Here is a 119,695-nt window from a genome sequence, read left to right as displayed (position 1 = left end):
TAACAAATAAACAAGCAAATAACAAATAAACATAAAAAAGCTTAAAAACAAATAAAAAAGCACAAAAAAATCAATAGTGATTAAAAAAGTGATAAAAGGTACTAAAATATATAAAATATAAAATATAATTTTTATATAATTATAAAATATAATTATATAACAAATTATTGTTAAATAAAATGTGTATTTAAGATATGTATAACTATAAAATGTAACGTATGTACACACACAATACAACTAGTCAATCTACACCTCTAAAAGGTATGTGTGTATATATATATATATATATATATATATATAAATATTGTATATTTATTTAATTATATTATAAATATTGTTTATATGCGTGTATATTAGTTCATATGAGATCATTTAAAATAGAGAATTTTAATGAGCAAATACTGTGATAAACAGCAGTACTGAACCAAACATATAAAACACTACACAGGGATGTTTGTGAGCACTATGATTGATGATTCAAATTGATATCCAGATTGAACCAGTTGATTAAAAATGAACTTATTTACAAAAGCAAACCATTCCGAATCAACTGATTCACTGAAATGAATCACACTTCTCAGTTCTACTTGATAGAGAGAGTAATACTGTAGGAGTGTGTGTTTGATTTTTGCTTGTGCAATACAATGTGACATACAAACTGTGATGTAGCGATGCTGCTTGTTGAGAAAATTAGCTTGTTACTGAAAAAGTGCCACCGTTTTGAAAGCATCATCATATGTAATCCCTAACCAACCGGCAAAACTGCAGTAACAACACAGCCTACGATTGAGACGCTGACACAGGCATGATGCTCGTGTCAGGTCACATGTGTTATGAGCGCATCTTGACCTTTACTGTATGGCGGTAATAAGCAACAGTTGCTAATGTGACATCTAGGTATTTCATATCTACGTGTGTGAATCGAACCCTCGGCTTTGCTCTCACCTGCTGGATGTGGATGTGGATGTGAACAGTAAGGAAAATCCCACCTGAGTGAGTCAAAGGGCCTCCGGTCCTCCAGAGCGACGGTTCATCTGCAGGACCAACACGACTGAGGCTGGTCTGCTAGAACAAAACAAAAGAAACATCTGATGAGACGTGTGAAAAAGTTCATCTAGACTGAAGTGAGATGAAATACAGAGGCTAATCGTGACATTCATTTCTCCTAAGAAAAAGAGCAGAATAAGCTTGTGTCTCATCCTGTTTCAGAAAAGACTTTTAATAAGATATTTAATTTTGTATTGTATTACAGAAGTTCTCTTAAAAAAACTAAAAAAAACTTTAAACTTTATTATTATTCAAATAATCTAACTTAATTAAAATTCTTAAAAAACACTGAAATTATATATATATTTACCCCTCAATAACTATTGTTTTTATTCAAGAGCATATTCATAAATCACAAAATTAATTGTGGTTAATTAATTGACCTTTATTGACACACCGACACTAATAATAATAATAATCTAAATGAATTAAAATGCTAAAACAGTATGTCAAACTGAAATAATTTTTCTCCTCAAGAGCTATTGTTTTCTATTGAAGAGCATTTTTGTAACATCTGAAATTGCTAAATTAATATTGGTTAATTAAATGACCTATATCGACACTCCTGACACTGATTAATAATGACAACAACAACATCAATAATAATAATGACGATAATAATAATAATAATAATAATTATTATTATTATTATTATTATTACTACTACTATTATTATTATTACCGGCAAAATTATTAATAGAAAGAATAAGAATATATTAAAACAATCTAACTTATTTAAAATGCTAAAAAAAAAGAAGATACAATTAATGTCAAACTGAAATCATATTTTTTAACCTCAATAACTATTGCTTTTACTGAACAACGTACATTAATTGAAACATCAGAGATCACAAAATTAATTCTGATGGATTAATTGACCTATATTGACACTAGTTCTGTTAATATCATATTATATAGTAAGGCATTGAGTCAAAAAATGTTGAGAACCAGTGCTGTATGACAACTATTCATTGGGTTTATTTTTAATTGTAAGGCCTTTCCTGGGAAACATCTGTGATAAAGTTGCTAATTAAATGCAGTGTGTCCCCATTGAGTCTCCTGAGCAATAAGAGTTTGCTTCTGTCTTTCCCCGTATAATTACTGTCTCAATTGTTACATCTTTCTGTGCTCTGGTCTCTTTTCAGGTCAGGCCTCAGGTCTATGTGGACGGCAGAATTGCACATCAAAAGCAAAGTCATGAACTGCCCTCTAGTGGCGAGAAGCGGCGCTCAGATGTTCACCGTACATCAGACTCCAGTTAAAGCACTGATCCAGAATCAGTTTCTGCTGTCCGTGTCTTAATGACAGAGATGTTAGTGGCTGATAAGTGATCAGCGGCAGGTTTGAGCGCTGGGATTGGGCCCGTATTAGCAGCCGACAGAAGTGTTAATTGGAATAATTCTGAGGCGGAAACTCTCAGCTGTGCTGCTTAGAGGTTTTGTTCGAGAGAAACCACATGAAAGCCAGCCATGGTCTCCCCAGAGCGCTAAATGCACCGACTTAGACCGGTTTGCACGTGATTCCGATGCAAACCATGAAAAATACAGCGGCGTACGGCGGGACGGAGGTGAACCGACCCATTGCGGCGTGTTAATGTGCTAAAATTGTAAAACCATAGGAAGCGACTGCTGGCATATGGTGGCAACCAGCAGACGCACACATATACACCCTAATAGCCGAAACCCACACCCAAAAAACACACACACTGGCAACAGCATCACCCGTCCCATCCAGGAGAAAACCAATTATCTGTGCTCTCTGGATAACAATGCCCGAGGAACATCTGTGTGCGAGGCCTTACGAGGACCCACACAGGGCCGTCCCTGCGTGCCTGTTTAATTTAAACACAGCCCCTCCGCCGGCTGGGCACCGGGTGCGCGTCAGACGCCTGTACCCAGCTGAACGAGGGGCTCGTACCCCCGCGCTTGGCGTCCGGTGCGTCAACACAGACGCGGGGACAAATGTGGGAGCAGTTGTGCGTTCTGTACTGGTTTGGCGAGGCCTGGGATGGTTTGGAACGGTCTGGGATCGTTTAGCGGCGCTGAGCAGAGAGTGCAGCCAGCGCACATGTGACGCCCCCGCTGAGGGTCTGTGAAGAACAGCCTGTAGGCCACATACAGACTGCAGACACACAACACTAAAGATAGATGGATAGACAGATAGACACATGCACGCTCTCTCTAGACAGTGATATATATATATATATATATATATATACACACACACACACACACACACACACACACATATATATACTGTATATATATATAGATAGATAGATAGATAGATAGATAGATAGATAGATAGACAGATAGATTTATATACCATTACACACTGATAGACAGAGACAAACTGAGAGACGGACAACCCTGTGGGGTTCCTCAGGGTTCTGTCTTAGCTCCTTCTCTCTTCTCTCTATATCTTCTTCCTCTGGGCTCTGTTTTTAGGAAACATGGTGTTTCCTTCAGTGTTACTCAGACGATAGGCAAATTTACTTGCCTATGACTATGAATACAAAGTATGATGTTGATACTCTATCAGCATGTCTTGATGATGTCAAATCTTTACTCTTTAAAACTTTTCACTTCTTGAACACAGATAAAACTGAAGTTATCGCCTTCGGTCCCTCTGAACACAGGGCAATTGATCATCTGAACCTTAAGACCCTAAATTCCTTCAATTCTCCCCAAGTTCGGAATCTGGAGTTTGATAACTGCTTAAAATTTGATAAACCAATTAGTGCTGTTGTAGGTTCTAGCTTCTTCCATCTTTGCTCTCTTTCTAAAATCAAGTCATTTCTTTCTGAAAGTTCTATAGAGGTTGCTATCCACGCCTTTATTACATCTCGGCTGGATTATTGCAACTCCCTCTATTTTGGTACATCAAAGTCCCAAATCTCTCAGTTACAAGTAGTCCAAAATGCAGCAGCTAGATTCCTAAAGGGATGTAAAAATTTGATCATGTTACTCCCCTCTTGAGATCATTGCATTGGCTGCCACTTCACTGTCAAACTGAGCTTAAAATCTTGCTACTTGTCTACAAATTACTAAACAATCTAGCTCCTCTTTATTTGTCTGATTTGCTCCACCCTTATACTCCGGCGAGGGGATTAAGATTGGAGGGCAAATTTCTCCTCTGGATCCCAAGAACCCGCTTAAAGACCATCTAGAGCCATCTAGAGCCTTTGAAGTGGCTGGTCCCACTCTCTGGAACAATTTACCAGTTCACATTAGAATAGCTTCTACCTTATCTGAGTCTAAGTCCTATCTTAAAACAAATCTCTTCTCTTTGACTTTTAATATGTAGCTATGTTTGGTTTGTATGGTTTTATTCTTGTTTATGGTTTATGGTTTTTCTCTCTTTATAGCATTTTATTGTTTGTTGTGCAGCACTTTGGTTGGCCTTGTTCCGTGCTCTAGAAATAAAACTGAACTTGAACATATAGATGATAGACATGTACATGCATACAGTGCTTTGGAAAAAAATATTTACACCCTTCTGATATTCTGTATTTTACATGTTTAATGCTAAATGTCATCAGATATTCAGATAAAATCTCTGAATGCATAAAAGTGACTCTTCATGAACAATAAAAACCTGTTAGGCACAGTCTGTCTCATTGTCTACCAAAACAATTCATCTGTTCATTAGACTGTGTTCACAGCTGAAGATTGCATAATTAAAACAATGAAATGAATAGATGCACCAATTGTGTCCATTTCATCAGTAACATCTGATTACGTACAATAATAACGAACAAAAATTCAGAAAGACAAATAGTGCTAATAGTGCTTTTTCTCAGCATTGTATATAGACACATACAGACAGACAGTAGATGAGTCTGACATTTTTGATCTAGTCCTCTATCTAGTGTTTCACCTGTGTGCCAGACTCTTTGCTCAGATCTAATTCAGCAGATAAAGCGTCTCAGATCCTCGTCATCTAGCGTTCCAGAGCGAAGCATGACTAATTTTGGAGATTTTGTAATTAGAACGATTACAGAGGCGTTTCTGTCGTTCTTGCCGAGCGTTTTGTTTTTTCTGTTGTCGCATTGTGTGAAGTCTTACTCACTCTGTTTCATTGGCTCTCGCAAAAAAAGTCTGCGTTTGATCAAATTATCTTTGTTCGCACCGAGGCTTGTTAGAAATCCCTTAAAGAAAATCGCCTCCAACTCCACAAGCTGTTGAGCTGAGGTGTGAGAGCTTCGCTTATATTAAAACGGAGCTGACTGCTGGTGCTGAACCGAGGATGTTAAGTGGATGGATAACCTGATTGCACTGCATGAGATCTTACTCGCTCTGTTTAACTGGCTCCATGTGTGTGTTTTCCCTTTAAAATCAGAGGGAAATGATTGGATGATAATACCTAATCCCACTTATCACCTGAAAATTAACCCAAAACATGACTGGTTTACAGAAAGATCATTTCAGGACCAAGAAGGATGATGATCTGACAACATTTACTTGAAGAAATCCTGGAAGGACACAACAGGCAATGAAATTGTATCCGTGTTAAATATATTTCTGATGTTGCACAAATTATTTTAATGAATTCATTGAAGAATTTACTCATTAAAGATAAAGTACTCTGTGTAATTGTCATGTTCACAATCCTCTCTCTTATCTGGCAGGTCTCAGAGGTCATTTCTCTTCCAGCACTTTCAGAGGATTCAGTCTGGATGAGATGTGTGATCTGCCGGCGCCACCTGGTGGGTTCTTCATCAGAGTTCCTGAAGACTTCTGAAGAAGCCAAAGACCTTATAAAAAATAAAAATAAATAAAAAAGGACATATGCTGGACTATGATATTCATGTAAGTATTTAAAAATTCACATCAATATCGGTATATATATATATATATATATATATATATATATATGTGTGTGTGACCCTGGACGACAAAACCAGTCTTAAGTGGCAATTTTTAGAAATTGAGATTTATAAATCATCTGAAAGCTGAATACATAAGCTTTCCATTGATGTATGGTTTGTTAGGATCGGACAATATTTGGCTGAGATGCAACTATTTGAAAATCTGGAATCTGAGGGTGCAAAAAATCTAAATATTGAGAAAATCACCTTTAAAGTTGTCCAAATGAAGTTCTTAGCAATGCATATTACTAATTAAAAATTAAGTGTTGATACATTTACGGTAAGAAATTTACAAAATGTCTTCATGGAACATGATCTTTACTTAATATCCTAATGATTTTTGGCATAAAAAAGAAAATCGATATTTTTGAGCCATACAATGTATTTTTGGCTATTGCTACAAATATATTCCAGCAACTTAAGACTGCTTTTGTGGTCCAGGGTCACATATTCTCATAAAAACATTTTCTAAAAAATATAAATAGTATAAATATCTTTAAAAAAAAAAAAAAATTCTTATTTCTGATCAGACTATGATCAATCAATTGTAACATCAAATCAGTTTTGAACAAAATGTGCACCATGTTTTTACTCTGAACTTTGACCTGGGAAGTCAAACTATTTGAACACAAAATGTTTTTTCTTTTTTTTAAATAAGGGTTTGTATTTTTTTTTTTTTAAATAAATTATTTATTTATGTTATTTATATTTATTTTTTTAGGGGTTTTCTGTCATTTAACAAATAATTGGAAACAAATCTGCAACAATTTACAGTGCAAACTATTTAATATTATTCAATAAATATTTATGGACGCTGTTACAATATTTTAATAATGACCCAAATATATGATTTGGAATGAAAAATAATTTTCATATAAAGCCATACTGTATAGGGAGTTGGACTCGTTTAACTGCAAGCACCACACTTTAGTTTAATAGGAATTATGAGTTTTGTTACCCATCAGTATTTATTAGGCTACATAAACATTCAAATTGTATTAATCTTACTTTGACTGTGAGGACTGTTAATTCTCCGAAATAAATCTGTGAGAATATTTGAAGAAACAGGTTTAGACTTTTAATTTGACGAACTGATCTCAAGCAAGATAATAATAATAATAAAAAATATTATAATAATAAAAAGAACAACAATAATAATATACAAATATAATAATCGAAGTAACGTTAGTCAAAAATAATAACCTGTTTTTTTTATTGATACCTGTCCGCGTAATGGATGTTATTTGACATTTTGTTCAACATTTAAACAAAATCATATTTCACATTTTATTTTATGTCATAATTTATTTATTTATTATTTATTTATGAGTCTAATGACTGTTACCCATACATATCTATGGTTTTACCTGTGACCGTTGCGTCTGTACAGATGTGACGTCATCACACACCTGATCAACAGGCCGCAAAATTCCTGAAAATTTTCAACCAACCAAACATAGACTGAAATAATATCCAATACATTATGAAACGCCACTGAGCCGTTTTAATGGACTTTCAGTTCTTATGTCTGGTTAACATTCATAACATAAAAAGATATTAAAGTGCCATTTATTAGGCATATAAAGCACAACATTTGAGCACCAAATGTTTATATGGATGTCATAGCGTGCTCAGGTAATTTGCTGTTGGATGTATCTTGTTTTTTTTGTTTTTTTTTATGGCATCTTCATTTATATCACTCTCTTTAAAGTTGTTTATGCTGTTTCTCATCTTTCAGCATCTCTGTTATCTCTTGTGTTCTTCTCATCTTCGTCATGTTTTTCCTTCTCTTAGATGGTGTTGGATGATCAGAGTCAATTCGTTTCACCCTAGACCTGACCTGATGTGAGCGTGTGTTTGATTGCTATCTTTGATTCAGGGTGTTTTCTGGCTGCATTAGATTGTAGTGAAGACACGTGTGGTTTACATTGTTTATGACGTATATAAAGTATTTTCTTCAGTGGGTTTGTTAAATTTGTCTTTCATATAGGAGTGAGGATGTAGAAATAAGAATTCCGTACTGTTTTTGTGAGATTAAAGTTGAGATGAAGCGGAAATAGCAGCAGCTTTTAGCCTCTATTTAACACGTTTAGTGTTTGATATCGTGAGAGGTCACGAGCCTGGTTGCATAACACATCTTAAGCTAGGAAATAAAGGTGTGAAGCTTCACTTGCCTCACGATTTGGTTCAATTACGATTCAAGGGATAACAATTTGATTAAAAACGATTCTCCATGAATCGTGATGCATCATGTCCTTCAGTTTTTAATTCAGTTGTTAATAATACACACGTTCACATAAGACATCTTTCTGCACTGCATTGAGTTATTTTTAAGGAAATATAGTGGGTTTTTTTCAACATCAGGCATTTCCCGCTCTTTATTTTCTTATTGATGCATGAAATGTGACCAAACATCTGCTTTGATGAAGTTTTTCTCTAACTCTGCCATGTCTGCAAATCTTTGAACACAATAAGTGCTTTGCTTCCGATGGACATAAGCAACTTTTAAAATTAATATTTAATACGAGTGCTCAAATTACTATAAAGTGGTACAGCACCTATATGATACTTAATATTACATTAAGTAGTCAGTTGTTTGGTTTTAATGCATCAGCATCATGATGTACCATAAAAATGATGCTCTAACTAAGATAACCATTAGTTATTCTCATAAATGAAATTTATCAAAGTGGTTTTCTAATGTAAGTGTTGAATATTGAGGTAATTGGGTTACCTTTTGCACCGTGTTACTGCGGAGAAGGTCAAAACCAGTGCTTAATCTACATTTTTCATAATTGCATCTCATTATCAGAGACACAAATTGGCGCTTACACACACATCCAAGATGTAGATGAGTTTGTGTCTTCATCAGATTTGTAGAAATGCAGCACTGCATCAGTGTCTCAGCAATGAACTCTGCAGTGAATGGGTGCCGTCAGAATGAGAGTCCAAACAGCTGATAAAAACATCACAATAATCCACTCCACTCCACTCCAGTCCATCAGTTAAATGTCTTGAGAAGCCAAAAGCTGTGTGTTTGCAAGAAACAAATCAATCCATAATAACGTCCTCCAGTGAAAAAGTCCATCTCCTGTTGTCACTTACATCAAACACACACATTTGTTTAGAGCAGTTTTGGACTGCTTTGGCTTGATCTGTGTAGATTTCTCTCCTGATTCAGAACAGAAAATGCACTGTTGCTCTGGAGGAAGTGTTATTATGGATTTGAGTTCAGTTCACCACTCCATTAAGAAATGACAAATATCATTAGATGTTCAAGAAACCTGACTAAAACCCGCTATAATGTTTCTGAATCCTTTAAGATCTCTGTTTTTTTGGCAGATTGTACAATGTGACCTCACAGAAATATTTGATTTCATTAGCTGTTGTCACAACACATTTTCTCCTCATCAGTTTCTCTGTGTTCTGAACACACACTCATTTCTCTCTGTTTTCCTCTCAGTCTTTATTTAGTGGCCTTCGTGATTCACAGATATCAGATTTGTGCTCTAAAATAGACGCATCTGTCAGCACACATCATCATCTCTTTATCCGTGTTTAATGCAGTGTGGTATACTATAGTAGATGTGTTTCTGTGCTGTTTGCTCTTAAAGAATCTTCTACATTTATAAAATATCTTTTTATTTAGCAACTGCATTACAGCTTTGACATTTAATCTGACACAGACGTGATTAGGAGATTTAGCTTTTTAAGCATTACTATATAACAGTTAATGAAAATAGAATGTTTGCTTTTTATTCCAGTATATTATATTTACATTTAGTCATTTAGCAGACACTTTTATCCAAAGCGACTTACAAATGAGGACAATGGAAGCAATCAAAATCAACAAAGGAGCAAAAATATACAAGTGCTATGACAAGCCTTTTATTTATATATTATATATATATATAATATACACACACATACACATTTCACTTTAACGTCTTAGTCTTTTAGTCTTCTTTAGTAATTGTAGGTGTTCCATGGCTGTCTGTAGTTTTGATCTGTGTATAGAGGAGGTGTTTTAGATCAAGTTTTTTTATTTTTATTTAAAGAATAAACATTTTTTTACAAAACATTTTCTTTTCTTTTCTTTTTTTTTTAAATTTGTTTCTGCATTTTGTGTTGTATATTCATATTTGATTAATACAGTGAAGCCTATGCAATGTTTTATTTTTGCATTTGATTTGACATGTAATTTCTTATATTTATATGCCCCATTTGAATAACAATGATAAAAATAATGAAATAAAATTAAAGTGAAACAAGATTTTTGTCTATATCATCCATCCCTGCTTTAGTCTAAATGATCTCTCATTCTTTGTTCTTTTGTTTTGTTACCTTGTAGAGAAATATTTTGAAGTTTGAATGAGTTTGGCTGTTCTGCTCAGTAACTCAGTAACAGCAAAATACTGTAAAAACCAACATGAAAAAAATAAGTGTGATAAGATCATAGATCATATCAGGTGTAATATTTTTGTCATATCGCCCACCCATATTTCTCACCATGAAAATAGCCTTTGTTGCTGACATTAAATTATAAACAAACAAACAGTTCTGATGAGACTTAAACGCAGCCTTAAACTTTGTTGTTGTCATGGTAATGTATATTTTATAATTTGGTGTTATATTTAAACATTAATCTCATAGCATTTAAACAGATGCAACTGCATTACAAAGGCATGCATGCCACCTCTGTGCAGCATTGAATAGTCAATGTACTGTAAATGCACCAAAGCCTCTTTAGATGCAGCTTCTGTGCCATCTTTGCAGTGTAAAGATGGATTTAGACATGTACTGTAATTTGGGGTGCTCCGTAAAATCAATTTCTGTGGCAGCAGGACAGTTTATCTATATAGAGAGATGCTGTTAGAGTCGGGTCTTAGTGAGAGTTAGGTCTGTTAGATCCTGTGTTGATGATCTGATTGTGAATCCAAACAAAGCATTTCAAGTGTGTGTGACAGTTTGTCTAAATACTTTTGTCGTGTCTTTCTGTCTGTCAGTAATTGTCAGCTCTCATTGCACCAGTTTCAGTGCTGAGACGCTTTATTTATAGTGTGCTTGAAACACAAAACCATGCAGTTCTGTGTGCTTGGGTTTGCTTGAAGAGTATATTGCTACCATTGGTTACATGCACATCTTTTGTATTATTTTTGGACTTGAAGCACTGATTTCTGAAACTGAATTTTGTGATGATCACACTGATTTTACTGTTATGATGTGAGTTGGTTGTCAGTTGTTTTTGTTTTTCATGGTAATACTATTTGTTTCTTTTAAAATGCACTGATAGAATAAAAATTGCTCACAGTGAAAAATAACCTCAATTTCAAAAAAACAAAAAAAAACCAGGAGAAATAAGGATGCTGAAATTTGAGACCACAAATGTGTGCAGTAGAAACTGAAATAAAATAAGTATTTTACCTAAAAGTTAATTGTAGTGTAAAGCTACTTTGAGAAAATTTGCATTATATAAAGCACTATATAAATAAAATTCACTTTCCTTTCACTTTCTGATTGAGAGTGAACATTTGGTAAACATTACAGTCTTATCAGTAGCTGAAAGCATCATACAATTATAATTCCATGATGCTTTCCGCTACTGATAAGTACGTAATGTTTACCAAATTTTCCCTTTCAATCAGAAAGTGATTCCTGCCCTGTGTGATTCCTGTCTTGAGTACGAGTATGCACAAGACAGGAGATGAGACGAGCAAATCGTTTTGAAAAAACATCTAAATTCACTGACGTTTGTTCACTCCGATTCTGTTTAGATATGACTCAAACTCTAGATTATGTTGCTTTGATAACACAGGCATGCATCTTGAGAAAAAAGAAAGAAAAAGAAAAAAAACTACTTAATTGACAAAATATTTTTGAAAAATATTTCCTAATTTGATGATGCTGAGTTCAAAAATATCAACAACATTGCGTTATGTACACACTGTAAAAAAAAAACAAAAAAACAATTGAGCCAATTTAAACTTTTAAGGCAACCAACTTCAGCAGATTTTTGATTGTTGAAGTTTATAAAACAAAAAATTGAAAATCTCCCACAAAAACAAGTTGAGCAAACTCAAAAATCTGCTGAAGTCGGTTGCCTTAAAATTTTAAGTTACATTTTTAAACTTTTTTTTTTTCACAAAATCTTTTTGTTTTTTTATTTTTTTTACACAATATGTATCTGCTCTAATGCACTTATCAAAATAAAAGCAGTGAAATGTCAAAAAGTGAGTTTTAATGACAAACAGAATTTGAAATATATACTTTAATAAATAAATATATAATTAAAAATATATAATTGAATATATGTGTGTATATACACACTGTATATATATATATATATATACAGTGAGGAAAATAAGTATTTGAACACCCTGCTATTTTGCAAGTTCTCCCACTTAGAAATCATGGAGGGGTCTGAAATTGTCATCGTAGGTGCATGTCCACTGTGAGAGACATAATCTAAAAAAAAATCCAGAAATCACAATGTATGATTTTTAACTATTTATTTGTATGATACAGCTGCAAATAAGTATTTGAACACCTGAGAAAATCAATGTTAATATTTGGTACAGTAGCCTTTGTTTGCAATTACAGAGGTCAAACGTTTCCTGTAGTTTTTCACCAGGTTTGCACACACTGCAGGAGGGATTTTGGCCTCCTCCACACAGATCTTCTCTAGATCAGTCAGGTTTCTGGCCTGTCGCTGAGAAACACAGAGTTTGAGCTCCCTCAAAGATTCTCTATTGGGTTTAGGTCTGGAGACTGGCTAGGCCACGCCAGAACCTTGATATGCTTCTTACAGAGCCACTCCTTGGTTATCCTGGCTGTGTGCTTGGTCATTGTCATGTTGGAAGACCCAGCCTCGACCCATCTTCAATGCTCTAACTGAGGGAAGGAGGTTGTTCCCCAAAATCTCGCAATACATGGCCCCGGTCATCCTCTCCTTAATACAGTGCAGTCGCCCTGTCCCATGTGCAGAAAAACACCCCAAAGCATGATGCTACCACCCCATGCTTCACAGTAGGGATGGTGTTCTTGGGATGGTACTCATCATTCTTCTTCCTCCAAACACGTTTAGTGGAATTATGACCAAAAGTTCTATTTTGGTCTCATCTGACCACATGACTTTCTCCCATGACTCCTCTGGATCATCCAAATGGTCATTGGCAAACTTAAGTCGGGCTGGACATGTGCTGGTTTAAGCAGGGGAACCTTCCGTGCCATGCATGATTTCAAACCATGACGTCTTAGTGTATTACCAACAGTAACCTTGGAAGCGGTGGTCCCAGCTCTTTTCAGGTCATTGACCAGCTCCTCCCGTGTAGTTCTGGGCTGATTTCTCACCTTTCTTAGGATCATTGAGACCCCACGAGGTGAGATCTTGCATGGAGCCCCAGTCCGAGGGAGATTGACAGTCATGTTTAGCTTCTTCCATTTTCTAATGATTGCTCCAACAGTGGACCTTTTTCACCAAGCTGCTTGGCAATTTCCCGTAGCCCTTTCCAGCCTTGTGGAGGTGTACAATTTTGTCTCTAGTGTCTTTGGACAGCTCTTTGGTCTTGGCCATGTTAGTAGTTGGATTCTTACTGATTGTATGGGGTGGACAGGTGTCTTTATGCAGCTAACGACCTCAAACAGGTGCATCTAATTTAGGATAATAAATGGAGTGGAGGTGGACATTTTAAAGGCAGACTAACAGGTCTTTGAGGGTCAGAATTCTAGCTGATAGACAGGTGTTCAAATACTTATTTGCAGCTGTATCATACAAATAAATAGTTAAAAATCATACATTGTGATTTCTGGACTTTTTTAGATTATGTCTCTCACAGTGGACATGCACCTACGATGACAATTTCAGACCCCTCCATGATTTCTAAGTGGGAGAACTTGCAAAATAGCAGGGTGTTCAAATACTTATTTTCCTCACTTTATATATATATATACACATACAGTGGGTACGGAAAGTATTCAGACCCCCTTAAATTTTTCACTGTTTGTTATATTGCAGCCATTTGCTAAAATCATTTAAGTTCATTTTTTTTCCTCATTAATGTACACACAGCACCCCATATTGACAGAAAAACACAGAATTGTTGACATTTTTGCAGATTTATTAAAAAAGAAAAACTGAAATATCACATGGTCCTAAGTATTCAGACCCTTTGCTGTGACACTCATATATTTAACTCAGGTGCTGTCCATTTCTTCTGATCAGCCTTGAGATGGTTCTACACCTTCATTTGAGTCCAGCTATGTTTGATTATACTGATTGGACTTGATTACGAAAGCCACACACCTGTCTATATAAGACCTTACAGCTCACAGTGTATGTCAGAGCAAATGAGAATCATGAGGTCAAAGGAACTGCCTGAAGAGCTCAGAGACAGAATTGTGGCAAGGCACAGATCTGGCCAAGGTTACAAAAAAACTTCTGTTGAACTTAAGGTTCCTAAGAGCACAGTGGCCTCCATAATCCTTAAATGGAAGACATTTGGGACGACCAGAACCCTTCCTAGAGCTGGCCGTCCGGCCAAACTGAGCTATCGGGGGAGAAGAGCCTTGGTGAGAGAGGTAAAGAAGAACCCAAAGATCACTGTGGCTGAGCTCCAGAGATGCAGTCGGGAGATGGGAGAAAGTTGTAGAAAGTCAACCATCACTGCAGCCCTCCACCAGTCGGGGCTTTATGGCAGAGTGGCCCGACGGAAGCCTCTCCTCAGTGCAAGACACATGAAAGCCCTCATGGAGTTTAAGATGGTGAGAAATAAGATTCTCTGGTCTGACGAGACCAAGATAGAACTTTTTGGGCTTAATTCTAAGCGGTATGTGTGGAGAAAACCAGGCACTGCTCGTCACCTGTCCAATACAGTCCCAACAGTGAAGCATGGTGGTGGCAGCATCATGCTGTGGGGGTGTTTTTCAGCTGCAGGGACAGGACGACTGGTTGCAATCGAGGGAAAGATGAATGCGGCCAAGTACAGGGATATCCTGGACGAAAACCTTCTCCAGAGTGCTCAGGACCTCAGACTGGGCCGAAGGTTTACCTTCCAACAAGACAATGACCCTAAGCACACAGCTAAAATAACGAAGGAGTGGATTCACAACAACTCCGTGACTGTTCTTGAATGGCCCAGCCAGAGCCCTGACTTAAACCCAATTGAGCATCTCTGGAGAGACCTAAAAATGGCTGTCCACCAACGTTTACCATCCAACCTGACAGAACTGTAGAGGATCTGCAAGGAGGAATGGCAGAGGATCCCCAAATCCAGGTGTGAAAAACTTGTTGCATCTTTCCCAAAGAGACTCATGGCTGTATTAGATCAAAAGGGTGCTTCTACTAAATACTGAGCAAAGGGTCTGAATACTTAGGACCATGTGATATTTCAGTTTTTCTTTTTTAATAAATCTGCAAAAATGTCAACAATTCTGTGTATTTCTGTCAATATGGGGTGCTGTGTGTACATTAATGAGGGAAACAAAATGAACTTAAATGATTTTAGCAAATGGCTGCAATATAACAAAGAGTGAAAAATTTAAGGGGGTCTGAATACTTTCCGTACTCACTGTATTGCATTCAGCAGAAAAGTGGAAAACTGTGTCCATTACAAAATAAGTTAGTTTTTTCTTTCTCTCTTCACAAAATCTGTTTATATGTAGTAAAACACCCACAGATGATGCAGAAACATCTGGCTCATGTTTGCTTTAGACATGTCTTCAGAATCATCCATACATATGATAATAGACTGAGTATTGAAGAAATAGTTGTGATCTGGCTCAGATTCAGACAGGAATCATGTGTTTGGGGTGTTTTTCTGCTGTTTAAGGGAGAATACAAGACGTCTTCACCTTACAAATGGTCGTCGAAAACAAAATTCCTACGAAATTCCTCATATTTATTGAAAATGTGTGACATGCTTGAGCAAAACAGACACTATGTTCTGTAATCAGCACCACAAAACTTGCAAGAAACAAGTGCTGGGTTTCATTTAGCGAATGTGGTGCAGTGTAATAGGGACGAAAACAACACAGACAAATGTGCTGAATGAAAAAGACAATTGGAACAGTATGTAATGAGTGTATTTTCTGCTCAGATGTTTGCATTTTAACGTTAACATAATTTTCTGTCTTTATCGTGTTGTTATTCTGGCTCACCTGTAGTGATGTTGCATAGCATTTGTGTCTGAACAATTTAATAATCTGGATCTGTGTGTTCTGCGGCTCGGACTTGCTTTGTTTATAGTTTAATCTGTTCCGTTCACTGCTGCATAATAATCACTAGTATTACTGAAATTAAACATGTTAACAGCTTCACAGCTGTTCAGATAAAACCTTCACAATATAGAAGATTCACATCACAGCTTTAAACACTCTTAGTGCTGCTTCAGCTGAAGTAAACAGTATTAAAAGTGTTTTATACAGTAAGTGTGCTGAGCACTAGAGGTCAGAGGTCACTGTAGTCAAAACATGTGTGTGTATTACAGACGTGACCTGTTATAGTGAGTGTCTGGGGTTAAAGGTCACGTCGGGGTCAAGGGTATAATTCAGTTCATTGTGTGGCGAACGAGACGCAGAGCTGCTTTTTCCCAGGGGCCACAAGAGGGCCCAGAACACAAATTATTACTGGAGGTTTTGCACAAGATCAGTTAAATTCATGATTGATATTAATCACAAACTGTGTGTGTGTGTGTGTGTGTGTACAGTATATATTCAAAAGTTTGGGATCAGTAAGATTTGTAATGTTCTTTAAAGAAATTTCTAATGCTCATCAAGGCTGTATCTATTCTATTTGATCAAAAATACAGAAAAAAAACTGTAATTTTGTGAAATATTATTGAAATTTAAAATAACTATTTTCTAATTTAATATACTTTATTCCTGTGGAGCAAGGCTAAATTTTCAGCATCATTACTTCAAATAAAGAATAGTGTTAATTCAAAATAGAAATTTTGTTTCAATATGCACTACTATTCAAAAGTTTGGGGTCAGTAATTTATTTATTTATTTATTTTTAAAGAAATTAATACTTTTATTCAGCAAGGATGTGTTAAATGCATAAAAAGTGCATATAAATACTTATATTGCTATAAAGGATTTGAATAAATGCTGTTCTTTTTAACTTTTTATTCATCAAAGAATCAAAGAAAAAGTATCACATGTTCCAAAAAACAATATTAAGCAGCACAACAGTTTCAACATTGATGTAAATCAGCATATTATTATGATTTCTGAAGGATCATGTGACACTGGAGACTGGAGTAATGATGCTGAAAATTCAGCGCTGCGTCACAGAAACAAATTATATTTCAAAGTGTATAAAAATAGAAAACCAATATTAGAAATTGCAATAATATTTCACAACATTGCTGCTTTTTTTCAGTATTTTTGATCAAATAAATACAGCCTTGATGAGCATAAGAGACTCAATTAAAAAACATAAAATCTTACTGATCCCAAACTTTTGAACAACACTCTGTGTGTGTGTGTGTGTGTGTGTGTGTATGCATATATATGCATAAGGAATAAAAAATGCTTGAATATAGAAAATAAATATGAAATAAAATATAAATAATACAAAATAAAAATACAAATAAATATTGTTTTTTTATTATTATAATACGGTTTCATAGGGCTTGTTGAACATTTTCAGAGATTATTTTTTTCTTTTATGAGTCACTTGGATTAAATATATGGTTTTGTTGTGTTTGAGATATAGGGGAATTAATACATTTTGAAGTCCCTTTGCTTTATTCTTTATTAACCTCCTGAAGTTTGATCTCATCTCTCTCTCTCTCCATCTCTGTGTTGATTTGACACCATAAGCTCAGGACAGATCATTGCTTCCGTTTAACGGGTCACACGACCAATTACTCAAGGCTTTAATTAGAAGTCAAAAAGAAGTGACGAGATTTATGCTAATGAAGTCATTAATATGCATGCTATAAATCGACTGCCTAAATGAAAACCCCCCATCACTGGGGGGTGGAACCTTATTAATAGACAATTAAAAAATGCAATTACTTTAAAATACATATTTATTTACGCCGGACCACACAGAGAAGGAGAGGGCTCGTAAAACAGCAGAGTTTGGGGCTCGTGTCATTTTTAGCTGCTGCCGTCTGAGGCTCATTAATAACCGCTCTAATATCTGCAGGGCTTTTGCTTTTTAATTAGATTTGAGGACGAAGTTTGGTGTTAATTACTTTTTACACTTTTAAAAGAATGTGAGGCTGAAAACGAGACTTTAACACATGACACTTTCACTCCCATCATTCCTGTCATTCAACATGTCAGAATTAAAGATGTGCAAAATTACATATTTAAACACCGACGGCTGATGGATTGTCTGAACTGAATCAATCTTAAGAAATGTAATTGACCCTTTGCTAAGACTAGTGTTATTGTAGCATTTTTTACATACTATTATATTTTTTTTTTCCTATTTTTATATTTTCAGTTTTCATTTTCAGTTAAGTAAATTTGCTTTGTGTTTTTGTCATTTTATCATTATTTTTTTTAAATATTGCTATTTAGGTATAATTTTATTTCAGTTTAAATGTATTTATTTCCATTTTTCAGGTAGTGCTTCAACTGAAACTTATTTCAGTTTGTTGCCAATACAAAATGCAATGTTTTGTTTACATTGTTTTAAATCTAATATTTGTATTTCATTTCAGCTTTATTTTAGTTAACAAAAGTGTTTTCAGTTTTGGTTTTATTTCCATTTGTTTAGTTTATTTCCCGTAATTTTACTACTTAAGCTTGTTTCTCTTACTTATTTCTCTTAGGCAGCCTTTATTATTTTACTTTACTTTTAACGTTTTATCTAATATTAGTTTTTTATTTAATCTTTATTTCTATCCGCACACAATGTTTTTAATAGTTTAGTTCAGTGTTAGCTTTTTTAGTTTTTATTTATTTATTATTCATTTTACAGTTTAATTCCAGTCTTTTTTAGTGTTTCATCCTAAAATTATTTCAGTTAGTTTCCAGGGCGGCATTTGTTAATTTTTGTTTGCTTTAAGCTTTTCTCTAATATTTATATTAGATTTCAGTTTTATTTCAATTAACCAAAGTTTTTAATGGTTTTAGTTTGGTTTTATTTCCATTTTCTAGTTTGTTTGATCTGTTTCTGCTACTAAGTAAAAGATAAAAAAGGTAACTGCGACTGTTTTTCTTGCAATTCCCTTTTTTTTTCTCAGAAATGCATGATAAACTCGCAATTGCAAGAGAAAAAAGTCAGAATTGTGAGTTTTATATCCCACAGTTCTAAAAAATAAATAAATAAAACAAATAAATAAAAAATTGTGAAATAAAGTCACTTTTGTTTTTATTCAGTGGCAGAAACAGGCTTCCATAGTTTCCAGTAATGTTGTGCTTCAGTTTAAACTTATGTCAGTTTGTTGCCAAGACAACATTTATAATTCTCGTTTGCTCTTAGTTTTTCTGAAAGTCCCAGTTTGTCTGGTTTTTAGTGTGCAGAGGAGGCCTGTGTTTGTGTTTGTGTGTGAAGTGTTCAGCGTGAGGCACATCATTGTTTCTTTGCTGACGGTGTAGAATTTGATGTAATTACGGTGAGCTGGCAGATGGTCCAGGCAGCAGTCCCACATCAGGTAACCGTGACAACCGCCTCCGTCTCCCGGCTGCCCACAGCATTTCATCTTCCCAACAAGAGCCTTTCTCTCTCAGAGGACACAGAGACACTGCAGTAACACTACTGACCGGTTCAGAGCAGGGCTTATCAAACACTGATATCCAATGTTAAATTAAAATAAATAAATGGGGCTAAACAATAGCAATTATCAATTCAAAAGATGCAGTTTAACAGTCCATATATTGTAAAAAGCAGTATAGATATGATGGTGACATGATTTGAAGTACATAGCACATTTCATTTGTTTATTTTATTTTATAGTACCACTGTGATTTACAACTGTAATGTATTTGTCTTCATTTTTATATTTAGTTAGAATGTACTATCGTTAATAATTATCAACATCTGAGAAATTAATGCATTGTTAAATGAAATGCTTACAAAAAAAAAAAAAATTAATAATTTGAAAAAACATTTCATTTGTTTACCTGAATGTCACTTGACCATTAATCAACATCAGAGAAGCATGAACATGTGAGTGTGTTGTTAAAATTAAAGTATTAGTACTTTACATCAGCTGACAGAGTTTGTCTGAAAGAAGAAATCATTGAGATTTTTTAAGTTTCAAAATAAAGATGTCCTGTAACATGCAATATAAAACAAAAATGTAATATAAATATCTTATGTTAATTATAATAATGGCACCCTTCTTTCCTGAAGTGAGCGTGTTGTGTTTAAATGTCCATGTGGGGGCAGTACAGAGTGTTTAATATTTACGGCCTTCTCAAAATGTGCTGCAAATTTTTCCTCCCTGAACGCAGTGCACTCAGTTTGATCTTGTTCAGTGTGGGTTGTGAAGCGCTTTAGTCTCTGTTCTGTTTGCTGTCTGAAGTGTCCCGCTGGACTTTATACAGGAAGTAGAAACGCGGCCTCAGATGATCTGTATTTGAGATGCGAGAGGTCACACAGGCTCTTCCTGTTTGCACAGTTTGGTTAGTGTAGGAACCCTCATCTAACAAACCAGAGAGTTCGTTCACAGTGCTCTGAAAGATCGAAGATGTTTCCCCTTGAGTGTTAAACTGATTCTGAACAGTTTCTGAATACAAATAGTCTTCAGGTCTGCATCCTAATTTGCATATGTCTGCAGTGCACTTACCTGTACTTCACTCAGTGTTGGGACATATACTGTCACATTTTTGTTTTCTTGATGCTAGTTTATGCATTTTGCATCTTTAAGCATTTGTAGTGATTTTTGTGTTAAATCACGTGGAATGTCACAGAATTTGGCCATTTTTGGACCAATAAATCAAAAGTATATCTGTACTTAAATCACGATATGGACTAGTTTCTCTGAAATATTAAAGCTCATAAAGGCTATTGAAATATGCATATATTGCATGTCTGCCAAAAATTTAATATTATTACAAATTTTATTTAAATTGAACAAATTGTTGTTTCATGCCCTAAATTTCACCAATACTGTACATATTATTAAATCATAAATCCAGAAAAATCAAAGGACAACACAAGTTCTTAAAAAAAAAAAAAAACTATTACTGTAAATTTGTATTTAAACAATTGCTGTTAAAGTTATATGAATTAAATTGATTAGACATGTTTTTTCATTATTAAAATTTAATTAAACCATTACGCCGAAAAAAAAAATAAAAAATCTAATCTACAATCCCTGAAACTGGGAAAAAATAAAACCAATTTCTTGGGGTCTTAAACTTAAAATAAATTGCTGTTAAATTGTACAGGTTTGATGATTTCAATTAATTAGATATGCTTTTTTATTTTTAATATTTAAATTTAAATTGAATGTAACCATGAAAACCAAATAACTAAATAAATACATACGTACATACATACATAGAAATGCCAAAATATCTAATGGAATTAGTGAAAAAATAAACCTGACTTCTTAGGTCCCTATATTTAAATCTCACTAAATTAACTAAACAATGTGCAATAAATAAACAAAATGAACAGACTGAAGGGACGTTCACACCGACAGTGATTAAATCATCAGTTTTATAACACATAAAGTTACATTTTCTTAACGTTTGTTGCAGCCAGCTGCGAGCATAATGCATATACAAACTTCACTAAAACACAAGAAAACCTGCAACCGTATCAGACTTATTCCCACTGGACTGATGAAACAGTGAGCTGGCACACGCAGAGAGAGCGGCTGAAATGTGAAATGTTTATCAGAGCAGGATTAGAAAGCATCCAGACACGCTGATCCCTCGTTCCTGCGCTTCTGCTGTCAGCGCTCGGGCTTAAACTGTCTGTCTGAGCGTTCACATTGATTTATCATCACCGAGGTGCTTCTGCAGGACCAGCGCTGGCCTACACACCAAACACCTTAAAGCTTTTCTTACCCGGTTACTGCAGTCTACAGCAGACTGACTTCAAATAGCAATGCTACAATTACAGTTAAACTTGCTTATATTAGTTAACTATATTAATTAATTATGAGTTATGCAATGTGGTCATACAAATTCAATTGTATACTGCAGAATGTCATGGAATTTGGCAATTTTGGGATTTTTAGGTTTTATTTTGATATTTTCTATATTCATTTTAATTTTAGTTTGTAATTTTGTTGCGTGCTTTTGTCTGTTTTATTTATTCATCTGTACATCATTTATTCATATTCAGTAACATTGATTAATACTGAAGACTGTAAATAAATGAATTGCTCATTGTTAGTTCATGTCAGTTTATGCATTAGTTAATATTAACAGATGGGACTTTATTGTTAACTGTTTCCAATAAACTTAATATTCTCTGAAAATTGCAGCTGTAGTAGGTTATTACATTTTGTTTGACAATTCGGGGTTATTATAGTTAACTAAAACTGAAACTAAAAATAAAGTCATTAAAAAAATGGTTGCTTGAAATAAAATAGCATTAACTGAAAAAAAAGTTTTATTTAGTTTAGTTAACTTGATGTACTAAAATAACTAAAACTGAAATAAAAATTGCTATGAAAAAAATGACAAACAAAAAATAAACTAAAACTAAAATATAAAAAAAATAATTAACATTTTTTTTAAATAATTAAAATAAAAATGGAAAATATAAAAATAAAAATGCAAAATATTAATAAAAGCTGTAATAGTATCTCAATGATGCTAAAATAAAACGGTCTCAAGTAAATGTGTTTGGATTCAAGGATGTTGTTTTTTTTTTTTTTTGGACAAAACAAGACAAAAAGATTGGTGTAGAAACCAATTTCACTCAGACATTACTAATACATTTCACAAACAATTACAAAGAAATTGGAATTAACACACTGAATTAAGCATGAAATCTTGAAGTAGAAACACTGACATCTGAACTTTGAAAAATCATTTTTACAGTGTAGTAATATATATTTAAAATAGTTGAGTGCTATAAAGTTGGCCACTTGTTAAAGCAGCACCGAGAGTTTGTTGTATGTTTGTAATCTCAGTGAAATATGACAGTCGTGATGTCCTGAAGTCGTGGGAGTTAGTTTTGTCGTCTGTGCAGCTCATGAATTGTGTATTCAGTGATGCAGCATCTGTGTTTGCAGATATATCAGATTCCCCTGATAAACAGTGCGGCGCTGCTAAAATCTGCTGTCTGTGTGAAATCTGATCGTCATCACTACACCTGCTTTCTTTATCTCACGCTTTGTTGTCTGCTGCCAATCTGTGCTTCACTACAGGAGAGGTATCTCAGACAGATTGAGATTCTTGCTTTGGCAGCGGTAATATTCTGTCATAACGCAGATGAAGAGACGCGGGGGGCGTTTTTAATGAGCTTCTGAGTGCCGACTGGATACTGTCAAACACAATATTAGTCTTGTGCAGACACACACTAAAAAAAAATGATTCATTGAATTTACTTTTACTTTTTTTTTGTTTTTTTTGTTTAAGGTAAGCGTTTGCAAGTCATTTATTTTAGCTACATTTAACGCTTGTGTGGTCTTCGGTCATTTCTGACCGGAGAATTTTACATTTAGAATTTTTAAAAATCGTAGCTTCAACAGAATGGTACAAAACTCTGTGACTTTTATGGCACTTGGTATGTGAACACACAAAAAAATTGAGGGCATGATTTGAAATAGTCACACTCATGGTCTTCGGTCAAAAATGACAGACCATGGGAAATGAATGAGAAATGGGGACAAAAAAACAAACAAAAATACAGAACATTTTTGTGTGTACAATCTACAAATTCCCAACAATGCAGAAAAAATTGCACAGCAATGAAGGGGTGAAACTCTAAAACATCTGAGTGCAAAAGCAACACATCCACTCACACACACGCGCACACACACACACACCCCCCAATGAACTGGTGTGCCTGTAACACAGCAACTATGTAAAATAAAATAAATAATTCAACTACAATGCAGTTAAAAAGTGGACAGCAAGGAATGGGTTATACTCTAAAACATCAAGAGTGTAAAACAGATACATCCACTCACACACACTCACAGACACACACACATACACAATTATACACACTCAAATTAATCGGTATGGCTATAACCATATAGCCAAAATGAGTTAGAAGAGTGAAATAAGAGGCTCTGATAAAGCATTCCTCTTCATTTTTGTTACATTTTTATAGTTTTTTTTAATGTTTTGTGAAACAAAATGCTTTCTGTGTTCAGGGTTGACTGTAGTAATAATAATGCAAAAACTTATATAATAACCTACATAATAATAATGCAAAAAATATAAACCTTGACAAAAAGTAGTCTTTGAGAATGCCTAAATATACATTTATATCCACAACCTAATAAAAGTAAACAATTATGTCTAAAAACAACTAGGGAATTCACAAGACTCTCTATAGAGTCCTATACAGGCAACTAGTGGTTACACCATGAAATTACATGTTTTTTCTTTCTTTGCTCACACCAGGAGGTGCGCTAATCTGCATTCAAAAATTGGATTTTAAAGACCTAGTGTCTATTTTCATCTAAAATACTGCATAAATTGAAAAATATTTTTTTTTACTATTTTCAATAGGACAAATTGATAATAATTACTGCATAAATATTAATTAGTACCATAAAATTCTCTCAAAATACAAAAGAAAAAAGAAAAAATATTATTGAACAAAAATATATTAGATTGATTTTACTGAAGAAAAATAAAAATACATTTCAGGTGTCCGGTCACTTTCGACCATGAAGACCATGAGTGTGACTCCCAAATAAGGAGCGCACAAGAAATTTAGTTGACTAACTTTCAACCTTTTTTTTTTTTTTTTTTTTTAAAGTAGCTTAAATAAATCGTTTGCAACCACTTACCTTAAAATTTTGTATCTAATGCTAACATGGCATTACAAAAATAAAAATAAATAAACAACCAAATTTAATTTTAGGAGTCAAAAATATGTATTTTTAAATTTCATTAATTATAAAATATAAAATAAAGTAAAATAAATAAAATAAAATTGTATTATATTTTATATATTTATATTTTATTTTATGTTTTACATTGTTGCAATTTTACACTGTTACAAGAAATGTATCTTTAATCTTGGATATGGTATATATATATATATATATATATATATATATATGGTATATAATCTTGGATAGTTTTTTCTGTTTTTAGGTTTTATTTTTATATTTTCTGTATTCATTTTCATTTTAGTTTGTAATTTTGTTGTGTGTTTTTGTCTGCATTTTATTTATTCATGCATCATTTATTCATATTTAGATCTATAGTTTTTATTAAGTTTTAAGTTTTATTTTTAGTTTATTGTAATACTTTAACTTAAACTAAATGAAAATCAGATAGTTGCCTTCAAAAATTATTTAAATTTTAGTTAGTAATTTTGTTGTGCATTTCTCTTTATTTATTCATTTATTATACTTAAGAAAATGTCTATATAGTTTTTTATTATGTTTTAGGTTTTATTTTCAGCTGATATTATAGTACACATCAGCTAAAACTAAATGAAAATCTGAAATTTTGCCTTGACAACTAGCTATTTTTAGATTTTATTTTAAATTTTCTCTTCATTTTAATTTTGATTAGTTTTGTTGTGTTTTTGTCTTTTTATTTTATTTTTTAATTTTCTGTTGTTTAGTTGTCTTATATTTTCTCTATTCATTTTATTTTTAGTTAATTTAGTTGTGTTTGTCTTATTTAAATAAAAAAAACGTCTGTATATCTATATATCTATATATATATATCTATATATATATATTTTTTTTTTTTTTTTTTTTTTTAGTAAAATAACGGACCGAACAGAACTAGCTATGGGTGGAAATGTGTCACAACTGCAGCATCTGTCAATTTTTCTGACAGTGTTTAATGTGTTTGTAACATTTAAATGATGGACTACTGGAAACTAATCTGATGTTTTATTAAAGGGGTCATCGGATGCCCATTTTCCACAAGTTGATCTGATTCTTTAGGGTCTTAATGAAAAGTCTATAACATACTTTGGTTAAAATTTCTTAATGGTATTGTAAAAAACACCTTCTTTATCATGTCAAAATCAGCTCTGTTTTCAGCATGCTCTTCTAGTCCATGTTGCTTTAAATGCTAATGAGCTCTGCTGACCCCACCCCTCTCTTCCTTGGGGTGATGAGCAGTACTGTTTACTTCAGCTGCGAAACTGGCTAACTAGCACATTATTAGGAAAGGCAATTTGCAAAGATTCATAAAAAACCCTTATACTCACTTCTTCTGTAGATGAAGCTGGATCACGCGAACAGAGACGCATTTAGGCAGATCAGGATCGGCGCATTCACTTCAAAATGAAAGTAACGTTAATCCTCTGTGTCTTCAGCAGCTCAGATGTCAGGAGTAAATGACTACTGCTATATTCATTATTACATCCAACAACAAAACACCTCAATCGCTTAATCCGAGACATCTTGTCTTCCCTGCACCAGAGTCGGACAGCTCTCAGCTCACTGAGGGCGGGTCTAAGGTAAAACGGTCTTGTCAATCAACTCTGTGCAGAACTACGTCATTCTGACAGGAAGCTCAGAACAGCCTGATTTGAGAAAGGGGATTTTTAAAAATAACACTGGGTGGATTTTTATCATTATAGGATGGATGTGTACACACACTTCCAACACACATGTATGTTCAAACAACTTGTAAAGTGCATTTTGCATGCGATGACCCCTTTAAAAACGCACCTCAATATGCTCTACATTCAGTTGCGTTCTGCAGCGTCTTATCTATCATAGTGGTTTCTGAATGCAAGAATATGCATGTGTATGTTACTCTGCTATTGGCCTTCAGCTTCTCTGAAGCCGCTTTAAATGTGTTTGAGTTTCCTTGAACAGGATTTGGCTTCCGGTTCGGCTTCATTGACAAACACAGACATCTGCTCTCAGACGCCAGATTAAGAGTGATGGATTGAGCTGGAGATGAGATCTGTGTGAAGCTGATGTCTCTCACACACACTTTACTGATGTGTGTCGTCCAAACAGCATTGATTTCACATCGCTCCATTCACACGTTACTCAAAGAGCCCTTCTCCTTATTCACGATTTACGGCCTGCTGTTGATCAGCACTCACAACCATTCGACTCGTCGCTCAGTTTGTAGGAGAAAACATGCAGGAAAGAGGTTTTAAGGCAACATGAAACGGCATTTGCAACCCATTTCTCTTCTGTAATGTTGCATTTCAGTGTGTTTCAGTATATTCAGCATTGCATGCATGCATCTGTCCTGGAATTGATGTGATGGTGTAAACTGTGTGTTTCAGATCTGAATGTGAGTTTGCAGTGCATTGTGGGGGATCTACACGTCTGAATAGGCTTTTTTAACCAGGACATGGAGGATGAAGATCATGTTCTCCAGTGCATCTCGACGTGTCTCAGTGATAGTGTTTATATATATATACATATATACAGTGGGGCAAAAAAGTATTTAGTCAGCCACCAATTGTGCAAGTTCTCCCACTTAAAAAGATGAGAGAGGCCTCTAATTTTCATCATAAGTATACCTCAACTATGAGAGACAAAATGAGAAGAAAAAAAAATCCAGAAAATCACATTGTAGGATTTTTAAAGAATTAATTGGTAAATTCCTCGGTAAAATAAGTATTTGGTCACCTACAAACAAGCAAGATTTCTGGCTCTCACAGACCTGTAACTTAAGAAGAAGTACGGGGAAGTCGTGGCCTAATGGTTAGAGAGTCGGACTCGTAATCCAAAGGTTGCGAGTTCGAGTCTCGGGCCGGCAGGTATTGTAGGTGGGGGGACTGACTGTCCAGCGCTTGACAGGTGCCCTTGAGCACGCAGCATAAATGGCTGCTCCGTGTGTGTGTGTTCACGGTGTGTGTGTGTTCACGGTGTGTGTGTGTTCACTGCTGTGTGTGTGTTCACTGCTGTGTGTGTTCACTGCTGTGTGTGTTCACTGCTGTGTGTGTGCACGTTGGATGGGTTAAATGCAGAGCACAAATTCCGAGTATGGGCAAGACATACAAGACCTCGATCTGGGGCTCCACGCAAGATCTCACCCCGTGGGGTCAAAATGATCACAAGAGTAAAGAGCAAAAATCCCAGAACCACACGGGGGGACCTAGTGAATGACCTGCAAAGAGCTGGGACCAAAGTAACAAAGGCTACCATCAGTAACACACTGCGCCGCCAGGGACTCAAATCCTGCAGTGCCAGACGTGTCCCCCTGCTTAAGCCAGTACATGTTTTTTTTTTCTTTAAAATATTTATTTTATTTTTACTTTTTTATTGTTTATTTGCTTATACAATGTCTTTGTGGGAATAATGTTAATGTTATCCAAAGAAATATGTGACCCTGGAGCAAATCAGTCTTAAGTCGCTGGGGTATATTTGTAGCAATAGCCAACAATACATTGTATGGGTCAAAATCATCCATTTTTCTTTTATGCCAAAAATCATTTGGATATTAACTAAAGATCATGTTCCATGAAGATATTTTGTAGATTTCCTACCGTAAATATATCAAAACTGATTTTTTTGATTAGTAATATGCATTGCTAAGAACTTCATTTGGACAACTTTAAAGGTGATTTTCTCAATATTTAGATGTTTTTGCACCCTCAGATTCCAGATTTTCAAATAGTAGTATCTCATCTAAACATTGTCCTATTTATCAAATATAGCTTATTTATTCGGCTTTTAGATGATGTATAAATCTCAATTTCACAAAATTGACCCTTATGACTGGTTTTTTGCTTCAGGCTCACATATTTATTTCTGTAAAATTTGTCTCTGAAATGATTAATATATTAAATATAGATATATTTAGTATTCTATAGAATAAGTAAATGCATTTTTATAATATACATTTTATAAATATATTTTATATTTTAATTCCATTTTGAAGCAAGCACTGTATTAGCATATACGTTTTTGTTTGTTTAAAAGCAATTTTAATTTTACATTTGTATTGCTTATTTGTTTAATGTCCTTGTGTGAATATTTTTTTATATTATCCAAAGAAGTATTATTTGTTATCTTGCATCGAAATAACTTTCTTCACCTCTGAAACTAGTAATATATCAAATATATACATTAAATGTATTTTATAAAATGTTATAATAAATACTTTGATCATATTTTATAACAATTATATAATGTAATTATTATAATATTTTAACAAGAAATGTATTTTATAATAAATATTTTAATTCCATTTTAAAGGAAGCATGTTTATTAGACCCCTCCTCGTTATGCATATTCATACCTCTATTTGCATATTTCACCAGTTTTGCCTTTGAAAATGTTTGGATTAATTGATTTGAGCATCGTCCTCATTAAATCTGCATTATCGTGCCTCGTGTTTATACAGTGCTGCGGTGACTCCTCTAATGCAGTGCATTCACATGCGGTTCAGACGGTTTTGTCGTTTCTGGTTTGGTTTTGTGCCGGGCTGTAACTCACGACCCTCCAACACAAGCTGGCATTTCCATCTGAGCGCTGTGCTTCGTCCCGGACAGGCCTTTTGACATGCAGACTTTGTTCGGCCGTCTGTTGTCTGAGAGGACGCGTGTGGAATCAGAAACGAGCGGAGCGTAAACACCAGCGTCTGATTATCTGTGTCTTCTGCATGAAGTAAATATGTTTCCTTCAGGATTACTCAGGCATTTAATGTCTAAATTGTGTGGGAAACAGATTTATTTCTGTTCAGCATTAAAGCCTGACATACAAAAGATTATTATGGACGCGATTCATCCACTTAAACAGGAAGAAACCATCTGAGCAACATTATGACAGGATTATTATAGTTAACTAAATCCAAAACCATAAAAACTTGAAATAACAATTTTATTTAATCTAGTTGCAAAGGCAGCATTTCTCATTTATTTTATTTAAATTTAATTTATTTTAACTTGACATTCTAATATAATTAAAACTAAAAACTAAAACTGAAAAAAAATAGATATAAGTAAAAAAACAACAACAACAAATACTAATAAAAATCAGAAAAAATTAAATGAACAAAAGTTAAAATGAAAACAGAAAATATATTTAAAAAATACTAATTCAAAATATTATTAAAACTATAATATACATGGTAATACTTAAATAAATAAAAATAAATGAACTATAGACATTAGAACAAAAATATTTATAAATTAGGAAAAATATCCCATTTAAATTAACAAATGTTCAAATGAAGAAAAAAACTAATTCAAAATATTAATAATTATAATACTCAATGATACTTAACTAAAATAAAAATTGGTTAAATATAGACATTCAAAAAATGTAAGAATATTTTAGTGTATTTAGCTTTAATAAAAGATTGATTTCATCTAGTCACAAAGGCAGCATTGCTCATTTACTTTATTTAAATTTAATTTATTTTAACTTGACATTCTAATATAAAAATGTAGATAAGTGAAAAGAACAAAAACAAATACAAATAAAAATGTGGAAAAACAAATAAATGAACAAAAGTTAAAATGAAAACAGAAATATTATTAAAACTATAATACACAATGATACTTAACTAAAATAAAAATAAATAAACTGTAGACAGAAAAAAAAAATAGGAAAAATATCCCATTTAAATTAACAAACGTTCAAATGAGAAGAAAATAATAATTAAAAATATGAATAACTATACTCGATACTTGAACTAAAATAAAAATTGGTTAAATATAGACATTCAAAAAAGTAAGAACATTTAAGTTTTTATTTAAAATTGTTAATTTACATTTTTAAATTTTTTTTAATTTTAAAGCTTCAACAAAATGAATGAGTTGTTGCCTTGGCAAATTGCTGAAATATTTATTTTTATTTATTTATTTGTTTTCAGGTAATGTTTGTCTCGGGTAATGGACATGTTTCTTTTAATGTTTCAGTTTTAGTCAATGATAATAATCCTGAATCTGTTGATGAATCTGATTGCGTTCTGATCAGACTTTAACTCTCACAGGTCTGTTTCCGGGTCAGTCTGTCAGAGACGCCTGTCGTCATGGTGACCGCCTGATGATTAGGGACATATTCTGATTGGACATTTCACAATTTACAGGTTTAAGAAGCCAAAGGATAAAATGAAAGCTCACTTTCACTCCACCTGAGATCCTTCGCTTTCACAATGACTACGAGCTGCAGAAAAAGAAATCGGGACACAAGGTTTGATTTTTGATGCCCTATCATCCACCAAATGCATAAATGAAAGCAACAACATCCTGATTCTTCAGTTTTCACACACTGACCGCTCCAAAAACAGAGAGAGTGCAGGGAAGACGGGAGGAAATAGACTGAAAAGAGGAAACAAACAGAGAGAAATGAGATCCAGCAGAGATCAGGAAGCTGCACCTCGGGTGGCTGGGTAATTACCATGGAAACGGCTCAATTTCCCTGTGCATTATGGGCTGCGTTTGTATCCCTGAAGGCAAACTGTAGTTTCAAAACACGACAACATGAACACAGAATGAGAGTGAACAGCGTAATGCTGTGTTCACATTCTACTGCACGCTGTAGTACACACTATATATGTACAGTACTAGATTAGTGAATCCCAAACTTTGTCAGATGTAACCTGAAAGCTAAAATATTTATTTGAAGTCACCTTGAGATTTTAGCTTAATATTTTAGTGATTTGGCAACCCATCTGCATGTTCACAGTGCTCTGATGTCAGTTAAAGCGTTAGTTCACCCCAAAATAAAACGTATCCCATGTTTTGCTCACCCTGATATATGTATATATATATTTTTTTTTTACTAATTGTTTTATATTGGTTGTTTTACTTTAAAATTATTTATTTTTTTACATTTTTATGATTTATCTTAATATTGTGTCTGCTGATTATTTTCCTGCTTTTCCTGTAGTTCAAACAGTACATTATGGTGCCTGCAACACCAGGTCATGGGTTTGATTCCCAGGGAGTGCATGAACTAATCAGATGTACTCTGTCAATGCAATGTAAGTCTCTTCTCCTTCTACAGTTTCATCTTTCTGTTCATGTCAGGAATTATGGGTAATGTTTGAAGCTGTTTAGATGGGCTTGTTTGATTTACATTTGCACATTTAATGCGTTTATTTGTTGAAGCTTGAATGTTTGTCCACTGGTTATCTCAGGTGTTGTTTGTTTTTGCTTCATGTGTGTTACGGTTGAGTGTGTGTGGGGATTGTGAACGCCAGGAATCTGAAAGTATTTATTCAGAGAAAAAGGTGTGTGTGTTTAGAGGCCTGCGGTGTGTCAGGACCCCATCACTCTTGATTTGTGTGTTTGTCTGACACGGCCCTCAGTGTTGTGAGTAGCTCAATTACCCAGAACCCCCGGCACAGCGGTTTATTAGGAGTGATGGAGGGATGGCACACATCGGACAGCACGTCTGTGCCATTTCCCACAAGGCTGTTCACTTGCCTCTCCATCATATAATTCACCATCTGGAGCGGTGGAGATGGACACGAGCGAAACGGAGGGATGAGAATGAGCCACAGCTGAGAAAAGAACAAGAAAGAAGCATTTAATGAGGTGATATAGGAAGTGACTTGCTTTTATTTACATTTACATTTACATTTAGTCATTTAGCACTGCAGAGCGACTTACAAATGAGGACAATGGAAGCAATCAAAATCAACAAACGAGCAATGATACAGTTAGCTTAACGCAGTACAAGTATGTTTTTTTTATAAATTATTTAATATATAAAAAGAAAACAGATTTTTTTTTTTAAAGAAAACAAACAGTTAATAAATTGGCAAACATCAATGCCTTGAATTTTATACGAGCAGTTATTGGTAGCCAGTGCAGATTGATAAACAGAGGTGTGACGTGCGTTCTCTTCGGCTCATTAAAAATTAATCTTGCTGCAGCGTTCTGGATTAATTGTAGAGGTTTGATAGAACTGGCTGGAAGACCTGCCAAGAGAGCATTGCAATATTTGCTATAAATGGAGCACTTGGTGCATAATTATTTTATAATTAATTACATAGAATATTTGGTTTGTTTGGTGTGTATATTGTGATTTCTTTTCATTTCAGGTATGACAGCACTTCAGCTTGAGCTACATGATTGAAGAAGTGCAGACGAGACAAGGTTTCTTCATCCTCCTCCTCCTCCTCCTCCTCCTCAGATCAACAGAAGCGCTTTCAGAATAAAGCTGCAGATTCACAAACACGCCAAGAATGGAAGGTCAAGTGTTCTCACTAAAAGTGAGGCTTCAGAAATCATTCTAATATGCTGATTTGCTGCTCAAGAAACATTTCTGATTATTATCAGTGTTGAAAACAGTTGTGCTGCACAATATTTTTGTGGAAACTGTGATGCATTTTGTTTTTCAGGATTCAGAGATGAATAGAAAGTTCAAAAGAACATATTTAAAAATATAAAAAATATATTTATCTGAGAGCGCTGGTTTTGGAGATCTGATGTACAGTAGTCTCTGTCTGTGTGTGATTTGTCGTGTTAGTTGTTTACTGTAATATGAGCATAAGAGATAATTGCAGATTTCATATCAGACTCCATTATGCCGTTTAACCGTATTAATTTTTGATGAGCATCTGATTACCTCCTTCCCCAGAAAACGATCGGCCCTGTGGCTCCGGATGAATGAAGATCTGCTGGCGAATGATTTCTCATACGTACACGTGTGTTTGACATTTACCCACGCGGTCAGTGTTTTTGTGTGTTATTCTGATTTATTCAGGCTCTGGTATGAAACACAAGTCTAGATGTGTCCTGCTGACGCTGATGATGGGGATGTTACTGATGAAGTTTCCATAGATCAAATCTTGAGTCTTAGATCTATCAAATCATGAGGATTGCTAAAATGAATGTATGATTTCTCAGCACCAACAAAACATAGTAAATGTAAACAAACAATCTTCAGCATCAGTACATGTTTTCACCTTTTGTAATAGTTATGCATGAGTCCCTCAATTGCCCTCAGTGTTAAAAGATGGATTTCAAAATCATACAATCAGCATTGGAAAGGGTTCAAATATGCAGAAGATGCTGGAAAACCATAAGAATGTGCAGGATCTGGGGGATTTTTCTGCTCAGGACCAACAAGACTCATGAACAACTATCTCAAAATATAAAAACAGTCGTGGATCATCCAGGAAATTAAACATAGTATTAAGACTCTAAACTTTTGAACGAGGTCATTTTTATAAATTCAGTTATTATTTTGTCTTGTGGAGTATATGTAAACATCTGTTATTTGAAATAGTTTATTCAGGACAGTACTAAATAAAAAAATAATGTGCAATTTTCACGATCCCTCTTATTTTGTTTCAATTATTAACATTTTGCACATTTTGCAAGGGGTATGTAAAATTATGAGCACAACTATATATATATATATATATATGCATTGATATATAGGGAATATAAATGAAATATATTTTTTTAAATGTGCATTTTAATATAATATAGTTGGCTATAATGAAACATTTATTTTCCGCCCACAGCCCTAAAGCAAGTGATTTTTGGCTCTTCATAGTTAAAAAGTTTATCTCTGCATTAGGATATTCTAGACAGTGTCCTGCTTAATCACAGCACTTCAGAACATGTACAGTAGTTTAGAAGTTTGTCGTCTTTGTATAGACACATAACGTTTAGATCTTCACTGTAAGTCAGCATTCATCAAACTTCGGTACCAGTGTTTCACTGATATACTGTTGAAGTTTTTGTTAGTATTTAGAATGAATTTTATTTTTATATTTTCTGTTTTCACTTTAATTTTAGTTTTTCATTTTAGTCTTTAATTTTAGTTTTTTCATTTAGTCATTTTATAATTTTTGTATTTATTAGTTTTATTTTATTTTAGTTGCACTTAAAATGAAACTACATGAAAATGAAGAATGTTACCTCTGAAACTAGATGAAATAAAATAAGCTGCTTTTTTTAATTTCAGTTAATGTTTTTAATTTAAAAAAAAATTTATTATTATTATTTATGATTATTTTAGTTATTTTTACATTTAGTTTAGTTTTTTAATGGTTTTATTTTTAGTTAATTGTAATAACCCTGTTTGGTATGCAATGAAAGATGAAATTCTTCACATGTGTTCATGTTTCCGCTCCTCCGCGTTCACACGCACATGACTGGAAGTGAATGGAGTTTAACTGCAGCTTTAGTCCAGCAGGGAAATGAAACACACCTGGAGTTAAACAGCACCTGATTTGTTGATAGTCTCATGGGACACACACACACACACACACACACACTCTCACTCTCACTCTCACTCTCACTCTCTCTCTCGGTTGTGTTGAAGTACAGAGACACAGAGGAGGAGAGATGGATCCGTTCTGCTCTATTTCCATCAGGTCTCCTCTCTTTTTCACTGTCATATCTGACTGCATCTCAGACAAGCTGTGTGTGTGTGTGTGTGTGTGTGTGTTACAGCTCCACATGCTTCTGCTTTTGTCTCCACATGCACATACAGTATGTAAATGCCACTGTTCTCCAATACAATACAACATTTGGCCTGAATAAAGTACTGTTTCTGTTCAATAAATGCAGTGAATGTAGATGCTTAACCTTCATTTGATCGTCCACCTCAGCATACAACTAAATATTACATGAGATTTTGTTTTGTATTCACCGTAAGTGTGCCGCCTTTGAATTGAAATAAAAATATTTGCTTGGAATTGAAAGAATTAACATTATTAACAGCAGAATTCATAGTTTTGATGTTTAAAACTTAAAATAAGCTAAAATTTCTTTTAGGAACTGTTTACTGAGGAATTCTTTGGGAAAACCAGTCCCCAGCTTTATTTTCAAGAGCGTATAAATGTTTGTCTTTGTATTTCAGGTTTTTGAGGAGGATTAAACAAAGTGTTTGTCTTTGTCTCTCTGTATTGATCATATTGACGAACGCTCACAGAAGAAGCTCCACTGTTTTTCTGCCATCAAAAATCCATAAACCAAACGAGACCCTGCTGTGGAGAACATCCACACAAATCAAGATCATCTCAAGATGTGTTTCAGAGCTCATCGCTTTATTAAGGTGATTCAAGTTTAATTTGCTTTAATAAAGCAAGCACAGCTCATTTAAAGGCTCTTTGAAGAACACTGGAAATGTCTATATGCACTGATTTCTGTCCATCCAAATGAGTCCGATCCAATTTTTGTTATATACTGTTATAGTATTTATTATTTAGCTTTCATTTTTATATGTTCAGTTTTCATTTTCATTTTAGTTTGTTTTAGTAATGTTATGTGCTATTGTCTTTTTTTATTAGTTTTAGTTTTTTGTATTTCTATTTAGCATTGTTTATTTCAGTTAGTTTTCATTTTGAATTTACTTTTATTTTTACATTTTTCAGTTTTCATTTTGAGTTTAGTGTAAGTTTTAGTAATTTTATGTGCTTTTGTTATTTTCATTAGTTTTAGTATTTTTTTTTTCAATTTAGCTTTGTTTATTATAATCTTATATTTTATATTTATACAATCTGATTCAACAACCTATTGTTAGTTTCAGCTTTTTTATATTTATTTCCGGTGTAGTTTTATTAATTTTAGTACTTAACTATATTTTTCGGTAAGTTGCTGAGGCAACATTTCTAATTTACATAGTTCAATTTTGTCACGTTTATTAGTTTTACATTTTTTCTAGTTAGCTTTCTTTCAGTTTTAATTCGAGTAATTATTCACCCGGTTTCACAGACAAGGCTTAAGACTAGTCCCAGACTAAAATATAAATCTAAGCTGTTTCAACTGAAAGAAACTTGATATATCTTAAAATATATTTGTGCCTTTGTTTCGTCTCAAGATGCACAGCAGTAATGTTTTTTTCTAAGGTACATTTATAAAAAAAATTACTTAAATGTCCTAATTGAACTATGACCTAATCCTGGTTTAGTCTAAGCCCCGTCTGAGAAACCAGGCCTTAATATATCAACTTAAATACTCAAAAAGTTTTTGACTGCTATTTTACCTTTATTCCAGCTGTATTTCAGCTAACAAAAACTATTTTTAATAGTTTGTTAGAAATTGAAGGCTTTTCAATATTATTTAACAGATTATGAGGTTGCATGCATAAACGTAGCCAGTGTCTGCTAAACAATTGCATGCAAAAGTAAAATGCACAAAAATGCTACACACAGCCAGTGTGTTTAATTGACACTTCTGCCCTGTAGTTTCATTTATCACCAGTAGAGGGACCAAACCCCCTGTCCCTCTCTCCCTCCCTCCCTCCCTCTCTCTCTCACCCTCCCTCTCCCTCCCTCTCTCTCTCTCCCTCCCTCTCCCTCCCTCTCTCCCTCTCTCTCTCTCTCCCTCCCTCTCCCTCTCTCTCTCTCTCTCTCCTCTCTCTCTCTCCTCCCTCCCTCTCTCTCACCCTCCCTCTCTCTCTCTCTCCCTCCTCTCCTCCCTCTCTCTCTCTCTCTCTCTCTCCCTCCCTCTCCTCTCTCTCTCTCTCTCTCTCTCTCTCTCCTCCCTCTCCTCTCTCTCTCTCTCCCTCCCTCTCCCTCCCTCTCTCTCTCTCTCTCTCCTCTCTCTCCTCTCCTCCCTCCCTCCCTCTCTCTCTCTCTCCCTCCCTCTCCCTCCCTCCCTCTCTCTCTCCCTCCCTCCTCTCCTCTCTCTCTCTCTCTCCCTCCCTCCCTCCCTCCCTCTCCCTCTCTCTCTCTCTCTCCTCCCTCCCTCCCTCCCTCTCCCTCTCTCTCCAGCCGAGCCCCTGAGCAGAGACACTGTTATTGGAGCAGAAAGCACACGGATCACAGACACTCCTCTGACAGACGGAGCACATGCTCTCTCGTTCGCACGGATCCCGGACCTCCACCTCTCTTCTCCTTGTCGCTCCGCGTCTGTGCTGGATTACAGTGTTGGAGTATCTCAGCGGAGGAAGAGAGAGCATCCTCATCCTCCTCGCACTCATCCGTCAGGGACTCGCGCTCCGGACTCAGACTGCAGCTTCATGGGAAAGACGCTGGAGCAGCATCAGATGTTCCCACACTACACCTGCTACTACCAACCCTGCGCTCACAGCAAGGTAACGAGACGCTGGCTTCTCTCTTTGTTCTCTCTTCTGCTCAGTCTCTCTCTGATAGTAGCTATGTTTCCATCCAAAGTTATGACAGAATTGGAATATCGCATAAAACATTTGCGAATAAAGCACCATTTCCATCCAGAGAGTTGAAGAGAAAAAAATCGTCACTTCCTGATTACTTTGCGCTAAATATCACGAAGAAAAACAAAATTTGCAGCAGTTGGAGGAGGAACTGTACATAATATTTGTGTAGGCTATACAATAAATTACGAGAACGTGCACGAAATGCAGTCATGTTATCTTATTTTCGGAGTCTGCTGTTTGGGAAGTCAGTTCTTGGAGTTAATTATAACAAAGCACTTTGACGAGACTGTGCTCAAGCATATTAGAATGACGAAACTAGCATTTCAGATGCTGTGCAATGAGATCGGTCCATTGGTTGGTCCTGTTTTATGCTGTCCCATCGCAAAGTCACATGTCTTTTTTGATGCGCATTAAGGAATTTATTCAGTAAAAGTGTTTCCATCGTAGTTTATGCGCATGTTTTCTTACCGGATAAGAAGTTTATCCTATTCCATCATTTTTTAATTTATTTTTTTATTTTTTTTATTGCGAAATCCCAAAATGTGCATAAAAATAGGTGGATGGAAACATAGCTAGTGACAGATTGATTGGCTGACTTGACCCTGACCGGTTGACAGTTGTCAAGTCACATTTACAGTATTTATATTGTGCTTTTACATCTATGGTGTTTTATACAATGCAGATACAAAACAGGAAAATAACAATGCTAATGTTACAAAATTCATCAGTTATGAAACAAATTCAATTATAAAGCATCTCTACCGAAGATAACAGTCATTATTTAGCTTAATTTAGATCGATGCTGATTCAGTTCAGTGTAAATGTTGCAAAATTCATCAATTATAAAACAAGTTCAGTTTTAATGTTGCTCTACAGAAGAGAGAATAGTCTCATTCAGTTCAATTTAGTTCAACATTGACTGACTGTCACTGTTGCAAAATTCAATTATGGATCAGTTTAATTTCAGCTGTAAAGCAATTCAGTTCAATGTTGATTCAATTCGGTTCAAGAACCGTCATTGATGCAAAATTCAATTAGGAAACAAATTCAGTTCCTTTAGCAGCTCTACAATGGTGCTGTAATTCAGTTCAGTTTAATGGTGATTTAATTCAGTTCAGTGACAGTGTTAATGTAGCAATGGTCTTCAATTATAAAACAAATGCAAAATAAACTATAAAGCAGCTTTAAAAAGGCAATAGTGTCATAATTCAACTAAGTTTTTCATAATTCAAATCATTGTTTATTCAATTTAGTTTGATAAGTGTCAATGCTGCAAAGTTAATCAATTATGAAACTATTTTAATTTACTTTAAAACACCTATAGATGGCAATAGTGTCATTTTTAAATTTAGTTGTGTTGATCCACTTTACATCAATATCTGTCAATGTTTTAAAATTCAATTTTGAAATGAATTCAGTTTCAGCTGTCAAGCAGCTCTACAGAAGAAAATAGTGTCATTGTTCAACTCAGTTTAATGTTAATTCAGTTCAGTGACAGTGTCAATATTGCATGAAATTCAATTCATACTGTAAATCAGACAATTGTATCATCATTCAACTCAGTGTAATGTTGATTCAGTTAATTCAATAACTCTCAGAGTTGTAAAACAATTATGAATCTCATTCAACTATAAACCAGCTTGAAATATAATAGTTTCATTATTTAAATAGTTTCATTATGTTATGGTAGAAATTGATTTGTATTTTTTTTTTATTCTTATCGACGTTCATATTCAAGGTTATTTTACAGAAAATGATACTTATCTTTTATAAGTTTATTTCTAAATTGTGATCTGCTAGTTAATGTTAACCATCTAGTAACACACATTTATCTTACATGGTAATTTAATGCTGTGTAGTTTCATGTAGACTTCAATGCTTGTTTATTAATTCAGTTTTTTATTTTATTTTTTTACTTTATTGTGTGTGTGTGTATGTGAGGTCATCCGTGTGATTTACGGTGTTATACATCTGTGCTGGTGGCATATGGCATCTCTCTCTCTCTCTCTCACACACACACACACACACACACACACACACTCATAACTCTTGTATAGCAAGACCGTGTCAGGATCACTAGAGCGTCACACATTTATTTATCTCTCTAAATGTGGACATTGCAGAGACTTCTACTGTTTTTATACACAGCTAGTTATAAACACTGTAACCTAACCCTAACAGAAAAACAAAACAAAAACAAAACTATACTGTTTTACAAAAGAGGATGGTCCCAAAAGCGTTCATAAATATATTAATTTATTTATAAATATTTACTTTTTTGTTCTATGTTTTTACAGATGAGGATGACCATAAATGTTTTATAAAATATATAAATGTATTTGTAAATATAATTTTATTTACTTAGTGTTTTACATGTGAGGACATCCCCAAAAGGAGGTTTTATAAAATTATAAATACATTTATACATTTTATAAAACCTCCTTTGAGATGTCCTCACATGTAAAACACTAAGTAAACAAAATTATATTTACAAATACATTTATACATTTATTTACTTTTTATACTGTTTTACAAATGAGGACATCCAGAAAAGGTTTTGTAAAATATATATGTATTTATAAATATATATTTACATACATTTTGTTTTGTTTGTTATGGTTTTTACAAATGTGGATGTCCCCAAAAGATATATCTTTATCTTTTTATATTATCTTTTCATAATATAAATATAAATAAATATTTCAATTAAATTATAAATATATATGTACTTTATTTTTGTACTGTTTACATTTGAAGAGGTCGCCAAAAGGAGGCTTTCTAATATATCTAAATGTGTTTATATTTACATTTTATACTGTTTTTACAAATGAGGACGTCCCTACATGGAGGTTTTGTCAGGTTTACCTCATTTCACTGTACAAATTTGTACACAAAATACAGTTCGGTAGGCACACACACACACACACACACACACACACACACACACGCACACACACTCTCTCTCTCTCTCTCTCTCTCTGCATGCGTCTTCATGCTCTGAATATCTTTGTGTGTCTGGAGGGTGAGTGTGTGTTTTTGCGTGTGTGTGTGTGTGTGTGTGTGTGTGTGTGTGAGTGAGTGAGTGAGTGAGTGAGTGAGTTTTGCTGAAGAGGTTTTAATGATGCACATATGAAATACTGCACATCTGTGTGCTGTTAAACACGGCCTATAAACACACAGCAGATGTTACGAGACGTTTGTCAGCTGATCAAGGGAAAGTCACATGATCTTTTCTCTACACAAGTACCATGTTCTTACTATAGTACTTTGATATATACCATAGTAATTAATGATTGACATGTTCATATAGTAAGGTAATCGCATGATATCGTGCAGGAGTCTGTAAATCATACAAACTTTCTGATTCTATTTGTCTTTTCTTTGTCTTTTCTGTTTGTGTGTTTATGATTGTTATAAATTCATCCGGCGTCTCTGAACATTCAGTCAAACGCAGAAACTGTGGCACTAAACACTGACCTTTAATATCTGATCAATAGAGGACAGCAGCGCTGCGAACATTGGCTGTGATTTCCCATGATTCTCCTCTGAGCCCAAACTCAAATCACACAATAACACATCTTTGACATTATAAATCTGAGTTTGGGCAGTGATCTCTGACAGCCTGTTTACACACACACACACACACACACACACACACACACACACACTTGTTTTTCATACACTCTTATTATAATATAAACCTTTTTATATACACTACATTTCAGAAGGTTGGGGTTGGTACTATTTTTATAACTTTACTGTTACTTTTTATCAATGTAATGCATCTTTGCTGAATAAATTATATTACTGACCCCAAACTTTTACTTCATAAAATCACAGTAACGGGGATGAGATTAAAAGTGCTATAAAATGAGACATTTACTGCCCTTCTAATGTCATGCATTAATGTCCTGATACAGCGAGGAGACGTCGGTCGTTGGTCTGGGGTCCGGCTAAAATATTCCTGTAATAAAACATTCTAGTAAAAGATGGCATCAGTTATTAAGTCATATATGCATATGCTAATGAGGGACACACAGGAAGTGTGTTTAGCAGGACGACCTTCATCCTCAGCCAATCAGATTGTGTGTCTCATTCTTCAGGAAGTTACAGTCACACTCCAGACAAACAGGACAAAAACAAGCCACTAAATATAGTTTCATATCCCTTCTGAGAGAGAACAGATTAGATCCAGTGTGATTTTAGTATGGTTTATATGTTATTAGAGTATACATATATTTTATACATTTATAAATTGTATTTTATTAATATTTTGAATTGGCTTTTATTTTTATATTTTCACTTTTCATTTTTTGTTTAATTACTAATTGTATGTGCTTTTGCTATTTTACTAGTTCTGTTTTAAAATATTTATACTTTTTTCAGTTTAAGTTTAGTTTTCAGTTTGTAATTGTAGCGCTTCAGCTTAAACTTATTTCAGTTAGTTGCCAAAAATATTATATTAATTTATATTATATTATTATTTATATAAAATATTAATATTTGATGAAAAAAACCTACTGTAAACCAAATTGATATTAGATATGTTGCCACGTTTCTAATTGCCATTTGGGTTCAGTTTTTCATCCATTATTTATATTTTAGGTTTATTTCAATTGAAAAAACAAAAAAAAACATTTTTTAAATAGTTTGTTTTATTTTGATTTACCTTTTCAGCCAGCAATTTTACTGCTTCTACTTAAACTTGCTTCAGTTATTTTCAATAAAATCTTATATTTATTTCTATTATAATTTAAATAAAATTATTAGATGAAAAACTTACTAAATGGATATTAGAAATATTGCCAATTTGGGTTAATTTTTTCATTTAATATTTGTATTTTAATTTCTATTTATTTTATAACAACACTGGTGAGATCCATTGAGAAGAGAAAAAAACTAAAGAGAAACCGGAATCATTCACAGAGACACACACATACAGTATTATTGTGTGTGTGTGTGTGTGTGTGTGTTTGGCCGTGTTTAATGATCTCTGGTTACTCTTGTGTATTTTGGCTGTATATTTGTAGAGTTCCAGTAAGAGCTTGTCTAATTTGTGTGGTTTTCTATCAGAATAGGTTCATCCGTGAGCTGAGGATCAAACATATAACACACACACACACACACACACACACACACACACACACAGCTATGGCTCTGATTACTATGATAACAGCAGGAACACTAACAGATGTGCACATTCACCATTCATGAGAGAGAGTGACGTCACATCTGAACAGATTTAATAAAGGACTTGTCATCATGAAAACGTATCAGTAAATTAATACTTGTATTCCTCAAGGATGCATTAAATTGATCAAAAATTACAGTACAGCATTTATAATGTAGCAAAAGATTTCTATTTCAAATAAATGCTGTTCTCTTGAACTTTTTGTTCATCTGTGAATCCTGAAAAAATAACATGTATCAGAGTTTACACAAAAATATTGAGCAGCACAACTGTTTTCAACATTGATAATAATCAGAAATGTTTCTTGAGCTGCAAATCAGCATATTAGAATGATTTCTGAAGATCATGTGACACTGAAGACTGGAGAAATTATGCTGAAAATACAGCTGCGCATCACAGAAATAAATTAACAGATATTCACATTAAAAAAACATCTATTTTAAATTATAATATAATTTCTGAATATGACTGATTTTACTGTATTTTTGATTAAATAAATGCAGCCTTAGTTTGAGCAGTAGTGTATGAATTTAGCTTGTTTAATTATTAAATTACAATTTAATTGTTCAATTTCAATCACATCGTATTTTAACTCAACTCAAAATTCACCTTTAAAAATACTGTCAAATTACATTTCTGTTGATGATAAACTAATCATCAAAATACATGACCGCAGAAAACATTTCACCAGACATAAAAACATTTCAGATTGATTGATTGTTTGGAAGATTGTTGTGTTTCCGTCTCGAATGAGCCATCATTTTTTATAGTCCAGAGGCAGTTAATGATGATATAGAGCGTGTGTGTGTGTGTGTGTGTGTGTGTGTGTGTGTGTTCGCTGCTGTTGCCTTGACCTGCACAGATTGAGGAGTGACCCAGACCTCCGCAGCGAAGATGCAGAGAAAACAATCCAATCTCCCGTGTGTGTGTGTGTGTGTGTGTGTGTGTAGCTCGGAGCTCAAATGAATGTGTCAACATGCATAGATTCAGTCAAAGATCTCTCCATATTCAGAGTTGATCATAACTGATGATGCTGAATGAGTGTCATCTTCCTCTCATATGCATTCACTGTGTATTTATCTGTAGTGTGTAGACAAAGTGAGCTAAATCTGATGAAATCTCCCTTTGGGGACATTTGAGGACGTGAGATAGAAACTCCCAATTCATTTTTTTTTCTTTTCGTTTCCTTCACAGAATAATAATAAAAAAATAATAATTAATTATCACTTATTTAACAATTTGGACTTTTTTCTCAGGATTGTAGGGCCCTATGAAATGCATTGTTTTCCCAAATTCCATTTCATTTTTTTTTCCATTTAATTCCATGTTTTTTCACTTTAATTTTTCTGGATTCAATTATTTTCTCTGTTTTAATTTTTATTGAGTCTTAATAATGGTTAAATTAAATGTTGTTAATCAAAAAGCATGTCTAATTAATTGAAATCATGAAACTCATGAATCATGAAACATGAAACAATTTAACAGCAATTTATTAAAAGTGACAAATTACATTTTTAGGGCCCAATGAAATGCATTTTATTTTTCTCAAATTCTGTTTTATTATTACCACAGTGTTTTCCATTTAAATTTTTCTGTATTACATTTTAATGGTTTAATTACATTTTAATAATCAATCGCATCTCTAATTAATTGATTTTATAAAAACAGCTTCATTAATTATTATTGTTTTATTTATTTATATATTTTTTAATATACTGTTGTGTGTATTTAAATTTTTCTGGTAGATAAATGCAGGCATAAAACAATAAAAATCAAACAACAGAAGTTTATGGGTAAAACAGAAGGAAAATTGTGTGATTATTCTTTATTTTAATACTAATATTGTTATTATTAGCATTTAACTTCTAGAGATATCATCAACTTGAATGCACAGATACTATTCGAACAGAACTGACGATTACATCACTGAATCAATGATGAACTGACTTTAACTGAAAATTGAGTGTTTACTGGTTTGCATTATTACACACTATTTTGTCCTATTGAATACTGTGAAGCTGCTTTGACACTCTGTATTGTTAAAAGCGCTATATAAGTAAAGATGACTTGACTTGGTGCTATTATTGCATTGAGTAATATATTTGTCACAATTTCTTCAAGTTAGACTGAACTTTTATTTTGATGGGTTGCTGTGAAGAACTCTAAGTTTCTGTGTATATTTGTATGATGGTAATCATTTTTTACAGTATACAAGGTCATTTGCTGATTTTGTTTCTCTCAGTGGATCAGAGCAGATGCGTTTTAATGCATTCAACTTATTTTTTTATATAAGTTCACTTGAAGTTCATTTGCAGTCCTACAAAAGCTGAGTTGCATCAAGGATCGTTTGGGAATCACATTGTGACTCTTTGAATCAAAACTGAATTGAATCGTGGGGCTCTGACAGTGTTCGACTGGTTTGTGAGCTGTGAATGTCTGTCAGTTAAAGATAAATATCGCTTTATTTCAGTCTCTGGAAACAGACACAGCAGCAGAAGCAGAAATGACACTGAAGCGTCTTCACAACAGCAGATGTTCATGTTCTGATGGTCAGATTGTGCTTAGACTGGTTTCTTTATCAGGTGTTGATGCAGCTTTAATATTTCAAGTTTGATGTGTCTCTGCATCTGTGACATGAATTATGAATGAAATGTTTAGTATTTTATTTGTGGCATTGTGTAACTCGTTTCAGAGGTTGGACTAGGTGGATGAACCTTAATATTGAACAGGATTTAATCATGAGCTGGGGTTTAATGCTGAGCTGTAGGTGAGAAAGTAACACGACTGATGGAGTTTAAACATGAAAACACAAATACTGGTGTGTCTGTGTGTGTCGATGCTTCCTGTGAGAATCATAAAAGACTCTTCAAGAATGCAGCCAATTAAACATGAACTGTCCCACAAGGACGGACACACACACACACACACACACACTTTCTCTCTCTCTCATCTGTCCTAATATATGATGCTGAGCGCTCTGGGTGACGTTGTTATTGTTTGAGTCTGTGTTTGTAATGAGAGCAGATGAAGGATGTGTGTTCAGAGTCTCTGTGACTCTCTTATTTGCCTGATGCAATTAACACTGTGTTATTCAGCTACAGAAAGCTAGTGGTAAACTGAAGCGATGTTTATGTGCATTAGTGATCATGAATGCTGTGATTGGAGTTGGATGAATACTTTTTGAATTTTTATTGTTTTTATTTTATCTTATAAATACAAATATTTTAAATTGTTATTTTTATATACAATTTTGTGTATGTGTGTGTAATATCAAATATAATTATATATTTTTCTCTTTTTTTATTGTTAGTTTTTTTTTGTTCTTAAAGGGTTAGTTCACCCAAATGAAAATTCTGTCATTAATTACTCACCCTCATGTCGTTCCAAACCTGTAAGACCTTCGTTCATCTTCGGAACTCAAAATAAGATATTTTTGATGAAATCCGAGAGCTCTCTGACCCTCCACAGACAGCAATGATATTAACTCAATCAAGGCACAGAAACGTAGCAAGGAAGGACATTGTTAAAATAGTCCACGTGACCTCAGGGGTTCAACCGTAATTTTACGAAGCTATCAGAATACTTTTTGTGCGCAAAGAAAACAGTAATAACATAATTTATTCAATCATTCTTCTCCCCGAGTCACTGTCTTCCGCCATTTTGGAGAGAACCCCAGAACATAATCAACGTAATCAGCGTAGTTTACGTTCAGCATGCGCTTGCTTTCTACTAAACGTAGACAACGCTGATTGTGTTGATTACACTTATTACGTTGATTACGTTTAGAAGATGAACGAAGGTCTTACAGGTTTGGAACGACATGAGGGTGAGTAATTAATAACTAAGTTTTGGGTAAACTAAACCTTTAAATGTCTATATAGTTTTTTATCAATATTTAAATTTTAGAGCACCAAGTTAAACTAAATGAAGAGAATTTGCCTTGTTAACTAGCCTTGTTTTATATTTTTATCTAACTATAATAACCCTGTCTTGAATCAGTGTAAATTTAAAAATAATAATAATAATTATATTTTTTCCTTTTTTTTTAAGAATCCACCAAAGAGCAAAAAAACTCAATTCTTGAAATTTGTTTGCTGTGTATTTAAATAAAAGGATTACATGTTGAGATATTAGCAATCTTCTTTATTTTTATAAAGTGAAATAAAGTGCTCAGTGCATATTAAAATCTACAGACGTTTCGGTCACGCAGGACCTTCCTCAGTGTTCACATACTATTGAAACGGTTCATTTTTATATTCTGTTCCTCACATATCAACACATGTGTATGTAATCAATTCCATTAAAGAATCAGTAACATATCAGTTACGTCATTGGCAATTTACAAATATATCCAGAGGAGATACAGAAGAGAAAAAAAAAAGGAATACATTATAAAAAAAACTAGACAGATTGAAGTCTTCATTCAAAACATTTGGTTGTATAGTGTTAAGACGAAAAATCCATTTACTTTCAGTTTGTAATATTTTCCGTTCAAAAATTGATATGACGATACATCAGAAGTGTCTATTGCACAAAATGACAGTTCTTTAACTGTATGGTTTAACTCGGTGAAATGTCGGGCAACAGGTGATTTATTATCAGCTCTATTTATGGCACTTCTGTGTTCATTAATACAAAATTTTAATTGTCGATTGGTCTTCCCCACATATTGAAGTAAATATATTACATTGGTTGAACGACAAGAAATGTCTAATTTCAAATTCCTGATTCCTAGAGTAACTCACTAATTTATTCACTTTTTTTTTTCTTTTTTTTTTTTTTTTTACGACAAGCACAATGTCTGCATGGAAAAAATCCCATTGGCCCTTTGATTCTATTATTGACTTGAAATCGTGTTACATGTGAACAGAACCAAGCGCAAGATCCTCTTTTTCTAAGAACCTTTAATCCAGTGTCAATTTTAAGAAATAAAGATGAAAGAAAAAATAAATAAAATATATATATATTTTTTTGTTAGACCGTGTGCAAGAATCTTTTAATTCCAGTGTAAATAAATACATACATAAATACATGATATATATAATTTTTCTTCTTTGATAGTGTCTGAGCTTCTCTCCTCTCCAGAAGGACGTTTGTCGTCTGTTTTAGCGTGTGGAGAGTAAAGTGTGCGGTTTGATCCTTTCTGCCTCATTGTGTAAAACTCCTGACCTTTAAAACAAGGCTAATCACAGGGGTGGGACGTTCACATTCCTGCAGACAGACGGCGGCCAAGAGAGAGCAAAGGATCGTGGGAGAGGGACAGAGACTCGGGAATAGAGTGAAGAAGTCTATTTCAGTCTTTCAGTAATTCATACTGCAGCTATAAAGATGTCTGATTCACTGCTGTCTGATCCAGAAATGCTTCAAAGTTTAACATGCAATTTATTGTCATACTGTTGCCCACTACCCTGCTGCACCTGTGCTACTTTAGTATTATATATCAGTTATTTTAGTATCATCAATAATTTATGTATATTGTTTAATGTTTGTTTAAAGTTTTAGTAATTATTTTGTGGGTTTTTTGACATTTTTATTATTGTTTCTTTAAAAATATTTCTGTAGTTTCCATTTATTTATTGTATTTTTTGGTAACACTTTACAATAAGGTTCATTAGTTAACAACATTAGTTAACATGAACTAATAATAAACTGCACTTATACAGCGTTTATTAATCTTGTTAATGTTAATTTCAACATTTACTAATACATTATTAAAATCTTGTTAACATTAGTTAATGCACTGTGAGCTAACATGAACTAACAATGAACATCTGTATTTTTATTAACTAACGTTAGCGAAGATTAGTAAATACAGTAACAAATGTATTGCTCATGGTTAGTTCGTGTTAGTTAATACATTAACTAATGTTTAACTAATGAACCTTACTGTAAAGTGTTACCTATTTTTTTTTAGCTTATTTTAGTGCATTAAGTTAAACTACATGAAAATGTGTGTGTGTGTGTGGTTTATGAGGACAACATTTGTTTAATGACATGGGTATGACAGAGGTATTACAATTTGAAGGTGGTTTATGAGGACACTGCCTATGTCCCCGTAATTCAAAAGGCTTAAAAAACATACTAAATGCTGTTTTTTTGAAAATCTAAAAATGCAGACAGTCTCCTGTAAGGGGTAGGTTTAGGTGTAGGGTTGGTGTAGGGCAATAGCACATACAGTTTGTACAGTATAAAAACCATTACGCCTATAGAGAGTCCCCACAAGGATAGCAAACCAGACGTACGTGTGTGTGTGTGTGTGTGTGTGTGTGTGTGTGTGTATTGTTGGTCATTGATCCATCGAATCCCTAAGAAAGATAATATTCCTGATGACCCCTCAGCTTGGTGAGATATATCCCTGCTACCGACAGTTTACAAGGTATTCATGAAATGTTTGCTCTCAAGAATCCTCCCCTGGTTGGTGGAGACAGGAATACTCTCATCAAAACAGAAAGCATATATTAATAGACAGGAATTCATGATTTTAAACATTCATCTGCAAGATTCTTCACAGTTTTTCTGGATTTTCGTGATGCCTTTGGCTCACTGTCCCATGATGTTATGCTTCCTTCATTGGATGAAATAAGACTACCACAGCCGTATATGGATGTGATCAAGGATGTTTATAATAACTCCTATGTTCAAGTCATACGTGGAAGTGTCTTAACTGATCCTATACCACTTAAGATCGGTATTAAGACTGGTTGCCCTTGGAGCGCTGTTAACTTCGTACTAGCGATTAACTCCTGGCTGAAATGGATGTGTCAGTGCGCACCAGCAGGTGTTCGATCTCCAAATCCAGTGCAAGCTTATGCGGATGATGTGGAAATATCTTCACGAGATGAGAGTGTAATTAATAGTATGCTTCTTCGTACGGATGACTTTATGAGGTGGTCTGGTCTGGATATGAAACATACAAAGTGTGCAGCGTTTTATGAAAGACGGAGTGGAGGAAATAGATGGTATAGATCAAAGTCTGATAAACCCCCGGTCTTTGCATTAGCACATAAACCTATCCGTCTATATGAACGTCATGAAACCTATCCTTATCTGGGACATAAATTCAAGGTGAGCGGTGACTGGGAGGAACAGGTTACAGAGTTGTGTCATGAATTTACCCGAAGACTTGCATTGATTGATTCTTCCCCTCTTCCCATAATGATGAAGATTGAGGCTATCAGATTGATTGCAATAGCCAAAATTCAACATTTCTTTATGAATGTTCATATTCCACAATGCACACTTTCAATATTGAATGATGAAATGGTAAAGCTAGTGAGAAAATGGCTCTGTCTCAATTGCCATACGACCCGAGATGTTATTTTCCAGTCGCGTCGAGACGGAGGTCTCGGTGTTCCAAACATTGAATGGATTTATACTGCCTCCAGAATAGGTCATCTTCTTAACATGCTGAATAACGACGATACATCTGTTAGAGAACTGGCACGTGAGTCACTTTTTCTTCATTTACAGTGGCGCAAAATACCGGCTGCTTTGTGCAACGAGCCACAGTTTCTTGGATTTAAATTAAAATCGAATGGAAAGTTGGACATCAAAACAGCCGGATTTGGAGTACGCTCTGATTGGCTGGACCTAAATGATCTTTGCCAGCGTACAGGACTGCAGCTCTCTTGGCAAGGACCAGACGGAGCGGTAGTGGTCCTTAATGAGAATATAATAACAGATCCGCATATCTCTACTCTAGCGGTACTCCATACAGAAGGTACACCTCGTCAACTATCGACCAATAATGTAAGAGTCTCACTTCTTCATCTCAGAAAAACTCAAAGTGCTCAGCATTGGATGGGCTTGAAATTACAGGAAAATTAGCACTTCTTCAATCAGCTGACCATTCAGTATCCCATTCTGTTTTGACTAACTTTTCAATTTCAGAGGATATTCAAATTTTTATGATTAAAGCACGACTACAATGTCTTCCAACAATGTACAATTTGTCAATATGGTACCCGTCAAAATACAACTCCTACTGTCTGTTACACCAAAATCAACAGGAAAATGAAACCGTTGCTCACATCTTAAATGGATGTTGTTGTTATAAAGGACTGTATGTGTCCAGACACGATCGACTGGTTGATTTGATTGTAAAGGATTTGAAAATAATACATAAAGATAGTAAGATTCATCAGCACACTACTGTTGAACTGAACTGGTTCTATCACAACACATCTGACAGAGACTATTTTAAAAACATTCCAAATACTCCTGACATCGTGATAGTAAACGAGGCTTTGAACACTGTATTTGTTATTGAAGTTGGCTGTTGTTTTGACTTGTATTTTGAGACTTGTTATCTTTCTAAATTGTTGAAATATCAGCCATTGGTTGAAGCCATCCATCAACTTGACTATCAGTGTAAATTGATTATTCTAATATTTGGAAGTTTAGGTCATGTGCACAAGAACACACACACACACACACACACACACACGCACACACACAACACACACATACACACATGCATATACAGGTGCATCTCAATAAATTAGAATGTCGTGGAAAAGTTCATTTATTTCAGTAATTCAACTCAAATTGTGAAACTCTTGTATAAAATAAATTCAATGCACACAGACTGAAGTAGTTTAAGTCTTTGGTTCTTTTAATTGTGATGATTTTGGCTCACATTTAACAAAAACCATCTCAACAAATTAGAATACTTCATAAGACCAATAAAAAAAGCATTTTTAGTGAATTGTTGGCCTTCTGGAAAGTATGTTCATGTACTGTATATGTACTCAATACTTGGTAGGGGCTCCTTTTGCTTTAATTACTGCCTCAATTCGGCGTGGCATGGAGTCGATCAGTTTGTGGCACTGCTGAGGTGGTATGGAAGCCCAGGTTTCTTTGACAGTGGCCTTCAGCTCATCTGCATTTTTTGCAGGGCTGGGTCTAAGGGGGGGCTAGGGGGGGCAATGCCCCCCCAGATTCTCCTTGTGCCCCTCCAGATTCTTCTTGTGCCCCTTGATCATCCACTGAATACTTAAAAAAGAAAAATCTAAACATTAAATTTTAAATTTAAATGACCAGAGATATAGCGCAGCTGTATTTTTCTTCAGCTCCCCCACACTGACAGAATTTCATGTGAAATGTTCAAAGCCTATGGACAGGTTATTGCTGACAGGATATGACATTCGGTAAGGGAATATCATGATATTATCTGTCAGAAACGTTATCAACACTGTCAAAAACAGAATTTAACACTACACAGATCTGTACAACAGGTTACATAATGAAATGAAATAAGCAAACACTAGCGCCATGAAGAAGTCTATGCTATGTCATTCAGTATAGTAGTTAAATATTCACAAATCATGTAATAAACATTCATAAGAGCACTAGACAAAGTTATCAGCTATATAGCAATGGTTATTAATAAAAGCTATAACAGTAATACATTGTTGCATGAATAATAAACAACTGATAAAATTATCCACCCCAAACTATAGTACAGTGGGCCTATTAACAAATTTTGATGCAATAGGGTATGATTTAAAAACGATCATCCCGCCAAAACAGAGAAAACATCTTCCACAAACATCTACATGTCTGTCTTTTAAAGTATTTATAGTGTATATGATGAGTTGTATTTGTTTGTCATTATAGCACCCCCCACCCCGTAAAATAATGCTGCCCCATCAAGTTTTCGAAATGCCCCCCCAGTCACGCAATCCCAGAACCGGGCCTGATTTTTTGGTCTCTTGCTTCTCATTTTCCTCTTGACAATACCCCATAGATTCTCTATAGGGTTCAGGTCAGGTGAGTTTGCTGGCCAGTCAAGCACACCAACACCATGGTCATTTAACCAACTTTTGGTGCTTTTGGCAGTGTGGGCAGGTGCCAAATCCTGCTGGAAAATGAAATCAGCATCTTTAAAAAGCTGGTCAGCAGAAGGAAGCATGAAGTGCTCCACAATTTCTTGGTAAACGGGTGCAGTGACTTTGGTTTTCAAAAAACACAATGGACCGACACCAGCAGATGACATTGCACCCCAAATCATCACAGACTGTGGAAACTTAACACTGGACTTCAAGCAACTTGGGCTATGAGCTTCTCCACCCTTCCTCCAGACTCTAGGACCTCGGTTTCCAAATGAAATACAAAACTTGTTCTCATGTGAAAAGAGGACTTTGGATCACTGGGCAACAGTCCAGTTCTTCTTCTCCTTAGCCCAGGTAAGACACCTCTGACGTTGTCTGTGGTTCAGGAGTGGCTTAACAAGACGAATACGACAACTGTAGCCATATTTCTTGACACGTCTTTGTGTGGTGGCTCTTGATGCCTTGACCCCAGCCTCAGTCCGTTCCTTGTGAAGTTCATCCAAATTCTTGAATCGATTTTGCTTGACAATCCTCATAAGGCTGCGGTTCTCTCGGTTGGTTGTGCATCTTTTTCTTCCACACTTTTTCCTTCCACTCAACTTTCTGTTAACATGCTTGGATACAGCACTCTGTGAACAGCCAGCATCTTTGGCAATGAATGTTTGTGGCTTACCCTCCTTGTGAAGGGTGTCAATGATTGTCTTCTGGACAACTGTCAGATCAGCAGTCTTCCCCATGATTGTGTAGCCTAGTGAACCTAACTGAGAGACCATTTTGAAGGCTCAGGAAACCTTTGCAGGTGTTTTGAGTTGATTAGCTGATTGGCATGTCACCATATTCTAATTTGTTGAGACAGTGAATTGGTGGGTTTTTGTTAAATGTGAGCCAAAATCATCACAATTAAAAGAACCAAAGACTTAAACTACTTCAGTCTGTGTTCATTGAATTTATTTAATACTCGAGTTTCACAATTTGATTTGAATTACTGAAATAAATGAACTTTTCCACGACATTCTAATTTATTGAGATGCACCTATATATATATATATATATATATATATATATATATATATATATATATACCGTGTTGGGCAGTAACTAGCTACTAGTAACTTAGTTACTGTAATAATATTACTTTTTGCAGTAACTAGTAGTGTAACTAATTACTAATAAGATTTCAGTAATAATATTACAGTTACCATCCATAAAACAGCTTAGTTACAGTTGATGCCTCAACCCCGCTGATTTAAAATCCAACAATCAAATTATTTCTAGATTTATTTTCATAATTTTCACGACTCGCAGATGCATGTGATGTCCCCAGTGCAGCAGGCAAGCTTTGAATATGGAAAAGCTTAGAATCAGCAGATAGAAACATTGCATTATAGAAGAAAAAGTAATGTAACGTCTCGGTTACGTATGTAGTCCCTGAAGAAGGGAACAGAGACATCACGTCGGATGACCGACGAATTGGGATCTCGCCAGAGAGACCAATCCACTTCGAGTGTAACTAAACGAGCCAATGGACATTGCATCCAGCTGCCGCTGATCACAGCGTGAGTATAAAAGGCAGCGGGTGCACCGCATTAATTCATGCTTTCGCTGAGGAGCCGAGCCAGTGACCCGGCCGCTCAGCGGTGGTACAGCGACTGTGGCAACGGGACGTGACGTCTCCGTTCCCTTCTTCAGGGAACGAGGGTTACATACGTAACCGAGACGTTCCCTTTCAGTCGGTCACTCCGAGTCACGTTGGATGACCGACGAATTGGGATCCCTACCAAAACGCCACAGGAGCTGCCCCTTCCAGTGCCCTGTGTAGGCCTCCTGATCCTTCCTATAAGGCAGACGATAGGACCGGGCTCTACACAGAGAAGGTCAACTACTGTTGTTCCTTGGGCAACCCAGACAGTAGGACTTGGACAACACTGGGAAGCGTGCCCTTCCGTTTGGAAGAGGCACACTGCGGAGTACCTCCTCCCCGAGGGGGTTAAGTGGCATTTAGACATGTGAGATGGCTTAGGCTGCATCATTAGAGATGGCAGAACGTGGTCTGCCAGGGGAAACACGGCTCTAATAAGCATACCGTGGAATACACATATGGGATCCCGGCAGGGTCTCTCATATGGGCACTAGCCTCACATCAGATTTCAAGAATTCATTGGCTGAAAGGCCTGGCGCCGGACGCTCCGCCACATCCGGACGCCGGAGTGCTGGAGGACTCTACAGGGTTTGCCTGGTTAAGGAACTCTCTGGAGAATTAGGCGTAAGCCGACTCTGAGCCGGGCCTCTCAGTGCCACTACCCGTTTGAGGTGAGAACACAGGAGGAAACCGGTTCGACACGTAGGTTATAAAACCTAGCGAACGTGTTAGGAGTCGCCCAACCCGCAGCTCTACAGATGTCTGCTAGCAAGGCACCACGAGCCAGTGCCCAGGATGATGCGACACCCCTAGTGGAGTGAGCACGCAACCTGAGCGGGCAAGGCACACCTTGTGCTTCATAGGCCAAGGTGATGGCATCCACTATCCAGTGGGCCATCCCCTGCTTGGAGACAGCTTTCCCCTTCTGCTGTCCTCCGTAACAGATAAAGAGCTGTTCTGAGGTCCTGAAGCTCTGAGTTCTATCCACGTACTGTCGCAGTGCACGTACAGGACAGAGCAAAGCTAGGGCTGGGTCTGCCTCCTCCAGGGGCAGCGCTTGCAGGTTCACTACCTGGTCCCTGAAGGGAGTGGTAGGAACCTTGGGCACATAACCGGGCCGGGGCCTCAGTGTTGCACGATTCGTTGACCGAAAATGTCTGCAGGTCCCCCACCCTCTTGATCAAGGCCAACGCAGTCAGGAGTATGGTTTTCATAGAGAGAAACTTCAACTCGACTGACCGCAAATGCTCGAAGGGGGCAGTTTGTAGGGCTCTTAGCACCAATGCCAAATCCCAAGAGGGTAGGGAGGGAGGCCTAGGAGGGTTTAACCTCCTGGCCCCCCTAAGAAACCTGACAACCAGATCATGCTTCCCCACCGACCTCCCCTCTACGGGGTCGTGGTGAGTGGAAATAGCAGCAACATAAACCTTAAGGGTGGAGGGGGACAGCCTACGCGCCAACCCTTGTTGCAAAAAGGAAAGCACGGCTCTGATCGAACATCTCCGGTGGTCCTCACGGTGAGAGGAACACCATTCGACGAACAGGTTCCACTTCAGCGTATAAGCCCGTCTTGTGGACGGTGCTCGTGCTGAAGCGATAGTGAGAGATACCTCCTGGGGCAGATCACCTAGAACCTCCGCGTCCCGTCCAGGGATCACACATGGAGTTTCCACAAGTCTGGACGCGGGTGCCAGAGGGTGCCCCGTCTCTGAGAAAGCAGATACTTCCTCAGAGGAATCAGCCAGGGAGGGGCTGTCGCGAGGAGCATGAGTTCCGGGAACCAGGTCCTGTTGGGCCAATATGGAGCCACTAACAAGACCTGCTCCTCGTCCTCCCTGATCTTGCACAGTGTCTGTGCTAGCAGGCTCACTGGGGGGAACGCATATTTGTGCAGGCCCTGGGGCCAGCTGTGTGCCAGTGCGTCCGTTCCGAGCGTTGCCTCAGACAGGGAGTAGAACCACTGGTAGTGGGTGGTTTCTGGAGATGCAAACAGGTCTACCTGAGCAACTCCGAACCGATTCCAAATCAGCTGGACCGCCTGGGGATGGATTCTCCACTCCCCAGGGAGTGCCGCTCGAGACAGCTCGTCGGCCGCCTGATTGAACACTCCTGGGATGTGGATGGCACGAAGGGACCTCAGATGCTTCTGACTCCAGAGGAGGAGGTGGCGGGCGAGTTGCGACATGCGATGGGAGCATTAACCGCCTTGCTGGTTGATATATGCAACGGTCGCAGTGTTGTCCGTACGGACCAGAACGTCCTTGCCCTGAAGGCGCCCTCTGAGGCGGCTCAAGGCAAGGCGTACTGGCAGCAACTCGAGGCAATTGATATGCCAACGAAGTTGGGGACCCGTCCACACCCCTGACACTGCCTGCCCGTTGTACGTGGCTCCCCAGCCGGTAGCCGAGGCATCCGTGAATACCACAGCATGCCTGGATACCTGCTCCAGGGGCACTCCTGCCCGAAGGAACGAGGGATCTATCCACGGGCTGAAGGTTTTACGGCAGGCCGGTGTAATCTGAACCCGGTGAGTACCGCATCTCCACGCTCACCTCGGGACTCGGCCATGGAGCCAGTGCTGAAGCGGTCTCATATGGAGCAGACCGAGTGGAACTATCGCTGCAGCTGCAGCCATATGCCCCAGGAGCCTCTGAAAGAGTTTCAGTGGGACCGCCGTCCTGCCTGATAAAGTCTTGAGGCAGTTTCTATTAAGAGTCTATTATGCAACTCCGAGATGGTCATGTCCCCACAAGAAGAACATGAACCATCCACGAAAGCTTCCTCAGCCTGCTGAATGCCCAGACACATGAGGCAGCGACCGTGACCGTCCTGAGGCGCCAGGAAACGACCACACCCAGAAACGCACGGGTGATAAGACATCTTTAAAAAGACGCGATCACCCGTGTTGCTCTTTTAGAGAAATTTGCTCTTTATTAAGTGCTGAAGCACGCAGGGGAGCTGGCCACCACACACTCCTAGTGTGACTGTCTTCACGGGAATCGTTTCCTCTCTCTCCCATGAGACCACGACCACCGCTGCTGCGCTGTAACGCCCGCCCGCGCTCGCAGGAAAGGAGAGCAGCAGTGATTCACCGAAGCAAAAGGATGAATTAATGCGGTGCACCCGCTGCCTCTTATACTCACGCTGTGATCAGCGGCAGCTGGATGCAATGATCGCATGCCAATGTCCATTGGCTCGTTTAGTTACACTCGAAGTGGATTGGTCTCTCTGGCGAGATCCCAATTTGTCGGTCATCCGACGTGACTCGGAGTGACCGACTGAAAGGGAACTAGTAGTGTAACTAATTATTGTTGCCAGAAAGTAATAAGTAAAGTAACAATATTACTTTTGAAAGGAGTAACTAGTAATGAGTAATATATTACATTCTTTGAGTAACTAGCCCAACACTGTATATATGTGTATGTATGTGTGTATATATATATATATATATATATATATATATATGAATGTGTGTGTATATATTTTATATTTGTATTTATAGTTGTCATTTTATATTAGGTTGTGTTTTATATATAATTTGAATAATTTATTTTAATTAATTTTTTAGTTCAGTGTAAGTTTTATTTCCGCTTATTTCTTAATTGCAGTGACTTAATTTAAATGTATTTCAGTTATTTAGCAAGGCAATAGTTTATTTCTATATAATATTTTTATTAAATTTTTCCATAAATATTTTTTTTTTTTCAGATTTTCTTTAATTATCAAAAGTGTTTTTTAACAGTATTTATTTTAGTTATCAGTAATAACCCTGTGTTGCACAAAGTAAGATGAACGGCTGAAAGTCTGCTAAATGTAAAGGTAAATTAATATAAAATGGCATTAAATGTGAATTGGAGCTGGGGTTTTTTTTAATTATTATTTTCTTAATGTCATACACTGACCAGTCTGCGCAGCGCTGCTTTAAATCGCACACACTTACATTCTTCAGAACCTTCAGGTTAATCACTCCCCTCTCTGTCTAACAGCCATATGCCCCGCCCCCTCATCCGATGGCCCCGCCCAGTCCAGGAAGCAGCAGCTGTAGTCAGAGTGCAGTGGAGCAGCTCAGCAAAACCAACCTGTACATACGAGGACTTCCACCTGGAACCACAGACCAGGACCTCATCAAACTCTGCCAACCGTGAGTACACACACACGTACACACACACGTACACACACACACACACACACACACACACACACACACACACACACACACACACACACACACACGTCTGGTTTGCTATCTTTGTGGGGACTCTCCATAGGCGTAATGCTTTTTGTACTGTACAAACCGTATATTCTATTGTCCTACACCAACCCTACACCTAAACCTACCCCTTACAGGAAACTACAGGCATTTTTAGATTTTCAAAAAACTTAATTCTGTGTGATTTATTAGCTTGTTTACCCATGGAGACCTCAATTTAGGTCCCCACCATGACACGAGTCCCCATGAGTCTGTGTGTATTCAGGTTTAAGTCCCCACCAGAATAGAAAAACATGTACACACGCACACGCACACACGCTTTCACACTCTGAAGGTGAACGGCATTGCCAAAATGTGCAGTATATGGAAGCAGTTTCAGTCATGGAATAAAAAAGATAATTACCTTTTATTTTACAATTGGGATTTTATTAATTGAGAGAGATCAACTAAGAAATCTGACTTTCTCACAATTTCTAGTTTACATCTTGTAAACTCTTTTCTGAATTCTGAGTTTACGTCTCACAATTCTCACTTTTTTCTTGCAATTATGACTTTACATCTTGCCATCCTGAATTTTTATCGCAATTCAAATTTTTTTTATTTATCAGTTCTGAGTTTACATCTCACAATTCTGTTTTTTTTCTTGCATGTTTTTTCTTGCATTTCTGATTTTTTCTTATAATTATGAGTTTACATTTTACAATTTAGATTTTTTTTCTTGCAATTTTGAGTTTACATTTTAGAATAGTTTTTCTCTGAAATTGAATAAAAAAATAAAGACTTTTTTCTTGCAATTCAGAATTTTTTTTTTTTTGTAATTCTGAGTTCATGTCTTGCAATTGTTTTCTTGCAATTCTGATTTTTTTCCCTTATAATTATGAGTTTACATTTTACAGTTCTGTTTTTTGAGTTTACATTTTAGAATTGTTTTTCTCTGCAATGGAATAAAAAAATAAAGATGTTTTTCTTGCAATTCAGATTTTCCTCGTGATTCTGAAATTCTTCTAATTCTGAGTTTACATCTCACAATTTTGACTTTTTTCTCTCAATGCTCAGTTTATATCTTGCAATTCTGAGTGTACGTCTCACAATTCTTATTTTTTCTTGCAATTCTGATTTTTTCCCTCATAATTAAGTTAATTCTGTCATATTAAGTGCAATTCTGAAAATGTTCTTGTAAGTCTGAATTTACATCTCACAATTCTGTCTTTTTTCTTTCAATTCTCAGTTTACGTCTTACAATTCTGATTTTTTTTTCTCACATTTTTTAAATTTAAAGCTCTAGATTCTAAATTTTGTCTCACAATTCTGAGTGAAAAATTCTGTGGCAGACACAGGCTTCCATAATATACAACCAGAGCACACTGTGTACTGTATCCCACAATGCAGTTTCCAGTGTGTCATCAAGCATGATTTCAAACATGATTTTAATTGAATCACAGGATGTGTTCAGTAATGCTGAGCGCTTCACTGCAGTTTCATTATGGTTCAGCGGTTTCAAAGGGTCTAATGTCACGCTTCGGTATTTTTAGATCATAGAAACAGGAAGTTCTGTATGTTATATTTGTGTAGGTAAAGTTATCTCTTCAACTTTTAATGAGACCAAGAGTGATGATACTCAGATAAGACTGTCTCACTGTCCCCACAGAACACACACACACACGGTTTCCCAGCGGACACAAACAGTATGTCTGTAATGAGACGTGCTTATGGCACACACACACACACACCCCATGAGGACAGGCTGTGTGTTTGGAGCTTAAAGGCATGTTCACACACAACAAACCCAATCATTTTGAAATATTTTTCCTATAGCCTGATGTTGATGGGTATGTTTTTTGTGTTATCATGACAGAACATTGCGATATTCACAATTATAATTTTAACAATATTTCGAATTAGCTTTTCCTTTTATATTTTCATTTAAAAAAAATTATTTTAGTTATTTTATGTGCTTTTGGCACTATTATTATTATTATTATTATTATTATTATTTTAGTATTGTTTATATTATTGTTTAGGTTTATTTTTATTTATTTATTTTTTCAGTTTTAGTTTTGCTTTGGTTTTAGTTTTGATTTATTTTAGTGCTTCAGCATATTTCAGTTAGTTGCCAAGCCAACTTTTCTGATTTTGATATGTATATGTATATATATTTGTTGTTGTTGTTGTTGTGTTTTATCCTGTGTTATTTTTAACTTTTGCTTAGTTTTACTTAATTCACTTTACTTTTTCGTACTTTTAACTTTTACTATTAGTGTTACTTTTATTCAATGTTGTAATTTCAAGTTTTATTACATTTCAGCTTTTATTTCAATTATGAAAAAAAAATAGTTTAATATAATGGTAACACTTTACAGTAAGGTTCATTAGTTAAACATTAGTTAATGTATTAACTAACACGAACTAACCATGAGCAATACATTTGTTACTGTATTTACTAATCTTCGCTAACGTTAGATAATAAAAATACAGATGTTCATTGTTAGTTCATGTTAGCTCACAGTGCATTAACTAATGTTAACAAGATTTTAATAATGTATTAGTAAATGTTGAAATTAACATTAACAAAGAATAATAAACGCTGTATAAGTGCAGTTTATTATTAGTTCATGTTAACTAATGTAGTTAACTAATGAACCTTATTGTAAAGTGTTACCAATATAATTTTACAGTTATCTTTTACTTTTAGTTTTTAATATAATTTATTTTTATCTAATGTTATATTATTACTTTTCTTAATTATATTTAGTTTATCTAATGCTACTTTTAACTTTAAATTTTAACTTTTGTTAATGTTACTTTTTTATTTCAGCTTTTATTTCAGTTATGAAATAAGAAAACTGTTTAATAATTTTAGTTTAATATATTTTTACAGCTCCATATTATTTATTATATAATGTTATATTATAGTTTTAATTTACATTTTAGTTTATCTGTTGTTACTTTTAACTTTACTTTTTAATTAATTTAAATTAATTTTAATTTTTTTTTTATCTAATATTACTTTTTTCTTTAATTTCAGCTTTTATTTCAATTACGAAAAATCTTTCAATAATTTAGTTTTAGGTAAAGATTGTGATTGTATTGTGAAATAATGAAATAGTTCGATTTGAACACGATTGTAGATGACGTCAAGTGAGTATACTGTATATCGTGATAGATATTTGGACTTAAAATTGTCAAAATGAGTATAAAAAGTCATTCACATGAATCATTCATAATAAAACCTGTAACATGCATAAAAAATAAAAAAATAAAAAAATAAAAATAGGGTCAGTTTTGATTGCATGCTGACTTTAAAATAGTAAAAAGTTAAGAGTGAGTTTGAAGATGTGTAAGCTGATCTCAAACACACATTGTGCTGTAAACAGTGTTTCCAGTGTGTTGTAGGAAACGACACAATCATCCCTGCTGGAGAAAAGATGACAGACCGACACACACACACACACACACTGAGTTAACTCTCTGACTGAACTACATAAACAATGCAGCCATATTTACACAACGTTTACTATTCACGTTAAAGAGCAAATCAATCAGGATTGTGATTTAATGGTACAAAAGCAGGAAACAGCTGCTGTAGTTGTACTAAATAATTTACTTCTGACTGTTTTGAGTGCAAGAAATCTTGATTGACAAATTATTTCAGGGGAGAAATAAAATCCTATAAATGTGCAAATAAAGCTGGAAATACTAACCCTGCACGAGATACCTGTAACAACTATGGTTATTATAGTTAACTAAAATGAAAACCATAAAAAATCTTTCTTGAAATAAAATAAATGTTAATTAAAAAAAAAATAAAATCCATCTAGTTTCCATGGCAATGTTTCTCATTTTCATTTATAGTTAATATTGAAATAACTAAAACTAAATAAACTAAAATGAATAAATATATAAATTAATAAACACATATAGACATATTTAAAAAAAAATAATAATAATGATGATATAATATATTAATGATAAAAATGATTTAATGAAAATGGCTAAAACTAAAATTAAAGCAATAAACAGAAAATATACAAATAAAATGTTAACAAAAACTATAATATAAATACTAAAATAACACGAATGAGAACTGCCACTACACAAAAATAATATACAAACAAAATCTCAGGTATAAACTGTATATGCACATGTGTAAACTGTATAAAAATACTCGTGATGTTTTTGGATCGATGTTTTTTTAAATGTCTGGTTATGTTTATCGTTTCTATCCTCACAGCTATGGGAAAATTGTGTCTACTAAGGCCATCCTGGACAAGAACACAAACCAGTGCAAAGGTAAACACATGCTTTTATGCTTTTATTATATAACGATAAACCACTTGTGGCAATTGAACTAGGAATGGGGTTCATCTGGTTGTTTTAGTTTTAATATATTTAGTGTTTGAGCTTCAGAGACAGTGACTGAAGAGCTGAAGTCTGTCAAACACATTCATCATCATCATCTTCAGCGGTGCGTTTACTGTCTGCTGAGAGAGATGTTCATGATCATCTGTAGCTCTCACTTATGTGCAGATGTTTATGATTGATCATCTGTCAGTTTTGTTATTGAAGGGATGTTTTATCTGTTTCTTCAGCATCTCGCAGCATGAATTTTGAGATTTTATGATGATGTGCTCTTGCTTGAATATGTTCTGTGTGAATCAGGGTTATTAGGTAATTAAATCCTTTAAAAAAAGTTGTAAATAAAATACAATTTAACTGAATATAAAATATATAAAAAAAGAACATTAAACTTTTTTTTTATTTCAGCTACTTGCAAGGGCAACATTTCTCATTTTCATTTAGCTTAAATATAATATAATAAAGTAAAATAACAAAACAGAAAAATGAAAGAAAAATGACAAACACAACAAAGTTTAGTACAAACAAAATTTAAATGTACTGGTTCATTACTCCTGAATATATCTTCTTTAATGTGATGGTTTTTTTTGGCTTTTTATCATCAGAGTTTGTGAAACCTTCATTATAAGTGTTTTGGAAACAATCTTCACTCAGAAATTGCTAGTCAGTTTCACAAATAATTATGAAGAAATTAAACATGGCATTTTGAAGTATAAAAGTTTAAAATGGTATTTTCTTGTACAACACACTCTAATAAACTTTAGTGTTTTATTTTCTACTTTATTATAAAACAGTATGTGAAATAGCATGCAGTATAGTATGATAAACATTTAAATTGCAAACGGTAGATGTCGACACATGCATTTTAATTGAGCAAGTGACTCTTATTTATTGTAGAGCAAATAAATACACTTTAGCAGTTTTATTCTGGATTGTGTGAAAAAATCAGCATGTTTAGCAATAAAGAAATGCTGAATATAACCTTGCATTGCAATTGATGAATACAGTATACAGTGTGCTCTAATTTTATTCTGCACATTTTGGCAAATTCTGTCTGAACATACAGAAAATGTGCATATTGTGCACATTATACATACTGCATACTTTAGAGCTAGTATGCATGCCGATAATATGCGTGACATGCTTCACAATTCCAGCTAACCCCGGTTTCTTATTAACTAGCCCTTCTACAAATCTTTTTCTCAAATGTTTCTCTCTTAAAACTTTCTGCTTGTATGATTTTTTTTTCCTAGCGTGTCCGTGAGGAAGGATTTGAGGATTTGATCTGTGAAGAGGGTCGTCTAACCTATTTTCTCTCTAATTAAACCTTCATCTCTCCTGGATAACAGGCCGCCGCTGTCGGGCTTTAATCCAAAGACTCTGTGTGTGTGTGTGTGTGTGTGTGTACTCATTTAATCTGCCATGAAATTTTAATTAACACCGGTGTGACCCTTATCTGCTGATACAGCCCTGAGAATGAAGGTGTGACGGAAAATAAAGGACGAGTGAGGGATTGTGGGAAAGAGCGATCGCTCATAAATATCTCATAACTCATTAATCAGGTTTGCGGGTTTCCTCTCGGCTCTCACGCTGATGGATGAGGTCAGGAAAAATGGGGAACGCTAAAGAGGAAAGTGAAGTCGAAGGGTTGTTGCCATGGAAACGAAGGGTTTAATGCAAGATTATTCCTGAGGGCCTTCAGGTGTTTCTCAAACGCTGGTGGTGTGATAATGAAAAACACATTTAGTTTATCTCATTTTCTTTTCCTATCTTTGAAAAGTGCAGTGGAGCAGATTCTGATGGGTCTTGGTCCTCCTGAATGTGGGTAACAAAGATTGACTGCATTTAGACATGATCCGCTCAAGGATTCTCCAAAATCTTCTTAAGGCTAGACACAACAGGCAAAACCATTGTTTAAACTTAAAAATAAAGGTTCTTTATTGGCATCAATGGTTATATGAAGAACCTTGAACATCCATGGAAACTTTCAAAGTTCTTTATAGTCAAAAAAGATGTTTCAAGATTTTTCAAATGTTCTTCAAAAAGCTTCTTTTAGGAACGGTTCACTGAAAGGTTCTTTGGGGAACCAGGTTTTTCTATGGAATCACTGCAAAAACAGCCTTTTGGAAGCTTTATTTTTAAGAGTGTAGTCAGTTTTTTTTAGGTTGTAGTCTATTTGGCTTTTCATGACATGCCGTTCATCTTTAGATGAAAGAAACATCCAAAATATATATTTAAGTGTGATTTTGGTTCTATTTGCGTTTATAGATTTCAATGTCGATCAATCTTCAAATGTTTTTTTTTTCTCCATCACTGTAAAACGTGATAAGTTGACTTAACTTAAAAAAATTGAGGAAACCCATTGCCTTAAAATTTTTAAGTAAATGATAATTAAAAAAATAAGTTAAGTGAATAGTCAAGTTCCCTTAACTTTTTTTTTTTTATTATTATTATTATTTACTTAATAATTTTAAGGCAACGGGTTTCCTCATTTTTTTTTAAGTTAAGTCAACTTATCACTTTTTACAGTGATTCAACAGCACACACTTGCACCAAAACTTCGTTTTATTCCTATCTATATTCTGAAGGGTTTTACTGTAGGGTTTCTCAATGCATCATTTGCTTGATTTTAAGCAACATTTTATTTTCTCTGGTTGTTGACAGTATTTTTTTATTTATGGAGTGATAAAAAGAGAAATCTAAAATCCCCTCAGTAAAAGCCTTTAACTCCAGCATGTCAACAAAAACAAACAAAAATTCTGAACCTGACTTTATCAAAAGTTCAGAATTAGTTTCTGGAAATGTAAGTGTGCATATTTAATTAGTTAATTCAAAAATTTTTTGCAATTCTTAATGTAATCAATCAATTGGGAGAAGTTTGGTGAAATCTGTTAGTTATTTATATTTACCTAAATTTCTAAATATAAATTCCAAGAAGTTTGTAAGAATGTTCCTAAATACATTTCTTGAAAAAAAAAAAAAAAAAATCATAAAAGTTCTCAAATACTTCAAGGACAGATTTGGCATTGTCTTATTGTATCGCAGTTGTTTTTGAAGATTTGCTGATCAGATCGATGAAAATCACCTCGGAGTCTGTACTTCTGAGTTTCCTCCAGATTGCAGTAATAATCATAATAAAATCTCACTAAGTTTTAGTTGTGACTGGTTTAGCTTTTGACGTCATGCTTTTTTAAAGTGCTGTGTATTTTAAACAAGTTATTTCTAAAGAGCCTGTCTAAAATGTTAAAAAAATTGAATTCAGCAAAAACCCGTCATGCATTATCATAACCGATCAATGTTTAGTAATGATAATTGGCGTCACTTCAGATTTGTGCACATTGCTAATCATCATATGTATGTTTTGTAGTTAGTGTTGTGTTTTAATGCTTAATGTATGAAACATCCCAAAAAGACATCTTACCTTTGTGGATTTAAAATAAGTTGGATGTTATATTGTTTTGTTATTTATGTTGATTTTTGAATGATTTGTGACGTTGGTGAATGCATTTATTTATTTATTTTTATCAGATTCACCCAGTGACCTGTGGTTGGTTGCTTTACAAATGTTTTTTTTTTTTGGTTAAATAAGTAGACTAGGCCTGATAACGCTGGTGATGTGACGTCACATTAATGTTGTGCCGTGTCTGTAGGTTATGGTTTCGTGGACTTTGACTGTCCTGCAGCAGCGCAGGAGGCCGTCTCGTCTCTGAAGGCCGCCGGTGTGCAGGCGCAGATGGCAAAGGTAAGACATCTTCATCCCTTCATGATCCTCACAGCTGTTTAAACTGCATATGACCCATATGAATATTTAAAGTTTGAGTCACTGAACGTGAGTCACTGATGAGTCAGAGTGAGTGTGCTTAAACTGCTCTTTTCTCCTTTAGAGCAAGTGAATGTCTTTCATTATGTAACAGATACATGAAGTCTCTTCTGCTCACCAAGGCTGTATTTATTTGATCAAAATACAGTAAACATAGTGAAATATTACAATTTCAAATAGCTGTTTTCTATGTGATTTCTGTGATGCACAGCTGAATTTCCAGCATCATTACTGCAGTCTTCAGTGTCACATGATCTTCAGAAATCATTCTAATATGCTGATTTGCTGCTCGAGAAACATTTCTGATTATTATCAATGTTGAAAACAGTTGTGCTGCTGAATATTTTAATGGGAACTGTGATGCATTTTATTTTTTCAGGATTCTCTGATGAATAGAAAGTCCAAAAGAACAACATTTATTTGAAATAGAAGTATTTAATAACATTATAAATGTCTTTACTCCCATTTTTGATCATTTTAATGCATCCTTGCTGAGTAAAATATGAAATTTTTTGAAGATTTCTTTCAAAAGGTTTTTACATTTCCTGGACCTTTCCATGAATATGATACAAACTTTTAAACAGTCAACGAAATAGGCGCTTGAGCTTTAGAAAATGTTGAATGTCAATCTGCACTTTTTTTTCTACACATTTGATGTGTTTGAAAATGGATATTTTTCATACAGCAGCGTCAGGTTCATGGGTTTGCATGAACTGATATTATATAACATGTATAACATGAATGCAGTGTCCCTGGATAAAAGCTAGTTGTTTACCGTGCTATTTTAGTGTCACTGAGATACTATTATAGTTTTTATAATGTTTTTTATAAATTTTTAGTAATTTAGTTTTTTATTTTGCCATTTTTATTATGATTTTTAACTTTTTTTTTTTTGTTATTTATTTTTAATTTTTTTGTAGATCAAGTTAAACTAAATGAAAATGAGAAATGTTGCCTTGGCAACTAGTTGAAATAATTAAGTATGTTTTTGTATTTAATTTTATTTCAGTTTATGCTTATTTCATGTAGCAAATTGTTTTATGGTTTTATTTTTTGGTTGTTGAAAATTAGTATTTTAAATTTTTTTCCTACTAGCTTAAGTCACGGTTGTTCAATATTCATGTGAAGTGCCTCCACTGTGAGCGTAATAAACACTGCACTTCCTCTCTCTCTGTCTCTCGTTAGTGTTTGACAGGCGAGTCGGGTGTTAATTAGTTTGTCTGAGAGATTCCTGACACACAGTTGACGTGAGTCTCTAAACGCATCTGAGGAGCTGAGCTCTGGTTCTCACGCTGTCTCTTCACACGCAGAGCTTTAGTTTGTGATGGATGTGGCGCTCATGTAAACAATGCTTTAATGTGCTCAGAATCTGCCGTATGTAAACACAGTCTGATGATTCTGAGAGTATTTGGCCTCAAACTGTGCTTGAGCTGTAATTAGACCAGCGAGGCAGGGGAACCGTCCCATAATGCATCTGTCTCCTCTGGTACCCACAACTCCCTCTGTTTGCCCTTCAGAACTCACCGTCTGTACCTGAGCCAGTTGACATCAGGGGAAAAGAAAACTTGTTGGGAATTGGAGAAAGTTATTAACTTTGAAAGATTTTTTTTTTCTTTAGAAAAATGTACACTTATAAGTCTAGGGCCTATGAAATCAGTCTTATTTTCGCCCAAAATTAAATTTATTTTATTTATTTTTTTTCCGAATTCCGTTTTTTACATTTAATTTTTTCTGGATTCCTTTTTTTTTTTTTTTCATTTTAGTTTAGCAAGTTAAAAAAGTTACCTTTATTAAGTAAAAAGCATGCCTAATGTATTGAAATCATACAACAATTTTAAAAGTTTAATAAAAATGCCATTTTTAGGGCCCTACGAAATAAAATGTATTTTATCCCAAATTCCATTTCTGAACTCTGTTTTAATAATTTATTGAAAACATGAACTCAATTTAACAACAATTTATTTACATGTTTAATAAAAATGAAATTTTCAGGGCCCTATGAAATGCATTTGATTTTCTCAAATTCCATTTTATTTTATTATTATTTATTTATTTATTTTTACCAAATTGTTTTGTTTGAATTTTCCTGGATTCCATTTTAATGGTTAACGTTATTATTCAAAAAGAATGATTGATCAATCAAAGTCATAAAAAAAAAAACCTTTATTTATTTATTAAAATAATATATATATTTTTTTATTTTCAGAAATTGTTGTGTAATCAAATTAAGGCATAAAATGTTAACGATTGATTGAACCTTTTAATCAAATGAAAATTTCTGTACAACGTTACTGTTATTAGAACAAGGAAGAAACTAAAAATCAAACTTTATTCCTTTAAAAAATAAAGTTTAAATAATTATTTTATTAGTAGTAGTTAGATTGGTATTACATTTTACTGTTCAATAGTGATATATTTCTGTCACAATTTTATCGAGGTTAACTGAAATTTTGATAGGGCCTGATAAATCATTCACAGTTAGACCAGGAACATGCATGAAAAATAGAGCCTGTTCTGATTTCATATGGTCTTTTTCTGCACTATTCTCAGGTGTGATTCAGTCGGTTCACTAATCATATGATAATGAGATGCTAATCGAATGTAAATTTCCTCGATCACCTGGAATGGCAGGATGATCCGGCGTTCATTACGCCTGTGGCTGTGCTGTTTTTCATAGGAATAGAGATTTATATTTATTCCCATGATGCTCTGTGTGAATTATGCATCACTGTAACACACTGTAAACAATCAGCAAGTAGTGTGAGCTTCTAAACCATAACTATACTGAAGTATTTTGCATTGATTGTAAAGCTGAGACAGTTATTTTTCCTCATACAAGTAATTAGTGAGTCTCAGTAGTAAAGACTCTGCTAGACAGTAAAAATATAGTGTGGAGTATAAATGTGTTTTATGCTTCATCTGCATTCCTCTAATTAACTGTTGCCGTCTGACTCCAATTAGTGTAATTACAGCTGCAAGGGCTTCTGGGTAACTGAGAGTCTAATCTGAGACAGTGAAAGATGTAGAGGTTTCTAAAGGTGCTGTTTACAGAAGCGTCTCTTCATGAGAAGAACACAGAGAGTTTAACAGAGAGCGAGAATGAGAGGAAATTAAACGAGGAGAGATGAGATTGAGCGTTTAAACTCACATTAACCTTTGATTAGAGTAGATTTCAGTCGCTGCTCTCATGCTCAGATTCATTATTACATTACATCATATTCAACAACAGACACACACAGACACACAAATCTGAGCGTCTGAAAGCCCGTATGTATGGAGACCGAGCATGTGTTTACACAACAGGATGAAACACACACACACACACACACACACGCACGCACGCACGCACGCACGCACACACTGCCAGTGTTTCCTGTGCCAGTCACGCCATCTTTCCAACACAATCATATTGACAACCCAGGCTCATTCGAAATACATGCTAAATACATCTAAATACATTTCTGCAGCACTGGGTACGTATTGCGTTGGTTCATAATTCGAATATCCGATGAGTGTCGCTAAAATTTAATGCTTTATCGTGTTGGAAATATCCCATACACCAGACCCAACCCTAAACCTACCCAATAGTGTTAACAAATGCAAAAGTGATATAAAAACGCAGTGTGATTGTTGCGTTTCAGTAGCCAAAGCTAAGTCAAAGCTACTGGTTGCAAAGCAGTTGGAGAGTTTTTGACTATATTCCTCAACATCAGCTCTCAATATCTTTTCACAGGCAAGCGATTTCGTCAAGGAATCATTAAATCAAAATGCAAAAAAAAAATAAAAATGAAGGGTTACCTACAGTATTCATTGGATCTTACTCTTTCAGCTCTGTGTGCGCAGCCATGTTTCTTGGTAATAAACGTGCTTGCAGTGGGATCACGTAATTTACGTGGAAACAGTATTTTAATTTGCCATTCTAACATTTAACATTCTAATTCTGCTTCCAAGGAAGAAGGTTGGCCTCTATGAAGATAAGTGTTTCAGAATTTGGGTGTTATAATGGATTCAGCTTTAGTTTTAGATAAACAGGTTACTAGTGTTGTGAAGGCTGCGTTTTATCAACTCTTTAGAATTATTTCTAAACTGAAATCATTTCTTTCTTTTAAGGACTGGGAGACCGTTATTCATGCTTTTGCATCTTCATGCATTGATTACTATAATTCTGTAAATATAGGTATTTCATAGGGTCAGTTATCTCGTCTTCAATTAGTACAAAATGCTGCTGCCAGACATTTGACTCGCACAAAGAAGAGAGAGAGAATTACCCCAGTTTTGGTTTCTTTACACTGGTTGCCAGTAAAATTTAGAATTGAATTTAAAGCTGCAGTCTGTAAGTTTTGCCTCTTTGTCGCCATCTCTGTTTGAAAACCTGGAATTGCAGCTGCTTGTGGAATTATCTCGCTTGCATGGGCTGTGCTCCAGCACGGCACCAGCGCGGATGAATCTAATGTTTTGAGGTGAATGTGTAGCTGTCAGCCACGCACCGGTGTGGATATTTACTGTACTTCACAATCACAGATTCTAGCCTATGTCTTGGAATACATGACCCAAATAAGAATTTTCACCATATATTGCCATCTGAACAAGTAAGTAACAAGTCTGCCACGTTTGTTCTGACCAACTGAGGAAAATAGCATTACCATAAATTGCGCTACCAGTGGTGATTTAATCTAAAGATCGGTTAGCTCATATCACATCAAACCGTGCAAATTATTATTATTGTTATACTTTATTCTCGAATTATTAATGTTAACAACATCGGCATTGCGTGACTGAGTATAGTGTGTAGATTTCAATTTCTGTACAGTCTAATAACTAATTGTCGTACCATTCGAATTTCATATTAAGAAATTATTTTAACCCAAAAAGCAAATGATGCTCCCTTTGAACTGGTTTTCTTTAAAATACAAATCTTGTGTAAACCCAGGCTATCTGTAATCAGAAGCATATTTAAAACTGGAATATAATTTCATTTCATTCACATGTGTTTCATAAACACATAATCCTCTCTGGATCACAATCCGCCATCAAAATGATGCTGCTGTGAGAAAAGGCTATAAACGATCCGCAGGATCCTCAAGTGCGATAGCCTAGTAGCCGGGACTCAATCTTTATGTTTACAGACGTGACGTAATGATGCGGCAGCATGCTCAAATTTCCCGCGAAAACCTACCTGTACCACTCAAGTTAGAAAACATTATTATAAGCTAACCATTGTGAATCGGGCTGAAGTAAGGCGATAGCTTTGAAAACTGGCTGGTTATGTACTTGCTCAAATATTGATTTCAGATCATTTTTAACCAAAAAAGTTACGGACTGCAGCTTTAAGGTTTTGTTGATGTTTTTTTAAAGCGTTGCAAGGCATTGCCCCTAAATATCCACCTTATTCTTCACGTAAAAATGGGCGTGGCCATTTGCAAATTTGATGGGTCTGGCTTCCAGTCTCATTTGCTTCCAGCTATTTTTAACTGTACAAAACCACTCGTTTTCCTGCGTAATACTGCAAATTGGTGTGTCTTACCATATTATTTTAGTGTATTATCTTAATTATGAACTCACTGGTTTGTAATGCAAACAGTTTTACCGTTTACTGCACGTTGTTATTCTTCTCTTTATTTCCCTACAGCGGCTAATGAACCGGAAATCTCGCCCATAGGTTTACTTCCAATATGAGATCTTTGAGTCAGATGATTCTTCATGTTCCTAAAACCAGATTAAAATCAAAGGGTGATAGGGCTTTCTCAGTGCTGGTCCCTCTTCCAGTGCATATTAAATCTTTCCCATCTGAGGATGCTTTTAAGACTAGATTGAAATCGTGTCTTTTTAGTATAACTTTTAGAGTTGATTAAATTGCAGGATTGAACTTTTAATGTTTATTTTTATTTTTTTTTGTGACTGTATTTAATGTAAGGCCCTATGGTTTCTGCCATGTGGAGTCATAAAAGTGAATTTACTGTATAATGCAGAATGTCACGGAATTTGTCAAATTTTGAATTAATTAATCAAACGTATGTCATTACACTTAAATCAAATTGCAATATGGAGTATCTGTAAATATTAAGAGGCCAAAAATAAAAATAAATAAAAAGCTGCATGTTTTACGTGTTTCTGTGTGAATGAATGGTGCAGACGCGCGGTTTTGTTTACTACACAAGCAGCGTCTGCCGTCTCGCTAAACGAGGACATAAATACATGAACAACATCTCCAGAACTGCTCTGAGAGTCACTTCATGAGCATTTTACCGTTTCATTTGAGTAAAATTAGCGTCATATCATATACACACAGAACTGTAAAGGTATTTACTGCAACCCGTCAAAATAAAAGTCCAGTTTAACTTAAAGACATTGTGCCAGGAATATATTGCTATTGTTCAGTAGAATGTACATTGACTACTACTACTACTACTACTACTACTACTACTAAAATGAATCAAACTTTATTTTTAGAGAATAATCACACAACATTTCTTCCATGTTTTAATTTTAATAATAAATCCCCTTTGTTTGCCAAAAAATAGTTTGCTTAATTTTAAATAATTAAAAGATAAATAAAATTCAAATTTTATGCTTACATTTGATAACCAGAAAAATTGAAATACACAACAGCACAGAATATATGAGGAAAAAAAAAAAACATTTCATAAGGCTATTTTAACAATAAATTTGAATAAAATAAGTTTTATGCATTCAAACAATTAGACATGCTACAACACAGAATTTAATAACAATAAAACATATGGAGAGGAAAAAATAAAACATTTCATAGAGCCCTGAGCATGCATTTTTATAAAACCTTCAATAAATTGATGTGAAATGGTATAAGTTTCAAGATTTGAATTAATTAGACATGCTTATTGATTAATAAAATTGAATTTAATCATTAGAAAGGAGTCGAGAAATATTAAAATGGAATAAAACCGAATCCAGAAAAATTTAAACGGAAAAAACGGTATTTGGAAAAAAATAAAACGGATTTCATAGGGTCCTATTAATGACACTGGAAAGCACTTTGGTCAACAGCAGTTGTTTTAAATGTGCTATAGAAATAAAATTTGTGTTGTATTGTGTTGTACATCTATGACCTTGGCAGAGAACTTCCCTCCGGATTCCTGCGCCTCGACCATTAATTGTGCATAGCGGGACAAGTGTCCCTTACTTCTCAGTGTGAGAAATACAAGGTGTAGCGTGTGAACTGCTTGAAATGCATGTGTTTCACAGTGAATGCGTGGGACTCGAGAGCCCTGTAGATTGAAGTGTGTGAGTAACCTGACGGATCTGTGTGTGTGTGTGTGTGTGTGTTTGTCTGTAGCAGCAGGAGCAGGACCCCACTAACCTGTACCTGTCTAATCTACCCGTCTCTGTGGAGGACCAGGAGCTAGAGACGCTGCTCAAACCCTTCGGTCACGTGATCTCCACGCGGATCTTACGGGACTCCAGCGGCGCAAGCAGAGGTGTCGGCTTCGCCAGGTGTGTGTGTTCACATATCAAACCCTCATTACATTGAGTGTTTAACAGACTTTAGAGAAGTCAAGTGTATGTGCTGATTTATTCTGTGCTAATGAGGGTCAACAAAAGTCCTCTTCATTTCAACAGCTGCAGCTTATGATTGTTACGAACTATTAATATTCAGAGCCTCAGGACACAATGTTTTTTGTGCAGACAGGGTCATGTTCTGGATTTTATAAAGACTGTGTAATAAAACTCAGTGTGAATTTATAGTTATTTATATTAATGAGTATGTTGTAAAATCTAAAACATATGCAGATTTAAATAACAATTGTATGTATAGATTTATATTATATTACCGTATTGACCCGAATATAAGACAATGTTTTTTTCTTGGAAATACATCTGAAAAAACGCGGTCGTCTTATATTCAGGGTCTAGACTTTGACATGTCAGTAATACACCCACAACAATAGGTGGCGCCAACAACGCATAAAACGAGTGTGCCATGAAATATGTAATATGTCGTGACTGTCATGTTAGCCTGATGGGAACAAACTTGAAGACTACAATAAGATTTCACTTCTACTGTTAATAAAATTGAAAATTGAGATGGATAGCTTAAATGTTATATAATTCAGATGGGCTACCTGTTATTTCAATGGTATATCAAAAAGTGTATATTTTCAATGTCATTGTTGGTACATTTTACCAGTATTTACCATACTTTCAAAACAAAAATTAAAATAGGAAAAATATGCAGTTTGAAAATAATTTAAGAAAAAATGTTTTACAGAGAGAGAAAAAAAAACAAGATTTGGTTTTCAATAAGCCTTTTTCCAAAAGGTACATCTGGAAAAAGGGGGGTCGTCTTATAATCAGGGTCGTCTTATATTCGGGACAATACGGTATATTATTTCCTAACAGTTACATATCTGTGCTAATTTATAATTTGTATTGTTTTTCTGATTGTATTATTATTTTTGTTGTTATTTTATTATTATTATAGTTTATTATAATTTTATTTGTTTTTTTAATTATTTATAATTAGTATTTTTATATAATACCCAATGTGAATTTATATTTGTTTATATTTGTGCTAATAAACCACATTGTAATGTCTAAAACATATACTGATTTGAATAACCATTTGTTATTATTATTATTTTAAACAAGTATTATTTTTGTTTTCTCAGTGTTATCACTGTGCCAATAAACATTTCAAGGTCTAAAACATACACTGTAAAACCCAACAAGTTAGGGTAACTCAAACCGTTTGAGTAAACCGATTGCCTTAAACATTAAAAAAAAAAAAAAAATCATGCTGCAATGCATGTTTCTCTTTCTGTCAGTGATTGTGTTTGTTAACAGCAGGTGTTCATCACTAATGCTCAATCAGCACTTAATTAATCACTTAATTACTTAACTGCAATGTATATCTTATTTTAGTGAACTCAACTGAAATAAGTTCAGAGCACTCATAACTGTTAGTTTTAAAAACTTAACATTTTAAGGCAATCAGTTTCCTCAAACGATTTGAGTTACCCTAACTTGTCAGGTTTTACAGTGTACACAGATGCATTCATTTCATTTAATTTATTTATTTTATTTATGCTTTATTTATTTTTTATTTTAATTGTAAACACTGGAATTAATGTGCAAATTCTTGTTTAAAAAAGATTTTTTTAAAATCACACAGGCCATCTAATGAAATCAATGCTCTACTGTAAGTCTTTTAAAACCTTTGAAACGATGCAATGCTGTTTCCCTGCTGTGGTTTTGCTTGCATTTGTGTGTGTTTTATTCCAGTTGTGTGTGTGTTGTTCTTCAGGATGGAGTCCACAGAGAAATGTGAAGTTGTCATACAGCATTTCAATGGGAAATATCTCAAGACAGCAGCAGGAACCCCAGGTAGAGCTGTGAGCGCTCTCAGTTCTCTACAAACAGAGAAACACTCAGCACCCTGTTTTGGTGATATTGCTAAGATCTTTAATTGCTCATGAAGTGCTTGGTTTCATAAAAGTGTCAGCTTTGTCTCAGGCTTCTCGTAAGCTTTGTTAAGAGAAATGAGAGCTAAAAATCTATCTATCTATCTATCTATCTATCTATCTATCTATCTATCTATCTATCTATCTATCTATCTATCGTTCTATCTATCTATCTATCTATCTATCTATCTATCTATCTATCTATCTATCTATCTATCGTTCTATCATTCTATCGTTCTGTCTGTCTGTCTAGCTTCTTTCTTTCTTTCTTGTCTAATTATCTGTCTATTCTGTGTGTAGCTGTAGTAGTGAAATGGACAGATGGAGAGATGTGTGTGTGTTTGCTGTAGTTTCAGTCTCTGTCTCTGGTGTTTGTCTGTAGGTCCGTCAGAGCCGCTGCTGTGTAAGTTTGCTGACGGAGGTCAGAAGAAGAGACAAACTCTGAGTAAATATCCACAGAACGGCCGAGCGTGGAGGGAAGGAGAGGTAAGATCACACACACACACACACAGAGTGAGTCATTTACAGGAAAGCAGGCTGATCGTCATCATCGTGTCCTGAGGCGCAGCTGATGCACCTGCTGCACACTAATGTCACACTAATGCAGCACAGACACACCGTGAACATCTGCAGACAGCTGCTCTTCATCTCCACTGAACTTCTGTAGCTTAGAGACAACCTAGAGTTCAGTATATTTACAATAGTTTCAGTTTTGTGAATATATTACAGTTTTTCTCTTTGGTGCATTTCTCAAAACAATTCGTACAAACAGCACCACACAATGGATTTCCTGCAAAAGCCTGTAACTTACTCAAAATCTTTAGTTCATCTCTCAAAAGTAAGTATGTATGTCAATGAACATATCAGTGCCATCAGAATGAAAAGTCCTTGTGTCATTGTTCACAAACAAGATAGTCAAAATGCTTAGTCATGTTGTCAATATAACAGTGCACTCAGTGTTAGTATTACCTGATGTACACTATGGCAACAGTTTGGATGACATTACTGTACTGAAATGCAGAAGGCTGCACTTTTTATGTATGCCATATATCCATTTCAAAAGTATGATTTACACATTACTCTATGTGGGATATTGATTGAAAGAGACTGGATAGGATTCACAGTTACACTTTTACTAGTGATCTGACCCAAAAAAAAAAAAAAACATTACAATGTCATTGTGATATAGGAAAGAAAAAGAAGTATGGGCACGAAGGCGAAAATACAAAATTAGAAATTTGCTTTAGCATGCAGCACTGTATGACTGATTTGTCATTGCTTGATCTACATTCTCTTCATTAGTGAAAGTCAAGATTCACCTGCACAATTCATGGCAAATTTACAAGAACACTAATAGAAATGTTTTGAAAATATGCTTGACAGTTTGTGACAACTAGATCAACCATTTTGCATTTAATGACTTACACGATGAACTAATGACTAGATGTTTTGAGGGGTAAGAGAACTATATAATACATTTAGAGCAACGTGACATTAGCAACTGATAATGTAGGAAACCGCAGACAAATGTACATAATGAATTGCATGAATGTATCAAAGCAATTTCAACTTGTTCAAAAGAATGAGAAACTGCTTTTATGATGTGCACAAGTGACTAGATGAATTTCATTTCTGATCTGAGAAATGCACCAAAGCGACTGAGAAAAACTGTAAAACTATTATTATATTTGTCTACAAATGTACAAGTATAAAAAACTTAAATGTGTTTTTTATATATATTATTTTTATTATATTCTATATTATTTTTTTATTATATAAAATATATTTTTAGATATATAAAAATAACTAATCTTTTTTATATATCTAAAAATATATACAAATTATATATACAGGTGCATCTCAAAAAATTCGAATATCGTGAAAAAGTTAAAAAAAGAATTTGTAACTTATTTCAAAAAGTTAAACTTTCATATATACTAGATTCATTACATTTAAATTAAAAAAAATAATAATAATTGTTTTCATTTTGATGATTACAGCGTACAGCTCATGAAAGTCAAAAATCCAGTATCTCAAAATATTAGAATATTTCCTAAGATCAATCAAAAAAAAAAAAAATAGTCATAATAATAAAAAAAAGTTGTAATAATGTACAAATATAACTTACTACTAAAAAAAGTAAATCTACTATTATCTAATGACAATATAAATATTAAATACTACTGATACTACTATTAAAATTTTAGTTTTGGAGATGTCTATTTGAGAAAGAACATTTTTGTTCATTAAAATATTAGTTTTGTAAAGAAATTAATAGGGAGAAAACATAAGATATAAATTATTTGTTTACAGATGCACAAATATAACCTGAAGAAATATAAATATAACCTAGCTCTTGTAAATCAAAGCATTAAAACTGCGTAGCTCCACCCACTTTAAAATCTTATTGTTCCAGAATCATTTCTGCACATGTATATTAATCATTATGTATGTTCTGATTGGCTGTGATTTTGTTTGGTCAAGCAGAATTTTCACTCACAGTGTTGAGAGACACATTGTCACTGGATGCATCTGGTTATTATAGTTTCAAACTCTCATTATCATAAGCTCATACAATCAGTGTCTCTCTCTCATATGATGGAGTGATGGAGCGATGGAGTGTCTGAGGGTTTGGAATCTGCTATTAACACATCTCTGTCTCTCTGTGTGTCTCTGCAGATGGGAATGACACTCACATACGACCCTGCTGTCATGCAGAATGGGTATGTCTCTCTGTCACACACACGCACGCACGCACACACGCACACACACACACACACACACACACACACACACACACACACACACACACACACACACACACACACACACACACACACACACACACACACACACAGACAGACAGACAGACAGGAGGAAAGATAGTCCCTCCCAGTGTGTTCTGCTGGCAGGAAATCCCTCACTTCCTGTTTCCTGTGTCTGTCTCCTAATAAAACATCCTGTCTGATAAGAGATCAGAGCAACACAGCTCTGATTATTTACAGTCTCATCACAGCGCCGCCTGCAGGACATACACACACACACACACACTGTCATGTGTGCTGAAGTGTGTGTGAACGCATCATTTAAACATGCACTTTCATTTCATGTAGAATATATTGTCACACATGATTCATTTGCATACATCAACAAAAATACAGTAATATGACTTTTTTTTTTTTTGTAAATTCAATTAAATCACAGTAACTGAATTAAAAACATGTCTTCATCTCATATGAGTGGACTTCGTCTTAAACCAACTTAACAAAATTAATATTCATTTGATTCATTAAAAAACTTAAAATATTTCTAGAACAAATTTAACATTCATGAAAGTAAATAATAATTTATTTATATGTATTTATGTGTATACACACACACACACACACACACACACACACATATATATATATATATATATACAGTGAGGAAAATAAGTATTTGAACACCCTGCTATTTTGCAAGTTCTCCCACTTAGAAATCATGGAGGGGTCTGAAATTGTCATCGTAGGTGCATGTCCACTGTCAGAGACATAATCTAAAAAAATCCAGAAATCACAATGTATGATTTTTAACTATTTATTTGTATGATACAGCTGCAAATAAGTATTTGAACACCTGTCTATCAGCTAGAATTCTGACCCTCAAAGACCTGTTAGTCTGCCTTTAAAATGTCCACCTCCACTCCATTTATTATCCTAAATTAGATGCACCTGTTTGAGGTCGTTAGCTGCATAAAGACACCTGTCCACCCCATACAATCAGTAAGAATCCAACTACTAACATGGCCAAGACCAAAGAGCTGTCCAAAGACACTAGAGACACAATTGTACACCTCCACAAGGCTGGAAAGGGCTACGGGAAATTGCCAAGCAGCTTGGTGAAAAAGGTCCACTGTTGGAGCAATCATTAGAAAATGGAAGAAGCTAAACATGACTGTCAATCTCCCTCGGACTGGGGCTCCATGCAAGATCTCACCTCGTGGGGTCTCAATGATCCTAAGAAAGGTGAGAAATCAGCCCAGAACTACACGGGAGGAGCTGGTCAATGACCTGAAAAGAGCTGGGACCACCGTTTCCAAGGTTACTGTTGGTAATACACTAAGACGTCATGGTTTGAAATCATGCATGGCACGGAAGGTTCCCTGCTTAAACCAGCACATGTCCAGCCCGACTTAAGTTTGCCAATGACCATTTGGATGATCCAGAGGAGTCATGGGAGAAAGTCATGTGGTCAGATGAGACCAAAATAGAACTTTTGGTCATAATTCCACTAAACGTGTTTGGAGGAAGAAGAATGATGAGTACCATCCCAAGAACACCATCCCTACTGTGAAGCATGGGGGTGGTAGCATCATGCTTTGGGGGTGTTTTTCTGCACATGGGACAGGGCGACTGCACTGTATTAAGGCGAGGATGACCGGGGCCATGTATTGCGAGATTTTGGGAACAACCTCCTTCCCTCAGTTAGAGCATTGAAGATGGGTCGAGGCTGGGTCTTCCAACATGACAATGACCAAGCACACAGCCAGGATAACCAAGGAGTGGCTCTGTAAGAAGCATATCAAGGTTCTGGCGTGGCCTAGCCAGTCTCCAGACCTAAACCCAATAGAGAATCTTTGAGGGAGCTCAAACTCCGTGTTTCTCAGCGACAGGCCAGAAACCTGACTGATCTAGAGAAGATCTGTGTGGAGGTGGGCCAAAATCCCTCCTGCAGTGTGTGCAAACCTGGTGAAAACTACAGGAAACGTTTGACCTCTGTAATTGCAAACAAAGGCTACTGTACCAAATATTAACATCGATTTTCTCAGGTGTTCAAATACTTATTTGCAGCTGTATCATACAAATAAATAGTTAAAAATCATACATTGTGATTTCTGGATTTTTTTTTAGATTATGTCTCTGACAGTGGACATGCACCTACGATGACAATTTCAGACCCCTCCATGATTTCTAAGTGGGAGAACTTGCAAAATAGCAGGGTGTTCAAATACTTATTTTCCTCACTGTATATATATATATATATATATATAGATATATACACAGTGATGTGAAAAAATGTTGGCCCCTTTCCTGATTTTTTTATTTTTTGCATGTTTGTCATACTTTAATGTTTCAGATCATAAAACAAATTTAAATATTAATCAAAGATAACACAAGTAAACACAACATGCAGTTTTTAAATGAAGTTTTTTATTATGAAGGGAAAACAAAATCCAAACCCACATGGCCCTGTGTGAAAAAGTGCTTGCCCCCTCCTATTAAATCATGAAAGAACTGTGATTAACCACATTATTTTAGAAAGCTGAGTTAAATTTCACTAGCCAAACCCAGGCCTGATTACTGCCAGACCTGTTGAATCAAGAAATCACTTAAATAGAACCTGTCTGACAAAGTGAAGCATGTTTAAAGAGCAACACATCATTCCGCGATCTTAGGAAATTCATAAACAGATGAGAAACAAAATAGTTTACATGTATCAGTCTGGAAAGGGTTATAAAGCCATTTCTAAGGCTTTGGGACTCCAGCAAACCATGGTCAGAGCCATTATCCACAAATGGAGAAAACTTGGAACAGTGGTGAACCTTCCCAGGAGTGGATAGCCTACCAAAATTACTCCAAGAGCACAAAGACGACTTGTCCAGGAGGTCATAAAAGAACCCAGAACAACATCTAAAGAACTGCAGGCCTCACTTGCCTCAATTAAGGTCAGTGTTCATGATTCAACAATAAGAAAGAGACTGGACAAAAACAGCATCCATGGGAGAGTTCCAAGGCAAAAGTCACTGCTGACCAAAAAGAACATAAAGGCTCGTAAAGGCTCATTTTTGCCAAAAATATCTTGATTATCCCCAAGACTTTTGGGCAAATATTCTGTGGACTGATGCGACAAAAGTTGAACTTTTTGGAAGGTGTGTGTCCAGTTACATCTGGTGTAAAACCAACACAGCATTTCATAAAAAGAACATCATACCAGCAGTCAAACATGGTGGTGGTAGTGTGATGGTCTGAGGCTGCTTTGCAGCTTCAGAACCTGGATGACTTGCCATAATCGATGGAACCATGAATTCTGCACTCTATCAGAAAATCCTGAAGGAGAATGTCCGGCCATCAGTTTGTGACCTCAAGCTCAAGCGAACTTGGGTTCTGCAGCAGGACAATGATCCAAAACACAGCAGCAAGTCCTTAAACAGTCCATTCATGCTCGAAAACCCTCCAATGTGGCTGAATTAAAACAATTCTGCAAAGAAGAGTGAGCCAAAATTCCTCCACAGCGATGTGAAAGACTCATTTCCAGTTATCGCAAACGCTTGATTGCAGTTGTTGCTGCAAAGGGTGGCACAACCAGTTATTAGGTTTAGGGGGCAAGCACTTTTTCACACAGGGCCATGTGGGTTTGGATTTTGTATAATAATAAAAATATTTCATTTAAAAACTGCATGTTGTGTTTACTTGTGTTATCTTTGATTAATATTTAAATTTGTTTGATGATCTGAAACATTAAAGTGTGACAAACATGCAAAAAAATTTAAAATCAGGAAGGGGGCCAACACTTTTTCACACCACTGTATATATGTGTGTGTATATATATATATATATATATATATATATATATATATATATATATATATATATATATATATATATATATATATATATATATAGTAACACTTTCTATGAAGTCGAATATTTATAATACATTATAAGGCAATTCTTAAGGATATGCATTATAATTAATGCATTATAAAATACCTTATAATGTGTTATATCATCTTATGAATATTCATAAGAACAGTTTTAATGTATTATAATATTTACTTATTTGTAGTTATAGCTTTTAAGAGTATGCATCCACTTAAGTTACAATGGATTATATTTCTCATAGTTATAATGTATTATAAGTCTCATACCTTGCCATCTTTCTTATGCTACTTTACTTAAAGCCATCAATGACTACTTATAAGTATATTAATAATAATAGTAATATGTTTTTTTTCTCTCAAACAGCCATAAGGTCAGATATCAGATCAGATGAATGTGTAATATGACACATTTGCTTTGGCCTATTTTTATTGTAATATCAGTTTGATTATTTTAATGGTACCCTTTAGACAGCTGTTGTTAAGTAACGCTGCAACTACGTCAACTAGCAGTCATTGGAGTATTAGTAGTGTCTGCTAAATATATGCTAACACTTTATTTTGATGGTTCCCCAACAGACAAACTGACTATAAGTAACTTTGCAAGTATGTCAAGATTATACCGACCCTAACCTTAACCTAAGCCTACTAATACTATAATGAGAGTTAGCGGACATGTAGTTGCAATGTTGCTTATAGTCAATAGACTAAGGGGACATCAAAATAAAATGTAACCTAACATATGAACTTTTTTTTTTCTTTTTTTCAGCTGAAATTATTAACTAGCTCATATAAAAATTTATATTAGCCTCACAGGGAACACTCAAATAACACTCCACCCCTAACCACTTACAAGATGTACTGTAGTAAGATACTATGCAGATCTTAAATAATGTCAAGATACGTATATAGACCATTATAAATGTAAAAGTAGATTTAATATGGTGTTCATTGTGTTATAAATAATCATAATCTTAAAAGTTATAACCACAAATGCATAAGCATTATAATGCATTATAATTGTTGTTATGATTATTTATAAGACTTTTTAAGGTTTTTTATAATTTATATATATATATATATATATATATATATATATATATATATATATATATATATATATATAATATAATATAATATATTTTACGTTCATATAGATATTTTTAATTATAAGCATTAAAATAATATAATTAAAACAAATCTCTAATATTTCATTATACTTTTAAATTGAAGTGTAATGGATAAGAGATCATGAAAATACAGTTGATATTTCCCCACCCTCATGTAATTCAGAGATGTTTTATTTTTATTTTTATATGTTTGTTTTAATTTTAATTTTGAAGTTTTAGTAACTTTTGTGTTTTAGTAAGTTTATTTTATTTATATATTTTTATTTAATTTCTTCAAAAATTCCTCAAATGTCTATATAGTTTTTATAATTTTTTTTTAAAGTTATGTTTTAAAGTTATGACCCTGAAACTGAGCTGCAGCACAGTGGCCAAGACCATACAGCGGTTTAACAGGACAGGTTCCATTCAGAACAGGCCTCGCCATGGTCGACCAAAGAAGTTGAGTGCACGTGCTCAGCATCATATCCAGAGGTTGTGTTTGGGAAATAGATGTATGAGTGCTGCCAGCATTGCTGCAGAGGTTGAAGGGGTGGGGGGTCAGCCTGTCAGTGTTCAGACCATACACCGCACACTGCATCAAATTGGTCTGCATGGCTGTAGTCCCAGAAGCAAGCCTCTTCTAAAGATGATGCACAAGAAAGCCTGCAAACAGTTGGCTGAAGACAAAGCACAAATCGTCAGAACACCGGCACTGGGGAGCTACAATTCATTGAGGGAACCATGAATGCCAACATGTACTGTGACATACTGAAGCAGAGCATGACCCCAAACACTGGCCAAGCATGTCTCCATGTCTATGATGGACTGGCCAAGCATGTCTCCAGACCTAAACCCTATTGAGCATCTGTGGGGCATCCTCAAACGGAAGGTGGAGGAGCGCAAGGTCTCTAACATCCACCAGCTCCGTGATGTGGTCATGGAGGAGTGGAAGAGGACTCCAGTGGCCACCTGTGAAGCTCTGGTGAACTCCATGCCCAAGAGGGTTAAGGCAGTGCTGGAAAATAATGGTGGCCACACAAAATATTGACACTTTGGGCCCAATTTGGACATTTTCACTTAGGGCTGTACTCACTTTTGTGGCCAGCGGTTTAGACATTAATGACTGTGTGTTGAGTTATTTTGAGGGGACAGCAAATTTACACTGTTATACAAGCTGTACACTCACTACTTTACATTGTAGCAAAGTGTCATTTCTTCAGTGTTGTCACATGAAAAGATATAATAAAATATTTACAAAAATGTGAGGGGTGTACTCACTTCTGTGAGATACTGTGTGTAATATATATATACACCGTCTCTACATATCATATATATATATATACATATTTGTGTATATGTGTTTATATCATTATCAATGTCATTCATATGTACAAATCTGTCTTTGTCTCTGTGCAGGTTCTACTCTTCTCCGTACAGCATCACTGCTAACCGGATGATCGCGCAAGCTTCCATCACTCCGTTCATCACCACTTCACCCGTCTCTACATATCAGGTGTGTGTGTGTGTGTGATTTCAGTATCAGACCATCAGAGCAGCTCATGAATGAGCGAGTCTTACAGCTCTGATCTGGAACGTCGTCTGAGTGCGTTTAATGAATATGAGCCGTTAACCCCGTCAGGGACAGACACCTTAGTCTCCACAGCGTCTTCAAGAGGTGAAGAATCGACTGTCTCTGGGTTCAATTGTTGCTCTGACAGCCGAATTACACAGGAGATTTCATTAACAAATGAGAGAACGAGAGAGTCACTGTCAGAAAGAGAGAGCTGTAGGTCTGATTTAAAGAGCTTGTGTGTGTGTGTGTGTGTGTGTGTGTGTGTTTGTGAGAGAGAGATCCATGACTCTCAGATTGATTCATCAATATCAGAGCAGAGGAGCATCATCTTCATCATCACTGTCTTCTCTTCACTAAGATCAGTTCACACCAAGCACAGATTTAGCACTAAAATGAAGCCCTTATGAATATATATATTTTTATACTACAACTCTAATATGGTTCTAGGTCAATGTATATATTAATTAATTACTGCTGTTTGATTTGCTTTTGCATTGTCATCAATTCAGAGTAAAATTTTTAATATTTTGTAAATAGTTTTGATGTTTTCTGAATTCTTGCTGCTAAAAATTAGCATCACATTCTTGAGTGATGTTTTGTTTAATTTCATTTACATTAATTTCTATAGCATATTTAAAAAACAACTCATATTTAGCAAAAGGCTTCACATTGTAAAACAATTTAATAATAACAAATGTAAAAATTTTAAACAATTATTAAATTAAATTATATATGTTTTATTTTAGCATCGAGATATACTGTTACAATTTCTATTCATATTTTAAATTCATTGTTATTTTTATTTTTTCAGTTTTCATTTTACTTTTGCATTCAGCTGGTAATGTTGCTTTTGTAAATGTCTATATAGTTTTTATTAATTTTATTTTCAGTTTTAATTGTTTTATATTGGGATCGATTTTCCGTATAATATATTTCTGTCATCATTGGTCCACTAGTTCTAGATTGACAGCTCCCATATAAACAACTATATCGGAGCTGTCAATCTAGAACTAGTGGACCAATGATGATGCTTAAGCCCGCCCTGATTTACATGAAACTCTAACCGCAAGATTTGAAAAAAACAATAGCAGAATGTGGAAACAAGCAAAGGGAAAAACAGCATAAGCATACACAAATAAAAATATGAGCAGAAAATATTTGAGCACAAAAAAACTGAAATATAACCAAGTAAAAAAAAATGATTTTGTGTGCAAGTTGGATAATTTTGCATAAATATTTCAGTTTTGTTCAATATGATTTTAAATGTGTTTAATGTTTTGATTCATGCTTATCTTTTTTTTTTTTAATGTGTTATTAATTTTTAGACTTATGCTTATTATTTTTCAGTCTGTGGCCATTGTTTACTATCTGAAAACTTGACTTTCATTTTGAAATTTTGTGCAATATATTTTTATTTGCGTTTTTATTTATTTATTTATTTTTATCCATGACTGCAATACTTTAGGTGGAAAATTGATTCCATAGTTTTAATACATCAAGGTAAAAAAATGAAAATGGTAAATGTTGCTACTAGCTGAAATAATTTAGTTTTTTTAAATATTTTTATTTCAGTTAATGTTTATTTAATGCTTGTAGTTTTAGTTAGCGATAATAACCCTTTAATGTGCCGTGTGTGGACAGTATTTATGGTTTATGAATGCTGGATGAGGCTGTTTGTTCCTCTCAGGTTCAGAGCACAGCATGGATGCCGCAGCAGCAGCAGTATGTGATGCAACCGACAGTAAGTGATCTCTGACCTTTCCTCTCTCTATGACCATTTACAGACACAATCCTTAAAGGTACAGTAGCAGAAACAGCTTCCTTTATTGCATTAGAGAGGCTGAAAATGATCATGAAAAGGTAATGACTGTGGAAAAATGTTTCTTGCTCAGTCTGACTGATTCTGAGAAAACTTGAATTGCTAAATTGCACATGCTAAAAGTTTTACAGATGCATTTCAGAGTTTTGCAGAGTCAATATCTGTGTGACAATATCTCAGTAATATGAGTTTGTTCAGCTTTCTGAGAACATTATATTTCTGTGTAGTTTTAGACTTGAGTTAGTTAGCTGCTGATTCAGTCTTATTCTCATATAAACTCCTATAACGTGTTCCTCATGCTGTTTCTGGCGTGTTTGCCGTGTTAAAGTCATTGATTGAGTTCAGTCACTGAAATGAAACCAGACAGACGGATCGCTTCAGATCAGCCGCACAATATGGAATCAGCCAACCATAACCCACAGTTATATGACATTCACTAAATCAATATCAGTGTGTTCTGTGCTGAAGTTTCATTTATTTTTACACAACACAAACTCATTGACATGACCGTAACACTTTCTGGAGACCGGGTTCATGTGGAAGTAGATGTCCTTCTTTATTTCTACAGGAAGAACACAATGCTATCAATGTGAAAAAGAAAAAGGACACTGCAAAACAAATCTGTATCTTTATCTGGTTTTCCACTTTCTAAAGAAAAATCCTTAAATAATAAATTTACATGAAGCAACACTGCTTATGGTATTATACTTGTTTTCAGACATCAAACTTTAAAGGATTTTTTTTTTACTCCACTGTGAGATTTTAACTTGTTTTGGCTTGTTTATACTCATTTAAAACCTGCCTGTACAGAAAAGCTAATTACAGAATCTATAAATACAAGTCTTCATTTATTGTGCAGTTTTGCTTCTCAAGTAAATGTATCATTTTTTAGATTAACTGCAAAACAAGCCAAAAATTACATGGTCTTTTTTTATTTTTTTTTTGGCAGTGAGTAAATAAGTAAATGTTAAATATGTGTATGTTTTCTGTGTCTGTGATCTAGAGCTGGACTGATGAGCGTTCCCTACAGACACACAGCACTGTATCTGTGCCTCCAGCGGCCGTAATGACTCCACTAACACATCAGATGAGTCAGCTGACTCTGGGAACTTCTGCTAATGTGAGTTTATGTTGTCTGTTCTGATTTCACATTTACTCAACACTAAATATCACAAGAACATCAACTGTGTTTGATCACTGTACAGTCAGATGGTATAAGTGGTTTTTGGTCAGATTAATATATATCAGACTTAATACCAGAGTATTTACCAGACTATATACCGGACTAAAGGTATGACTCTATACCAGATTATATACCGGCCTATATCCAGACCATATACCGGAATATGTCCTACTAAAATTCAACTATACACCAGAACATATACTGTACTGTATACTCAACTATAAAATGGACTAAAAGGCAGACTGTAAACTGAACTATATACCAGACTGTGTAGTCCAATATACGCTCTGGTATATACCAGACTGTATACTGCACTATACAGTTCAGAGTCTGTTATATAGTCTGAACTATATACCAGAATATAAGAGACTACATACTGAACTATATACCAGACTTTATATTGAACTATATACCGGACTACATAACATACATAATTAAGTATACCTGACAATATACTTAACTATATACCAGACTATATAACAGTTTATATACTGACTGTATAGTCCAGTCTATATGCAGACTGTATGCAGACTGTGTAGTCCAGTATACACTCTGGTATACACCAGCTATATACAGTCTGTATATAGACTGGACTATACAGTAAGTGTATAGACTGTTATATAGTCTGGTATATAGTCTGGTATATAGTTCAGAGTCTGTTATATAGTCTGAACTATATACCAGACTATATAAGATACTATATACTGAACTATATGCAAGACTATATAACAGACTATACACTGAACTATATAACAGACCGTATACCAGACTGTATGACTATATTCTGAACTATATAGTTGACTGTATAACACTATATAGCAGACTATATATTCAACTATATACCAGACTGGTGAACTATATACAAAACTATATGTTGAACTATATACCAGACTAAATACCGAACTATATAACAGACAGGGGCCTGGTTTCACAGACAAGATTAGGCCATAATTCAATTAGGACATTTAAGTAATTTTTTTATAAACGTGCCTTAGAAAAAAACATTACTGGTGTCCCTCTTCAGACAAAACAATGGCACTGATATATTTTAAGATCAGTCAGTGCAAGTTTCTTTCAGTTGAAACAGTTTAGACTTACATTTTAGTCTGGGACTAGGCTTAAGCCTTGTCTGTGAAACTGGGGGCATATATTTAACTATATACCAGAATATATAACAGATTATATACTGAACTATATACCAGATTGTATACCAGACTATAATAGTAGAGTATATACTTAACTACAGTCAGGTCCATATATATTTTGACACAGGCACATGTTTTATTATTTTAGCTGCTGACCAAAACATATTCAGGTTACAGTTATATAATGAATATGGGCTTAAAGTGCAGACTCTGAGCTTTAATTTGAGGGTTTTCATCACAACAGCAACAGCTTCTAAATGCAAATGGCACGCTTAGAATTAACTCCAGACCTTTAACCTGTTTAATTGATGTAGAACAGGGCTCGCAAAATTTCAAAATCCCTGGTAGCCCTTTGGGCAGGTACTCTTCAGATTTTGGTAGCCCGAAAATTAATTTAACTAGCCCGAATAAAAAAATTACTATTTTATTATTATTATTATTATTTTTTTTTTTTTAAATATAGAAAATCAGATAGGAGTTTAAATGTCAATCAAAAATATTTTCAATACACAAATATCAACAAATATGAAGGAAGGAATTTTATTTCACTATTTACAGGGTATCTGCAGAATTTTTTAGAATATATTTAAGGCAATTTATGACCCATTTTAAGAGCTGCACAAGTAAAATGAACACAGAATGAGCGGGGTTAGACAATGTCTATGGTAACATACAGTTTTGAGCCATAAAATTACATGATTTACAGTTCAGATACAGGTTTTCACAAAAACTAAAATCTTATACAACAGCGTTTCAGGCTATAGACCGTTTTTATGAAAACATAAAGAGCATATAAATTATGTTAATTTAAAACGTATAAATATTATTGTCTTAATTGTTTAGATTTTTAGAAGGCACATCAACTTCTTTCTCATTTACAACTCTGTGTTTGCTGCATAAAAACATGAGTTGATATTTGCATTGATCTGACCATAAACAGCAAGAAAGGCTTATTGTAAATGCAAATTCATTCTCTGCCACGAGGTGGCGCTTTAGGAGCGCTGAAATATTGTGGTTTCCCCGGAAACGCTGTACACAAAGCAGCTCCACGCTCATAAACACTGCTTTATCAGGAATTATAGTAAAATTAAATTAAAATGCCAAAGACTCTTTCTGAGGACAGTCGATTCCCTTCAGATACATTCACATAAAGACAACCGTGCCGCATTTTGACTTGAAATGTGCAGCACTCATATTTATTCAATGACATCATTGCCTTTTGAAGTTTAATCCTGCTGTATCACGACTCTTATCTTTCCGTCCCCAACTGTAAGACCTCTTGAAATTATAATTAAGACATTTCTTATACCATTTAACGTATTTAAAACTTGTTATGGCCTTAATTTTCATACAACTCACTTTAAGAGTTTTTAAGGACCCGCGGGAGATCTGTATTTAAGGAGCCCGTCGGGCAGGCAGTGATACATTTTGGTAGCCCGACTGGAAAACACCATAGCCCCGGGACGTCGGGCTAGCGATTTTGCGAGCCCTGTAGAAATAATATAAGAATAGCCCACACCTGTCAATGAAACAGCTTTTGAGTCAATTGTCCAATTACTTATGGTCCCTTGAAAAAGGGGGGGAGGTACATATTAAAGAGCTGTAATTCCTTAACCTTTCCTCCAATTTTGATGATAATTAAAGCTCAGAGTGTGCACTTTAAGCCCATATTTATTATATAACTGTAACTTGAATATGTTTTTGGTCAACAGCTAAAATGATAAAAATGGTTTCCAAATATATATGGATGTGACTGTATACCTGACTAAAAACATAACTAAATGCTATACTAAATAACAGACTAAAAACTTGATTATATACTAGACTATATATCAGAGTATATGCGAGACTAAAAACCGAATATATACCCAATACGAAGAAGTTTATTCATGTCAGTGTGAATTAGTATGACACTGATGTGCTTTAAAGGGTTAGTTCGCCCATTTAAGACACGAAGTTGTATGCAATCCTTACCAGCACTATAGTGCATACACACTGACCCACCCTTTAGTCACCTCCCTGGTCAGAGTTCTGGCCGCTGGAAGTTTTTCAAGATAGTACTCCCGGTTAGTTTCCGGGCCTCAAAACTGTGCGTTTTACGTGAAAAATTATTTATGCTTTCAAAGCTTGATTAATTTACATCACAAAAACACGCCTGACAAAATTCATACCTCAGTTTTAATCGGCACTATTTTCTTTCCATTTCTATCAATCCGCGCTGCTGTCAACGGCAACAGTGCGCACGTTCAGATCAGCTGTTAGTGTTTACACAATCGAATGACAACGACATAAAAAGTAGAAAATGAACAATGGTGCGAACTTGTAAATTCCCAGGCTGTGACCACAAGAATGTGCCGGGATCACCGTTCAGATTCCATCGCTTTTCCAGTTTCGGATATAGCTACGAGACAGCTTTGGTTGCCATCGGCTACTCTGCGGGAGCTAAAATATCGAGAATCAAGGATTTCCGTGTGTGCAGTGCTCACTTCAGCGAAGACGATTACATCCCCAACCAAGGAGGAAAAAGAAAAAAAATGATTTTTAAGAGTTTTGCTGTACCAGTACCACGGGTAAGCTCTATTTACTAACTTTATGATCCAATGTCTAAACTGTACGGTAAACAAGCTGAAAATTACTTCATCATCATCTGTTCCGTCTGACATTGTGCTAAAATTGGTTTCGTCATCAGAAGTTTCGTAGTCAGACATGTTGTCAGTGAGTCGCGCTATCAACAGCTGATCTGAACGTGCGCACTGTTGACGTTGACAGCAGCGCGGATTGATAGAAATGGAAAGAAAATAGTGCCGATTAAAACTGAGGTATGAATTTTGTCAGGCGTGTTTTTTGTGATGTAAATTATTCAAGCTTTGAAACGCAAATAATTTTTTCACGTAAAAACGCACAGTTTTGAGGCCCCGGAAACTAACCGGGAGTACTATCTTGAAAAACTTCCAGCGGCCAGAACTCTGACCAGGGAGGTGACTAAAGGGTGGGTCAGTGTGTATGCACTATAGTGCTGGTAAGGATTGCATACAACTTCATGTCTTAAATGGGCGAACTAACCCTTTAAACCTGAGAAATGCACAGAAAAGCCTGTGAGAATTAGAGAGAAGCGTGCATGCGTTTGTCTGTCTGTCTCTGTGTCTTTGTCTGTGTGTGTGTGTGTGTGTGTGTGTGTGTCTTTGTCTGTGTATTTGTCTGTGTCTCTGTCTGTGTCTTTGTCTTTGTGTGTGTGTGTCTTTGTCTGTGTCTCTGTCTGTGTATTTGTCTTTGTGTGTGTGTGTCTTTGTCTGTGTCTCTGTCTGTCTCTTTGTCTTTGTGTGTGTGTCTTTGTCTGTGTCTCTGTCTGTGTCTTTGTCTTTGTGTGTGTGTGTCTTTGTCTGTGTCTCTGTCTGTCTCTTTGTCTTTGTGTGTGTGTCTTTGTCTGTGTCTCTGTCTGTGTCTTTGTCTTTGTGTGTGTGTGTATTTGTCTGTGTCTCTGTCTGTGTCTGTGTCTCTGTCTTTGTCTGTGTCTCTGTCTTTGTCTCTGTTTGTCTGTCTGTGTCTCTGTCTGTGTCTGTGTCTCTGTCTTTGTCTGTGTCTCTGTTTGTCTGTCTGTGTGTGTGTGTGTGCGTGTGTGTGTGTCTCTGTCTGTCTGTCTCTCTGTTTGTTTGTCTGTCTGTCTGTGTGTGTGTGTGTGTGTGTGTGTGTGTGTCTGTGTCTTTGTCTGTCTTTGTCTTTGTCTTTGTCTTTGTCTGTGTCTCTGTCTGTGTCTGTGTCTCTGTCTTTGTCTGTGTCTCTGTCTGTCTGTGTCTGTGTCTCTGTCTGTGTCTGTGTCTCTGTCTTTGTCTGTGTCTCTGTTTGTCTGTCTGTGTGTGTGTGTGTGTGTGTGTGTGTCTTTGTCTTTGTCTTTGTCTTTGTCTGTGTCTTTGTTTCTGTCTCTGTCTCTGTCTGTGTCTCTGTTTGTCTGTCTGTGTGTGTGTGTGTGTGTGTGTGTGTGTGTGTGTCTTTGTCTGTGTCTCTGTCTGTCTGTGTCTCTGTTTGTCTGTCTGTGTCTCTCTCTGTCTGTGTGTGTATGTGTGTGTGTGTGTGTGTGCGTGTGTGCGCGCAGTCAATCTTCAGTGCTGTGACACTGCTGTAGTTTATGCTGCGCTCCTGTACAGGAAGTTAATAACCGTGACCACGCCCTTTAACTCCACTCATTAGCACTGCTCTATGAGACAGCTGAACCATCCATCACACACACACACACACACACACACACACACACACACACACACTTGTTTCACTATCCTTGTGGGGACATTCATAGGCGTAATGGTTTTTATACTGTACTTACTGTATGTGCTATTGTCCTACACCAACCATACACCTAAACCTACCCCTTACAGGAGACTTTCTGCATTTTTAGATTTTCAAAAATCAATAAATCACACAATTTTGTGTGATTTATTAGCTTGTTTGCCCATGGGGACCTCAATTTAGGTCCCCACCGTGACACGAGTCCCCATGAGTCTGTGTGTATTTAGGTTTAAGTCCCCACCTGAATAGAAAAACAAGTACACACACACACACGTTCGTTTTTGTGAAAAGTGGGGACATCCCATAGGCGTAATGGTTTTTATACTGTACTTACTGTATGTGCTATTGCCCTACACCAACCCTACACCTAAACCTACCCCTTACAGGAGACTGTGCATTTCAACTTTCCCCCAAAAAACCTCACTCTGTATGATTTATAAGCGTTTTGAAAAGTGGGGACATGGGTCAATGTCCTGAAAAGTCACCTTCACCTTGTAATACCTATGTCATACCTTTATCATTATACAAATCTATGTCCTGACTTTTCACAAAAACGCGCACACACACACACACACACACACACACACACAGAGAAGACAGTGTGATCTGCAGCTCTCTATCACTCAGTGCCCTCTGCAGGACGGCAAGAGAACTGCATGTGTATGTTATCCAGTTCTGATCTCTCTGTGTGTGTGTGTGTGTGTGTGTGTTTCAGTATATAACGGCTCCAGCTCCTGTGGGCCCTATGCAAGGAACATTCATCCATCAGTTAACGCCGGTCCCTCCGTCAGCACTTTCTGTAGAGGTAAATCATGCATGTTTCATGAGTTATATAAATACTAGGGCTGCACAATTTTGGCAAAAGATAACTGTGATTGTATTGTGATTTAAAATGCACAAAAAAAAAACAAGAAAAAACAAAACATTGTTTGTTGGACTGAACAATTTTGCGAAAAAAAAAGAAGTGATTCTATATCAATATGACAATAATAATAATAATAATAAGGAAAATGTATTATAATTATTTTTACTACTACAAAAATGTGATTATATATCAATCTGACTACAACAATAACAACTAATCCTTATTGTTATCATGAGCAGCTCACGTGTAAATGAACACAGTGCTGCACTTCACTCTGAAGCATGGCACATAATATCATTTAATTAAACTGCAGCCTGCATGACGATGTCACTTCCTGTTCTCAGGGTGTAGTAACAGAAACTCCCTCGTCACAGGACGTCCATGTAGCACGGCAACAGATCACCATGGAAACCAGCAACCACATTCAAGCCTGCTCCTACCAGCCCAAGTGCGCACTACGTCCTGTGTGCTGCACCCTACACACTATCAACTTAACAAACATAGACAAAACCAACACTAGCCATCCATACAGACTTAACTTACAACCTGATGACCAGACTGGCCTTTCATATTTTTTAACGGTCTAAACTAATAGAAAATGTTTACAGTTAATTAAATCATTAGTCAATCATCTGGGTTTAATAAATATACTGCTAAATTAAATATACTAACAGTAATATTATTTGCTAAAGAAATAAATGCTATATTATATATTAATGTACCTTGATGACCTTACAGGCCTTTTATATTTTTTAATGGTCAAAACTAAAATTGTTAACGTTAGTTAATGTGGCATTTAATGCATTGGGAATCATTATTTTAGGTATAAAATATGCTATTAAATTAATTTAACATACTAACTTGAAATGGGACAAATGTTAGCATGTAAAAAGTAACATTATTGATATTATATATTAATAAATTAAATAAGCTATATAACATATTAATTAATGAGTTTAATGATGACCTTACAGGCATATATATATATTTATTTATTTTTTAATGGAAAATAAAATTGACAGTAGTTAATGCATCATTTAATACATTGGGAATCATTAATCTAGATTTTTTTTTAAATACTGAATTAATTAAATATGCTAAATTCATGTACAAATGTTAGTATATGTCGAAATTAACATTAATATTTTATATAATGTTTAATATTATTTTATAATAAATTAAATAAATGCTATTTTGTACACTGTGCGAATAAATTATTTTAATCCACATTACAACCTGAAGACCATACAATTTGTTTGATATTTTTAATGGTCAAAACGGAATTAAAATTGTTAAGGTTAGTTAATGTATTATCTAATGCATTGAAAATCATTCATCTAGGCATAAAAAAATAATAATATTAAATTAAATGTAGTAACTTGACTTGTAAATATGTCTTAGTACATGTAGAAATTAAGAAATAAATGCTGTAAATGTAATATGCCTTAATATAAATGTTGTATAAATAGATATAATATTATATGCTGTAAACATATTGTTTTTTACTTCATTCATATAAACATTGCATTCATATAAACATTGTAAAATACTTGTTCATGATACCTAATGCATTTACTAACATTAACAAGCATTATTGTTTAATTTACTTAATTTACCTCTCATGGTGTTTGCTTTGCATTTGCAGTTTGGTTTGTGCACTGCAGATGCATTTCTATCTCATTTTGTGTGTTGTTGTCAGATAGCATCCTGAAGAGGTGAATGTACGTCAGCGTGGCCTTCTGATGAAGATACAGACACGTCATGAACTTCCAGGTGACCTCAGCACCAAAAACACTGACTTGCCTCATTTCCCCCGGACTGCAGGACTCCGCAGGGCCGCTTCATGACCGGATGAGGTTTATCGCTTTATTATTATTATTTTAATTTTTTTTGTGTATGTTGGACTGAAGCTTCTTCAGAGAGTTCATAAATATGAAAACACTGCGTGGATACGATGTAAAATGAAAAAGAAGAACATGTATCGTCTTCCTCAGATATTAAGCTATCACATTTTTATATTCTGTTGATTTTCTTCTGTCAAATCTTGGTTTTGTAGGAATTTACACATCTAAATTTGCCTTAATTTTAAATACATCTGAATTTTGTTTAATATCTGGTTTCATGTGTAAATCATGTTGGGACAGAATCCTGATATCACATTTTCTTCATTAGAAGAAAAATGAGGTAATTATAATTTTCCCAAATGGATTTCAATTTTACTGAACATTAATTTTCACAAAGAGGGAAAAACAGTACAGCAGTTTGCTGCAATTGATAAACATGCTTTTTTTTCTTTTTTTTACATTTTCTAATTGTTTTATATATCAATTTTGATTTATTTACATTACATTTGAATCTTCTTTTTACTTTGTAATATTTGATCATTTTATATGAATTTATTTAATTGTACGTATTATATTTGATTTTAAACCTTAACTTTTAAATTAAGTTTAATGCTTTAGCCTGCTTTGTAATGTTTAATTTTTTTGTTTTTTAATTAATTATTTTATTTTAATTTGACATTTTTATGATTTATTTTCTAGTTTTTTTTGTTTTTATTTTAAAATGATGTATTTTAAGTTTTTTTAGTAAGTGTTTTATTTTGCTTATTTTTTTTAATTATTTGTATTTCACATTAAGATTTAATTTGATCAATTTACACATTACATTTGCTGTTGAATCTATATTTAAATTAACTCACCCATCACAAATTAAAAACTTAAAGCTAAATGAAAGCAAAAACATGGCTGAAGTATGAGCGATTGTTGATGCTGATATTTGAACTCAGTCTAAAGCAATAGAAGAAATAGCTCCTGTAGTTTTGTGTATAGTTATGAATGAAAGCGTTCGTTTCTAAACCAAAGAAACCTTCTCCAGATCTTTTGCTCTGAGTATGTTGATGTTGTTTCTACAGCTGCTATTGTTGTTTTTATTATTATTGTGTTCAATTCTATTATTTGTATTGTGTTAACCAGTTAATTATTGATCATCTCTTTCTGTACAATCATGAGCGAGATCCACAGTTTCCAGAAAGCGCATTTGAACAGTAAAGGAGGAATGTGATCAGATGATGTTCGTGCTTCATCTTCTCTGAGGAAGAGCTGGTTTTGTGTCTTGGGTTGGTGTTAGAGATGTATCTCTCTTTAGACGCTCGATTAGCCCTGACAGCTCTATTTGTCTTGCCACAGGCCATTAGCTAAACGCTGTTAGTCCTCAACATCACGTACGATTGGTGTTTAGGATGAGTCCGATCTGGCCACGAGTCAGACCAGCGTACTGAAGCTGAGATGAGAAACATCTTATTCTTTAAAAACATTCTGTCAGCCGAACCCCTTTGACCTTAATTACTTGAAGAATTGAGATTTTAAGTGAATATTTCAATAGTTTAACAACACGTTTGCATGTTCATGGTTCTTTGAGGTTGGTTAATGGACATATAACATGTATAATCAAATCAAATATTTAATCTTTTTTAGTAAAGATTTATTTAGATTTTTTTTTTTTATTTATGTATTTTAATTTAGCATTTTTATAATTTAACAAATTTTTAATAAGGCTTTTATTTTTTTGTGTAAATTTTTTTTAACCATTTATTTATTTTAATTTCCCATTTTTATGATTTAATTAATGTTTTGTTTTTATTTTAATCATTTATTTTAATTAGACTATAATTTTGTCAAAATGTCAAAAATATGATTTATGATTGAATTTCTTGTTAAAACTGTGTATTTTATTTAGTTATTTGTATAATTTCAATTCTTATAAAGATTTAATTGTCAGTGTTTTATTTGTTATTTTAAAATTATTATTTTTATTATTTAATTCAGTACGTGTTTTAATATTTTTTTTATTTTTACATTTTTAGAATTTTAGTTAATGTTCTGGTTTTGTTTTTAATTTAAAGTTATTTTAATTTTACATTTTATTGAATTTTGATGATTTTCATCTTAATGAGGTTTATTTTAATTGTGCATTTTTATGATTTAGCCTAATTAATTGTGTCTTTCTCAAGTCAAGTACACTAGTACTTCAAGTGTCAGTCAAGTACACACTTAAAGGTTGTAGAAGTAGAATGTGATCTACAAGAAAACCATAGAAAACGGTCAGAATGCTTGACATCTCCCGGTTTAGCACAAGATGCATTGACCTGCAGCTGACCACGCCGAGACGCTCAGAACAGGAGTGACGCCGCATTTCTCCGCAGTGTGTGAACGTGTCCTTCACCGTTTGCAGACACACACTCTCCATCTGTGAGTCTTACAGGCTTTTTGATGATGGAGCTGCTGAGAACGACAGCGTTTTTATTCTCTTAAAGTTACACGAATGTCATTTGAGCCTTGTCTAAACTATAAGACGCGTTCTTGAGATCGTTTTCTTCACATCTGCATCTACAGACATTTGTGCTGTGTAATATTGAAGTCCGAATGTCAGAACGGTTTAGTTAAATGTGATTTAGCTTCTTTTTTTTCTTTTTTTTAAGATTTATTTTTGCCTTTATTGTGATAGGATAGTTTAGTGCTGTCAGGAAGCAAAGTGGGAGAGAGAGGGGAGCGGGATCCGGATTCGAACTCGGGACGCGTGTAGCGCAATGGCACACTGAATATCTGCACTGAAGTTTAATTTTTAATTTACATAATCTTAGTGCATATCACCTTAGAATTTATTTTTAATTATAAAAATGTATTTAAATATATTTTTGTTTTGTTTTTATTTAATTTTAATTTATTTTTATATATTTTTAGTCATTCTATATTGTTTTTATTTTAAAATGTTTTAATTTAAAATTACTATTAAATTGTTTTATTTTGTTGTTTATAATATTTTAAAATATTCTTTAGTAATGGTTTTATGTTGTTTCTTGTAACATACGTTTTATAATTTAAAATAGCTATTACAATTTTGTGATATTTTGATGGCATTTGATTTTTTTTTTTTTTTTTATTTACGTTGATTTGATTTTTAGTAAGTGTTTTATTTTGATTGTTTTTCATTTACAATTATTTTAATTTTATGTTTATAATTGTTTTTTTATGATTTCATTTTATGATTTATTTTAAGTTTTATTTTAATTGTCTTTATTATTAATTTTACATTGTATGATTTTAGTAAGTTTATTATTTTGGTTTGTTTATAGGCCTATTATAAACTATTTAAACTTAAATTTGTATTATTTCATCATTAGCTTTTAAGGCTAATAACTCACACTTAGAAAAGTGTGAACAGTGTGTAGCTTTTTTTTTAAGAACAGTTCAAAGCGCGACCGATTCAACCGATGACCGTGAAATGGCAAATTCAACACAAAAAAATAAATGCGAAGAGATTCTACTTTGAAAACACAAATACACACAAGTTTTAGGATAAAGCAGAAACCTAAGACCAGCATTTCAAGCAGGACCCACGGGACCCATCGGAGATCAGGTGAATGTGTGTCCATGGTTTAAGTATCTGTGATTGTTCTCGATTCTGTTCTTTTATTTTCGATGTTTATTAGAGGATAAATGTGAATAGGAAACATTTTACTTTGTCTTGGCTTTTCTTTAGACCTAAAGAAGATCTGAGTACTAAAAAGATTTGAAAGACGCTCTTGTGTAATGGATTCACCATGTCTTGTTTGAAATATTAAAAAGCCGTTTTGTTGTGAAGACATTAAAGTCTTTTCTTAGACAGAAATTGATATTCATGAATAAACTTGTTTACAAATTCCGTCAATCCAAATGAATCCAGTCCAATTCCGTTTTGCCGCGTTCAGAACCGGAGAAAGACGCCGTGAGGCCTAATTGTCATTTTTGCCTTGAAAACTTTCAAATGCCAGAAGAGCTTTTTAGCAAATGTGTTGTAAATAGGCTAATTTGTACACGTGACCAGTTGGTCAGTCAGACGTAAATAAACGTAAACATAGGCACAGCAGCAGCACGTGCGCAAGATTTTTAAATCCGATTAAAACGGAGTTGTAGGCCTATTGAAGCATTTATGTTCATATTTTTCTGTTGATTCGATTATTTCAGATCTACGATAGAAGTTTAATTCGTAGTGAGCTCAGTCGGATCGATTGAGACATTTACATGAAGGCATTTCTATCCGGTTACTAACGGGCGCGTGTAAAAACTGAATATTCACTAAAGTAAAAAGTGTGACAACTAGCCCCGGTTTCCTTCAGACCCTTATACTAAGGAGGTGAGGGGGTGTGTAGCAGCCTATCTGATTAGATTACATCACAAATTCAACGCTTTATTAAAGTTAATCGAACCTAATATTGATCAGCAGTAGATCAGAACACAAACTGTCTGTAAACATCCATTTTTATTTTTTATTTTTTTAATGTGTCATTTGGGTCAGAATCAGAGCTTGAAACATAGCCTATAACATAGATTAAAAATAAATAAATAGTTTTTTTCTCTGTTTAGTGTTTTATGAGGGCCTTAATTCGGCTTGACCAATTATAGATAATGTGGTTTGTGTTCATGAGCAGTAGAGGGCAGCACTGACACTGTCTGTGTTTCTGAACGTGTTTGCTTACATTTGAAGGCTAGTTTTAATTTCCAGTTTATTAAAAAAAAAAAAAAAAGTTCAGTTTTAAATGATTTATTTTGCGGTTTTTATTTACAAGTTAATGTATTTTACATTTTTAATTGTATTTATTTAATTTTATTTGTTTTTATTTGTAAATATTTTAACTTTACATTTTTTTAGTACGTTTTATTTTTATAGTATATTTTAAAATAATTTATTTAAATTGTACATATATGATTTAAGATGGTTGAGGTCATTTGAAGTACTCAAAATCATGTTCAATCCCAGCAGAGAAACTTCACTTTCAGCACTGCATGTTGAACTAATGTTTATTATTTCAAACCTCACAAACACCTCTTGTTTTGCTGGGGGTCTCTACAGGGGATTTTCTGTAAATCTTCAGATCAGTGTTGTGAAAGAGCTCTATATAAAATAAATTTGACTGAAACTTAATGAAAATCAGACATGTTCTTGTTTGACCCGTTTTCTGGATCACAGACGGCTCTGATCTCCAACATGTGGGTTTGTTTTGTCTGGGTTTGTGTTGTGTAACTCACATGACAGACATAAATAATGAAAATCAGAAGCAGATTTTATTGCATGTGTACAGTGTGTGTTTAATTCCGTCTCATTTCAGTTCATCTGGGTCTTCAGATACACAGAAACAAGATGGTAAGTCACAGATCATATTACAGTTCATGAAAACCAAAATTAAAACCATAAAAATATAAAAACATTAAAAAAAATAATTAAAATCAATGAAATTTTAACGAAAATAATAATAAAGAAATACGGAAACGCATTTTATTTTAGGACGTTGCCTAAGAATAATTTCCCAGTTTCATTTACACAATACAATTTAATTAAAAAAATTAACAATAACTATATAGACATTTTAAAAAAGCAAAACTGAGAAAAATGAAAAAGTAACTTAGTAACTAACTTTAAAATAAAAATCATAAAAACACTTTTGTTGCTTAAAAATTATTAATATGAATATTAATGAAAACTATATTAAAATAAGCTAAAAATGTCTAAATGCAGCCTAAACTGGTTTACTGTTTTACTTGGTTTTAGACACTATTTTTATTTTATTATTTTTTTTTTTTTTGATTTGTGCGTTTTGTTGATAACACTTCATAATAAGGTGCCATTTGTTAACATTAGTTAATGTATTAACTAACATGAACACACAATGAACAATGCATTTATTACACTATTTATTAATCTTTGTTAATGTTAGTTAATGAAAATTCAGTTGTTCATTGTTTATTCATGTTAGTTCACAGTGCATTAACTAATGTTAACAAACACAACTTGTGATTTTAATAATGCATTAGTAAATGCTGAAATGAACATTAATTAAGATTAATAAATGCTGTAGAAGTATTGTTCATTCTTAGTTCATGTTTACTAATGTTGTTAACTAATGTTAACTAATGAACCTTATTGTAAAGTGTTACCGTTTTGTCTTGTTTAAGCTTTATTCATTTAGTCCAGATGCTTTTATCAAAAGGTAATAACAAAGAGTTTTAAGATTTAGAGCCGGTCAGGCTGGGAGACCATCTTAGGCTGCTGGGTCAAGCTGTAGTTTTAGCAGTGTAAATGAATTACAAATAAATAAATAAATGATTGCATGCAGTTAGGTTTTCAGGGTTTGAGTTTATCCTGCTGCAGGATCGCTGTTCATCACTGATTATGATGACTGAGTTCTCTGTGAATGAATTATTAGCCGATGATTGAACACATGTATAGACATCCTGATGTTTTCTGTGTTTCAGCATCACGAGGATCAGACAGAGATCAGATCGTTCTCTGGTGAATCTGCTGATATTATGAGACCGATTCAGCGTGATTAAGGTAACAAGAAGCTCTGTTCATTCACGTGCATGGAAAATGAATAAATGTAAACATTTGAACAGTAGTCTATCACAGTTTTTACCAAAATATTGGGCAGCACAACTGTTTTCAACGTTGATAATAATCAGAAATGTTTCTTGAGCTTCAAATCAGCATATTAGAATGATTTCTGAAGGATCATGTGACTCTGAAGACTGCAGTAATGATGCTGAAAATTCAGCTGCGCATCACAGAAATAAATTACATTTGAACATATATTCACATAGAAAACACTCATTTTAAATTAGAATAATATTTCACAATTTTACTGTACTTTTGATGAAAAAATACAGCCATGACTTTTGACTGCTGATGTACATGAACTAAACCAGGTGCACGTTCAGGCTCACACCGGTGCCCAACGTTTTGCTACGGTTTCCGGGTTGAACGACACATGTTTCCTGGAAACGGTGTGCAACCGGGTTTGAGATACGTTTTCTCTTGTTTGGTGGGTGTGTCAAAAATGTCAGCCCAATCAGCAGAAATTTGTATATAAACCACGTGGTATTAAAGAGACAGCTCGCGCAATGGGTCCAAGTGAAGTCATTTAATATGTGTCCGCTGCAGCTACATACACAACAACTGAAGATATTAGAAGACATGTTTGTCGTAAGAGTTTTATAGTAACATAGCATATGTTACATGATGATGATGAATTTGTAAGTAAATGTAATTAACATCAAAATAAATTCACAAGTGCAAGTATATTGTTTGCACATGTTTATTTACATTAAAGGCAAAATAACTGAAATAATAAGAGCACAAGCATAGATCAGGAACTTCTTTAAGTCTGTCTAAATATCATGTAGCAATTGCAATGTCTTCTGGTTCATATCCTTTCCTTGTGCTAGACACTGATATAACATATTTATATTGCTATTGTATTGTGGGTGACACTTTCATAAACGTTTCTATGCTCCTCTTATTATATAATGGTAAATATTACAATATAATAGCACAACAACAGTGATCAGCAATAATGATAAGCCTATAATACTCACAATAAAGATAAGGTCATATAGATCATAACACAGCCTCGGAGGTAAGAAGTGGATTATCCTTCATCTGAAATGTTTGTCTTTTCATCCTCAAATGTGAGGCAAATGTTGGATCACAATAATTAGGAACCACAGTTTCCACAAATCCTTCACTCGACTGGGATGTTCTCTTTTATTCTAGACGGCAAGGGCAGTGACTGTAACAGCAAGTGTATTTTGCAGTATTAAACACGTATTTATAACGATTTCATTAGGCTCCGAAAAGAACACAAAGAATGGCCTTCTCAGCTGCCATAGTTGCAACACTTGCGTCATCAGAACAGAGTGTTCAACGCACCACCGTTTCCTTTAATAAACGTTTTGCACCATTTTTCGGGGCTGAACGTGGCCCTGATGTGTGTGTGTTCATTTGAAATAAGCAGCGCAGTCTTTTATTTATGGGAAGTGATGAAACACTGGCCCATTTTCCATAAAACATCTGTTTTTAGCTGGCCTGATATTGAAACTAGATTATTATCTGTGGATGTGTTGGCTTTCTCAATATAGTTGCGCAACATTTCCTCTTTGTTGTAATAATTGTCATCATTTGTTGTTCCTCTCAGCTATCAGAACGACATATTGAAAGACTTACAGAAAGATTTTGGTTTTAAAGCCTGATTCCTGTTCTGAAAGACTGAATGATGAGCACATTGTCATCAAATGTTCATTTTTGGATGAACTATCCTTCCATCAAAAATCATTGAAACAAGACAAATTTACTTACCACATAAGATATTAAGACTTTATTTTGCAAATTGCATCTTGAATATGAGTGTGTTTTGTCTTACTGCATTGTTGTATGAGAAATGTTGCCTGGGCAGCTAGCTGCAATGAAATACAAATGTGTATATAACTATAATGTGTGTGTTACAGTTATATATTTCTTTAGATCTAAGCATGGTGCGTGTTCTCACATGTTTCTCTCTCTCTCTGTGTGTGTGTGTGTGTGTGTGTTTCTAGACATTCCATAAGTGCATTTCTGGTTTCCATGGCAGCAGACGTCAAAATAGAGGAAATTTAGGATGGAGATAGAAACGCTTCAGTCACACAGTAAATGAACATGAAGAGTTGTGTGTCATTACAGGTACATTTACTACAGCACACATTCACATGAACTTTTGATTAGACATTTTAACATTGTCTGTGAGGGGGAAAACTCTCATACTCAAATATTAAGAAAGAATTGACTTTTAAACCAGTTGTATGATCTGAAATGATCCCATGATTCAATGACAGATATATTCTGATTGAGAGTCTCATTGTGATTCATTTCTAGAAATGAAAGCGAGAGGTAACGTTTTCTCTACATTTCTCCATCATTTCTCATTAAATGATCCAGTGCTTTGCTTTGCTGCTGCTGCAGGACTTTAACAGCAAGTCAAACTACTGACATAAAACACATCAGATTGGTTGTTAGTGCAACTTAAACTAATTGAAATAATCGTTATGAACATTCGCCTTGTTCGTTATGATGTAAACTGATACTGTAGAGAGAACAGCCAGAGAACCGATTCACTTCTGAGAACATATGAATCATTTGTGCACACTGATTGATTCAATCTTTCAGTATGACTCACATTCTGGACCACATATTTAAATACATATTTTAAACATTTTATATTTTGACATGAAATGTGAAACACATTGCGATGCATGTGGTCTTGGTCAGAGGTGTGAATGAGAGCCATATGTGTGACAAATAGTCTGCAGTGGCTTTGAACACTATTTTGAGCGTCCGGTGATTCATGATTGATGTGGACGGCAGACAGTCTGAACATCCACCACGACAACACACAGCGCTGCTTTATTTAGGAAGTCAAACCACGGCCCGGAGGATTGTGCTGATCTGACGGGCGAGTTGTTACTAACCGTCCCGTCATCAGGATTCAGATTGCATAAATTGCAGATTTCACATAAACAAAGGGAGTCTGTTTACATTAATGCATTTGGCAGATGCTTTTATCCAAAACCACTTCCATTGCATTGCATTTGATCAGTTCATGCATTCACTGGGAGCTTGGTATTATTTATATACTATTGTAGTTGTTATTAATTATAATTTAAATTATTTTTAATTACTTATAACATCTTAATTTTATGTGTGACAGCAGGTTTTTCAGCATCATGATCAGAGATCATTGTTTTCATCATCTATCACATTGATGCCTGTATTTTTACTCTAGAGTTTATTTGACGCTCTTCATTAGGAATTGGAATTTGAATTTCCACCACATAAGGGAAAAGAAGTCATGACATAATAAGTCATGTTTATGAAATTACGTCGAAATTGACAATAAGCCAAAATTATGACATACTAAGTCATATTTATGAGATTAAAAGTCATAATTGTGAAAGTCAAAAATTATGACATACTAAGTATTATTTGTAAGATTGTCAAAATTATGAAAAAAAATCTAAATTGACAATTTGTATTTTAATTTAAGTCAAAATTGTCAGAATTATTAAAATGAAGTCAAAATTGAAAAGTCAAAATTATGACACTCCAATTCATAATTATGAGAAAAACATACAAATCTGACTTAAAGAGTCATAATTATGACAAAGTTGAAATTAACATACTAAGTCTTTATGAAATATTCAGTCTTAATTATGATTAAAGTTATGATTAAAAAGTTTCAATTATGACAGTTAACTTTTTAATTTGTCATCATTTTGACTTTTAATCTATAAATATGACTTAGTATGTCATATTTGTGACTTTTTAATCTTTGTGTCATAATTATGATTTACCAAAGCGTTTTTCGATAATGTGACAATAAGAGACCAGTGTGCAAAAATGTCTTTGAATATTGGCAGCCAGTCTACATGCTGGTAAACAAACTCTGAATGTCTTACTGTAACTAATACTTTTAGAGTATATTTAAAAAATGGGTATTTTTACTCTTAGTCAAGTACATTTTTAGTGAAAAAACGGTACTTTTACTTCATTACTGTGGGCGTCGCTCCTCTCGCTACTTTATCTTAATGCAATACAAGTTAAAAATCCTTCAATTTATTCCAAACGCGCCGTCTACTTTTTCTCTAGGCAATGAGCGATGCCCATTCGAGCGATGATTCATTCTTTTGAGTTAATTCTGTTCGAAGGCTTGATCAAACCAGTTGGCAGACCAGTGAATTGGTTCGCGAATCAGTTTGAATGATTCGTTCAGTTCCTGCCGCACGCGCTGAGTCGTCTGAAGCGGCTCTCACTCAGAGTTGTAACATCAAGAGCGTTGAAGACGTGGCTTTGGATCTACAGTCAGTTGAAAGCAAATCTGCAAAGGCTATGGTTTGCTAGCTATGAAGATCTTTATTAGACGAACACCGCGTGTGCTGTCTATGGTTCCACAGGTATAGATTCGATTACAATACACAATACCACTATGACATTACAGTTTGTTGTATATGTACTTTACACATTAAATACAATGTATAATTTATTCATTAAATAAGCTGTGACAGAGTATGAAATGAACCCCCGCACCCGAGACACAATTAGTATTGATATTTTCACAATATTTACGCTTGCAGAAATAAAGGTTACATTTGTTTACATTTTGCAGAACAGACGGAAGAAGATCCGTCAATGTGCATTTGTTTCGTTATGTTCAGGTGTTCTGTAGTGGTCATCATGTGAGGAGTTTTCACTCTTCTCCGTGTCAGAGGTTATATAGGCTACATATATACATTTATTATACATAATTAATATACTTTAAAATAATTTAATTCAGTGATGCTGAGGAAATAGCCAGAACAAAGGCAGGTAGACACCTTTTTACACCCAAGGGTCAAACCATCTCATGGGAACTCATGGAAAACAAAATTATATACATACACAAACACCTAAATAAACTCAATTAAACATAAGATTCAAAACAAATTAACTAGGGCTGTCAATCGATGTATTGCGATTAATCGCATGATTGTAATGAGTTAACTCGTGATTAATCGCAATTTAATCGCACATTTTTATTTGTTCTAAATGTACCTTAAATTAATACTTTTCTAGTTTTTAATACTCTAATCAACATGGGCATGGACAAATATGGATGCTTTATGCAAATGTATGTTTATTATTATTGAAACCATAGTCAACATAGAGCATGAAGACTAGACATGTTTCAAAGGTCATAGATGTTTTTCAGAGAACTTGTTCATGTCTATTAGACACGAAAAAAGAAATTCCAGGTTCCCATTAATTCTCTTTCTTTGCACTGAGCAATTTACTTACACTAACCTGTTGACATTATTGCATCACAGGGCAGCTCTTCTTCTGAACATGCAAAATGTACATATATTATTTATTATTACGTTTGTTTCCCTCTCTGTGCCCACATACTGTATTTAGATGAAGCTAAATTCTCATTAAAACTGTTTTCATTTTAAATATTTTACTGTTTCTGTTGTCAGACAACGGAATGAATATGAAATAGTGACTGAAACGCGACCCATAAACGCGATCAACATAACCAGCTCTCCTTTCCAAGATGTTAATCTGCACAGAAATCCTAATAATCGAGCCGTCGTCTGATGAAATCAAATACACATAAGATAAGACAATAGCTGTGCTGTGATTTCGGCTATACTTGCATGTAAAATTAGAGAAGCAACATAATATCTGTGTTTAACTGAATTAAAGCGCTTCTCCTCTCTGCCGCGCGCTGAACAGAAACTGAGCAGACGGGGAGAGAGAGAGAGAGAGAGAGAGGCGCAAGACTTCGCGCTCGCGCGGCAGTACCGGCGATTCTCAGAAACGAAATAAGGTTTGGGCGCTTTTATGAAGGGAAAAAGTCGCTAAAGGAGTCTGCACTGATGCTAAGTTGGCAACACTCTGCATCTTTCATTTCTCCAACTACGGTTGGGCCACGGGTCAAACAGAAAATACGCGCTGCGTTAATCGTGCGTTAAAAAAAATTAGTGCAGTTAAAATTAATTTGCGTTAACGCGTTAACTTTGACAGCACTAAAATTAACATAAATTTAACCAAAATAAATACAAGAATTAAACAATAGCCAATACATTTATACATACAGTATATAACACAACAAACAATGACCCCCCTGCTTAGCTTAGCAAGTCACTTGTGCCTGCATTACCCAGCATTCCATATGATGGTATAAAACAGGAAGGCCGCACTTCCTCTTAAACACCCACCCCGGAACCATGCAGCAGTCATGAACCTAGAGGAAAAAAGGTAAGGAAATGAAATGAAATGAATAAACTTTAAATAAATAAAGAAATTAGAAGAAAAAACTCTTGGTGTCTCCTTTCTCTTGATCTAATGTGCACCTTAGACAAGAAAACAAGTCCAAAATTGTATTTAAACAAACAATAAAAGACAAACATTCATACAGATAAATGTAAACCGAAACAAACATAAACCTAACAAATCACACGGCATATACCAAAGATTAAAATTAATTTATGATATTGTCATAGATGCAAATCCGAATTTTTATCAGCTGTTAGAAATTATTAAAATATATTGATTTATTACCAGTGTTGTTAAAAAAACCCAGCATATGCTGGTTAGGTATGTTTTGATGCTGGTTTATGCTGGTCCTTTGCTGGTTTAAGATGGTCCTTAGCTGGTCATGTGCTAGTCTTAAAATGGTCGGACCAGCACATGACCAGCTTAAATCAGCTCAAACCAGCATCCCATGCTTCAAAACATACCTTACCATATGCTGTTTTTTTTTCAACTGGGAACAGTTTTGCTGCTTAATAATTTTTGGAACCTGTGACAATTTGTTCAGGATTCTTTTATGAATAGAACGCTAAAAAAGAACAGCATTGATAATAGCAGGCTGATAAAAATTCTGATTTGCATCACTGAAATAAATTACATAAAAAAATAAAAAACTTTAAAAGTATTTTGAACGGCAGTGTGTGTATGTGTGTGTGTATATATATATGTATGTATGTATGTATGTATATATACATTTTATCTATATATCTAAATAAAAATAGACTACATTCAGTATATGATCCAAAGTAACTAGTAACTAACTACTTGAGTTTTTTTTTTATCCAATACTTTTTACTCTTACTCAAGTAACTATCCAGACTATTACTTTTACTTTTACTTGAGTAAATATTTCTTCAAGTACTTTTACTTTTACTTGAGTACAGTTTTTGGGTTCTCTACCCACCTCTGCTGATGTGATGAAGCTCTCAGACACTCACGGTCTCTCTGTCTCACCACACATCTCGCTCTTTAGAGAACGCTTGGGGAACTTCGGTCAGTCTGCAGACGGTCTGTGTGATTTATAGATGTCTGGAGACGACAGACAGCTAATGAAGCCTCTTACAGTGAAACAGCCACAGATTTACTGCACAAGCATCAGTTCACCTCATTGTTACCAGCAAACACCTCAAGACACATGACTGGAGGAATCATTCGGGACGAAACACTGAACTTTAATACTTGGTGATAATTACAATATGTGTGCCTACAAGCATATATATATAAAAAAAAAAAAACATATGGGGGTTTTAATAAATGATTCAGTTACAAAATATATGCAGAATCACATATTGGATTGATTTAGTGAGTCAGTAGCTTTAAGGCTACAAGAAAAAGATCAACTTAATCAATGCATTAAAAATTATATAACCGCATGTTTTGATATATTTGGAGATTATGTACTTTTGAGAATATGATGCCCAAATGCTGTCCATGTAGGATATTCGCTAGACATGACATCGAAATGTTACCTATGTTGGAAACTCAGAAAGTTTTCAACACATCATGCATAAAAATGTTATAGTTATATGCATAATGTTATATATAGGTTTTTAATACTTAATACCCGAAAGTGCAGTCTATGTAGGGACCTCACTAGTTTTTAAAACTATGATGCTCACAAATGGGTTTTGAGACTATGGTGCCTAAAATACTATCTACTCACTAGGCTTTTAAACAATTTCCAGAAATGCTGAAACTCACTATGTTTTGAGATTATGATGCCTGTTAATGCTGCTATGTAGGCAGCTCAATAGGATTTAAGACTATAATGTGTAAAAATGGTGTCTAGGAAACTCACTAGGTTTTAGGACTATGATGCCTAAAATTGCTTTGTAGGAAACTCAAATTACTTTAAGTTTTGTTTTTTGAAAAAGACTGGCATGCAATAGAGTTGAATTCATTGCTATAATCACTGCATCGAAATGATATAAAACTGCAGTTTTGATATATTTACATTTAAGAGACCTGCAGCTTCACCAAAACAAGTCCAGCGCGAGTTCATAAACGAAAGCAGCTGGGTTTAATCATGTTCTAGACGCTGTTATTTATTACGTAGACGTGAATTAGTTTCTCCAGTGCAATCTATGTGAAACAGATGCAGAAAAATGTGTATTTTGTCTTGCAGTCCACTTCATTTCCAGTTAAAGGTGGTAAAGAGACAGACGGTCGTCTAGACCAGCTGATCTGCGGTTCCTAATCGGCCCTTTCCATGGAATAAAAGCATTTCGCAAGCATTGCTCTGATTTCCAAGAACTTGATCATCTCATCGTGACAGACAGGATGAACTACACAGAAACTCTGCGGCCGGCACTGCAACAATCCTTCTTGATCAGTTTAGTCTTATTTAATGGTCTTTAGATAATTAAACCTGAATGCATTCACCCGGAAAGCAGAATTGCATGAGATAAAAAGTGTGGTGCATGCTTAAATATACACTGCACAATGTGATTTTTGTCTTATTTTTGTCTTGCTTTCCACTAATTGATTCTTGAATCAAGATACATGTACTGTTTTGATGTGTTTTGCAGGGTTTTGAGATGCCCAAAAATGCTGTTTAGGTGTGAAGCTCACCGTGTGAGGCACATGCTCAGAAATGCAGTCTGGTAACATTTGAGAGTAAATGTCTTGCAGCTCTCTAATTTTTAAAATGCCTGAAATGTATGTCTGTATGGACTGCTCATTAGGGCATACGCCTAAAAACGCTGTCAGTGTAAGCAACTCCCTTGTTCTTGAGAAATGCTATCTATGTAGGGTTCTTATCAGTTTTAATGTCTAGGTGGACAGCTCTTTAGGTTATAGGACGTGCCAAAAGTCTGTTTTTGTTTTTTTGACTGTAATGCCTAAAAATGCAGTCTGTGTAGGCAGTTTAGAATTAGAGTTATACTTTATTGTCCTTTGCAGGAAATTTTCTTGGACTCAAGAAAAGTAATACACAACAACCACACAAAACAACAACAACAACACTTTTGTTAATTAAAATACCATCACAATTACTGCAATTTACTATCCTAATAGATACAGGTATAAACTAATTCTTATAGTGATTACTTCTACATAAAGGAACTCTATAATGATTCCCTGATGTCAGAAATTGATTTGTTGAAAATAAAATTTTCAAAATTAAGAAAAAAAAGTTTAAGATTATGGTGCCTAAAATGTGAGTTTAGAAACTAATAATGCTCAGAAATGTTGTTTATGTAGGAAACTCACAAGTTTTGAAACTGACACCTGAACAAAATGTAGGCAACGTCTTGATTCTATGCTCAGAAATGCTTTCTATATAGACAACTCTGCAGGTTTTAAGACTAAAAATGCTGTCTATAGGAAATTAATTCACATTTTTTAAGACTGACAACTATGTTATATATGTATGTACTGTAGGCAACACACTTGGTTTTGAGACTGACACCCAGAAATGTTGTTTATGTAGGCAACTTTTGAGAATATTAAATGTTGTATTTATAAGAAATTCACTTAAAATGCCCTAGAATGTCATCTATGTAGACAACGCACTAGGTTTTGAGGATGTTGCGAATATGTTGCCCAGTAATGCTGACTATGTAGGAAACTCGCTAGGTTTTGAGATGATGTTGTCTAAAAAAATGTTCTACTGTATGTAGGCAACTCATTAGGTCTTGATACTAGAATGCTCAGAAATGCTGTCTATATAGGCAACTCTCTAGGTTTTAAAGGGGTCATATGACGTTGCTAAAAAGAACAATATTTTGTGTATTTGGTGTATTATGTGGTTTAAGGTTAAAAAAAAACATTATTTTCCACATATGTACATTATTGTTGCTCCTCTATGCTCTGCCTTTCTGAAACGTGTCGATTTTTACAAAGCTCATCGTTCAGAGAAGTGAGGTGTGCTCTGATTGGCCAGCTATCCGGTGTGTTGTGATTGGCCGAATACCTCAAGAATGTAACGGAAATGTTACGTCCATTACTGTATTGTGATGCCGTATCCCAATGTGACGAGACCAAAACAATAAAACCCATTGTAAATGGGTTACACTATCTTTTTACGCGTCATGTTGTGTACAAACAGCCTTTGAGCACAGCTGGCAGGCTACTCTTCCAGGTTCAGGAAATAGTCCTACGTAAAATGCACTGCACACACTCTAATATTTGGGTTGAACTGTTCTGGAACGGTGTTGTAAATACAGCTTAACCACTGATTTCTAGTTGTGTCCTCTTTTGGAAGCCCAAACAAAGTAGTTCCGCTTTCACAACGAAACACATCGTCTTCAGGACATGGCGCCGGCTGCAGCAACAATACTACAGCGAGAATAAAAATCATGCCCCCTTTTTTTTGGGTATACATTTGGGCGGTGTTTTGCAAATCTTCCCACACAGTGACGTAGACATGTGGGGGCATGTTTGAATGAGCCGTTTTAGGTGGGTGTGGTCGAATCTTAACTTTTATAAAGAATATCTCTTTGGGTTTGAGACTTTAGTCTTTGCAACTTTAGGGATCTTATCTATGCACAAACAGCTTGTAACACTCCAAAGAGAAAGGACAACTTGAAATCGCATCATATGACGCCTTTAAGACTGAAAATGCTGTCTATAGGGAATTCATTGGTTTTGAGACTATATGATGCCATATGTAGGCAACACACTAGGTTTTGAGACTGACTCTCAGAAATGTTGTTTATGTAGTCAACTCATCTGGTTTTAAGAATATTATACAAATGTTGTATTTATAGGAAATTCACCTGAAATGCCTTAGAATGCTGTCTATGTAGGCAACTCACTAGGTTTTGAGAATGATGCCCAGCAATGCTGTCTATGTAGGAAACTCGCTAGGTTTTGAGACTACGATGCCTAAAAATGTTTTCTATGTAGGCAACTCACTAGATCTTGAAATGCTGTCTATATAGGCAACTCTCCAGGTTTTAAGTCTTAAAATGCTGTCTAGGAAATTCAATATAGGTTTTGAGATTGTGATGCCAAAAATGTTTTCTATGTAGGCAATTTACTAGAATACTCTACACTGATAAAAAAAGATTTTTCTGGTGAAGTAAATACTACAGAAAAACAAATGTCATTTCTACATTAATTTAGTTCAGGCAAGAATTTAAATAAAAGAGTAAATTCAATATTAGTACTCAATTTAAGCTTGTAGAAATTAAAGTTTGAACTTATAAGTATATTTTACTTGGAATTGTTTGTTATTTTTACACATATTGTTTAAGTAAATATCAACGTCATGATCCCGTTGTTCCCATCATGCACTTGGGCATGAATAATTAATCAGCGCAAATTCGCTAACCTTGGTGCCCGCAGGGACCACTGAGTACATCACTGCTGGAGATAGCCAAGCCGCTGTTCCTTTTCCCACCGAAGTCGGAAGGGATTTCGACCTTCAATGAAAGATAGCTTCAAGTCTTTCCTATTTGTTGTTACAGCTTGGCAGTAACGACGGGGAAGCGAGCCTTCCAGAGAAGGGCGCTACGGAGGCCACATCCTGCCCGAAGGGAGGTAACATGTGGAGACACTGATATGGACTGACCCAGGCCTGGGGCAGTACTACATACGACTGGACCCTGGGGCAGATCCTACCTAAGGGTAGGGAGGAGAGCTGCCAGCAGGGCCTGACAGAAGGCTCTGTCAAAGGGAAGACACGGGTTTACCGTGAGGGAAACCTTACCGTGGTAGAATACACATATGGGATTACCCGAAGGGAATCAAGCCATACGGACACCTAGCCCAGTACAGGGGCTGACCGGAGACCCGGGCAAGCTAACACAAATACTGGGCCTGGCGTCAGACTGCTCCGCCCAGTCTGACTGCCGGGGGTGCTGGAGGAACTCCACCAGGGTTTGCCGTCTGGGAAATTGAACTGGAGGAGGAAAACGGCGCTCGTATCCCCGGGTGAGGGGGAATGGCGCAGCAAGCGTGACACCGGCCAGCTCTTCCCGCCACTTACCTGTTACCCAACACACGGGAAGAAACTGGCTCGATGCGGAGATTGTAAAATCTCGCAAAGGTGTTCGGTGTCGCCCAGCCCGCAGCTCTACAGATGTCTGGCAGAGAGGCGCCGTGCGCCAACGCATAGAAGGAGGCAACACTCCGTGTGGAGTGAGCCCTCACCCCTAGGGGGCACGGCTCGCCTTGGGATTGGTACGCCAAGGCGATGGCATCCACTATCCAGTGGGCCAACCTCTGCTTGGAGACAGCCTTCCCTTTCTGCTGACCTCTGTGGCAGACAAAGAGCTGCTCAGAGCTTCTAAAGCTCTGGGTGCGGTCCACGTATATGCACAATGCTCTTACGGGACACAGCAACGCCAAGGCTGGATCTGCCTCCTCCGAGGGCAGGGCTTGCAGGTTCACCACCTGATCACGGAAGGGCGTGGTGGGAACCTTAGGCACGTATCCAGGCCGGGGTCTCAGGACAACGTGAGAGTAGACCGGCCCGAACACAAGGCACTCTTCGCTCACCGAAAATGCTTGGAGGTCCCCGACCCTCTTGATGGAAGTGAGCGGTCAGGAGCGCTGTCTTAGCAGACAGGAACTTAAGCTCAACTGAGTCCAGCGGCTCAAAGGGACCCCTCTGAAGCCCAGCCAGGACAATAGAGATCCCAGGGGGTATCAGGGGTGGCCTAGGAGGGTTCAACCTCCTGGCACCCCTCAGGAACCTCACGATGAGATCGTGCTTTCCCAGGGACCGCCGTCCACTGCATCGTGATGGGCCGCAATAGCAGCCACATACACCTTCAAGGTGGAGGGTGACAGCCACGCCCAACCTTTCTTGCAGGAAAGAAAGCACTACTCCAATCGTACATCTTCGGGGTCTTCTCGGTGAGAAGAACACCAGTTCGCGAACAGACTCCACTTCAGTGCATAGGCTTGCCTTGTTGAAGGAGCTCTAGCCTGAGTGATGGTCTCTACCACAGTCCGTGGGAGACCGCTCAAGTCTGCCGCGTCTCGTCCAGGAGCCACACGTGGAGGTTCCACAGATCTGGACGCGGGTGCCATATGGTGCCAAGCCCCTGAGAAAGGAGGTCCTTCCTCAGAGGGATGCGCCAGGAAGAGCTGTCGCAAGGAGTATGAGTTCGGGAAACCAGGTCCGGGTGGGCCAGTGCAGGCGCGACCAGCAGGACCTGCTCCTCGTCTTCCCTGACCTTGCACAGTGTCTGTGCAAGCAGGCTCACTGGGGGAAACGCATACTTGCGCAGAGCCCGAGGCCAGCTGTGTGCCAGTGCATCCATGCCGAGGGGGCCCTCGGTCAGGGAGTAATACAGCTGGCAGTGGGAGGACTCGCGGGAAGCAAACAGGTCTACCTGAGCTTCCCCGAATCGACTCCAGATCAGCCGGACTGTCTCGGGATGGAGTCGCCATTCTCCGGGGAACGTGAGCTGTCATGAGAGCGTGTCGGCCGCACGATTGAGCTCCCCTGGAATATGGACAGCACGCAGCGTATATTGAGTCAACATATTACCTTAAAATGAATAACGAGCAGTCTGCTTGCTTACATACGTGCTTGTAACTTAACCACATGCTTTATAGGCTTTTTTTTTTTCAGTGCCATGTTGTTTGAGTAAAGTTTACAAACCGTGACTGAGTTAAATGTACTTGAGTATTGTAGGGTAAACTTAAAATAATCAAGTAGAAATTACTCATTAAACTCTACCCGGCCACATTCAATTTACTTATATCCTTTACTAATTTTAGATAACTTAACTAGGTCCCCAACCCGGGATCGATCCCGGAATCAATCCCGGGACGTGTTTGCGTTCACACAGAAGGCAATTTTCCGGGACCAACGTGCAGTGTGAAAGGGGCTTTAGTTAAGTAGATTTCACTTAATTCCGTATTTAAATTTTACTTTAAAAATATGCGTGTTGCTTGAAGTCCAGTGTGAAGTTTCCACAGTTAGTGATGATTTGGGCTGCCATGTCATCTGCTGTTGTTGGTCCACTGTGTTTTCTGAAGTCCACAGTCAACGCAGCCATCTACCAGGAAATTTTAGAGCACTTCATGCTTCCTTCTGTTGACAAGCTTTATGGAGATGCTGATTTCATTTTCCAGCAGGACTTGGCACCTGCCCACACTGCCAAAGGTACCAAAAGCTGGTTCAATGACCATAGTGTTACTGTGCTTGATTGGCCAGCAAACTCGCCTGACCTGAACCCCAGAGAGAATCTGTGGGGTATTGTCAAGAGGAAGATGAGAGACACCAGACCCAACAATGCAGATGAGCTGAAGGCCACTATCAGAGCAACCTGGGCTCTCATAACACCTGAGCAGTGCCACAGACTGATCGACTCCATGCCACGCCGCATTGCTGCAGTAATTCAGGCAAAAGGAGCCCCAACTAAGTATTGAGTGCTGTACATGCTCATACTTTTCATTTTCATTTTCAATTAAGTAAATTTAACTTCTTTTTTTTTTTTTCAGTGAGAATGCTAAATGCTGTCTATATAAACATTTCTCCAGGTGTTAAGACTAAAAATGCTGTCTAAATTAATTCGTTTTGAGACTATCATACCTACAATGTTCCAGTAAACATTTAGTCTAGGCAACACACTAAGTTTTGAGACTATAATGCCCATAAATGTTGTTTATGTTGTAAACTCATAGGTTTTGAGACTATGATGCCTAATGCTGCATACAGGTGCTGGTCATATAATTAGAATATCATCAAAAAGTTGATTTATTTCACTAATTCCATTCAAAAAGTGAAACTTGTATATTATATTCATTCATTACACACAGACTGACATATTTCAAATGTTTATTTCTTTTAATTTTGATGATTAGAGCTTACAGCTCATGAAAGTCAAAATTCAGTATCTCAAAATATTAGAATATTTACATTTGAGTTTGAATAAATGACCATCCCTACAGTATAAATTCTGGGTATCTCTTGTTCTTTGAAACCACAATAATGGGGAAGACTGCTGACTTGGCAATGATCCAGAAGACGAACATTGACACCCTCCACAAAGAGGGTAAGTCACAGAAGGTCATTACTGAAATGTGTGGCTGTTTACAGAGTGCTGTATCAAAGCATATTAAATGCAAAGTTGACTGGAAGGAAGAATTTGGGTAGGAAAAGGTGCACAAGCAACAGGGATGACCGCAAGCTTGAGAATACAGTCAAGCAAAGCCTATTCAAACACTTGGGAGAGCTTCACAAGGAGAGAACTGAAGCTGGAGTCAGTGCATCAAGAGTCACCACGCTCAGGAAGAGTGGAGAGGCACAGAATCCATGTTGCTTGAAGTCCAGTGTGAAGTTTCCACAGTTAGTGATGATTTGGGCTGCCATGTCATCTGCTGTTGTTGGTCCACTGTGTTTTCTGAAGTCCACAGTCAACGCAGCCATCTACCAGGAAATTTTAGAGCACTTCATGCTTCCTTCTGTTGACAAGCTTTATGGAGATGCTGATTTCATTTTCCAGCAGGACTTGGCACCTGCCCACACTGCCAAAGGTACCAAAAGCTGGTTCAATGACCATAGTGTTACTGTGCTTGATTGGCCAGCAAACTCGCCTGACCTGAACCCCAGAGAGAATCTGTGGGGTATTGTCAAGAGGAAGATGAGAGACACCAGACCCAACAATGCAGATGAGCTGAAGGCCACTATCAGAGCAACCTGGGCTCTCATAACACCTGAGCAGTGCCACAGACTGATCGACTCCATGCCACGCCGCATTGCTGCAGTAATTCAGGCAAAAGGAGCCCCAACTAAGTATTGAGTGCTGTACATGCTCATACTTTTCATTTTCATTCTTTTCAGTTGGCCAAGATTTCTAAAAATCCTTTCTTTGTATTGGTCTTAAGTAATATTCTAATATTTTGAGATACTGATTTTTTACTTTCATGAGCTGTAAGCTCTAATCATCAAAATTAAAAGAAATAAACATTTGAAATATATCAGTCTGTGTGTAATGAATGAA

At 35.3% G+C, this 119,695-nt stretch overlaps 1 protein-coding gene across 4 annotated transcripts; it reads left to right on the top strand.

Annotated features, from left to right (window-relative positions):
* The first annotated feature begins 35,842 nt into the window (after positions 1-35,842).
* Positions 35,843-98,820, top strand: LOC131525943 (RNA-binding motif, single-stranded-interacting protein 3-like). 4 transcript variants are annotated; one of them, XM_058753955.1, is made up of 15 exons: positions 35,843-35,931; positions 37,592-37,914; positions 58,645-58,799; positions 63,100-63,158; positions 66,875-66,966; positions 74,360-74,514; positions 76,325-76,404; positions 76,864-76,967; positions 79,161-79,204; positions 85,647-85,743; positions 87,491-87,544; positions 88,626-88,742; positions 94,947-95,036; positions 95,441-95,544; positions 96,800-98,820. In XM_058753955.1, the coding sequence occupies exons 2-15, from the start codon at positions 37,840-37,842 to the stop codon at positions 96,813-96,815; spliced, it is 1,242 nt and encodes a 413-aa protein (XP_058609938.1). In that variant the 5' UTR covers positions 35,843-35,931; positions 37,592-37,839; the 3' UTR covers positions 96,816-98,820. The 4 variants fall into 4 exon arrangements, with proteins under 4 accessions (XP_058609938.1, XP_058609940.1, XP_058609937.1 ...); XM_058753954.1 differs by having other exon boundaries at positions 35,850-35,931; positions 74,357-74,514; positions 96,800-98,818; XM_058753956.1 differs by having other exon boundaries at positions 35,855-35,931; positions 74,357-74,514; positions 96,796-98,816.
* The last annotated feature ends 20,875 nt before the right edge of the window (positions 98,821-119,695 follow it).

This window comes from Onychostoma macrolepis, chromosome 19 (genome assembly GCF_012432095.1).
Source record: "Onychostoma macrolepis isolate SWU-2019 chromosome 19, ASM1243209v1, whole genome shotgun sequence".
NCBI classification, from domain to species: domain Eukaryota; kingdom Metazoa; phylum Chordata; class Actinopteri; order Cypriniformes; family Cyprinidae; genus Onychostoma; species Onychostoma macrolepis.
Note: the sequence above shows the minus strand (reverse complement) of the source record. Positions and strands in the feature narration are given on the sequence as shown.

What these genes read in the sequence shown, in the direction of transcription:
- LOC131525943 (XM_058753954.1), top strand. Translation starts at nt 37,840, where the DNA reads ATGGGAAAGACGCTGGAGCAGCATCAGATGTTCCCACACTACACCTGC. An exon ending in GACAGCAGCAGGAACCCCAG is followed by an intron (nt 76,405 to 76,863) that starts GTAGAGCTGTGA and finishes GTTTGTCTGTAG; the next exon opens with GTCCGTCAGAGCCGCTGCTG. An exon ending in AGTATGTGATGCAACCGACA is followed by an intron (nt 87,545 to 88,625) that starts GTAAGTGATCTC and finishes TCTGTGATCTAG; the next exon opens with AGCTGGACTGATGAGCGTTC.